A 134,807-nucleotide genomic window follows, 5' to 3' on the forward strand; every position below is an offset into this window, starting at 1 on the left:
TCTTGCATCTTGATCCAGCTGTGTGGTGGGGGGTGAGGGGAACAGATTGTTTGTGCTGGCATCTTGACAGGCTCCTGAGTATCTACTCAATGAATCCCTGCAGAGGGGCTGGTCTTGGGCTCTGTTCTTAGCAACACAGACCAGGAATCAAATCCTTAGTGGACTTTGCAAGTTTTTAGCTCAGAGACCTCTGACCTCAATTGGATCCTCAGGAGTCCAAATGCCTTTGCTGGCTTAAAACAACATTAATCTCAGCCAGGCAGTGGTGAGGTAAGCCTTTAATCCCACTAGGAGGCAGAGGCAGGGAGATCTCTGTGAGTTGGAGGCCAGTTCCAGGACAGCCAGGGCTACACAGAGAAACTCTGTCTTGAAAAACAAACAAACAAACAGATAAGTAAAAAAGAACGTTGGTCTCATTAGTGTTGCTAGGACCGCAGAATTCTCAGGACATCCCAATGTAGCTTATTGGAACTCTCTCCAGAGCTCTGCCCCACTTGGAGTCACCACTCTGGGTATTTCTTCACAGTAGGGTTCTGAGCTGCATGCCAGGAAAGCAGATGTTGACGCACAACATGCCTCAGCACACACACCCAGCCCCACTCCTATAGAGAGACTTGGGGGACAGCTGGCAGAAAATATGGGGAAGAGAAAGGAGGAAACGTGATTAGGAAGGAAGAACACAAAGCTCAGCTCAGTGAGAAACCTCTGCAGCAGCAGGAATAGGGAAACATCCGCACTGCGAATTCTGGAACAGGCCCTAGTGGAGTGAGGCGGAGGGTTTAACTGTGTGTGTACAGGCCAAATGTGGTTTTCTGCAGGAAACTGCTGGGAACAGCAAGGGGTGGGGGTGGGGACCAGTCAGCTTGATGAAAAAATAAAAATGCTGGTCACGTGTGCATCCAACCCACTCGAAGAAGGGTCTGGGCTGCTCCTCTTGCTAAGGCTGATATGGGGGTGGGGAGAGTGTTGTCTGCCTCTGTGGGTTTTTAGCTCCTACAATTTGCATCACCAAAAGGAAGACAGACACAGGTCTGGGATTCAGAAAGGTAAAATGTTCGCTGTGCAAGGCCATCCGGAGACAAGACATCGCCTGACACAGTGTCCCTGCTGGAGACCGTGTAGTGGGCACTAAAGACCTGAGGATGGTGACAGAAATGCGGCAGCAGGGGTAATGCGAAGAAAGGTCAAAGGAAGGCCTGGCGCACATAGTGCATGAAATAGGGTCGGTCCTGACACACCTGGGAGACCATTGAACTGACCACACGCGCAGTCACTCTCGCTACCCAGACTTGGCAGGGCTAGGATCCCAAGACCCTCAGGCTGGACGCCTCGGTGGTCGCATATGTGGACGTGATGTAGACTTCATCGCGAGCACTAAGCTAGTCAGCCAGCAAGCCCGGAGCAGGCGAGGCTCAGCAACACCACCAGGAACCCTGCGAGGATCTCGGGATCTGACTCCACGATTCTGCTGCAGACCAGGCCCTGAGCAATCAAAGAGACAGGCTGCACGAGCGGAAACAGATCCACGGCCACGCGGTACCCGGTCCGCACTCCCGGCACTGTCCCCACCCAACTGCCAAGTGCCGGCCTACTAGCTGCGCTTCTCCGCCTTGCCCTCATCTACGAGGCTCCACCTCTAACCCCGCCCTTCAGCCATCTTGGCCCCGCCTCATCCCAGCGTGCCGTGCGCATGGTATATAGGAAGCTGGCGTGGCGCAGCGATAGCGTGCGGCGGTCTGTGGGCGGGACTTCCGGCCCGATGAATCGCCTTCCGGCCGTGCTTGATGGGTCTGGCCGGTATCCTGACATGAAGGTGAGCCCGGCAGCGGCGGCGACGCCTGTTTCTTCTTGGACTGCTTCTGCTTCCGCGTCATGATGCCGGAGCTCTTGGCGGCGAGGCTCTCCCGGACAGAACGGGCAGAGTGTGAGCGGGAAGGAGAGCGCGTGAATGGGAACGAATATGGGAGATACGAATGTGAGTGTGAGGGAGTGTGTGAGAATGAGCGGGTGTGAGGGTGAGAACGATGTGTCAATTTGAGGATGAACTAGTGTGAGGATAAACAGATGTGAGAGTGTGAGCTCGTGTGACAATGAGCAGATGTGAGGGTGAATGTGAGCTAGTATGAGAATAAACAAATGTGAGGGTGAGTGTAAGCTAGTGTGAGAATGAGTAGATGTGACAGTGAGAAAATAAGTGTGTCAGTGTGAGAGCAAACGAGTATGTGAGAAAGTGAGCTGATATGAGGGTGAGAGGGTTTGTGAGGGCCAGAATGGGTATGTATGAGAGTATGTGTGAGATGAGAACCAGTGTGAAGATGAATGAATTTATTGGGGAGAGAATGAGTGTGAGGGTAGGAGCAACTGTGTTAGTGTGAGCAAGGGTGAAAGAGTGTTAGGATGAGAGCAAGTATGGAAGAGAATGTGACATCATCGTTCTTGTGTAGAAGTGTGAGGGCAAGCGTGTTAATGTGAGGGAGCTTCAGAGCAAATAGTAATATGAGACTATGAGAGTGCACAAGTCATTGTGTAGAATCGAGAGAGCCAGAAGTGATGGCACATGACTTTAATCCCAGCACTTGGGAGGCAAAGGCAGGCAGGTGGATCTCTGTGAGATCTAAGCCAGCCTGGTCTACAGAGTGAGTTTCAGGACAGCAGGACTACATAATGAGACCTTGTCTCTAAAAAGGGGGGTGGTAGGAGGAGAAGCAGCAGGAAGTGTGTGCGAACATCGGCAGTAATGAGTGTAAGTGTATGTGCCAGTGTGGTTGGGTATAGAGAAGCATGGGTGAGTGATGTGTAAAGGAACGTGAACAAGAGCCAGTAAGTAAGGTAATGAAGCCAGAGGCTTTAAGATGTGTGAGTTAGTGTGCAGAACTTGTGGAGTCACGAGTGGAAGATGATGTGAGTGTGCAAACAAGTTAGTGGGGCCACAGTGGAGGCATGAGCTCAGTGTGGCAGAATGGTAGCTGGCAGGCCAAGCCTGAGGTAGGAGGGTTCCTTCAGGTTTGCTGGGTGCGTGAGGATAGGCCTTACCCTCAGCACAGCCTCAAACCTTGAACGCTGTTGGAAAATTTCCAGAGGACTTTTCACTGGTCTCTAGACTGGAGCCCAGGGAGGCCAAGAGACAGTGTGCTCACGACAGAGCTGGAACTTGAGCCGTCTTATAGCAGTCGTGTTTACATTGCATTGTGCAGTTGGTCCTGGTGTGGTAGCCACATGCCCCAAGGCTTGGTAGGCTGCCCCCTGCATTGGTCTCCTCATCTGTGAATGGGAATAACACTGATGCCTGGCTCCTGAGCTGTGGAGAGAACTTGTGGGTAACTCACCAGGTTTGGCATGCAACATATGGTCAATAAATGTCACCTGGGGTTGTGATCATCCTGCTTCTTACGTCACCTTCATTTCCAACCATACACTCACCTGCCTCCTCCTATGAATAGTTTCCTCCAAAATTTGTTCTCCAAAGTGAAAATGTAGAATGACCATTATACTTGTTATAGGAGTAGTGAATCTACTAAAAGAACTCAGGAGGATGAAAGTGTGGCCCAGTATTTGCCTAGTATATGTGGAGCCATGAGTTCAATCCCTGGTACTAAAAAGCTAATAATAGGTGGTGGTAGTAACAGATACTCAGGGCACATCAGTCATCATCCCTCAAGTCTTTCAATACCAAAGCAAGAGATCAGTCTGAGGGCCAAAGGCCATCTTTTGTTGTTGTTGTTGTTGTTGTTGTTTTGAGATAGGGTCTCATAGCCCAACCTGGCCTCAAACTCAACTACATAGGTACAACTGACCTTGTATTCTTTTGTTTCTTGAGACTTTATACTCTTAATCTTTCTGCATTCATCTTCCTAATGCTGGCATCACAGATGTGACCCACCATGCCCAGTCTAAAGCTAGTTCTTTTTTTTTTTAATTTAAAAAAATGGTTTATTTATTTTTATTTTATGTGTATTAGTGTTTTGCTAGTATGTATGTCTGTGTGATATGTTAGATCCCTTGGAATTGAAGTTACAAACGGTTGTGAGCTGCCATGTGGGTGCTGGGAATTGAACCCAGATGCTCTGGAAGAGTAACCAATGTTCCTAACCACTGAACCATCTCTCCAGCCCTACCCCCTTTATTTTTATATGTGTGTGGGTTTTGCCTGCATGTAAGTCTATGTGCATGTGTATGCAGTGCCTGAAGAGGCCAGAAGAGGGCATTGGATCCCGTGGGACTGGAGCTGTAAGCAGCCATGTAGGTGCTGGGAATCAAACCCAGGTCCTCTGGAAAAGCAGCCAGTGCTCTTAACCGCTGATCCCTCTCTCCAGCCCCCAAAAGCTAGTTCTTAAAAGAGAACTGAAGTTGACAGTGCATTACAAAGTAGGGTTGACTCTGATAAGCTTCTTTAACTCTGCACACGCACAACAGATATATACACATAATTTGCACACATAAATGCATTTCTTTGTAGGAAGCATCTGGCATTTCTTGCTTTGAGTCTGCTTGAGGAAGATTTAAAAGCTTTGTTGTGACTCTGTCAGCCTCACTAAGACAGTCCTTCCAGTGCTATGGGATTTGTAGCCCCAGAGTTTCAGGACCTATAGCATGTTCTCCATTGTTAGCTCGATACAAAGCAGGAGCCAAAACTCAAGTAGGCCGAATTCATAACATTCCATACTACATGCAGGGTGTTTTGCCCAAAAGATCGTCATTAATGCTTGGGGACAATACACATTTTGGTGTGGGAGTGTTGTGAGACCCTAAGAATCTGCTATATGAAGAACACGATGGAGGGTTTGCCCTAATGGTCATCAGAGTTGTGGGCATTGGGAGCCATGGAAGGTGCAGTAGCTTGGGCACCCTTCATATCCTAACACATGCCTCACCCATGCACACCCTGGTAGTTTAGAAAATTGGAGACCCACATTTATGAGCAGTTAGGTACATGGTAGTAGTATTGTGTTGATTTTGGTTCTGCCTTGCTGCCAGACACAAACTAATGGACCTGTTTTCTTCCTCTGTCCAGATAGGTCCCCACCTGTTTAAAAAGGTTTTTTGTTTTTTAAGTACACATAGATGTTTGTGTCTGTGTGTGAGTATGTGAGTACAGATGTTTACAGAAGTCAGAATGAAGGGTCAGATCCCCTGTAACTGGGGTTATAGGAGGTTGTGAGCACCCGATATGGATGCTGGGACCCTAACTCAGGTCCCCTGCAAGCACAGTGCATGCTTTGAGTTGCTGAGCCATCTCTTCAGCACATCTCATCTCCCTTATTTGTGGCAAGTGAGTATTTGGGGTTGACTGTAGGACCTCGTGCATCCTAGAAAAATGCCAGATTACTGAACTACATTCCCAACCCCTTTTTCCTCCTCTTTTTATCTTGAGAAAGGGTCTTTATAAGTAATCTAGGCTGGTTTAGAAGTCTGTAGTACAGACAGGCCTTACATTTCAGATTCTTGTACTTCAAGTCCCAAGTAGTGGGGCTATAGGCCTGGGCCACCAGGCTAGGCTTCTTTTCATCCTTCCTTCCTGTAGGTATAAAGTCACAGGTCAAGATAAGGAGGTGGTAGGCAGAGGGGCTTTTGACTAGGTGAACGATGGCCCAGTTGCAAGTCTAGACAACAGATATTGGTAGCAACTCAAGATCACAGGGAACCTGGACATACTCTCAGTCCTGGACTACTTATCTCTGGTTTCTTATTTCTTTCCTTCTGTGACCCAGTTCTTCACCCAAGGGAGAGAAGCCTTGCTTATGTAGGTGCAGAGGCTAAAGACATCCCTGGGAACTAGGGTAGTCACAGTCTCAAATTGGCCAAGCAAGCTGTGGGTTTTTCTGGGCCACTGGTCCCAAGCCTATACTGTGGTCAGGACTTCCCATTCCCCGGGGCGTTGAGCCACAGAGTGAAGCTGGGTAAAATGAGATACAGAAAGTTATTTCCTCTTAATTCTCATTTTGTCATGGAGGAGAAACTGGTGGGGTGGGAGACAGGGTGGGGGAGTCATGGATCTTACCCCTCTAAACAGCCAGATTTTAGAGCAGTTAATGCCTTTGCCAGAGGCTTCAACATCCAATATTATTTTATGTACTCTACAGTTCTTTCCTAAGTCCTCAGAGCCTCTGGTCTAGGTTTTCTAGTGGTCTGCCAGTCTTTTAGTTATGGAATCTTCCTGGTTTGCCTTACTCAAAGACCACGTGTTAGTCATAGTTCCACACAGGTGGGTTGGTTGGGGTCCCGAGGGTGCCAAAGCTTGGGGGCTTACTGCCACAATCCTGGCTTTCCTCAGGTCATAACAGGAGCAGTCTCAGGAAAGTGAATGCAAAGGGAAGCAGAAGGGAAATAAGCAGCCAGCCTAGGAGGTCCTGGGGATGGGCAGGCAGGCACTGGGGTGGGCCTACCTAAGGTACTGTTAATGGCTCATACCGGGCCTGGCTGCCTTTTCTGGAGCCTTTCAGCCTAGGTTCTGGCATCCTTAGGTGCTCTTGACCACACAGGAAAGCTGTATGCTCACCTGTTGGGGAGTGGGCTGGGTCAGTCTCCACAGAACCCTCCCTTTCACTTGTTCTAGTAAGCTGTGTGTTGCCAGAGACATGCAACTGGATGGATATACTTCTGCACACTTTGTCTTGAAGTCCCATGAAGGATTGACAGCCCAGATGGGCCATGTTTATACAGAATTTTCTAGGACCTAAAACTAATGAAAATTCAGTGACAGGAAATGACCAGTAGTTCCCTATCAGCTTCTAGTTTTGCTCCTTACATACCTTCTTATGTGAGCATCTGCACACGAAAACAAGACTGTTGTGCTAGGATGATGGTATATGCCTGTAGTCCTGCCACTTTGGAGGCTGAAGTGGGATGATCTTGAGTTGGAGACTAGCTGGAATGTTCCTAGCAAGATCCTGTCTCAAGCAAATGACAACAGACTGTGTTGCAGAAATGCAGTTTCTTGGTGTTTTTGCATTGATCACAGTCATAGGCACCTCCATGCTTGTTTGTGTTCCAGTATCAGAAGTGCTGGGTCCCTAAGCTTTGTTCCTGTGTGGGGGACACCCTCGAAGTGGAACTTGTAAAAGGAAGGAAGTGTATGGTGGACAGTGTAGTATTTATGGCCACATTGTCCTTCAAAGGCCTTTCCCAGCTGAAATTTCCACTTAGCCCAAGAGTTAGTTGTTTTCCCAGGAAGCACTCTTTGTAACCCTTCACATACTGAGTGGAGATCCATCTTCTCTTTCATCTGTGTCTGTTTTTTCATTTCTGGGGTTCTAAGTAACTCTGTATTTGAAATTTGTTCTTGGATTTTTAGTAGGGCATTGTTTACTGGGATGTCTTTTTGGTTTATTTGTTTGCTTGTTTATTTTTGAGACAGAGTTTCAGGTAGCAGGCTGGCTTCCACATTCATACCTGGCCTTGAACTCCTGATTCTCCTGCCTCTCCCTCTCCAAGTCACCACACCTGGCTTTTTTATTTGTAATATTTCTTTGGCTGCTGGTGGTGCATGCCTTTAATCCCAGCACTCAGGAGGCAGAGGCAGGCGGATCTCTAGTTCAAAGCCAGCCTGGTCTACAGAGTGAGTTCCAGGCCAGCCAGGGCTACACAGAGAAATCCTGTCTATGCTGAAAAAAATAAAATAAAAAATAAAAAAAGAAAAAGAAAAAAGAGAAACCCTGTCTGGAAAAAAAAATTTTTCTTTGAATATTATGGATAGTTATGGGTAGAAATTTCTCACATGTAAGTAAGTTTTTCTGACTAACCTGACTTTAAATTTGCTTTTTGTTTTCTAAATGAAAGTTTTACTTAACTTTTTTAAATTTTTTTTTTTTTTTTTTTTTTTTTTTTTGGTTTTTCGAGACAGGGTTTCTCTGTGTAGCTTTGCGCCTTTCCTGGAACTCACTTGGTAGTCCAGGCTGGCCTCGAACTCACAGAGATCCGCCTGGCTCTGCCTCCCGAGTGCTGGGATTAAAGGCGTGCACCACCACCGCCCGGCCAACTTTTTTAAAATTTTGAGACAGGTTGCTATGTTGCTCAAGCTAGCCATGAACTCCTTGGGCTCAAGCAAGCTTTTTGTGTCAGCCTCCCCAGTAGCTAAAACTATAGACACTTAACACAGTGCCCAGCTTTGAAAGTTACACATTTTTAAAACTTTATTTTTATTTCATGTGCATTGGTGTTTTGCCTGCATGTATGTCTGTGTAAAGGTGTTGGATCCCCTGGAACTAGAGTTACAGACAATTGTGAGCTGCCATGTGGGTGCTTGGAATTGAACCTGGGTCCTCTGGATAAGAAGTCAGTGCTCTTAACTGCTGAACCATTTCTCCAGCCCTCAAAGTTACACATTTTAAAATATTAAACTCTGATGATACTTTCTTTTGTATTGTTTCTCATTATTGATATACTTGGAAAAGGCTTCTCTACCCTGGGATTACATAAGTAGTTGTCCATAGTTTGTTCTAGTACCTTCTATGGCTTCATTATTTCACACTTCAGCCCCATTGCTGCTGAGATTTCTTTAGATTTGAGGGGAATGTGGGAGTCAGTTTTCCTAGTTGGGTGGCTGTTTGTGGTTGGGAAGACAGCTTTGGACCGCTGTTGTCTGAAAGACCTGGTGATCTGGGCAGGGAAATCTAGACATTCTAGTGACTTAACTTCAGTAACCAGGACTGGCCTAAGGGCCCTGAGGACTTAAGCCCTATTAAAATAAGTATACTTGTCTAGTTCATGCCATATCCCTGTGCTAGTCATCTGCCTTCATGTACTCCTTTCTTTTTGCAGCCCCCTGGACCTAGAGGTTGGTTCCTGCTGTGACACACCCACCATGTGGTCACTTCTTCATGTTCTCTGGCTTGCTCTAGCCTGTGGTTCTGTTCACACCACCCTGTCAAAGTCAGATGCTAAAAAAGCTGCCTCAAAGACACTGCTGGAAAAGGTAGGGAACTTGAGGTGACCACAGTGGCTAAGAGATAACCTGTCCTACCTGGCTGGGACCTTTGTGAATCAGGACATAGGAGAGTCTTAGCTCCTGGTTACATAAACAGCTTTCTGACAAGCTGGTAGTGTGCCAATAGGTGGCCTGTGTGACTTTGGGGATGAATCTTGCTGAGACTGTGAGTTTACAGCCTCTGGAACTGGAGGCAACAGACTCTTTGGTATCATTATCTTCTCCACTCAGATTCTGTATCCTGTGATAATTCCATCTTCTGTCTGCTTTCACTATCCCATGGTTGTTGAATTCTCTCATCTTTACAGCCCCACACTGTGTTTCCATCATGGTCCTTGTACTGTTCTTTTGGAACATTCCTAGGGATTGCAAATCCAAGGGTGGTCCCCCATCCAGCTCACTCCTTAGCCCCGATAGTCCCTGTGCTACTGGCCAGGCTGCTGACACAGGACCATAACTATGACCCAGGCCTGGACTGATAGATGTTCTACGCCTTGGGGCAGAGAACCACTGGGCTTCTCTATCTGTGCTAGATGGTTTTATGTCAGCTTGACATGCGCTAAAGTCATCTGAAAGGAGGGAACCTCAATTAAGAGAATGCCTCCCAAAGATCAGGTTGTAAGTAAGCCTGTAAGGCATTTTCTTAATTAGTGATTGATGGGGGAGGGTCCAGCCCATTATGGGTAGTGCCATCCCTGGGCTGGTGGTCCTGGGTTCTATAATAAAGCTGGCTGAGCCATGACAAGCAAGCTAGTAAGCAGCACCCTTCCATGGCCTCTGCATCAGCTCCTGCCTCCAGGTTCCTGCCGTGTTTGAGTTCCTGTTCTGACATGTGTTTCATCACAGCAATAAAAACCGTAAGACACTGTCTCTCACAGGAAGATCAGGGAGTCAAGCACTATCAGGGAAGGCTTCGATGAGCCCCCAAAGTGTGGACAGAACTAGCAAGTTGAGAACCTGATGGAAGACTTCTAGGAGCAAAGGTGGGATAGAGGCAGGCATCCAGGTTGGGAGACTCAGATAGGGCTTGGCCAGTGGGATAGCATATGCTTGACACGTCCTCAGTGTATAGACCTAGGGTGCCTAGATGCCCAGTGGTCTGAGTGCTAAATGTCAATCTTCATATGTAGAAGGAGCCCCTATAGCCTGCTGCCAGATCTGCAGCTCAAATTAAGGGTTGAATAGCCCTTGGCAAATGCTACTGTGCTCACTGAGTGCTAGAGCCCTTCTGAAATAAGTCATCTACTGTAGCCTTATTCCTCTACCTACAAGGTCTTCAGATGAGCAATGCCATGTTAATCCAAAGACATGGTCTGTGGCTGAACAGAACAGACTTGCTGCTGCCACTGCTGCTTCTAATGCCACATTCCATGCAGAGAACAGATGTCAGACAGCTTTCTCCTCTCCCTTTTGTTTCAGACACAGTTTTCAGATAAACCTGTCCAAGATCGGGGTCTGGTGGTGACGGACATCAAAGCTGAGGATGTGGTCCTTGAACATCGTAGCTACTGCTCAGCAAGGGCTCGGGAGAGAAACTTTGCTGGAGAGGTCCTGGCCTATGTCACTCCAGTAAGTCAGGGTTCTGTGGTGCAGAACAGGGCTGTGCTCCTGGCTCATGTTTTCTCCCAGTTGCTGCTGCTGTGAGACTGTAGGAGAGGTGCTAGCATGAAGATGTCAGAGGGAAGGGTACCAGGGTTTTCTTGGGGCTTGCTCCTTGTGGCTTCAGGTAACCCCCCCCCCCCCATCAATTCTTCCTGAGTGTAGAGGGGGACTCTAGGGCTGTCTAGCTCAGGGTGGGGGCTTGTAGAGCCCTGGTGAAGAGACATCGGCCCAGATCCCAGGCAGGGGGTTACAGTCTCAGTAGTTCTGCAGTGTGGGAGAGGGAAGCCCAGGCAAGGGACTGATGTCAGCTCAAGTCCAGCACTGCAGATACTGACGGCCGTCCTGGGCATGTCCAAAGCATCAAGTGACAGCAGCGTGGCAATGCAGGTATGTATTCACCTGTTCTCTTTCTCCTCTCTCCTTCCTCTGCCAGTGGAACAGCCATGGCTATGATGTTGCCAAGGTGTTTGGGAGCAAGTTCACACAGATCTCACCAGTCTGGCTGCAGCTGAAGAGACGTGGTCGTGAGATGTTTGAAATCACCGGCCTCCATGATGTGGACCAAGGTTTTTCTACTTCCTTTTTATCTGTGCTTGCTCTGAGGGCTAAGAAGAGTATGATAGTGTGCACATGTGTCTGTGTGAGTATAAAAGTGTAGTGTGTGTGGGTGTATGTATCTGAGAGTATGTGACTCTGGCTATATACTTTTTTGTTTTGTTTTGTTTTGTTTTTGAGACAGGGTCTCACTCTGTATCTCTGGCTGCCCTGGAACTCTAGGCTGGCCTTAAAATCACAGAGATCCACCTGCCTCTGCCTCCAAAGTGCTCAGATTAAAGGCCACCACACCAGCCGGGCAGTGGTGGCGCACGCCTTTAATCCCAGCACTCGGGAGGCAGAGCCAGGTGGATCTCTGTGAGTTCGAGGCCAGCCTGGGCTACCAAGTGAGTCCCAAGAAAGGCGCAAAGCTACACAGAGAAACCCTGTCTCGATAAACCAAAAAAAAAAAAAAAAAAAAAAAAAAAATGTGTGTGAATATATTGGTTGTGACTATTATTATAGGCCTGTAATCCTTGCTACTCAGGAGAATTACAAGTTCAAGGCCTATCTGTGTATGACTCTGGATGTGATTATAGGAGTGTGATCGTGAGAGATGCCAAGTGTGACTAGGTATATAACTGGTGTGAGTGTGATAGACACGTGGTTTGCTGTCTCACACCACATGGCTGGGCCCAGAGTGAAGCCTAATATGCTGAGTGTGAGGCATGGTCTGCCAAGTAAAGATAGTTCCTAAGGTGGTCACCACTGTGAGGTCCTCTGTGTGGTCAGCTATGGGAGGTGAGAGATTGTCCAGGAGATGACAGATTGGGGAGCACTGGGAATTTGTGCCCTCTCCTTTCCTTTCTCACTCTAGTCCTGGGAGCTGTTCGTTGTTCCTTCTCTTGAAAGTCAGGGCTGCATGTGAGCGTAAGGAAAGCAGGCCCTGAGGTGACTTGTGCGGCTGGGCAGTGAAGTGTTGGCTCCCCCTTTTCTGTCTCTTCCTTAGTGCTCTGCATTTGGTGTCCAAAGAGGAGGACAGGCTAGAGAAGGACAGTTCACTGCTGACACATACACAGCTGAACCACGTTTGGCCTGTGACAGAACTGACAGGAGAGGGTTAGCTGGTTTTGGAGTTCTGAGACCAGGGATGGTTTTCCCCGATGCTATGAAGACCTGGGAAAGATGATGGGAGAAGGGACTCGGGGCAGGAAGAGGCAGTGGAACAGAGGAGTTAGAGGATAGGAGTGACTGTAAGGTTGCCCCTGGGCTAGGAGAGGAGTGAGTGTCTTTTTTACTGACTGTCCCTTTTATCTCTAACAGGGTGGATGCGAGCTGTCAAGAAGCATGCCAAAGGCCTGCGAGTAGGTGAGTGCAGCAGTCCTGGGCATGGTCAGGAGCGCAGCCTCAGCCATACCATGTAGATGGCACAACCTCCCCGAGGATAGACCTAGGTCCTTTCATGTTCCTTCCAATCTAGGCTGTGCTACTTGAAGGTAAATCTCTCCACTAAATGCTCTGAGTAGTCAGCTGAGCTTGGCTACCGACACAAGCACCTCCCTCCTTGGCTGGTAACTTTCCTGCATAGTGCCCTCTCTTCCTTCTTTTTTTCCTGTCTAGCAAGTGTTACTGAGTTTCCTGGAGCCAGACCATAGCCTGGGCCTGCCTGAGGGTGACATTGTCCCTACCTTTCCTATGCCTCTGAAGCTCACAGCTGGTATGGGAAGGAAAATTTTCCCAAAGAACAGCACGAACTTGGGAGCAGCAGAGGAAGCCTATGGGGCTCAGGCTTAGAGGAAACTACTGGAGGCTCAGAAGCAATGACAGGAGGGGACCTGTCTCATTCCACTCCTGTAGTACAGGAGTGGACAGGAGTGGAAGTCAGCAGGTCAGATGGAGGAAGACAGGGTAGCAGCAGCAAGGATCCAGATGACCTGGGGTCTGGCCCAGCCGGTTTCCTGAAAGGTGGAGCCCTCAGTATATGTGATATGTTAGCATCTCCTTGTCCCCTCCTTCCTTCAGCCAGGCTGTGTGGGTATAGGGTATCTGCACTGCATAGATCCATGCTTGCCTTGGATGGCCTCCCTGCTTGTCACTGGTCTGACTGGTCTGGGAGCCAAGGGGACACTTCTTTGCAGACAGCAAGCAGCAGAGGGTAGTTCAGTCTTTCCTGGCCACAGTCTTTCGGTGTGTTCTCTCCTGCTACCAGTGCCTCGGCTTCTCTTTGAAGACTGGACTTATGATGATTTCCGGAATGTCTTAGACAGTGAGGATGAAATAGAAGAACTCAGCAAGACTATGGTACAGGTGGCCAAGGTGAGACCTGTGCGCACCTCGGGACCTTCCAGCTTACATAAGGCTTGGAGCATGGGCCACCAGGCCCCACTTCCCCAACAGCCTGTACCTCCGACTCTCAACTCTCCACTTGTCCTGCTTCCCTCTCTGGCTGAGGCTCCCAAAGGGTACACCCTCCTCACCCCCCTCACCCCACTCCACCCCCCCACCAACTCCTCTTTCTTTGTTTCTTTTTTTGTTTTTTTGTTTGGTTTTTATTTTTGTTTTTTTCAACAGAGTTTCTCTGTGTAACAGCCCTAGCTATCCTGGAACTCACTCTGTAGACCAGGCTGGCCTCGAACTCACAGAGATCTGCCTACCTCTGCTTCCTGAGTACGGGATTAAAGGCCTAAAGGCCTATGCCACCACCGCCCGGCTCCTCTTTTTTTTTTTTTAAACAGAATTATTTATTTTTGTGTGCACATGTGTAGAGGGTAAATGGCACAACACATTTGTAGAGGGCAGAGGACAACTTGATGGAGTTATTCTTTCCTAACATGTGAATTCCAGGGATCAAACTCAAGTTTTCAGTCCTGGGGCAGAAAGCACCTTTACCTGCTAAACTATTTTAGTGGCCTTTTTTTATTTAAATTTTTTGGGACAGTATCTCATATAGCCCAGACTGACCTTTGAATTCACTATGTAGCTGAGGCTGGCCTTGAACTTCTGATCCACCAGCCTCTACCTCCAGGGCTGAGATTGTAGGTAGTATGACTTGACTCCTCTTGCCTGACTTTTTTCATGGATATCTTCTTGTACAACCTGTGTCTTCCAGGGTGGATAGCATAAGCCCCACTCAGGCTGTACCACCTCTTGCTCATAGCTTTGGGAGTCCCAAAGGTAGGATAGTTTTTGTCTCTAGGGCCAGAAAGCTTCCTTTGGCTAAAACCCCATAACTCTCCCTGGGGAGGGCCCATCCCTGCTGGCCATCAGTGTGCCTGGGCTACTGCAGGGGTGGAGAAGTGTGGGCAATTGAGCACCTCTGCCCTTCTGACTGCTATGGGGTACCTCCTCCCCATGCTGCCTGCTTCAGAGGAACTAATGAGTGCATAGTGCAGACTTAGGTCTTGGCTTATGAGTAAGTGATTGGGCTTCTTTGCCAGGTGGGCAGAGCCAGTGGCATCTTTTCTGTCTTCCCTTAGTCCTCCTAGATTCCCATTTCTCCTCACCTGCCCATTTCTTTCAGAACCAGCATTTTGACGGTTTTGTCGTGGAGGTCTGGAGCCAGTTGCTGAGCCAGAAACATGTGTGAGTGGGAATGTGGGCAGCTGCTTAGTTCTCTTTCTATCCCCTATGTTTGGAGGAGCCAGAGGAAGGACTAATGGAGAGGGAATCTGCCTGGGAGGGCCTTCCTTCCTTAGCCTCTGGGCTCTGGGTTGGGGATGGGACCCTGCAAAAGGTTGAAGCCTACTCTGAGAAGCCAGGAATAGCCATGGGGCAGGCAGCTTGTCCTGACCACATTACTGTGCTAGTTTGGAGGCCCCTCTTGAATGGCTAAAGGAAATGGGGAATCCTCACCCAAGAGGACTCAGTGAGAGAAGGGTGGCCAGGTCTATGCTATAGATGTTCAGCTTGGACCCAAGTAGAGATTTCCTCACTGAGCACAAAGGAGACTCCCAGGGACATTGAAAAGAGGCTGATTGAGTGTGGCCAAGACCTGGGGTGTGATGGTCACAGTGTCTACTGGGAATAGAATGTCCAAGAGCATGGGAGTAGTCTACTGGGAAGAGGCTGCAGAAGGCCCTCACGTCTCCTTGCTACCATAGCACCAGCCAGTAGACAACATATCTTAAACTCACAGGGTCCTACTATACTTTGCCAGTGAGACCAGGAAAGGAGGGAATCGTGGAAAGTGCCAACAGCTTCAACTTAGCTTGAGGCTGACCACAACACTAAGGAATGACCTCTCCTAGATCCTTAGCTCAGGCTCTTTGGCTAGCCTGAAACAGCTACCTTTTCTAGCTCTGCCATATTGGGAGTTCTGCCCTATAGAAGATGACACAAGAACATTTTGCCCTGCAAAGGGCTGGTGCTGTCCAGGTATACACCCTCAGGAGAGGTTTGTGCAGCCCATACCAGGTGTTTGGGCAGTAGAGGAGTCAGCTCCACCTCCTCTTCCTGCATAAGGGAGTTCCACTTATGCTTTCTAAGCCACAGTTACTGTCTCACAAGGTTCTGGGCTCCTCCCTTAGAGGCTTTGCTATATACAGAAGACTGTAGGTCTCAACTCTGCCCACTTGGAGGCAGCATCACCACACAACTCTCCTGTGGTCTCAAGAGAGGTCCTGGTTGAGATGAAGCACTGTAGGTGTGGGAATGTAGAGGTCATCTGATGAAGGGATGTCCAGGCCCTCCATTCTTAGAGCCCAGGGGAAGGTATGCCTAGAGCTAGATGTGCCTGGGCCTTGCCCTTGATGAAAGACCCCAGGGGACAACACAGTAGGAGAAGTGTGTTCCTGAGTTAATGGGAAATCTTCTGCCTACAGTGTCCCTGAAGGACCCCAGTTCTGATGTGAGGGTTAGGTGCCCCAGACTCTCAGCCATGTGACATCTCCAGGCCCAGCTTTGTGTCCTTGCTGGGCAGAGGGTCCCACCAAAGCTGACTCTGCTGGTAGCCATCCCTTCTTTTAATTCTGGAGACTACAGATCTATTAATCAGAGATTTGCTGTAATTCATTTGTGTTTTAGCACATTAAGTAGGCAGCGAGACACAGCTGCATCGTGTCTGGGCTCCCAATGGGTCATTAATATTAGATGGGGAGGTCTAGGAGTGGGAGTCTCAGTGTCTGCAGTAGGAGAGGTAGAAGTAGGCGCAGCAGACATAGGCCTTTGTGTTCAGGGAACAGTGGAGAGCTGTTTGCAGAGCAGAAATGGGGCTGAGGCATAGGTAGTGGCCAGGCTCCCAAGGAACAAAAGCTATCTGGTTTGTGATTCCTTTGGACACTGCCCCAGGATGAACCAGGTTGTGGAAGACACAATGGGAATGTTTTAAGGAGACTACTGCTCTGGTTGCCATTTCCTACTTCTCACTATTGTAGATGTCTATCTTGAATTTGAAGAGCTAAGTCAGCATGTTTGGTACATATGTGCTTGCCCTTCATCCAAGGTTGATGGTAGGGCCTGTGACTCTGTCTCAGGAGACCGCCTGTTGCCCAGCTTTCCCAGAGCATAGTGGATGTGTCAAGGAACTATGTGACTCATCTCTGGGGACTTTTCTTCAGATCGCCATCTGTCACAGTCATTTGCTCTTAGGCAGAAGCTGCTAGTCATGGCAAGAGAGGCTATGTAGGCAACCTTCAGGGCTACCTAATTTCAGGTACCTATGAGGGCAGGCCCTGCCTAGCTTCCTGCTCTTCTTAGGTTCCCCACCAAAGGTTCTTCTTCAGGGAAGGAGCCAAACCCGTAATCTCCATGAAGTACCACTTTGAGCCCCTAAAGTAGGTAGTGCTATGGATAGCAGTCTGGCTTTAATCAGGAGTTAATTCCATTTTCAGGGCTCATCTCAGTAAACACCGAGGGTCTTATAGTAGTAATCTCCCCCAAAATGTGATGGCAACAGTGGCAGGGGAAGTGCTGGCCATTGGAGGCAGCAGTAGATTTTTGGGTATGTCAGCTCTGTGGTAACCTTGTCTCTGGAAGATGCTAGTCCCTCAGTAAGATGGAAGAGAGACTGCTAACCAAGTGCCTATTTTCTGTGCTTCCCCTCACTGGTCTCATCCCATTGTACCAGCCCTAAAGCTGGGCTCAGTGGCTTCTGATCACACACATTGGCCATTACTAGGCACAGGCTCAGAGACAGGCTGCCTGCAGGATCTGTTGACTAAGTCCTTTATGGGGACACTACTACTGCCAGTCTCACTAGAACTCTGTGGGGTACTCTTATAGAGACCCTATGTTCAGAGTGGCTGTAGTGTGGGCCTTTGAGAGGGATGAGGTAGGCTCATATTTGCCTTCTGAAAGCCCCTGGAGCAGTCTTAGGCACCTCTTAGTCCTTAGATCTTGTATCTCCTTGAAAAAGACCATTCTGCTGTTTGTCCTACAGTCAGGCAGAAGGGTCCTCTTTGGTGGGGTTTCTGGTACTTCCATGGATAGCATTCTCCTGATCCACCTGCATAGGTGGTGCACAGGTAGTTGACAAGTCACAGCAGTGTGAGAATGGGCTGCCCCAAAACTCTGTATCATACGTGTATTGCCACCTGCAACCTGCAAAGTGTATACCAGCCCAAAGAAGGACAGACAACTGGGATTTAAGTGCCCTTAGCCCCTCATAGCTAGAGTTGTCACACTAGAACCACTGATATTCAGGTTGAAAAGTTATAGATCAATTTGAGCCACATCAAAGAGATTGAAGCCATTGCTGTCCAGTAGTTGGCCACTGAGAGGACTCTAGACCATTTGCAGAGATGTGCTAGGGGCAGATCTCGTGGCCAGTAGGGCACTCAGCTTTGGCCCTGCAAGTGTAGAACTTGTCAACTTGTCTGCCAATGGAACTGTTCCTGAGGGTCCAGCTGTACAAGAGGAAGGGAAGACCTCCTTTACACAGCAACAGTAGAATCTCCCTGAGTTGCATTGGGCCAACTCCTTTAAGATGGCCACCTTCGGGGAAGCAGCTGGTGTTGAACGTGTCACAGGCAGTCCATTAGCGGGGTAAGGACTGGGCTCCCAGGCCGTGTGTGGAGAGAAGCTGACATTTGTCCTTAAGGTACACCACCAGCTGCCTCCTCCATTTTCTTCTCTGGTTCCCCCATCTCTTGCCTCCTGTTCTTCTGGTATTTACTCCAGGTGTCCTACCCCATCTTTCTTCCCAAGGGCACCTACCTGGTATGTTGCTCAAAGTATTTTGTGGTGTTCCTTAGTCTGAAGGTGACCAGGATTCTTCTGGGTCAGTGTTCTAGGCCCTTAAGTGACCCCAAAACACCCCTTCTCTGGGGATACCCAAGTCTGAGGAAAGGCAGACTCAACTAGGGTATAGAATCTCCTTTTCCTCAGTCCCTTCATGGGTTCTCATTGAAGGGTGGTATGGGAAACCCTGTGAAGGGACTTGTAGTTCTGCAACAGTCTTAAGTCTGGACTTGGTCTGCTGTGCTCTTGGAGCACTGGGTGCCAGGGAGCCCCACAGTACTCTGCGCTAACCTTGATTTTTGGTTCTTGCAGAGGCCTCATCCACATGCTTACTCACTTGGCTGAGGCGCTGCACCAGGCCAGGCTGCTGGCCATTCTGGTCATCCCACCTGCAGTCACCCCTGGGTAAGTGCACTCTAGGGATGGAAAACAGTTAGTAAGGGCCCACCTCTTTCATCAGCATGAGCTCCCCTCTCAAAAAAAAAAAAAAAATCTTTGAATGCTGTTTACCTTCTGCTTGGGTTGTGAGGTGGGAGAAGCTGACCTGCAGTCTAACCTGCTTTGTCCCTCAATATCGACATACTATTGAGGAATTCGTCAACACAAGAATCCACGGGTTTAGTCGTGGATTCTCATTATCTGTCCCTGGGGCTCCGAGGCACCTAGTTCAGTGCTTAGCCTGTCGATACTTGCTATGACTAGTTGTTGGAGACCTACCCTGTGCCACCTAGTGCCACCTGTCACTACAGATGATACTACTCACGCAGTTCAACGCTTAAGACCCACCAGCTCAAGGTGGTTTCCCCATCCCAACCTTGAGGGTGCCAAGGCCCTTTGTGTGACCTGAATATCTGCCTGCTGCCTTGACTTTTCTCCCTAAACTTCGTCGGCTCTCAGCTGAGGCCTGTTGAGAACAGCTCAGGCTCTCCACATTGATTTCAGGCCCATCCCAGGAGTCTTGATCCAGAGTGCAGTGCACTCTGGTACTCTAGGTAGGAACCTGGAAAGTGGAAAGCATGAGGGCTCTCTGCCACTTTGCCCACGAGTGAGCTCTAGTAGCACTAGGTGACATGGAGTAGGTCTCCAGAAACTAATGTCCATGTCATCTGCCCAAGCATGTGACAGGTACTGCATTAACTCACAACTTTTTTGAAATTTGAGACAATATCTCACTGTGTAGCCCTGGCTGGCCCGAACTCACCATGTAGATGAGGCCATGTTTTAATGTGTAGAACATATGTGTGTGGTGGGGCTCTGTTTTACTTGTCCTAAGTCTTTTGCTTGGTGTTGTGCAGGGATGCTCCTCATTCCTGCCTGGAACTCAACTCTGAGGACCACCCCCTACTAGCACCTCCCTTTACTGTGTCTGCTGAGCTGACCACGAGATGTTAAGTGAGGAGGTATCCATCTCTGGCTTGATGGATCCCAGGCCAGGTCTCCACCTGTAGCTCAGTGACCCCACTCTTGCCAGTGAGAGGAACTCAAGTCAGGGGTTTGTCCAGGGGTTGAGGCCTGTGTTACTCTCCAAGCTGCATCTTCTTCATGTGAAACACTTAGACCGTCTGACCCCCTGATTCTTGAGCTTGCCTAGGGCTGGTGAGGGTGTAGCATAGTGGACATTTTCTTCCTCAGATGAACAAGTAGTCTTGCAGACCTAGGGGAGAAGAGGTAGTCCAGGGCCAAAGCCTCCCAGAAGGGTCTCCAGAGCTGTGTTCTCAGCTGCCTCTGCCAGGTTTCTGTTTCTGGATCTCTTGGTTGGCTGGGGTGTTACAGCTGGTTGGAAACTTGGAGTGGACAGTTCAGAAGTCTGGGGCAGTTTATGAGGCTGTGGAAACTGCCCTCAGATTCTGGTCAGGGTTAGAGTGCCAGATTTTAGGACCCCTCTGCACAAGCATCTGCAAGCTCCCAGTCCTTTGCTGGAAGTGGGTCATGGAAGCCGAGGCCGACTCCACCACTTGCTTTGCAGTGACTGAGGCATACGGTTCACCTTATGTGGCCATGGGGAGAGGGATTCTGGAGGGTACCCAGAGGGAGGGAAACCTGCAGTGGCTGGAAGAAGGACCAAGCGTCAGTAGTATCTGAGGGGAAGCAGGGCCCTGAGCTGGTTGAGGCCCTGTGGGTTTGGGGATGAACTCTTCTGCCTTGAGTGTAGTGGGGTACTAGATCCTCGGTTTCTGGGGAGGCTCTGCTGGTACTATTCCAGGGCATGGGGGTGTTTTTCTTTCATCCTTTTGTTTGTCCTTCCCCACCCCTTGCTGGAGAGCCACTTCTGCAAGGGAGCCCAGTCAGCACCTGTGCCCTGCATCTTCAGCAGGACACAGTCATGTTGTAATTCACCTCAACAAAGGCTGCTGTGGGAAGGAAGACACAGTTCTGGTGTGTGTATGGTGGGTGGGGGATGGCTTCTAGTCATCAGATGGAAATTCACTTATATCCTCCAGCTGAGCTACCACAGCCCTGAAGACTCCTGGGGTCTTGCCCTAGAATTGGGCAGCTCTTCAGCCATGCTGACCTTGAATACTTCTTCCAGGGTCACCTGGGTACACTCAGCAATATATAAACCAGGGCAGAGTGGCAGCCTTGAAGACTTAGTCTAATTAGATCCCCAGACCTGCAGGGGCCAGCAACACACCATCCTTGGGACAGAGGACACATCAGGTCTGCTTCTAGCCAGCTTCTTGGGTTTCTCAGGGGCTAGTAACATACTGTCCAGAGTGGTGGTGAGGAGTGTGGCAAGGTAAAGGTCAGGTCAATCCCCAACTTCACCTTTCTTTACCTCCTGGGACCTCTTAGGTTGATTACAGAGACCATAAGAACAACAAGGCCAGGCAAGATGGGCGACAGGGACTGCTGACTGTAGAGTGAACCTGCAAAAATACCCACTCGGTTGTGCTGGAAGATCACCAAGGGGTATGGAGAGGCCGGAGTCAGAGGAGGCTAGGGTCCTGGGGGCAAGGGCAGGAGGTTTCAGAGGAAAGCTGTGGGACAGCTCCAGGAGGGTTGTCCTTAAGTCTGTGCAGCTTCTGTCTGGCTGTAACTCCAGTGTGGAGCTGGCAACTACAGATGGTATTAAAGGGGCACTGAAGGAGGAAGGCACACACCCTGTGGGCTGAGGGACAGGGAACAAAGGTTTGTGTATTGGGCTCTCCAGAGTAGGAAAGGGTGCTGCATTGCTGAGATAAGGTGACCCTGGGGCATGATTAAGAGTTGACAGCCCCTCTGTCTCCCCTGAGGTGGCAGGTGGTAATGGAGTGAGGCTGCATGCCTGGCTCTGTTCATGGGTAATTGCTTTTTTTCCTTTTTTGGTTTTTTGAGACAGGGTTTCTTTGTGTGGCTTTGACTGTCCTAGAACTAGCCCTGTAGACCTGTAGACCAGGCTGGCCTCGAACTCATAGAGATCCACCTGCCTCTGCCTCCCAAGCACTGGGATTAAAGGCATGCATTGCCACCCAACTTATCATGAGTAACTTTTGCAGGCTGCAGCTGCACTATGTGCCCCAGCACCATTTTGGGCTTTTTCCTTAGCTGCAGAGTGTCTGGATAAAGGGCCACATGGCTGGAGGGGCCCAGCTCAGTGTCACTACAATCCTACTCTCTGGAGAAGAGAGGCACTCATCACTGGAAAGAAGGGTAGCCTGGGGATCACGCCATCTTAAGCCCTTAGTGGGCACTTAAAAGTATCTCACTGCTGGATCTGGGTTCCTTCCTTCTTTGCTACCACCTGCATAGAGGGCCTGTCCAAGACCCAGGCACTGACAGGGATGTGTTTTGTCATATTGTTTCCTCTCTTAGAAATTAATTCAGAACATGAGGTTTTCAGCGTGAATAGTAATTTCTGTTTATTGGAAGTCATGCCGTGTGTGGCTTGTTGACAAGCTGTTCTTATGTCTCTCAAGCATGTATGTCCCCCTTTTGTCCTGATGCTGTGGATCAAAGAGAAACAGCTTAGTGGCCAGGCTTCCCAGGGTTCTGAGGCAGGAGGACAGGTTGGGGAAGGATGGCTCTAGCAACAGCTTCTGCATAGCCTTTCTTCCTCAGAGGCAGAGTGGGCAATGGTCCATTCCTAGAGAGCACCCAAGGACAGAGCCAGAAGAGTGGGAGCCAGGAGGGTGGTAAGAAGAGGCCCAGTGGCATCCCTTTTGTCCTGTTGATGGCTACCATCTTGGGGGCTGCTTCATTTCAGCCAACACAGTGTTGGATGTGTTCCTGTTAGTCTCTGTTTTGTCCTGACCACTTAAGAACATGGCCATTCTGACATGTGGGTGGTTCCTGGTACCCCAGCCTATGGAGTAGGGTTTTATCAGTGAGAGGTTGCATGAGGGACCCTCTGGGAATAATGTGTGTTCCAGGAAAGTAGTGCTCACAGGGTCCCAGGGTCTTTCCAACATTCCCACCCACTCCTGTCCCCTGTATTCTGACTATCTGTCTGTCACCTTGCAGCTGGGTTTGCCTCTCCTTTGGTGTCAGAACCTCTGAGCCATCCCTGTTCTTCAGGTGCTCCTCATGTCCTGCTCTCAACTCTCATTGTCCCCCATCCATTCCTGCCCTGCTCTGTGAGTGTCCCAGTGACACAGTGAGGGTGAGGGCAAGTGCTAGGGGTCTGTGCCTAGAGACTGCGAACCCAAAGGTCAGATGACAGCAAACAACGCTGTGCACTGGAACCAGCTGGGCCTGGCCGGAAGCGTGTGGCGATCAGACCTTTGTAATCTACCTTGAGCTAGCAGGGTGCCCTCTGGCCTGGCCTGCACCTCTGGGTGAGATCTGACTAGTAGGTCAGCTGGTCCAAGAAGCACAACTAGCAGGGAGTACCATTCTAGGTCTCAGGAGCCCAGACAGTGGGCAGGGCTGTTGTCTAGCAGATAGTGATACTGTCTACTCTGACTAGTCCTTGTCTACAGTTCCCTCTGAGCTTCTGGCCATGGGGTCAGAGTGTCCTTGCAACCTGAACAGTGTGATTTAGCAGAAGAGGTTCTTCTGAAGAGGAAACCTTCAGACAGGATCCATGCCCCCTCCCTGTGCAAGTTATAAATTCCATGCAGATTTAGCCTCCCATTGGTAGAGACCTGCTTTTCTTCATGGTGAGTGTCTAGGGGTTGGTTGATACTGCTATAAGACTTAAGGGATAAGTGTTCTTTCCCAGCATTCAGTGAGGCTACAGATCCTTATCTGGGACTCTGCCACATCTAGCTACCCTGCTTGGAGCTTTCTAGGCCCCAAAAGCCTCTTCTTGCCTAAAGGCTTCAGCCACACCTTTCTGAGCCTTCCTCTGGCCATACTGCTGAATCCTTGACACAGGATAGAACTAGGAAAGGCTGCTCCTTTGCCAGCCTTTAGCTACAGCCCCTGCCTTTCTTTTTTTTTTTTTTTTTTTAATTTTTATTTTGCAATACAATTAAGTTCTACATACAGGCACAGATTCCCTTGTTCTCCCCCCTCCCGCCCCCCTCACCTTCCCCCCAGCCCGCCCCCCATTCCAATCTCCTCCAGGGCAAAGCCTTCCCCACAGACTGAGATCAACCTGGTGGACTCAGTCCAGGTAGGTCCAGTCCCCTCCTCCCAGGCCGAGCCAAGCGACCCTGCATAGGCCCCAGGTTTCAAACAGCCGACTCATGCAATGAGCACAGGACCCAGTGCCACTGCCTGGATGCCTCCCAAACAGATCAGGCCAATCAACTGTCTCACCCACTCAGAGGGCCTGATCCAGTTGGTGACCCCTCAGCCATTGGTTCATATTTCATGTGTTTCCGTTTGTTTGGCTATTTGTCTCTGTGCTTTATCCGACCTTGGTCTCAACAATTCTCGCTCATATAAACCCTCCTCATTCTCACTAATTGGACTCCCAGAGATCCACCTGGGGCCTAGTCATGGATCTCTGCATCCAGATCCCTCAGTAGTTGGATGAGGTTTCTAGCACGACAATTAGGGTGTTTGGCCATCCCATCACCAGAGTAGGTCAATTCGGACTGTCTCTCGACCATTGCCAGCAGTCTGTTGTGGGGGTATCTTTGTGGATTTCTGTGGGCCTCTCTAGCACTTTGTTTCTTCCTATTCTCATGTGGTCTTCCTGGAAAACAGGACCCCAAGAAAGACACAGGGATCGCCCAATGACAGAGAAATGGAATGAGATCTACATGAACAGCCTGGACATGAGTGGGGGTAGTGAAGGGCGAGGGTCGAGGGAAAGAGAGCTTGGGTGAGTGGGAGATCCCAGCTGGATCAACAACAGAGAGGGAGAACAAGGAATAGGAGACCATGGTAAATGAAGACCACATGAGAATAGGAAGAAACAAAGTGCCCCTGCCTTTCTTAATGAGCCATCAGATCTAGAAACAGCAGGGCCTGACATATTAGGAGCCTGTAAACATTGGTGGGTTCTTAGATGAGGGTCCCATGTAGGAGTAGGCAAGCCTTTTCCATGTTGAAGCCTGTCTTAGTTACTATTGTATTGCTTTGAAGAGATAGCATGACCAAGGCAACTCTTTTTCCCCCCTTTGGTTTTTCGAGACAGGGTTTCTCTGTGTAGCTTTGGAGCCTGTCCTGGAACTTGCTCTGTAGACCAGGCTGGCCTCGAACTCACAGAGATCCTCCTGCCTCTGCCTGCCAAGTGCTGGGATTAAAGGTGTGCACCACCACCGCCCAGCTAAGGCAACTCTTATGAAAGAGAGCATTTAATTGGGGACTTGCTTACAGTTTTAGAAGATTAGTCTATAATCATCATGACAGATAGGAAGCAGATAGGCATGGTACTGGAACAGTAGTTAAGATCTTTACATCCTGAACTGCAGGCAGAGAGAGAGAGAGAGACAGAGACAGAGAGACAGAGAAACAGAGACAGAGAGACAGAGAGAAACAGAGACAGAGACAGAGAAACACAGAGAGAGAGAGAGAGAGAGAGACACAGAGACAGAGAAACAGAGACAGAGAGAGAAACACAGAGAGAGAGAGAGAGAGACTGGTCCTGGCATGGGCTTTTGAAACCTCAAAGCCTATTCTCATTGACACACCTCCTCCAACAAGACCATATCTCCTAATCCTTCCCAAACAGTTCCACTAACTGGTGACTATATTCAAATATATGAGCCTGTATATGAAGGGGTCCTTCTCATTCTAACCACTACAGAGTCCTTATCATGTTTCTAGATTGAATGTTTGGGCCCCATTTGACTGGGAGCAGGAGTAAGCAACTGTTAATACTACAAGGCTAAGATAATGTGTTTGCAGAGGCCCAGGCCTGGCGGCGTGGGGAAATTGCTTATCCATGTCTGGGCAACAGGGACTTCATGAATCTGTCCTGTCCCATATGTTCCCACTGTGGAATGGTTCTGGCACAGGACTGAATCTCAGGTACGTTATGCAGCTTTGCCCATCTTTCCCTCAGAGCCTTCTAGGGGCAAGGAAATAGGGACATCTCTGTTTGACTTCAGCCTTCATCCTAGCACGTGGAGTATGATGTATGACTCCAGCCAAATAGCACATGCCGCCATTCCTAAGAGAAAGTAGCTCAGGGTCCTCCTAGAGGGAAGAGAAGGGGTTCAGGCTGGAATCCCAGACAGCGTGCTTGATCTGACTCTGATTGGGGAAGGCCATACATAGTAACCCAAGGTAGGTATGCTTGTCTTGTTACAGGACTGACCAGCTGGGCATGTTTACACACAAGGAGTTCGAGCAGCTGGCCCCTGTCCTAGATGGCTTCAGCCTCATGACATATGACTACTCCACATCACAGCAGTGAGTATGGGCTAGTAGGATGCTGTAGGTACAGTGAGTCTTGAGGAAGATACAGACCTGCACCTTGGTCTCTCAAGCAGACATCTGCCTGTGGGCTCTGTGGCTCAGCATAGATGGACAGTCACTTTCTCTGCACCTGAATGCTGCCAGATGGAAGCTGATGGTGTTGTACCTGCCCCATTGTCAGGAGAGGTGTTTCTTTGGGAAGTCTCTCCCTGGGTGGAGCTTTTTTACCAGTGACATCAGCATAGTATGTCTGCTACCTCTGTTTTCCTTGGGCCTTGGCCCGAGCTGCATGTCTACTGACCCTTCCACCTTCCTTGCCCAGTATTTCATACCTGTTCCTACTGCTCTAGGGATGGGGAGGTTATACATTAGTACGCTGTCACATTCAGAGCTATAGGATTTTGGTCCCATCAAAAAGTGCTAGGGCCGCTTTGCCTATGGTACTCAATGATAAGTTTATGGTTCTGCCCCTTTAAAAAAAAAAATGTAATGTGTTCAGTGTCTCATTTTTCTAAGATTTATTTTATTATTTTTAATTATACATATGCATGTCTCTGTTTGGGGGTATAAGCATGTATGGGGGTTCTCAAGGAGGCCAGAGGTGTTGGATCCCCTGGAGCTGGAGTTACAGGCACTTGTAAGCCTCTGGATGAGGTGCTGCAACTGAACTCAGGTCCTCTGGAAGAGCAGTGTAAGCTCTTAACTGCTGAGCTCTCTCTCCAGCCCTGATTTTTTTTTTCTCTGTAGGGTCTCACTATATCCCAGGCTGGTCTTGAACTCACTTTATATCAAGGCTGGCCTTATACTTTGAGCAGATGTGTGCCACCATGTCCAACTTCTTCCCAACTCTTTTTTTTTTTTTTTTTTCAAAGACAGGATTTCTCTGTGTAGCCCTGACTGTCCTGGAGCTCACCATGTAGACCAGGCTGCCTTGAACTCACAGAGATCGCCTGCTTCTGCCTCCTGAGTGCTGAGATTATGTGTGTGCCACTACACCTGGCTTCCCAGTTCTTGAAAGGCATTTACCATGACACAGAAGGAAATGGGCCCACGTGGATAACCTAGAGGACTGGAGTCAGACACAGAGCTTCCTGCCGGCTGCTAAGAGTGTCCCCATTCTCCATTGAATTTGCAGGCCTGGCCCTAATGCTCCATTGTCATGGATTCGAGCCTGTGTCCAGGTCCTAGACCCCAAGTCACAGTGGCGAAGCAAGATCCTCCTGGGGCTGAACTTCTACGGCATGGATTACGCCACCTCCAAGGATGCCCGTGAGCCTGTCATTGGGGCCAGGTGAGCCCAGGACCCTCCGGGTCACATTCCAGGTGTGGCCCAGTCAGAGGTGTGGGTTTCAGTCCCTGGAGAGGGAGAAAAGTTGGGACTGAGAAGGTTAGGGGTAGGTCCTTTTGGGCTTTGCAGACTGTGGGGGGTCTGAGATATGGGTTGAATAGAAAGCCCCAGTTCTCTGTTGGACACAACCCAGACCCATGAGGGCTAGCACCTACCCCACAGCGTTGGTGCCATAGCCAAGGTCTACTTCCATGGTACAATTGTCCAGCCACTGGGGAGAGGGTTGGAGGTGGCTGGGTGCCATAGCCAAGGTCTGCTTCCATGGTACAGTTGTCCAGCCACTGGGGAGAGGGTTGGAGGTGGCCGGCTGGGTTTGGCGTGACTTAGCACGTGGCTCCTCTGGGCAGTGTCTGTGTCATGTGGGCCTGGCCAGGACTGCTTCTTCCTTTTCTGGGTTCATCATTTCCTGCACTTATGGTCTCTTCCAATGTCTTGGCTCTGTGGTTTTAATAGTGTGAGCCCAGGCGTCTCTGTGTTTTACAGTATTGCTTCCACTTTCTCCTGTGCTTTTCCTGTGTACTCATCTCCCCACTGCACTAGCTGCAGAACTAGCTGCTGGGTCTCAGCACTTGGATCACCTCAATCTGCTCACCTGTGCTCAGTGTCCATCAAGCTCTCCATGGACTCTGCACTCACACTTGTTTTTCCTTTTTTGAGACAGGGTTTCTCTGTATAGCCCTGGCTGCCCTGGAACTTGATCTGTAGACCAGGCCGACCTTGAACTCAGAGATCCACCTGCCTCTGCCTTCCGAGTGCTGGGATTAAAGGCCTGTGCCACCACCGCCTGGCCACACTCACACTTTTTACCAGGTTTAGAAAGCATTTGGTAGTTTCCTCTGCTCTCTTCCTCCCTCTCTGCTCCTCAGACAAGAGTGTGTGTGGTGTGTGCTGGCCTGGTTAGATTGCCCCTTGGCTCCTGAGATGTGTTAGACTTCAGATGTTTCTCTTTTGATTTTGGTTGCTTTCTGTTGCTGTCTCCCAGGCTCGTTTCTTTTGCCATTCCCTCTCTGCTATTAACTCCATCCTGGTTCTTTTTGTCTCATATCTATGAGTTTTCTAGTTCTTATTTTACACCTTTGTGGATTCATTTGTGGTGATGCTTAAGGTCTCCCTCTGTGAATTCTGACTTCTGGGTCAGTACTGGTTGGCATCTACTGGTGACTTCTCTCTCAATGAGGGGGTGGGGACTGTTGTGTAGCCCTCTTTGAGGGTGTTAGATGTACTGAATTTCACTATTAGCATTCTTACAAATCTGGGCCAGTCTTTGTTCTAGGGTCAGCTAGTTGGTTAGAACCCTAACTAGGCTGGGCAATGGCAGCGCACACCTTTAATCCCAGTACTCGGGAGACAGAGCTAGGCAGATCTCTGTGAGTTCAAGGCCAGCCTGGTCTACAGAGTGAGAGATCCAGGACAGGCTCCAAAAAAGAACCCTAACTGAGCACAATGGTGCATATCTTTAATTCTAATACCTGGAAGGCTGAGGCAGGTGGGTTTCTGTGAGTTTTGGGACGGCCTGGTCTATGTAGCAAGTTCCAGGCCAGCCAGGGATATGTACTGAGACCCTATTTCAAACAAAAGGAAGCCATTTAAACTAACCACTTTCCAAGTGGTTTTCCTTGGAGAATACTGTCCAGGAACTGAGATTTGGTTGTCATTGCCCACTGGATGCAGCTTTCTGAGGGTTTCTGTAGGACCCCTCGGCACATCCTGTGGAGGGTGCAGTGCACATCACCAAGGGCGGGTGCCTTGTGCTGAGTACTGATGTTCTACCCAGTCTCGGCTTCAAGGTTTCTCTCCATTTTAGCCCTGGACAAAGCCAGAGCTGACTTGGGTGGCCTGTAGCTGAGCTCAGGGAGTGGAAAGGTTGGAGCACTTCTCTGTGGCCCCTGGTTGTTTGTGTTTTGGGACGGTACACTCATCAAAGCTGAGACTGCCTCTCATCCAACCACTCTTCCATTGGTCTCTCCATGGTGGGGCATCATTAGGGTGGGCCATGCTCCAAAGTCATGGATGGGAGTTCTGTCTTCCCTACACATCCGTACTCTTCTGTCGCCACACAACTGGTCCCAACATCAGGGGTTCATCACAGACTTGAGTTCTCCTGGCCCATAGTGCTGGTCTTGCTTTGTGTCATGAGCCTAGGTCTAATAGCAGACAAGGTAGGGTAGGGTTGCTGACTGAGAAGGACCCTGCACATGGCACATGGGGCAGACAGGGTGGGAAGCTGGTCAAGGCCTTGGTGGCCGGCCACCTGCTGTTTTCCAGTAAAATGTTGAGACACCTTTCACAGCGATGCCCTGTGCCTGCAGATGTGTGTGACAAGAACTAGACATGATTGCCACACAGGTGAAGACTACTACTGCTCCACTTGGGAGCACACATATCTACACAGACTGTTCTTAGCCTCCTGGCTCATCAGATTTGCCTAGCTAAGGAAGGAAGGTACTACCTCTCATTCCTTATCTTGCTGATGGTTCCTGTGAGACAAGTTGAAGGACATGGGCCTACCCAAGGAAAACAATTAGGCAAAGAAAGTGATTTCCCGGGCCTAGGCCTGGCCAGCTGATTGCTTTTGCCAGCCTGCTTGTGCAGAAAGATGCTGCCTGCCCAGCCTCACCTTGTCAGGGCTGCAGTCTAGATGCCCACTCAGCAGGGCCACTTCCCCCAGACTGGAATAAACAACCAGTCAGACTTCCTCACACAGCCATCCTCACGGCTGCAGAGCCAACCGCAGCACTAACTCTGCAAGGCTGACTCCTGCCTCAAGGGTCCTTCTCAGGGAGCAGAAGCCCCTCACCTTGGTTCTGGTCTATGGGGCTGGTCTGCAGGGAGAGAAACCTAGGAGGACAGAGCAAGAGTGCCCCACAGGCCCTGCTGCCTACAGGTAGTTTTATGCTTGGTGACTGCTAGAGTCTTTTCTTGGGAGACCTCTGGCTCAGAACTGCCGAAGTGGGCACAGCTCCTGCTACTCAATTGTTGCCAGGCTTTCAGATCCACAAAATGCCCTTCCTGATCTCACCTCACCCCCAATGACATCTGACCCCTTTCTGCAGACAAGCTGCCTACGCTTATTCCTTACCCCACCCCTTAGAGCCTTTCCCTTTACACCCCCATGGCCATGCCTCAACTCTGTGCTGTCCACTCTTGACTCAGAATTAGCTTTCTAGGAGCGCAGGGTGAGATGGGCTTCCTATTGGGGGGTGTCCTGTGGGGTCTTCTCCTTCCAGTGCCTGAATCTGGGGTAATCACCCTTATTTCTGGAAATGCTATGCTTTCAGCTCAGCCTTCCCTCACCTTCTGCCTTCACCTTCTGCTGTTGGCACCAAAGCACCAAGTTTCTGTTTTACTGATGTCACTGTCAACTGCAGTTGGGCCTGAGTCTCAGGTAGAGTAAATTGCTGCTCCCAGCCCATACACACTCTGTTTGCTGCCAGGTGACATTGTTCATAGGGTCCCCTCCCAGGCCACGTCGTTCCAAAGTGAAGAGCTCTCATCCTTTCGTCCTGTGTGTCTCCTCCCCCTGGGATGTGTGCAAGGCAAGGTAGCAAGACAGGATGGATCCAGTACTGTGGCTCTTCTTTGTCCCTGCTGCCAAAATTCACAGAAACTATGTGTTCTCCTCCTCATCTCCTTCTTGTTCTTGTTTTCTTTTGTTTTGGAGGTAGTCATACTCTGTAGCCCAGGCTGGCTTTAGTCTCATGACAATCCTCATGTGTCAAGCCTGAGCTAGCTCCAGTTCCCAGATCTTACGCTTTCTACTTAGTTTGTTCTCCCAAACTGCAAACATCATCTGACAACCCATGCTGGAGTGAAGGATTCCTTCCCCTCAAGGTCCCCAGGCCATGACATGGGCACCCTGGCTTTAAGTGGCTTTCACTGACCAAATTTAGACCTCAGGCATGAACCCCTCTGCCAGGACACGTAGCAGATCAGGCTAGTCAATGGTTCTTGTCTCCATAGAATGGACAGTACTTTATTGGGGGCCCCATACCACAGACATGAGAAGCCCCCAGAGGAGACTGTATCTGCTGAGTAGCCAATGGAGATCTGCCTTGAGGTGTGAGAGACCTTTAAACCTATGGAGCCATGAGTGTCTGACTCAAGGTGTTGCTGCTCACAGGGCAGGTTTAGGGGTGGCTCTGCCATCGGCCATCTCCTCCCAGGAGATCTGGTGCTGGGAAGGGGAGGGTCTCATCAGTGTCCTATCCATGGCAGGCCTAGGGCTGGCTTCAGAGCCCTGTGGGAAGCCAAGGGAGTTCCAAGGAAGAGCCTCTATATACAACTTGAGCCCAGAACTGGTCCTGGGTAGGAGTAGCCAGGTCTGCTGTGTACAAGGTATCTTCACGCCTAGGTCTCAGTGAGTGCACTCAGCCCACAGGCCTGCACTTGTCCTGGTCTCAGTGATGGAGCACCAGTTTGAGCTGCAGCACTTTCTCATGTCAGAGCCACCCTTGGTTAGGCTTTGGCCACAGGTGGACACAGTTAACCAGAGGTCGCAGCATAGCAGGCAGGTCTTCTGTCATCTGCACCTGTTGCCTTTACTCAGCATTAGTCTTCACACTCGGAAGGTTGTACCCACTGAGCATCTCAGCTTTGCTGCTGGAGCTGCCATTCCTGCCCTTTCCGGCTACCCCACCAGTGGCAGCAACCATTTGACACCGTCAGCCTCGTTCTTCCTTCTGTCTAGGGCCCAACTCTGCCTGCTGCTCACCCACCAGATTTCCTTAGACCAGTGTGTGGGGTTAAGGGAATGTCATAGACAGGGCCTCTACAAGGGTTTTCACTGACTTTTTTCCCAAAGCAGGATTTCTTTCAGGTTGACGGCACAGAGAATCATGGGGCCATGGGTCACAGTCTCTTCCCTGTTGTGGTCCAACCCCTCTGGTGGAGTTGAACCCAGATAAGAGAGGTAGCCGTGAGACCTGTCCCCTGCTGACAAGGCCCAGCTGCTGTCCTCTAGGCACCCAGGCCAGGGACAGCATCTAGGCCCTAGATTCTAGGGAAAGGTGTTAGGGGACTTACTGGCTAAGGTCCAGCTGCTCCTCAAGAACACAGCTTAGTAGGATGCAGCCCCTTCATGTCAGTCACCACAAGTTCTTCTACTAATGGCCCCATCAGGGCAGATAATGACCTGGTGTGAGATGCAGGTGAGTTTCTTCAGGTCTTTAGGATTCAGTTGCCCTTTTTGTGAGAATCCAAGCAGGGTCTCAGGATGATTTGCCAGCCTACCTTAGCCTCCAGCACAGAGCCCCAGTCCTCTCCAAGTGAGACATGGTTCAGCCACCTAACCATCTGCTCCATCTGTAGATGGAGCCAAGGCCCTGAGATAGGGGCGATTGGCCACTTCACTCAAGCCAGTGGCTGTGGTACGTTTGCCTCTACCAGCCAGGCAGACCATCTGTGCCCTGTGGTGGGATCTGCAGAGTAGTGCCCCTTTTTGATATGACCAGAGCCCCTAGTGAAACTTGGGGGTAGCCTGCTCATTGCCTGTCTTTAGAGTTATGGCACCCCTCACAGTAGCAGAAACTGAGGTTCAGGGTGCCTGTCCTGGTCCCTTCACTTGACGGACTCAGCATGACTAAGCTGATTATCACAGCCACTGCACATACACGAGTTCTCATGCACTTACTGGACAGCTCTCTCTTCCTTTCTACCCCATGAAAGCTGAACTCACGTGGGCTGTGTCCCCTGGCTCCACCCTGCCTCCCGGCCATAGAATCATCCTGGTGATGAGCCACAGTTTACTTGGTGATGTGATGAATCAAGACCAGCTGGCCAGGAAGTGTGTGGGATCCTCCCAGCATGGGCTCTTGATGCTCCCAACATGGTGATGCTGTAATTATCCTGTGATACATTTGGAAGCCATCATGGTCCAGGCAGCCTGTCAAATGGAGCCAGCCTTGGTGCTAATGATTATCCCTACCCTGTGATGCCAAGGCCAGTTCCATTATCAGCATATCTGATAACTTTGTGTACTGTGGTGAGAAGCTCCTAACTATGGCAAAGATAGAAACCAGATGAAGATGAGGCCTGGCAGCATGGTCCTCATTCCTACCCATCCTGCATTTGCATCTCTCACCCTAGATGGCCCGAGAAAGAACCTGGGCCACTTCCCTGAGTCCATCCTTGCTCAGCCCCAGCTGCCTTTGTGCATATCAACATGTCTAGAACATTCCAACCAAACCCACTTATACAGCCCTGCTTTTTGTTGTTATGAATTTATTTTTGGGATGGGAAAGCACACATATGCCACAGCACTTGTGTGAAGGTCAGAGAACAACATGCAGAAATTGGTTCTTTCCTTTCACTGTATGGGTTCTGGGGATCAAACTCGGGTCATCTGGCTTGGTGGCAAGTACCTTTACCCATGAGCCATTTCACTGGCCCTGTTTTGTTTCTTAATTTTTTTTAAATTTATTTTTATTTTATGTGCATTGGTATTTTGCCTACACGTATATCTATGTGAGGGTATCAGATCTTGGAGTTATAGATAGTTGTGAGCTGCCATGTAGGTGTTGAGAATTGAACCCAGGTCCTCTAGAACAGCAGTCAGTGCTCTTAACCACTGAGCCATCTCTCCAGCACCTAATAAAAGGAATTTTTATTTTGTTTTTACTTTTGATTATGTGTATCATGGTGGGAGGGTGTATATGAATACACATGTCAGAGATGTCAGATCCCCCTGGAGCTGGAGTTACAGGTGGGTGTGACCCACCCAGTGTGGGTACTGGGGACTGTAGAACACTGTGACACATTCTTAACTGTGGAGCCACCATTCCAGCCCCTGTTGTTTGTTTGTTTTGTTTTTTGAGACAGGGTTTCTCTGTGTAGTCCTGGCTGACCTGGAACTCACTCTGTAGATCAGGCTGGTCTTGAACTCTGGGATTAAAGGTGTGTGCCATCACTGCTGCTTCTAGCCCCTATTGTTGTTTTTTTAAGTGAATTTTTAAGTTTTCTTAAATGTATATATTTATATATTGAGCATTTTCCCCTTCTTGTCTTCATCCTCCTTTTCCTCACCTCTTCCGCCTGCTTTTAGTCTCTCACATCCTCTAGACAGTTTGACTTCTGCTTTTCTGTGTGTGTGTTGGGGGGGGGGGTGTATGATTTTATATAGCTACATAAAATTTAGGAATCACAAATAAGAAAGAACGTATGTTACTACTCTGAGATTGACTTAATTCACTAAAATAATTATCTCTGATTGCATCCATTTTCCTGCAAATAATGTGACTTCATTCTTCTGTTTGACAGCTCTGGTTTTTAGGACACCTCTTGACCAGATCCAAGAAAAAGGCTTTCTGTCACCTGCCAGTGAGTGTCAGCCTATGACACTGGCCTCGCTCAAGGCCTTTCTGGAGTTGATCCTCAGCTCAAGTGTCATGTGAGGGATACCCTAGGGAAATGATGGTACTCTCTATGGACTGAGCTTGCAGGATTGGGCCCAGGGCAGGTCAGGGTAGTGGAAATGCCAGAACTTCTGTCATGTAGGGGTGACTCCAGCCTAGCTCTAAAAAATTTACTTTTGGGTTAAGAGCACTCACTGTTCTTCCAGAGGACCCTGGTTCAATTCCCAGCACCCACGTGGCCATTTATAACTGTCTGTAGCTCCAGTTCCAGGGGATCTGACACTCTCACACAGACACACATGCAGGCAAAACACCAATGAACATAAAATAAAAATAAATAAATCGTAAGAAAAAGCTGGGTGGTGGGCATGTGGATATCTTCAGTTTGAGGCTAGCCTAGTCTGCAGAGCTAGTTCCAGGACAGCCAAAGCTACACAAAGAAACCCTGTCTTGAAAAACAAAACAAAAAGATTTACTTATTTATATTTTAATTTAAAAAAAAATTACTTTATGTGTGTGGGTGTTTTGCCTGCATGTATATCTGGACACCACATGCATGCATGGTGCCCACAGAGGCCAGAAGAGAATCCTCTGGAGTTACGGACAGTTGTGAGTCGCTATATGGGTGCTAAGAATTGAACCCTGGTCTTCTGGAAGAACAGCCAGTGCTCATAACTGCTCAGCCATCTCTCCAGCCCCTATTTATTTATCCATATGTGTATGAGTGTTCTGCCTGCATGTATGCATGTGCACCATGTGCATGCCTGGTGCTCATAGACGTAAGAAAAGAGGTGCAAAGCTCCTGGAACTAGAATTATGGACAGTTGTGAGCTACTATGTGGGTGCAAGGAACCAGTCTTGGGTCCTCTGCAAGAGCAGTAAGTGCTCTCAACTGCTGAGCCGTCTCTCCAGCCTGCCCCAATGTAGCTTTTGTTGTACTGGCCTGGCAGTGTGCCTAGCTGTAGTCAGTTCTTCACTGACTCTGGGTTTAGTGAGATGTCAGAGATCCATAAACAGATGAGCTAGAAAGGATCAGTGCAACAGTTGTGTGGAGTGGAATCTTGGTCTGAGTTACCACTCTAGGCCCCACCATGGAGACTGAGGGTCCGGTTGTAGATTTGATCTGAGACTCTGAGCAGTTTTGTCTTCTGGCCCTGTCTGTTAATCACAGTGGACTCATTAGGCTCTGGGCCAGGAAGGCCTGAGAACCTTTTTATCACTGGAAACATGGAGGACATCCTCTGTCCCTGGTGTGCTGAGCTTCTCTGGGAAGTGTCTAGGTAGGTTTTCACACATGGTTTCATCAGCATTCCTGACCCTTTCCTCTGAGGCTTTGTGTCATATCCTGTCCCACCACCCCCATTTCAAAGTGTGTAAATACTATATTCACAAAATTGTGTAACTCCAATTCCAAAACATTTCATTACACTCCAAAGAAGCCTTTTACCGCTTAGTAGTCATGCCTCAATCTCCCCAGTTCCTGTTGACCTCCTACCCTAGGTCATGTCCCTGAAGATTTGCCTGTTGTGTTATATGAAAATGGAATCACTCACTATGTAGTTGAGGCTTTTCTTAGCTTAGGGAAATGCCTAGTCCTTAATTCTCCTTCCTTGGAGTGGGTGTTGTGTCTCTGAGCTGGCCCCAACCCCTAGATTCAAGTATCTTCCTGACTGCAGGCATTCTAGCTTCTTATGTCTTAAATATTTACTGTACCTTCCTGTAGACATCAAGTGATGCCCGTGACCAGCTCTCCATGCCATCCTCTGGGCTTATTTACCTTTTCTGTACCTCTCCCTCCTCTCACCTAGGCTCCTTACCCCATTACTGTTTCCTGTCATCCTGCTTGCTTATGCCTGATCTCAGAAAGGTGTGTGTAATCTTTGCTGTTGTGCCTGGGAACCTGCCCTCAGATGGAGCTTCCTTCACATGGTGTTCCTCAGGAGTCACCTAAGCCCTAGAGGGCTCTAAGCCCAGGTCTTGGTTTCTGCTGTGCTTGGGAATTGGAGTATAGGTCTGAGTGTCTGTCCTGTACCCCACCCCCGGCATCTCTGCCCATCCTACAGACATCTGTAGACTGACTTCTGGAAGAAGGTTATCATGGGTGGGCCTAGAGAGGAGGCATAGGAAGGCACAGGAGGCCCTCAGCTATTGCTTCCTTCCTTGACAGATTGGCAGCCACCCTTGGTTCCCAGAACAGTTGCATTGACTCTTCCTCACACCTTCACCTGAGTCTCAATTCTTTGTCCTCAGAGCCTGCTTAGAGGAGCAGTTCCTGGGGTTCATGCTGAAGGGAGGAGACATAGGGTCCTTCTGCTCCCATAGGGTTGAGCATATGTACACATACTTACACACATACACTAGCTGAGAAAGAGAGACCCAGTTCTCTAAAGTATACTGGCTGAGACTCAGGAGACCTCAGGGCTTGTGAGTGTGGCCACAGAAGCAGGAGTAGCAGTGTATGCAGCCACAATCCCAAAGGCCCCCAGCCTTATGGCTTCTGCCACATGCCCTGCACATCTCAGGTTTTTCCAGAAAGTATTTCAGCTGATGTTGGGTGAAAAGCCACAAACTATGTTAGTACCTTCATTGGCATTTGAGTCAAGTAATAATCGGTGATCTTCTTCAGGGAGCTGATCTCCACAAACCCTTTAATATTTCCTGGGTGCTAGCCCTCCTGAATAGTCACGTGCTTTTGGTAAGTTTCAGAAGAGACTGGTGAAGACCAGAAAGACATGGTGCTGCATAGAGAACAGGCTGAGCAAAATGTGTCCACAAAGCCAGTGTGGTACACAGGCCTGTGATCTTAGCACTCAGCCTGGGCTACATAATGAGACTATCTCCAAATATAAGTGCCCACAGAACCATAGTGCAGGGTGGTTCTTGACACACTGTGTAGAGAAGACTGCAGCCACTCAGGTTATCAGGTTACTGCCATGGACATGAAGGGGGCACCTCAGTGTCCTGCATCAGCTCTCTGAGGAGTGGGTGCCACTGCCTCACCTTTCCCAGTACTACCCCACCTTCATTTGCTGTGTTCTGCATGCCACGGAGGAACCAGCTCAGCTCAGAGTTGGGGTGTTGTCTGAGGGGAAGAGTACAACTGTGCTTTCCCAAGCCTGGGGAGGTAGAACTGTGACCACAAGTGTGCAAAGAGTTCAGCTTGGGCCGAGAGGTGTCTAGTTAGAGCTATTTGTTCCCTACTCACCCTACCTTGTTCCTTGTGTCTTATTTGGTGTCTAGGAGGTTCTAATACCTGCAGAGTAGCTCCCATTCCATGTACCATAAGGCCAAGGCCATTCTCCAGGGATCTTCTCTGGAGCACTGCTGGACAAGATGACAGCTGTTCAAGTCTCCAGGATAACTTGGTGCTGCTGGGGTTCTGCCCTGCCCAGCACTGCAGCCTCCTTTTGTCAGAAGCCTAAGACAGCTGTAGCTCAGGTCTAGAAGGCAGCTCCTCTGCTACTCATCATCCCCTAACCCTCAATAATAGAGGCTTCCCTGACTCACAGGGCAGCGAGCTGGAGCCTCTGTTGCCCGCTGTGCCTTTTCTCAGAGTGTAGGTTAATACCCTGAAGACCTCCCACTTCAAGCCTCAGCAGCATGTATACTGTGACCACTCTTCTACAACGGGTCTTGATTGTACCTGCTGGACCAGGGAGAACTCTACCTGCAGACTCTCAGCTGCAGACAGAGGAGAATCTCCTAGGCCATCTATTAATGCACTTGTGACCATGACCTATAGCTGTCTCAGATGTGCATCCCACGGATGGACTGTGTGCCCTGGGTCCTCCTGGCCCCAGCAGTTGAGAAAGGCAACAGTACTGCAGCTCTGGAAATGAGGCAGCAATGTCCACCCGGGGAAACGAAAAGACAGCCTGTAGAAGCCAATGTTTCCGCCCCCTGCCCTGGAGAAAGCACTGTCCTTTAATCCTTAGCCCACAGCCTGGTGGAGCAGTTGAAGTCTAGGCACTGGATAGCTTGTTATCTGGGCTCTGGGCAGAGCAAGGTCAGAGCAGAGCATCAGGTGGTCTGAGTGCTGACTTCTAGGAGGCTCACAAAAAGTGCAGTTTTGTAGTACAGGACTTACGTGCAGTGGGACTTTGAGGTTTGACCACCCAAGCTTATTGGCTAAAAATAAAACTGAGTGCTGCTGGCTCTCTGTAAACCTTTAGGGACAATATATCCCTGGCCCTTTCTGTGATAGCCACATCCACATAGAAGTTGGGGGTTGGGGTGGGCTAGGGTATGTGGCTAGCTCTCACACCCATAACCTAATTTCTCCAGGTACATACAGACGCTGAAGGACCACAGGCCCCGAGTGGTATGGGACAGCCAGTCTGCGGAACACTTCTTTGAGTACAAGAAGTGAGTGACTTGTGGCCCACCATTTGTAGGCAGGAAGCCTTGTGGGGAGGACATTGATGAGGGAGCAATGGGAAGGACTGGTGAACCTTAATCCTAGTAGGAGGGTGTAGTAGCCCTTGGGCCTCGCCAGAAGGCAGGGTACATAGTCCCATTTCTCCTGCAGGAATCGCGGCGGGAGGCATGTTGTCTTCTACCCAACTCTGAAGGTATGTGCCATGTGCTTTGGCTGTCAACCATAATGCTGTGGTGGGGGTGACAGTTTGGGCCAGATGACAACCAGTACTTGCCATCTGCATTGGAGGTCTGTCCTGTGGTCTTGATTCCAGGCCACACACTGCCCCCATGTTTAGGAGAATTCTGGGTACACTGTGGGGGCGGTGAGAAAGTGGGTGGAGCAGGTGCCTACACCTCTGTCTGCCCCCAGTCTCTGCAGGTGCGGCTGGAGCTAGCCAGGGAGCTGGGCGTCGGGGTCTCCATCTGGGAGCTGGGCCAAGGCCTGGATTACTTCTATGACCTGCTGTAGGCTGGACAGCAATGCCCGAGTGAATATGGACTTTTCTAAGCCATGGAGTGACTGGTGAAATATAGGCCTCTTCTCTGTTTTCTGTGAGACGTCTCTATGGTCCTCAGCAGGGCCCACATGCATGAGTGTTTCCTGGCTTGGGATAAGAATTGGGGCCCCTCCTACTCACTGCTCATTGCTGCTTCCTGTGGGCCAGCTGAAAACACAGTTCCCATCCCTGTCATAGTCTGGCTCAGGGCTCAGCCTCTTGTGTGCTTTGCAAGGCCTGCGTTGGATTATGGGTTTCGAAGATGTGAACAATCAGATTCTTGTAGTCTGGCAAAAACAGCCTTTCCTAGCATCACGATAAAACCTGACAAGGACAGTACAGAGGGTCTACCTTCACACTTCAGTCACCTGCTTGCCACAGACACAGGTATGTGCTCAAGGTGCCTGGCAACTGCAGCAGGTTCCACAGCTATCCCCACTGAGCTTGATGTGACCAGGTTGTGGGGCCATGTTGGAAACTGGCCCAGAGAAACTGGCCTTAATTCTTTGAAACTCCCTGGACCACACCCCAGACTGTGTCCCCCAGGTGACAGAGGGACAGGGATTGCCTAGGGGGCAGCAGTAGGGCAGTGGACTGAGTGGGGCAGGTATGAGACCAGAGGGGTCTGTCTACCTAATGAACAGCAACAGGCTAAGCCAGTGCTGGGGAAATGGCTAAGAATTCTGAGGCATCAGCAGATGAGGAGTAGCTGTACCGCACCCCCTCATTCCAAGTTCCTTCGTCCATCACTTGTGTCTGGGCTCCTGCCCTCTCCTCATCCCCTGCTAAGTATGATCTTAAAGTAGTGATTCCTGATCCTACAGGCCCTTGGGTGGAGCTTTCTAATCCACTAGCCAGGGCCCAAGCCATAGAGGCCAGAAACCCTGACCAGGACTCTGCCCTGTGAGTTTCTGATGTGTAGCTCAGAATCCTGAGGGTTGGGAAGAAGAAGAAAGATGCTAAGGCCCAGGCCCAGCTCATAAAAGACATGGCCTAAACCTGTCACACTTGGAGTGGGTGAAGTCCCACCTAGCCATCAGTTGGACTTCCTACTGACTGTATCCTGCTGGAATAGAGGTGGTTCTGGCCACTCAGGTCAGTACAGTGAGGGCTGAGAACTCGGGGTGCTGGATCAGGGTATTGTGAGGTAGACAGACTGCCAACTGTCCGACACCTACAGAGGCCTTAGGTGCTACCCTTACCCCGCTGGCTCTGAGAGAGGGACATAGCCAAGCCAGGACAAGAAGGCCAGTGTGAGGGGACAGAGAGGCATCTTGGCCTCCTGTTCTATAAGAACGGTGGTCATCAGTGTGCTCATGTGCTATGTGTGCTACAGGGGTGGTAGGAGTGGGGATACTGGCTGACCAGTGACTAAGTCTGGGTCTCTCCAGCCTTGACTCTGAGGGTTTAGTGGGTGGGAGTACTCTGAATATAAGGAGTGACAGCCGGGCATGGTGGTGCACACCTTTAATCCCAGTACTCGGGAAGCAGACGCAGGCAGATCTCTGTGAGTTTGAGGCCAGCCTGGTCTACAAAGCAAGTTCCAGGATCACAGAGGAACCCTGTCTCAAAAAACAAACAAACAAACCACACACCCACACCCAACCACACACACACACACACAGTGAGTGACATGGAGCTTACCTGGTTTGGGGCAGAGCACTGGAGAAGTAACAGCAGCGGGCTGGGGAACAGCCTGCTGTGAGCAGATGGAGTGACCAAGGTGGTTTGGGGACAAGGCAGTACGGGTCAGAGTGCCATAGGCAAGGGTCCTAATTGGGGTGGGGGTGGGGGCGTCAAATGGTGGGACACAGAAAAGTAGCCAGTTCACTTCTCGATTTCTTTTTCCTCATTGGTGCTGGACATTGACCCCAGAGCCATGCAGGGGTGACCCCACTGAGCAGTAACCTTCAGGTTCTGGGTTTGGGTCAGCAAAGTTGGGGTATACAGAGGTGCTGTCCAAGAACTGACAGACTGATGGGTAGAAATTCAGTCAGTAAGGGACAAGGCACTGTGGGCTGTCAGTGGCTATGGTGGACTGGTGACCATGACATATATGAGAGCTGCTTAGATTAGGGATGGGAGGGAGGCAGGGGTGGGAAGGGCATCCTGGGACCTGAATGAAGCTCAAAAGGGCCAAGGCTTTGAGCAGGAGTCAGCACCCCATGTACTCTGAATGTAGCTTCCTCTCAGTTTGGCCACCTACAAGTCAAAGGGCTTTTTGCTAATTAGCAGTTTGTCTGGAGCAGCTGACTCCACAGTAATTCTTCAGGTCCTATGGCTTCCACTAGAGGGAGGACAGTGGGACACAAGGACTCAGCCCAGAGCCAGAGAAGGGAAGGAGTGTAGCAGCAGCCCCACAGATAGTTGGGTCAGATTCTCGCCAGTGCATGTCACACTCAGGTGTGAGAGTCACAAGGATGACCCCTAATGAGAAGTGTGCTGCAGAGTAGGCCTCTCAGACAGCAGCATGTAGGGACTGGGAGTCAGGTGCCTCACAGCTCCAAAGGGCCCTGGGAGGAGCTTACCCTAACCTCAGCACCCAGTGCCAGCCCTATAGCCAGAGGCCCTCACTGAGGGAAGGCTCTTTACCCCTAGTTAGGAAGACACTGCCTTCGAAGTCTTGATAGTGGCTTGATGCTTTAACTGTGGCCAGTGGCAAGGGCTGTGTTCCTAATGTTGCTGTTTGCAGTCTATCCATACTAATCCAAGGGCAGAGTTCCTAGGACAGAGATACAAGAGTATCTGAGACATCCCAGGAGAAACAGGAGTGGACAGAGGCCATCTCTTCCCCCAACCTGCAATGGGTCAGCAGTGCTCCCAACCCTGCTGACCCTTGGCTAATGAAAGACTTCCTCAGTTGAAGGTTGTGGCTGTACAACTTTTGTGTGTCCAGCTAGACACAGGCACTGCTCACACACTTTATTAAGATGCACCTGGTACCACGACACTGTCATGGAATGTGAATCATGGAACCTGGCCCTGCCTGGAGCACCAGGACCATTGTGGGCCTTGAGCAGACTGGGCCTGCCCCCAACCTGGCATCCATGCAAGGCTGGGGACCCTATCCTGTGTGAATACTGGAAGATATATGGATATAAAAAGTGTCCAAGTTCCCTGGGCCCTTAGCCCTGGGTGCCATGCTTGGCACCAACCCTATAATCTGGTGACTCTGCAGCCATCCAAGCAGAGGCCCCTTAGGTGTAGGGGTGGATCCTGGGTGCTCTGGCCTCAAGCTCTTCCCCCTGCATTCATCAGAGCACCAAGTCCTGCATGGGAAGCGGGTTTGGACATCTCCCCACAGGCGGGGTCCTTTGGCAGAGAAGCAGAGGCGGTAAGACCTATGCGCAGTAGGTGTCTGCCTTTACCACCTGGCAGTACATGGTCATGGCGAAGGTGAGGCCCAGAATCTGTGGAGACAAGAGATCACAGGCCTTTGCCCATAGGCAGAAGGGCCTGGGCTTCCTGGGGCTGCCTGCTATTACCCCACTCCTGCAATTCATCCCCAGGGTAAGTTGTGTTCTGTGCTTTAGGTCACACCCCTCTCCCACCTCGTCTAAGCCAGGCCGTCTACCCTACTGTACCCACTTGTCCTAAGTGTTCGTCAGATGAATTATGGCTGCCCTGCAGGTCTATCCCACTTAGCCTGGAGTGTTACACTGCCAACTCTCGGCACTTCTGTGGATGGCTATGAATCTAGGAGGTGAGAGCAGACCCTGGAGGCAGTAGGGTCTCAAGTGCCACCCTCATTCTGCATTAGGAAGTCCTGTCACTGCCAACCAGTATGGCTGCCTGGCTGTGTTGCCCCACTAGGTGACAACAGGCTCTGCACAAGGAGCACTGGGCAGCACTTGGTCCTTGAGATACCAAAAGTCAACTCCCCTAGTGAACTTCCTCTGAGACACTAGCTCCTTATTATCTCCACTGTTACCTGCCTGCCCGGGTCACAGGCTCCTGAGGGTAAATCCTCTGCCATTGCACTCCCTAGTCAAGAGCCCCAGGCCCTGCCCTGCTCACCTGCACCAGTGCCGTGCACAGTCCAAAGATGCCCACAGCTAGCAAGTTCTCCTGGAGCCAGGCCTTCACTGTCTCATAACAGGGCTGTAGGAGAGCCAGGATCAGCTGGGGGGACCCCACCTCTGCAGCCACCCACCAGAGCAGGAAAAAGCCCTTACCGATTTCCACCAGGTACCAGGTGCGTGTAACCCACAGCTGTCACTGAACTCCAGACAGCAGGAGTCAGGCACGCGAGTGGCGTTGTACACCTCAAACCAATCGGTGTAATTGGAGACTCCACAGCAACGGAACTAGGAGCAGAAGGAAAGCAAAGGACTGGTGGAGAGGCAGCCGCAACACCCACCCCCACTAGCCTGTCCCGCCATACCGAGAAGGTTGCCCAAGCCTCACATCAGTCTGGATGATGCTCCAGGCGTTGGTGAGGCCCACATTGCCCTGTGTGCCATACAGATGCAGGCCCTTCTTCAGGTCTTGCTGGGCATAACTGTCAATCTGTTAACAGGCCACCAGTGAATACTCTCCATTTCAGTCCAAGATGGATACCACCCCTCATCAATACCACATGCCCTCTCCCACCTGAACCTCTTGCCTGCTTCCTGGGACTATCCCCTACCCTACCATACAATCACACCCAGGACACAGGCCCAGACTCGTGTCCTCCCAGAACTCCAAGGACCCTGGTGCAAGCCCTCTCAACTCTATAGCTTCCTTTTGTTGGCTAGGGGAAGACTGCAGTCTACTTGCTAGTACAAGCAGGCATGTCTGCGCTACAGCTGAGGGAGGGCATGGGCATCATTCCTAGATGTCCAGTAAAGGAACTATGGCACTGAAGAAGGCAATTCCAGCCTGTGGTCAGTGGTACTTTACAGAAAGGAGGCCCTGTGGGGAAGTCAGGGACACAGGAGCTTGGAACATAGCACTAGCCATAGCTCAAGATCCCCAAAGACGACAGTAAAGCCATCCAACCGTGTGACCAGACAGACAGGTATGGGAAACAACACGTGACACACAGCAAGCAGCAGTGCAGGCTGGGGTGGCTGGGACAGTGCACACATAGCATCCTGCACTCACTGGAGGGCCCTGGCCTAGAATCCTAGGAATTAAGAGTGCTGCTGTGCCGCCCATACACCTGGAGCCACAACACAGATCCCTGGGTTGTGTCTGCACCCCATGTGCTGTCCATTTGCATCAGCATACCTTGTCACTGTAGGCAAAGAAGAGCACAGCAATGGTGGCTTCCAGCAGGAACACCAGCAGCAGCAGAACAAAGAACTGTAGAGAAGATGTCCCTTAGTCACAGCCTGTTCCCAGAGAGCCCCAGAGCTTCCACCACACCATGGAACTCAGAGCCAGGCCAGACCCTGAGCCTAAGTGGCCTGCTGGCCTGAATTCTACCCCGATATGATCTAAACATCCCCATATGGGTATTATGTACCTATTCCCCAGAATTCTGGCCTAACATCTCCATTTGGGACTCCCCCTATGCCCCCGCCATACCAGGATATATGTTAGGCAAGTACTCTACTGCTGAGCTCCATTCCCAGCCACAATTTGAACATTTAAAAGAGATCCCAGACATCACCTTTAGAGGCCTATAAACATTCTGCAGTACCCCCCTAGAGAGGTGGGGGAGGGAACAGTTTGTCTCTACAAGAGATTGAGGCCCTGAGCAAAACCCTACCCCAGGCAGGGGAGAGGAACCATTCAGAGTCTCTTGACATGGAGCTTCAGTCCACCTGCCATGCCGCTTGAGGCATCTGCCAGGAACATTAATGTGTAAGAGCCTCCAGGAATCCTTTCCTAATTACCTGTGATTAACTTTATAAACTGTGGAGAAGGAAATAGCTTCCTTCCCATAAATATATTCCCAAGGCCAAATGGTGCTGTGAGATTTCCAGAGGGTGGGGGCAGGGGCAGGACAACGAGCTGGAGTGGAGCCACCACAAGGGTGAGTCTCCGAACAGTCCAGTAACGGCCACATGTGGTCATGCCTAAGTTCTTGGGTCTGTGCCTTTTCGAGAGAAGAACCTCCAAGCTGTGGTATGCTTTTTTGTAGGTGTGGTGCTGGGACTCAAACCCAGAGCCTCATGCACATCATGCAAGCATTCTTCTAGACCTTTAGCTCTAGTGCATCCCCCCTTAAACTTCATTTTGAGACGGAGTCTTACTCTGTATCCCAGACCTAATGACATCCTGCCTCAGCCCCCCAGCCCCAGCTGCAATGTATTCTCTTGAGCAACCCCTCCAGCCCCAGCTGGCCTGGAAGACCCCCCAGAGCCCTGGTGCTGGACAGGCCCCAGAGGCGGAGCTGACGGCATGGAGAGCCACAGAAAGGGCCCGACACACTCACGGTGAGCAGTAGGCACTTGTTCTCCTTGAGGGCCCCAATGCAGCCCACGAAGCCGATGGCCATGACGAAGGTACCTGTGACGATGAGTAGATTGGCAGCCGACAAGGATGGGAATGAGGATGATAGGGTGGCAAAGTTTCCCTGTGTGGCAGCCAGCCAGATGCCAACGCCCAGGACGCCACAGCCACCCAGCTAGGACCACAGCAATGGAGAGAAAGAGAAAGAGAAAGGGTGAGGTGACGGGCAGGGCTCCACCCACAAGCTCCGACCAGCACTGTCAGCCTGGGAACCACTGGAGACAGCTTAGTTTCTGTGGCAGGGCACCACTCCTCAGGTCCCTTCCCTTCCCCCCATTGACAGAGGCCCGTGGTAGAGTACACCTCCTTTTACAACCCCAGTGAGACTATGCCTTCAGATTCCCTGCAGGAAGCATCCACCAACCCAGTGTCTGGTCAGAAGGGACTGAATCAGGCCCTCTGATCCTTCAACCTTCCTTCCCCACACCCTACAGAGGTCATGGCAGTTGAGTGGCCCGCCCAGCCATGTGGTCCCCTTGTCCTGGGCTACCTACCCATAACCCTGAGCAGGGAAAGCCCTGGCTCGGCACACTTCTGCTCATAATCAAGTTACAGTAGCTCTTTGTTACCAACTAGAGGATCTCACCAGAGCACCTGCTGCTGCCCAGTCACCCACCCCCTCCCTGAATCTCATTACTTCTTTTTTTTTTTTTTTTTTCATTTTTGTTTTTTTGAGACAGGGTCTCTCTGTGTAATCCTGCTGTCCTGGAACTTGCTTTATAGACCAGGCTGGCCTCGAACTCAGAGATCCACTTGCTTCTGCCTCCCAAGTGCTGGGATTAAAGTGTGTGCCACCCACTGGGCTCCATCATTCATTTTTATAAAAATCCAAATAAAAGAAAGCAGGGAAGAAAGGCATGTGGTGGTTGACTCTAGAGAGGGCTCATCGTGGCATGGTGACGGGGACATCTAACCTGTCTCAGGGTACAGGGCTGCCATGGTGGTGGGGGAGCTACAGCTCTACCCTCACCTGAAGCCTTGGGCTCTGTGTCATTTGAGGAACAGGGAAGATGCATTCTAGGAGGCTAGGGATAGACCAACCACTGACGGGCTCTGAGAAAAGGCCTGCCAGCCCAACAGAGAACCGGATAGGACATGACACAGGAGCCCATGATGTGGGCTCTGAACTAAGGTTCTGAGTTCAGGTAGCTCCTGGAGACACTACTGTGAAGTCATCAGGAAGCAAAGGGACCTGGAAAGGCTGGCCATATGGGAAGCTCTGGATCCTAGGGAAGGATCAGGGAACCTGCCTCTGTGTGCATATGCTCTCAGTGACTTCTACTTAGAGATCCATCCTCTCAGCCACAAGGTAGCTCTGGTAAGGCAATCTACAGAGATGCCTCCTTTATGGTTGGAGGGAGCTCTGTGGGGCTGCCAGTGGCTAAGAGGTGGTGCTGTCTATGGTGTTGACCAAGTAAAGCATCTGGATGGGCCGGGCACCCCTATTCAAACTGTAAGAAGTCCCCCTTATGGAGATCTGGCCAGCTGATGACCCAACCACAAGACACAATATCATTCCACAAACACACAAGGCTACTAGATCTGGGAGGCGTCTCCAGGGCCATAGCAAACAGGGCCTCTCCTGTCTCCATGGGCTGTTCCCATGGCCCCCAGCAGTTTCTAAGCATCATGAAGTCTTCCAGGACCCAGTAGTATGACTCAAAGGTCATGGAGGAACCTACACTACTTAGCAGAAGTTAATTCCCTGCCTGGCACCTTGGACTGGATCAGAATTACAAGACTATAAAGTGGGAAGAGCAGGACTCCACCCTCACTCCACACTGTACCTGCCCTAGAAGAGCTGCAAGTCAGAAGTAGCAAGAGGCCTCAAGAGACACCAATCCATAAAGCTGACCTCAGGCATAACACTGCCCCAGAGGAGCCATGACCCCAAATGAGCCACATCTGGGAGGTCACATCCAGGCTGAGCACTCATGCTTATGGTGGCAGGTCCTTGAACAGGGGGAAGGGGAGATGCTGGTACAACAGTGATAAATGTCACTAAGACCCAGGCTGTCTACACCATCCGCCTCTGCCTTCCAAGGACAGCAGACGGCTCGTGTCAGCAGGAAAGTGAGCTGTCGGAGTGCCCCTGGCCCCACGGGACCGAGAAGGACATAGGGAGGACACTGTGCAAAGCAGCTGGCACCACAGGGGGTGGGGGGAGGTGCCCCATTCCAAGAGTCCAAGAGGGGACAGTCTCCAAGACTGGAATGGCAGGAAGGGACCCCACCCCCAGAAGAGAACCAGTCTCCTTCACTGACATGGTAAGACATGCTCCCCTCCACCCAGAGACAGCAGGAAAGGCATCCACTCACTACCACATAACCTGTCACCCTCACTGTGACAAAGACAAATGTCAGTCCAGATGCTCTTCACTGCCACCCAGTGGTGTCACATGCATTGTCACACACGAGCAGCACACTAGGAGCCACCACCATCCCATGGGGCCACCCCTTTCACAGCCTGAGCCAATGCCACATGCATGGGTGCACTAATGAAAATGTGCATGTGCTAAGAGTACTGTACCTATAATTTTGAAAATGTTTTAGTGCATGCAGCTTTTAAAACATTTTGGCAGGAAAATTACAGCTTCAAAGCGCAAGAGAAAATGGGCCCATTAGACTCAGAAGATGAGAAAGGCAGGACTCAGGGCTGAACCCTGGGGGCCTGGAACAAGGTCTCTCCTGAATCAAAACTGGGGATGGAGCTAAGACACCCCCCAACCCCAAACTGACAATGTTCCCCCAGCACCCTGAGCCCCATCTCCTAAGACAGACCACCTCTCATTGTTGGCTCACTCCTCTGCAGCTGTACCCCCAGGCTAGAGAGAAGCCCTGGTGGGAGGCAAAACCCACTCCCCACAGAAGTCTAGAGAAGCTAGGGTCCTGGGAGATAGGAGCTGGGAACATCACCCAGGGGCAGGACATCCTGCCACCATGGTCCTGCATCCTAACCTTCTGGCTGATCTTCATGCAGCGTGCCTGGCCCCAAGCACAGCCTACCTCAGCCACCTGCTAGACACTATGCTATGATGCCCATGACAGTTCCTGAGAGGTATAATGAGCTGTTTTTACCCAGGTACCACCCAAACCTGTGCACAGCTGGTGCCTTAGCCTCCAGCCCCTTGGATCAGCCTCAGGCTGAGTGCCACATGGTACTAGGTGCCCACCAAATGTGCCTGTCCAGATCCACAGAGGTTAGTGCCAACACGTCTCTGCCCACCACCCCTCCAGCTATACAATTCAATGTGGCAGATGGCCGGGCAGCTAGCCATAGCTTTGGTGGAGGTGGAGGGGCTGGGTCCCCTGTATAAGCCAAGGATGTATCCAGAAGCCCCTCTCCTGCCGGGCTGGCAGGAACCTTCCCCACCTTGGCTAGGATGTTGGTTATCCCAGTGGGGTGAGTTTGTACACTTAAAATTGAATGTACACCTGGGGATGGAGCTGAGTTAGTAGAGTGTTTGCCAAGCATGCACTGGGTTAGACACCCAGCGCCACATAAAGCATGTGTGGTAGTGCACACCAGAATTCCTGGCACTTGAAGCAGCAGGGTTAGGAGTTAATGTCATCATAGGTAAGGAAAGATTGGGATAGGTGAGACTGTCTCAAAATACTTTAAAAATATAATTTGTTTTCTTCCAACTCAGGACATTTCCAGAGCCACCAACATCCCAAAGAACAGACAAGACTGTGACTTCTTGTATGGGGCAGTTCCCTGCTACCCCCATCACAAATATAAGCTGTTACAGGAAGCAAAGAGGCCTCCTAGTCTCTGAGTGTCCTGGTTCTTCCAAGGAGTTGGACACAGAGCCCTTTTGCCATTTCCTGGTCCCCCTCATCTACCAGACTGAAAGTGCCAGGGGCCAACAACAGGACCTCTGTCCATCAAATACCATCTCAGCTCATCAAAGGCTCTAGACAACCAAGGGCCTAGCAAGGCATGTGCCCTGCAACTTGCTGCCAGTGTAGGGGCAGATCCCTGTGCCTGGCAGGACTTCCTTTGGGACCCAGGCAGACCAGGACTAGGGTGGGGCCCCAGTGCCCTCCCTTAAAGAAAGACAAGTGGAGCTTGACTCCTGCAGGCATCTCCTCCAGCTCAGAGCTGCCTCTGCCCAGCTGGTTATCCATCTAGGGTCATCACAGGCCACCTGGGTGGGACCTGAGGGACCCTGATCCATACACCTTTGGATCGCCTTACATGATCCAGTGCGGTCAAGATGGAAAATCTGAGATGCTAAGAATACAGGATTTTCTCAGGTCACACAGTACAGTGTCTGGGTGACAGGCATTGACTCTAACCTTCATCTTGTCCATCCAGCAGACACTGACCATACCATGCAGGGAACGTGTACCTTGTGCTAGACTGAGAACTGGGGAGGAACACCTCCCTGGAAGCACTGAAGGAAGAGCCTCAGACTGGTCAGCGCATGTACTGGAGGAGCCGGCCACACAGCCTGGCCAGCAGCGTCTCTAGCACCTAGACACCGAAGAGCCGTGGAACGGTCCCCGCCTTGCTGAGGAGCTCAGCCCCACTCAGACTAGCCCTGACACCACAGTGGCTGCCCAGGAAGGTGGATGGGTCCCTGAGAACAGGGCAGGGGAGGGGAGGGCAAAGGAGAGAGGAGACAGGAAGAACCAGGCTTCACTGACTCCCCTCGATCCCAAGGGACCTCAACTTCCATTACAGGAAGAGCTTTGCTGGCAGAGGCCCAGCTGACAGGGCAGCCTGAGGGTTGAGACGGGGGTCCCAGGGGCTGCTCAGCCCCCACTCCCTACCGCTAGTGACCAGCACCCACCACCACCTACCCACTCAACTGTGTTCAAGGGCCATATACTCAGCCCCCTTCCCTGAGGCACCCCCAGCCCCAACCAGTCAGTCCTTACCCTGTGCGCACCTCAAAAGCAGGTTGGCCAACTGCCCAGTGGAGTTGAACATCACTGCCCAGTGAGAGCCTATTTGCTGAAGGAGGGGAAGGGCCCCTCAGGTCCCCACACAGGTCTAAGGGTCAGTGTAGCTCTGACGCTGGTTGCCTGGTTAACTCTAACATGGCTGGGGTCCTGGCTGCTGACCTCGCATCAGAAGTGGCAAATGGGAATCAAAGGCTCTCCTACAAGAGTCTGGCAAAGGAATCAGGGTCTCAGATCGGGGGTGCTCTCGCCCTCCCACCCACAGCCTGTCGTCAGCAGGAGGGGGATTTAGTTCACAGATAAGCAGGGACAATGTGGACTGATATCATACTGACCAGGCCAGATGGATGGGCTCTCACACTTGCTAGCCCAGATGGACTCTGCCAAGCCCTGCACAGGCACTTCTAGGCAAAGCCATGCTGTTCCCAGCACCCTTCACACGGCTGCCTCTAACCCCTCACCGGGAAGCAGGCTGGAGGGGAAAGCTGTAATAGTGTAGAGGCATGCGCTCCTGTTGGCAAGGCTGGAGGTCCATGTGGCTAAGAGAAAGGAACTGGGTTTTTCAGCACAGGACTTGTCCCAGGGGGGATTCTGGTTGTTTCTTTCCCTGGTAGAGGATGTTATCCACTGGTGAGTGGAATGTGCCTGCTCTAGAGCAGGTGGGCCCTTCTCCCTGTGTCCAGATCAGGAAGCTGGCAGTGAATGGAGGGACCAGGCCTGCAGGAGCAGCCTCAACCTCCCCAAACCAAACACTACCCAGCTGCTACCCAGCCTCCACACTCCTGCCTCTTAAACCTCCTCCTGCTACCTACACCGCCTGCTACCATCACAGTGACCTATAGCTGTCACGTCTGGTCACTGCCACACTCGTCCACCTGTCACAGTCATTTGCAGTTCCTGGGCCTTTTCTACCTGTCCTATTGCTCCCTACAGTCATCCTCTCCACTGTCACAATGTCAGAGACACCCTGACCCTGCCAACCAGTTGGTACTGACCACACACTGAAGTCCCTCAAGCGGAAGCATCCACCTTACATGGGCTGGTTACAGTTTCAGCCCACACCTACTGCTGATGCCCATCTGGTATGTGAGTACTCCCAGACCTGGCCCATCCCTGAGGAGCCTCTGGCAGAGAACTCTTGACGGGGGTGGAGGAAGATGGGCTAGGTGGGGCAGCAGCCTCCCTGGGCTATCACCCACAGGCAGCCAAGGATCCCAGAAAGATCCTAGCTCCTGCCCAGGCCCTAGGCTATAACAAAAGAGAGGTCAGGAAGGTGGACCTAGGTTTCTGCACATTTGACTTGAACTGGACTGCATGCAAATGAGCAGCAAGTGGGGATCCCAGGGATGCCCCGCATCCTCTCACTCCCAAACGCCCTCGCTCCCAACCACACCCTCATCCTCAGTCACACACACCCACTCCCAGAAAGTTGGCTCAGGAACCAAGGCAGAGTATGGAATGACCTTGGCCACCATTCTCCAAGCTTTCCAGCTAGTAAGTGAAGCTCCAGACCATGCCCAGGTAATAAAGGGTCACCTCTAACCAAATCCAACATCATTTGCTCAGGCTCCAAGCTCAACCAAGGCCAACACCAGGGTAATCAGATGTGACACTTGCCCACTCCACTGTGGAGTGGGGGTGAGGGTGTGCAAACTGTCCTCTGTCCAGACTGGAGGGGGCCATCTTCTGATCTACCATCATGCAAGCCCCTACTGAACCTTACCCCATGTCTGAGCAACCTCAGCATACCCCAGCAAAAGTTGGAGTCTCTGCTGAGGTGGCAGGGAGCCAGATGCCACCCATGTCCGTGGAGAGTCCGTGGCCAGTGCCTGTGATAACTCCCCAGACCCTAATCAATAGAGCAGTCCACATACCCTTGATCTTCTGGATCCTGGGAGTCCAGCTGGGGACCAGGACCTAGTGGGTCAATCTCCCAGGGGGACAGAGTGTGAAGGGGGTGAGGCAAGGACGTAGGCTGAAGAGAGAGGGCAGGGAGGAGACTGAGAAAGGCACCCGTGACTCGGTGCACAGAGGTGCTGATCAGTTCTGTGCCTGGAGCCCAGGAGAGGCAAGGCTCGGTGTGTGAGCACGTGCGCACACACCCTGTCTCCACAGCAGAGAAGAGAGGAGAGGGCTCCTGGCAGCCACTGGCAGAGCAGAGAACCCCGGTCCTTCAGAAGAGCACACACTTACCCAGAAGAGCAGGTTGAAGGCGAACATGAGGTACTTGACGCCCTGGAGGCAGCCTCGCGCCATGCTGCAGCGCTTCAGCTCTAGAAGGAAGATGAAGGAGAGGTCTAGGTAGAAGACCACATACTTGTTGCCCTTGGGAGTCGTGTAGCGCGCCTGGGCCGCCTTGGGGCCGGGGTTCGTGTGCAGGCCGAAAAAGCCGCCGCCCGCATCCCCGGCGTCCCCGGCGCCCGCGCGCCCGTACAAGCTGCTGCAGCGCCGAAAGGGGCCGCCGCGCGCGAAGCCCGGCTCCTTGCTCTCCGGAGAAGGACTGCGCCGGTATGTGGACTCGTCCGTGCTGGAGCGGCGCATCGCGCCGGGGAGGCTGGGACCCCGCTGCCAGCCTCACTGGCTGCAGCCGTTGTCAGCGATCCGCTCCCGCTGCCCCCGGACGCCCCATCCGCACCACACCGGCGGGCTCTCGCCCCTCCCGGGCCCGCGCGGTAGCAGCGGGCACGCAGCTTGGCTCCCACCCCTCGGCCAGACACCTGCGGGCAGACCCGCTGTGCCCCGCGCGCGCCCGGCCAATCCAGCGCGGCCCCGCCCCTCGAGGACCCCGCCCCACCGGCCAATCGCAGCGACCCCAAGTCCCCGCCTCCCCGCTACCCTCCCGGGGTCTCCGAGGAAGATGCAGCTGAAGGACAGGGGGAGCGTTTGAGGGGGCTGGGCCGGGAATGAGACCGCAGCAGTTCTCGGCCCCAAACCTGCACCCCAGACCACCCCCAACAGACCCGCCGCCCATTCTGCAGCAGATCTCCAACCACACGAAGGCTGTGCAAAGCCCCGAGCAAACGAAGAGGTGACCCAGTTGCTATTGGAGGCAACTTGGGCGGCTCTAGCTTTCAAGCGCCTTAGGGAGCCCGTGGTGCCTGGGAGGGTGCGGTGTCCATGAGATTTTCTAACTTAAAAAGAGAATTCAAAAACCAAAGTAGCAGAAGGGAGACGCCAAAGAACCCTAGACGGCCCCCTGCTGGCCCAGAGCGCTCACTGAATCAGCTCAGGCTCCAGTCCAGTCCATTCTCCTAAGGGGTAGTGGGAGCAAAGCCAGGTTCCATCAGAGCCATGGCCATTTTGAGAGTCCCACTGGTGCCATTCTATAACTGCATAACCAGGGACGCGGAATTTCACTTTGACCAGCTCAGGGAGAATCAGCCAATGACTAATTAACACCATCCCAGGCAGACAAGCACATGGTAAGTGGCACCAATGCCCCTTGCAGGCGTGCCCAGATACACACGAGCCCATCAAAGATGGGGAGATGATGGGCCCTTGCTGGTCCCCATCCTCCAATCTCTGAGCCCCAATCCTAACAAAGGATGCAGATCATAAGAGCCCCAAAGTGTGGGCCAGGTACTAAACATGGGGCCAAGGTTCCCCATCTGATCTGCAGCCCAGAGGACAAGGGAAGGCAGAACAAGGAAACCTTTCGCTGAAGGCAGCAGGAGAGGTAGCGGGATGAATGAGGAAAAGAGAAAAACGAAGGCTGTCCATGGGCAGCTCTTAAAGGGACTACATCTTAGGGGAAACCCCAGATGCCTAAATGAGGTCTGTAGTTCCCAGCCCCGTGCCTAGGCTCATCGCACCAGCCTACTGCTGCCCCCTAGAGGGCACAATGGTGAACTGCAACCCCAGCCCACAAGGCTGGGTGCTCAGGGTCCCAGTTCTTGGGGTGAGAGTGAGTACATGGGAGCCCCCAGAGTGCAGGATAAGTGCCTGAAAGTGCCCGCTCAACCTGGGGTACACCTCAGCTCCCTACATTTCCACTCCCCTTAAGTTTTCTTTGATGTGTCTGGACCCCAAGAAAGGGACAGAGCTGGGTGGGACCATAGCCTGCAGGATCTGCCTAGAGAGCAACAGGCAGCCGATGATTCCTAAAAAACCCTTGTGACCCACGGCCCCTGGCCCTCTTCCCTTGGCTTGATTCAGTCAGATATACACCACTCAGGGCTGGGGCGGAGGGGTGCCTATATAATGGTATTATGCATGTAGGAGGCCATGTACAAGTGTCTACGTGCCAGTGGAGAGAGGAGCCACAGGGCCCAGGAAAGATCCAGAACTAACCAGAAAGGCTATACCCCCACCTCTGACCAAACCATCACCCACACTGACATCACCCCCAAGGGGATTGGCTATCAGACCCCTCCTCTGCAGCCCTGGGTCAGAAACACAGCAGGGCTCTCAGCTGTATATAAGTAAGCCTGCTGTCTACTTGGTCACCTTTAACCCCCGGACATGGGGCTGTGGTTGCAATTCCCCATGATGTACACTGGGGACATCAGCTGGGGCTGTGAGGAGACCAGGAGTCAGAACTGCAGGCTAAGGAATATATGCAAGAGAATCCAGGAGCAGCCATCCTGAACCCCAATTCTCTTCCCCCCAGGGGCAGCTGTGCTGGTTAGTTTTTTTGTCAACTTGACACAAGCTCAAGTTATCTGAGAAGAGGGAACCTCAACTGAGAAAATGCCTCCATCAAATTGGCCTTTAAACTTGGGTATGGTGGCTCATGCCTTTAATCCCAACACTCAGGAAGCAGAGGCAGGGGGATCTCCATGAGTTCAAGGCTAATCTGGTCGGTGGTGGTGGTGGTGGTGGTGGTGGTGGTGGTGGTGGTACACGCCTTTAATCTCAGCACTCAGGAGGCAGAGGCAGTCTACAGGGCGAGTTCCAGGACAGGCTCCAAAGCTACAAAGAGAAAACCTGTCTCAAAAAAACTTTAAAAAAACCCACTTTAAAAAGAAAAGCATATATATATTATATATATGGCTTGTAGAAGACTGGAGATGGTTCAACAGCTAAGAGCACTGGCTGTTCTTCCAGAGAACCCAGGTTCGGTTCCCAGCATCCTCATGTCAGATTACAATCATCTGTAACTCCAGTTCCAGGGGATCTGATGCCCTCTTCTGGCCACTGTGGGCACCAGGCACTCACATGGTATACAGATGTACATGCCCACACAACACCTATATACATAAAATTTTCTGTAGGACATTTTCTTGACTATTAGTGGATGTGAAAGGACCCAGTCCCTTGTGGGTGGTACTACCCTGAGCAGTCCTGGGGTATATAAGAAAACAAGCTAGACAGGTGTGATGGCACACCCCTTTAATCCCAGCACTCGGGAAGCAGAGGCAGGCGGATCTCTGTGAGTTCGAGGCCAGCCTGGTCTATACAAAGCAAGTTCCAGAGAACCCAAGTTCAATCCCAGCACCCACATAGAGGCTCACAACTGTATATAACTCCAGTTTCAGGGGATCCAACACCCTCCCACAGACATACATGCAGGCAAAACAACAATTTACAGGAAAAAAATAAGTCACTTTTTAAAAATTGCTTTAGTCGGGTGGTGGTGGTGCACACCTTTAATCCCAGCACTCGGGAGGCAGAGCCATGCGGATCTCTGTGAGTTCCAGGCCAACCTGGTCTACAGAGCAAGATACAGGACAGACTCCAAAGCTACACAGAGAAACCTTGTCTCGGAAAAAAAAAAAAAAAAAAAAAATTGCTCTGGTCCCCCAGGCAGTGGTGGCCCATGCCTTTAATCCCAGCACTCGGGAGGCAGAGCTAGGTCAATCGCTCTGAATTTGAAGCCAGCCTGGGCTACAAAGTGAGTTCCAGGACAGGCTTCAAAGCTACACAGAGAAACCCTGTCTCGAAAAACAAAAAAAAAAAAAAAAAAAAATTGCTTTCGTCATGTTCATCAAAGCAATAAAAGTAACTAAAGCCAGGCCTTGGTGGCGCGCACCTTTAATCCCAGCACTTGGGAGGCAGAGGCAGGTGGATCTCTTTGAGTTTGAGGCTAGCCTGGTCTACAGAGTGAGTTCTAGGACAGCCAGGACTGCACAGAGAAACCCTGTCTCAAAAAACAAAAACAAAAACAAAAAAAAAAAATAAAAAAAATAAGGAGGCAGAGGGGGAGGAGGAGGGGGAGGAGGAGGAGGAAGGGGAAGAAAGCCAAAATTAGAAGCGGATAGGAAAGGCTCTCCAAGAGATGCCAAAAGGTCTTGGGGCAAAGGGGAGCCATTTTGGTTTCTGCACTGAGCCCAGCATTTGGATGCTGTCCTCTGAACCATGTGCCACTCTCCTGCCTAGAAGGCCTTGTCTATAAACCACATGAACAGGGGCCAGTCTAGCAGACTTCAGGACAGTCACGTGAGGACCAGGCCCATTTCTGCTGCCAAGTACAGAATTCAGAGGGTGTGGTGTGCAGGCTGATCAATAACAGTGAACGGCCAAGGCAAGGCCACCCCATCTGAGCCAGGAGGGGTGCCTTCCTCAACACCCTAGCCTAGTGCCGAACCACAGTGATCTGGACATCGGGGCCATCTGCCAGCAGGGCGCCCAGCTAAGGCCACCCTCAGTTGTGAGTGGGTACAGATGGGAAGCCTGGGGGATGGGCCAAGGAAACCATGGACACCCACCTAGCCAGAACAGGTTCCCACTCAAAACGAGACCTGCCCAAACTCTAGACATAAAGCTCGACCATGGCTGCCTGGGGCCATTAGTTGCCAGCAAGCAAAGCAAGCCGCCTTTGGACCTCTCAGTGGCGTGGCAGCATGAACTGGCCCAGAAGCTTGTTTGGACCCCTGAGTAACCAACCTTACTCCTAGTCCAGCTAGCTCAGGAGGGAGAGCAGAGCAAAACACACACACACACACACACACACACACACACCTTCCACCCCAGCCCTAGGCTGAGAGGCTCCATGGCTTCTTTGAGGAGGCAGGGAGAGTTGTGCCAATCCAAACAGGCTGTGGTGTCTGCCTCCCTGCTGTGGCTTCAGCCCCGGCAGGGCCTCTGGGCCTGCCCTAGACCCCCACCCTGGGCAGGAGCACCACAAATTCCTGGTCCAGGAGGCTGACACCTCCCACCCAGAAGCAGGGACTGAGGGCCACACACAGCCTCACAGGAGCTCCTGGACACTGAAGATACCTCTAGCCCCCCACCTCTTCAGGGACAGAGCCAGGGCTGGGGGTGAAGCCAGCAAAGGGGCCCAGTCTTTCTCCCTGGGCTCTCTGACCACCCCAAACATCACCTTCCACCTGTGTCCTGCCTTGCTCCGGCTGGTATTTCTCTGTTAGAGCTCCTGGGGCAGTGGAAACAGAAGGGACCTAACTGAGACCCAGGGGATACTTATGGTATGAACAAAGCACACCCGCCCCAAAATGCTAGGCACTTCCGAGAACTGAGATGGCTCAGATGTGGGTCCCAAGTACCCCAGCCTCAACAGCCCAAAAGGTTCTTGGGGTAGTCACTTCAGTTTCAGCCACAGACTCCAAGAGCAATTTAGACAGCATGCATGGGACACATTTAGTGTGTATGCCGCCGCCGAAGCTCTGGCCTGGGAGTGAGGTAGAGGAGTGTGTGTGTTCACACACCATACCCTAAGGATAATAGACTGTCACCCTAACATGAGCAAGCCAGAGGGCCCAGGATGGGGTTCCTGGGAAGAAGTCACTGTCACCCACTTCCCCCAATTCACAGCCAGCCTTAAGCGGAGGAATCGAGACCCTCCCAGTACATGCTTCTGGTCCTACCAGAGCTTTACAAATGGGGAAACTAAGGCTGTGATCTCAGTCCAGGCGGTAAAGCCAGCTGAAATCCAGCCCAGTGCTCCAGACCACACAGTGCAGCACCCTCTTTTGGCTGGCTGTTTTCAGGGCAACACCCAGGGTGGGAGGGCCTGGGCAGCTAAACTTCAATCATGGGTTTCCTCCTTGTCCCCTGCCCTGAAGTGACCCTTCCTCTGGCAGGAACTATGGCAAATGGGTTAGAAACTGCGTATGAGCACATCTCTGTCAATGTGCCCTCCACCCCCTACCCTACAGGAGGCTGAGCACCCCTTCTCATAAAGCTATTGCCAGTCCAAAGACCAGTCCGTTTTGGGTGAACACTAGCCCAGATGGCAGGTACAAGGGACCCACATCTCTCCCACCACAGTACCAGATGGGAACTCCACAACATTTAGGGAAAGGTAGGGGTAGAAGCTGAGCCTGGGATCCTGGCCAGGGCCCTGGAGAGAAGTGAACCACAGCATCCCCCTTACTGTCCCACACACCCCTCTGGGATAAGCCAAGGCTGGGCAGATAAGCAACAACCTGGAGTTCTCCAGCCTGGGCCGTTTCTGGGAATCCAGGGAGCTGCAGCAGGAACTAGGGGAGGAGAGGATGCCACCACCCACAATAGGCACTGGAAACTAGTGGGCTCCCTGGACACGGGGACGGGGACACACACACACACACACACACACACACACACACACACGCACGCACGCACGCACGCACGCACAGGAATTCTAGGAATGTCAACTTGGCACAGGCTCCACTCCCCAACTCACCCTAAGTAAACAAGTCTCCCAGGGGCAGGACCGAACTGGGCCCCTCCTCCCAGAAGCCTTTGGCCTCCACCCCGTCCTTAGGGCCCACCCTGCAGACCACCTCCTAACCCACCCCCCTCCACTCTCACCTCTGGCTACCAGCAGTCTTCAGTCCTGATCCTGAGTCTGATCCCAGGCCACAGTGACTCACAGGCCCCCACTGCCCCTCTGGCCAGGGCAGGATGTTGGGGGAGGGGAAAGGACCGGGAAGTCGCCTAGCTCGTGGCTCTGCACGTGGCTCCATGGGGGATGTCAAATGTTGCTAGAGAGGCTGTCCAGGGTGACAGCAGGGACATAACCACCAAGTTGGGCAGTGGCTCTGACCAGCCACACACAAAACCCAGGAGACCCTTCTTGACCTCCCCTGCAACGAAGGAGAGGAGAGCTTTTGTTCCCCCAGAAGAACCTGGCAAATGTCTAGGACACCAGAGGCTTCACTCTAAGCCGACCCCAAACTTCCCAAGCTCTACGGACCTTTCCATCTTTTCACTGCATGCTGCCTCGTCCTCCCAAGGGTAGCCCGCGGCACAGCAAGAAGGCGCTGCGGTCAGGGTGATGAAGTCCCCAAAATACCAGCACTCGTCCATTCCCTTAAGTCCTTAGGTCAACTCCAGGTGAGGCAACCTGTGGCCCCTAGCGGTCCCCGCAGGCAATCCCCGCGTCTAAGTCAAGTTTCCCGGGAGAAAGAAGTTAAAAGGCCTGCTCATAGGGTGCCTCCTACACTACGCCTTCCCGGACCACCACCCTGCACCTCTCCGCGGGAAAAGCCTTTTCTAGCCCCTTCTCAGGGAAGGAGAGGACTGCTGAGCGCGGGACGACGCCGTCGGGGCCAGGGGCACCGTACGGCCTACAATTCTGCAGCGGCGCAAGGGACTTTCCAAACTCCACGGCTGGGCACCTCGGGTAAGGGCTCCAGACCGAGACCCCTCGGAGTCCGGGCCAAGGAGGCGGGAAGACTGCCTTGGCCGTGCACTCTCGGCAGCCCGCGCCCCGGCCGCGCCACCACCACTTGTTGCCATCTGGATGCGATCGGGCCGGCGGGACTCCTGCCCGCAGACCCGCCGTACCTGAGCGTGCCTCCGCTCCGCGGAGCAGCTGTCAGTCAAGCAAACACGAGAAACGCGAACCGTCGGCGCCGCGGACCTTTCGGCCTTGCTCGGACGCCGTAGCGCCGGGATGTACCACCACGGATGAAGGGGGGCTCCCGGGATACTGCCGCGGGCAAGCAGGCTCTAGGAGCCCCGGGTGGGCGCGAGCAGAGAACACCGCCGCTGCAGGGTGATCGCGGGAGCGGAGGCGGGGCCGCGGCGGGGTTCGGGGAGATGCGGGGCGGGGCTCAGGCTCGTGCGGGGCGGAGCCGGGGCGCGATGAGCCCCGTGCTGTGGACGCGCCTGGGCGGGCCTTGAAATACCGCTGCCGGCAGCCTGCGCGCCAGACGCCGCCATGATCATCCCAGTTCGCTGCTTCACCTGCGGGAAGATCGTCGGCAACAAATGGGAAGCCTACCTGGGTCTGCTGCAGGCCGAGTACACCGAAGGGTGAGGCGGCGGGCCTGCGGGGGAGGGGGCGGGCAGGCCGGGCTGGGGTCGTGAAGCAGAGGGGCGGGGGGGAGAGTTCTGCGGCGGCCCCGGGGGTGAGACTGAGGTATCCTGGGCCGGGGATAGATGAAACTTTTGGATGGAGAATTGCCTGTGGGAGCAAGGCAGCGACTGAGGAGTCAAGTGAGCAGGCAGCGTTAGGAATTTCAAACTCTGGTTATCCTCCAGCCCAGCCCTGTGATGTATTCCCGGAAGAATGATTCTTTCTTAAATGTGTTTTGAGGTAGGGTCTCACTGTGTAGCCCTGGCTGGCCTAGAACTCTCTATGTAAAACAGGCAGGTCTTGAACTCATAGCGATCTCCTGCCACCTTCCTGAGTTGTTGGGATTAAAGGCGTGCACGCCCAGCCTCGCTGAAGTTGGGAATGTGGGTTTCAAGCTGCTGTCCTTCTGGAAACTTCTGAGCATCCTTCCCATGGGTGACAGGCACCTCTTCATCCGCAACAGAACACTCAAGTCTCTTCCCTACCCATCTACTCCCTAACCTGTGTCAGCTTTCAGGCCTACTTCTATGTATTTAGAACCTTGTGGACCCTTATAAAATGCAAGGCAGAGCCGGGTGGGGATGGGGGGCGCACGCCTTTAATCCCAGCACTCGGGAGGCAGAGACAGACGGGTATCTATGAGTTCGAAGCCAGCCTAGTCTACAGAACGAGTTCCAGGACAGCCAGAACTGTTACACAGAGAAACCCTGTCTCGAGAAACGAAATAATAATGATAATAAATACAAATATAAAAAAATAAGGTGCAGGACAAACTCTGATATTCAGGCTTTGTGGGTGAGTAGCAGCTAGCCCTCTGGGACCCTCTTTACCTGGGCAAGAGCTTCTCAAGCTCACTAGATCCCAGAGAAATTAAACTCAGTTGGTTTGCAAGCTCTCTCCGAATGTGGAGGAATAGAGCCAAGGAGGCAGACAACAGCCAGTTCACAGCATTTTCTCAGAGTCCACCTGTGGGGCCTGGAATTCAGCTCCTTGATGAGGGGATATTGGTCTCCTAAGCTTCCCCAAGTAAGTTTGGAAGCCCATAAAGCTACCCCAACCCTGGGTACAAGAGCCAGAAGCAGAGATGGGGGCTAGAAATATGGCTCAGCTGTGAAGAGCGCTGGCTGTTCTTCTAGAGGACCCAGGTTCAATTCCTAGAACCCACATGGTGGCTCACAAATGTTCATAACTCCTTTGGGCTTCGGCAGGCATTAGGCATACACGTTCAGAACACCCATACACATAAAATGAAATTTAAAAAGCAAGTATGGCTGGGTGGTGGTGGCGCACGCCTTTAATCCCAGCACTCAGGAGGCAAAGCCAGGTGGATCTCTGTGAGTTCAAGGCTAGCCTGGTCTACAGAGTGAGATCCAGGACAGGCACCAAAACTACACAGAGAACCCCTGTCTCGAAACACCCCTCCCCCCCCCCAAAAAAAAAAAAAAAAAAGCAAGTATGGGCAGAAGGCAGGTAAAGGTATAGGACACTAAAGATTGGCATGTGGGCATATACGTGGGATTGGTGTACCCTGGGGAGTCAAGTGTACATCTAAGTGAGAAAAGGGACTCACCAGCCTCCACTCTTAAGTGTCTGGGTGCATATTCAGAACTCTCCAGGCCATTTCCCTGTGGACTGCTGTCAGGTTTCAGTCCCCATATATGTAGATGTAACCCACAGTAATACACAGAGGCAAGTTGGAGGTGGCTGCAGACCTGTGCAGACTGTAGAGACCACATCCAGCCTCACTCCTCTCCTCCTTACAGGGATGCCCTGGATGCTCTGGGCCTGAAGCGCTACTGCTGTCGCCGCATGCTGCTAGCACACGTGGACCTGATTGAAAAGCTGCTAAACTATGCTCCCCTGGAGAAGTGACTGGCGGAGCTTACTGTCCTCTGCTGGCCATGGGCAGTCTGTCACGCGGAGTTCAAACTGAGGTGTTGGGGAGGTGGGCGGGGTGCCTGGCTGTGGCCAGGTCCCCTCATCCTGGAAGAAACATTCAGTAAAGACCTTTGCAGAGCCACCAGCTGGTCTGACTTTGTAAGGTTCTCAACATCATGCCTGTACTGCCTTGGAAGTTACCTGGCCTGGCTCGGCTTTCCCCCGGGGCTGGTCTCCTTCCTCTTACCTGACTTGGGGGTCTAGTCTTGTGGGGAGCCCCTTGCTTCTGTTTTCTAGGCCTTGACCTGTTTGATCCACTGGCTAGCCTTACAGTGCAGTCTTGCACCTCATGGCTGTAGGGCCTCTCCTCTCCCTGCCAGTGTTCAGGATGGGCAGGGTAGATGTGGCCACACCATCCACAGGCAGGGCCCAAGCCTGCGAGGATACTCCTTTGGAATGCTGAAGAGTGTTTGGAGGCCCACCCAATGTCTCACCACCGTGCTGTAGGGATTCTTTTTATGTGTTTGCTGTTTTTTCTGCTTGTATGTCTTTGCGCCGCTTGTGTACCCACAGAGGCCAAAAGTTTTAGACAGTATGAACTGCCATGTGTTCTTTTTGTTGTTGTTTGAGACAGGGTTTCTCTGTGTAGTCCCGGCTATCCTGGAATTCAGTATGTAGACCAGGCTGGCCTTGAAACTCAGAGATCCACCTGCCTCTGCCTTCTCAGTGTTGGAATTAAAGGTGTGTATCAGCCGGCGGATCTATGAGTTCAAGGCCAGCCTGGTCTACAGAGCGAGTTCCAGGAAAGGCGCAAAGCTCCACAGAGAAACCCTGTCTTGAAAAACCAAAAAAAAAGTATGTGTTACCTACCAAACTCAGATATTCTAGAAGAGCAGCCAGTATTCTTCACCTCTGAGCCATTCCAACTCCTGAGTATTCCCGAGGTCACAAGCTCATTCCCTGTCCTCCAGAATCCAAAGAACCAAGTCCTGGATCCTAAAGAACATTAGCTGTGAGCCCATCTGCTACCCATGCCTGAGGATCTTGTTTCCAGAATCTTCCCAGACCCAGCAGCTAGACATCTCTGCCCTTTAACCCAAATCCCACAGGAGTGGAAAAGTACCTGGCACTAAGAAACCTACTCAAGGCCAAAGGAGGTCCATTTAAGGCTCTGGCTCCTGGGTATTTGCATTAAATGTTCCAGGGTTCTTTTTAGCACATTGATCCCTCTTGAGATTTTTATTGTTTGGTGTTTTGTTTAAGATAGGGTCTCACTTATGTAGTCTTGGCTGGTGTGAAACTCACAGCAGTCCGCCTACTTCCGCCTCTCTTGAGTGCTGGGATTAAACATGTGATGTGCACACACACACTAGTTTGTTTCCAGGGGAGGTGTTGGTTTTTTCGACACAGGGTTTTGGAGCCTGTCCTGGAACTCTCTGTGTAGCCCAGGCTGGCCTCAAATTCACAGAGATCTGCCTGGCTCTGCGTCCCAAGTGCTGGGATTAAAGGCGTGTGCCACCACCGCCCAGCTGCCACACTGATTTTTAAAGAGGAAAAAAGCTTTGCCTTGGGCTGAAGCCTAGTGGCCCCTTGGACTCCGCTCCTCTAGCTGCCACTAAGCAGCATAGGACTGTCGGGGACAGAGAATCAGCTCTTAGGGTACATTTGTGTGTCCTTGAGTATGGACAGTCCTTTGCCTGGCTAAGTCCAGGCCAGAGTGAGCTGGAGGCTCTCCAGCTACCAGAGGTCAGCCTAACTGCCTCTGCCATTGGGCTTCCCCATCCTTGACTCTTCTGAGTACTCCAGCTACCCTGGACCCTAAGGTCCTATCAGCAAGCTGACTCGACTGTTTATACATTTATTGAGCACCTGTTACATAGCAGGAGCACATGTGGGCATCTGGGATACAGCAGTGGATGAAAACAGCCGTGCCCTATTCAGAGATGTTCCAAAAGGAGACAGTGTACAGGAACGTGGGGCATTTGCATGGTGTTACCAGAAGTGGGCAAAAGCCAGGGCTGAGGCTGTTAGGAGCAAGAAAGGCCTGGATGGAGAGGACAAGGCATATACTGTGGGGTTGTGGTTCCCCTCAGCTTGCCCCATTAGTTTGGGGTAAGCAGATCTGAGGGTTCCCAGCAGCAGGCATGAAAGGTACCTAGCCCATCCAGAACAGCCCCTTCCCACCTTCTACCCACCATGCAGGTGGTATGCCCAAGTTCTCCCCAAACTTATTACAAATCACAACTACCCAAAGACAAGTAGCCTGTGGGCAAGAGGCACTTTTGTCAAATAATCTAAACCCTATTCTACCAGCTAGGCCTAGCCCAACACTGGCAACCGGCCCCCTCTTATGCTGGGACAAGTACACTGCCTCAAGCCTTGGGACTTTGGTATGCAGTGAAAGGCACTTGAAGCTACCCCTGAGGTGGGGTCGCCAGGGGTCGTAGTGATGGCATGAGGACAGCTACCTCTCTGGCAGTCAGCAGTCTAACTCAGTAGTACTTTGTAGTGGGGTGGGACATAGTGCAAGGCTGGCAGCCTGGCCTGGCACCGTGGTCAGTAGTGCTCCAACTTGAGGCTTCTGTACAAGCAGCAGGTGAAGATCATGCCGAAGACCTGTGTGGGGCCAGGTTGGTGTAAACAGGGCTGTGGGCCACCAGCCACCCCAGTGTTCCCAGTCACCTCTATGTTTCCGCACCTGCACACAGGCGATGCCGAGGCCCACAGCCCCGATGACCCGCAGGTGCTCCTGAATGAAGGTCTCCAGCTTACTGATACAGCCACCCTAGTGGGGAGAGAGTGGTGGTGGACCTCGCTGGCTCCCACATGCAGCCCTGTTGGACCAGGGTACCCTAAGACGTAGCCAGACCAGCCACCCAGTCAGTCTGGCCCCTTCCTGAGCACCCACCTACCTCCACTTTATAGATGTTGGAGGCATGGTCCCGGCGACCACAGCCAGGTACCACAGTCTTACAGCAGCTGTCAGGAACCACACGGTTGCTTGCCTCACCAGAGCGGATCCACTCACTGTCTCGCCAGTCTTGAGAGTTGTTGCTGCCACAGCAGTGGAACTACGAGGAATATGTGGCTGAGCCCTCCAGCCTGCCAGCACATAGCACCATGCTGGGAAAGTGGGGAGTTACAGGGGGACACCCACCTCTTGCTGCAGCTTGTCTACGGCACTGGTCACACCCTCCTGGCCTGACTGGTGATATCTCTTGATCATGGTGTCCTTCAGATTCTCCTTGAGCTCTGTGTTCAGCTGTGGGTAGGATCAAAGTCTGAAACCGCCCACCCCACCCTCAGGGCAAAGCTAGAGTCAGGACCCCCCGCACCCACCCCCACCCCCACCCCCACCCCCGGTGGGATTGTCAGGACTAGAAGAGACACCAGGCAAGAACAAGGCCAGCCTGGAATGAGTGACACTCTCAATCCTATGAATTGAGAATTCCTCCCCCAAAAGTCCCAAGTCAGCCCTGGGATCTACCTGCCTGTGTGCACACCTGTTCTGGACATACCCCATGGCCAGTTCAGGCCCTTACCTGCTGGTAATAGACATAGGCCAGGATGCCAGCAATGATCTCCAGTAGGAAGATGATGAGGAGCAGGATGAAGTACTAGGAAGCAGGGACCCAGTGAGTTGGGGTTCCTAGTACCAGAGCACCACAAAGCAAGTCCCAACCCAAGAGGCCAAGCAGGAGGAATCCAATTAGCAGCTACAGACTGGGCCACCTAGCTTCTACTTCTCTGGATCTGGTCTATGCCCTAGTAAGTTCAACAGGGACAGCCTGCAGTAACATACTTAACCAGAGTCAAGCCTCAGAACCACTATCAGAGGCCCCTGAGAAACCCATGCCAGGCATCCCCAGCCCCACCACTCCCACCATGTGCCACCAGGCCCTGCTGACCAAGCGTAACAGATTCCGTCGCTCCTTGAAAGTGGCACAGCAGCCCAGGACTCCGGTCACCATGACAACAACACCAGCCACCACTAAGATGTAGGCTGTGGCTAGGTAAGTGCTTGAAGCCAGCAGACTAATGTAGTCACTCTTGAGGGCCAGTGTCCAAATGCCCACTGCCATGACAGCCAGGCCAGCCAGCTGCAGGAAGTATGTACTGGTCACTACATCTGGCCCGGGTCTGGAAGCTGGGGACAAGCCCCTAGGCCAGGCCCCCAAGATGAGGAAGAATGGGGATGTAGGGAGAATGCAGCACTTCTTACCCAGAAGCAGCAGTTGTAGGTGAACAGCAGATACTTGAGGCAGACTGTGCCACATGTTGCCTTCTTCTCATTGAATTCACCCATGCTGGGCCTGCAGAAACACGGAGGAGGTCAGATGGCCTGAAGCACCAGGCCTCCAACTAGGAAGAAAGCTAGAAACCAATGGGGGCAGGACGGGATGCAGCACTTCCCAGATACTTCCAGAGTTTGGAGCTCAGCCAGCTGTGGGCCTTAAGAGGAGCCTTCCCAGGAACCATATATGACTCACTTCCTGGACAAAGGATCAGGGCTAACACCCCTCCTCACAGCCAGACACCCATATTGAATTGTCATGGAGGACCCTCAACCTGCTTGCTGACTCACTCCTGCTGGCAACTGGGGGGAGGGGGGAGCCCCAGCAGACCTTCAGGATGCATTCCTGTGGACTGCCACCCCCACAGCATTCCCTGAGCCCCACATCACTGGCTGATTGCTTAGCACTAATACCCCAGATGTGGCAGAGAGGCAGAGAGCTCAGACCGACCTCAGGTAAACAGTGAGGGCTCTGAGAGCAACCTCTCTACTCCCAGCCTGGGCAGGGACAATAGAGGTGCCGGTAGGTGGAGCCTGCACAATCAGCTCCCCTCTGGGCTGTAGGAGGAGGCCATAGAGGTGGATGGCCATTCCCCCAAAGGTCCTCTAGGCACATCCTGCCCTAGACACACCAGTGTCTGCACTGTGGACAGTATGCAGTACAGACCTCAGCTGAGCACCCCAGGTCAGGTTTCTAGACAGGCGTGCATATGCAGGGCTTTTCACCTGCCACCTGCAGGCTCTGCCCAAGCACCAGCACTCACCTCTGTAAGTCAGAAGGACCAGCAGGTACAGGTCAAAAGTCAGTGGTCTGCCCTTCACCTGGCAGGTAGGATCTTGCCACTCCTATGGTGGTTGAAGCAGTGGTCAGAATGATTTCCACAGACACCAGATCTAGAAGCAGGCATAACAGTCAGGCCTACTATTTTCTTCTGGACCAGGGTGGGGCAGAGGACATTGCTGGCCAGCCTGACCTAGGGAGGGACCAAATGCCTTCTCCAGGTGCCCCACCCTCCAGACCCATCCATCACTGTCCCTCCCCCACCGAACTGCATCAACTGTCCACTCCTGGGGGTGGAAGAGATTACAGACCTCCATTTGGAAATAGGACCCAAATACACGCTGCCTCACTGAAGGAGGGGCATGACACAGAGGCCCGACCACAACGCAAGCCCCGGGGCCAGGCTCTAAAGGCCCAGAACCTATGGAGTGCTGCTTCTGAACACATCCAGCAACATAAGCCAAGGCACAATCAGCAGACTGAATGTTAATTTCCTGAGAAAGGGCCTGCGTGGGAGCCGCGACCAGCCAGAAATAGCTCCTGAGGCCTGGACACAACCGCCCTACAATCAGCCCCTGGACTTCTTTCTCCTGCGCCCTCGATGGCACTGGGCACCCGCCCCACCGAGAGGACAGGGCATTGAAGGCGGCTAGGCGAGGAATCCCCGCGTCACTGAGATGAAGTCACCACAGCCCCTTACCGGTCCCCCCTCCCCCGCGTGCCAATGGGGGAGCCTGCGGTCTCAGGGGAGGGAACCGGTGTCCAGGGACAATGAATAGGGTGATCAGACTTTGACTTTCTGGGTTTCTGCATGAAAGGGATCGCCAGGCCTGTCCAAGAACCACAGAGGCTCTCTCCCTCCCCCCTCCACTTCTTCCTTCCCGCCCCGTTGTCGATCTTCCGGAAAGGAGCCTGCAGCCGTGTCCTACCGGCGCTGCCTCCTGGGCGTCCCCGAGGCCAGCGGTGAAGACTGGGGACACTGGTGCGCGAGGCACTCGGGACACTGCTCCCCACACCCTGCGGCCTGGCTCCGCAGATCACTCACCAACCACACTTTGGAGTATCAGCCCCTGCCGCGGCTGTAGGAGGGATTGCTTGGAGTGCTGAGAATGCTCGGCCCGGGGCCTACGAGGACACGCCCCGCGCGCGACCCCGCCCCGAGCGAGCCCCGCCCACGACCGGCCAGGGCTGGGCAAGTCCCAACTGGTTTGGTGCTAGGGCGCACAGAAGACCGCGCCGCACGGCGAGACCTGGGGACCTGCCCCGTCTGTGGGGCCGGAAAGTTAATTTGAGGGCGCTGGTGGTCAGCAAGACTCCCCACTCACCCAGAGACAGAAGAGCTAGGCGGGAGGCAGAACCCGGGTGGTGACTGGAGAGGTGGAGAAGGTGGCACCTAGCCCACCAGAGCCCAGAACTGAGACCAAGACCAAATCCTCCTCCAGTCTAAGCCCGGGAAACCACTCTGAGGCTGCAGGTTCTAGTGGCTGAGGAAATGCAAGAGGGGAAGCTCCAGGTACAGTGTGAAGGGTGCCGGGAGACCCACAGACACTTGAGGGCCCTGTAAAAGGTACCCAGTCTGGAGGGCATATGGTCTGTCTAGGAACGGTGCCAGAGGATGAAAGAGTAAGGACCTGGGCCAGAGAGTGAGCTGACCATGGAAGTGAGGGGCAGGACTCCCTTTCCACATGAGGACTAGCATGGGAGTGGACACTTGTTGAAACCTGGGTCCTTGGAGTTTCCGCTGTGATGGATGGTGAGGGAGGGCTTGACAAATGACCAGGATCACAGAACATACACAGGAACCCACAGCCACGGGAATGGCAGGTTAGTGTGCACCTATGAATCCCTCCATGTCACCTTGTGCCATGGACACCAAGCATGAACCATAAATGCACTGGGCCTCCCAGACACACGAAAGGCAAGAAGTGTGCACAGTACTCAGTGGCCTTTATTGGTCCGCTAAACAGAGGTGAAAACAGGATGGAGACTGAAGACCTTGACCACTCAGAGGTTAGTTCCTTCAGGCAGGTGATGCTTTCTGCCTAGAGCCCCATACTTAGCAGGCAACCACCACCCATGACCAGTCCCCTTCTAGGAGTAGCTCCTCTAGATAAGGAAGGCCTAGTGAGTCATTTGGGGCTGGTCATCGGGCACTAGGAAGATGGCCAGAGCCTCGTCTGGGGGGCCGAGCCCCGCCACAGCAGCAGCAGCAGTAGGTGGGCCCAGGCTTGTGGGCGATAGCTAGAGCCTTCCTGTGGCTACTGCCCAGCAGCTTAGTCTCACAGGCATCTCTCTCATCTCGAAGGCGCAGATTCAGCTCCCTAGGGAAGAGGAGTTGGAGACTGAGGAGGTTAAGATCTAGAGGAAGATGGCTCTTGAGTCCAGAGTCCAGAGGACTACAGAGACTGCAGCATGAAGGCTATAGAGCAGACATGCGGACTTCCAGCAAGATGGGTAGGAGCCAAGAATATTTGGGAACTTGAGACCACTTCTCCACACCGTCTAGGTAGGCCTGACGCACCTCAGCAGCTCCAGCTGCCTTAGGAGGCTGAGTTTCTCTTTCTGCATGTTCCTGGAGACAGCAACCACATCTCTGTGGGTAGAAGGTTGTGATCCAGATGCAGGGTCGGGGGAAGGGACCCTCTACCCTCCCCACCGGCACCTCACCACACCTTTGGGTTTGCTCCTGACGACCCTGTGCTTCGCCCTCCAGTCGGCTGAGCTGCTCTTGCGCCTGGTCCAGCTGTGCCCGTATCGCCTCATAGGCCCTACGCAGCTGGGTGTGCTGGGCCTGTACCTCTAGCTGTTCTTCAGTCCGGGCCTGCAGCTGCTGTTCCAGCTGGGGAACGGTGGAACGCTGGGTGGCGAACCACGCCCTCCCTCTTCCCTCACCCCCCAGTGCCAAGCTGACCCTTCGCGATTCCTAGCCAAGGACCTCGAGGCACAGGGGACCCCCCCCCCAAAGAAGTTGAGTCTGTGCGAGGATGCAGGCATGAACTGATTGACGACTATGGCTTACTTCCCGCTGCCGCAGGCCGGCGCGCTCCAGCTCCTGCTCGCGGGTCTGCAGCTCCAGCTCCAGGTGGCCCCTCTGTTCCTCCCGGGGTAGTTTCTGGGATGTACAGCCGCACTAGAGCCTTTGCTCCCGGCTCAGAGGAGGCAGGCGGAGAGGCAAGGGCGGGGAGCCAAGGGGTGGAGAGCGCGGGAAGGGGGCACTTGCGGAGGCAGAGCAGAGTTCCCTGGACTTGGGGCAGCTGGGACTCCCGGAGGTGAGCCCTCGGGGGAGGGGCCAGTTCGGGGAAGGCGGAGCCAGAGAAGCCAGCGAGGCTGGGCGTGGCGTGCGTGGGCCCACCTGGCTCTGCACGCGGCGCCGCTGCTCCCCCAGCTGCTGCTCCAGCTCTTCGTAAAGTCCGCGCACCTCCCTCTCGTGCTCACTCTCCCGCCTTCGGGGAACCGGGACATCACAGGCATGAGCATTTGCCAGCTTCGTCTCTCTCCCCTCGTGAGACCCCAAACCTTGCCAGGCTGGCCCTCACCGCCGCAGCGCCTGCTCCAAACCGTCGCGCTCCCGGGCCGCCGCCTCCAGGCAGGCCGACGCGCGCACCAGAACTTCCTCCAGAGACCCCAACAGCTCGGGTCGCTCGCGCTGTAGCCTGACCCAGAGTGTCCTCACAGCCCATTGCCTAGAGGGTGCGAACGGAGACTGGAGCTGGCAGGTGCCGGGGGAGGGGGGGTGTCCCCTTTGCAGACGGTGAACCCCTGGAGAACCCAGCAGCCCAGAATGGCAGCACGTCGGCCGCGCACGGCTCATCCCTATGGGATGTGCTCTCAAGCCTGCTTAGCCTCTAGAGTGCAAGGTGGCCTGTGTACCAAGAGCTATGCCACTGGGTGACTGGGTGTCTGGCGGCGCCCCGCCCCGCAGAGATATGGCCTCCTGAAATGCAAATCCTGAGGGAAATCACGCCAGGCCGCTCTCCCAGACAGCCACAACTGACAAAGGATGGACTGGGGCGGCCTAGGGATTCTGTGGCAACAGACAGGCGGGCAAGGTGGACAGAACATGCTGAGGAGAGGGAAGAAGCACGGAAAGGGAGTGGGCCCAGCATCAACTCACTCGCCCAGGACCCGGGCCACTCCCAGCTTCTCTAAGGAAGTGCAGAATGTCTCAACATCGTCGTCCTCCTCCAGAGAGCCCCCTGTGCTTGACTCAAAGGTTTCCTCAGGAGTCCTCAAGGAGGACCCACCTTGGGCCGACTCCACCCCCACAAACTTCCCTGCAGACATTCGAGGAGAGATGACCAGGACTGCGGGTTAACCCCGGACCTACCCAACTCCCCCGGCCACACACAACATATCCTGCCCTCTCTCAGGGCCCAGTTTCCTGTTTTTCTTCCTTGTTCTAGTTCTATTGGCCTGGGAATGGGAAATGACAGCCAGCTCCCCCGCCCCACCTGGGTTGGCAGAGGAGAAGGGATTGGGGGAGGGCAGACCATACACTGCAGAATAGCTGGGGTGACTGTTTGTAGACGCTGGAATGCTTGGGTAGTTGTGAAAGGCACAGGCTGTGTAGAGTCTCACAGGGGCCTGAATAGGGTCTCTAGGTGACTGGGACCTGCTCACCCAGGCCTAGGCAGAACTCCCGGGCTGTGAGGAAGCCAGTGTGGGCTTGATCCAGACTTTCAAATACAGCCTCCAGCTGCTCAGGCGTAAGGGGAAGATCACTCTGTAGGCCCTAGCCAGGCAAGAAAGACCAAGGTGAGCAGCCAAGGTCGGCCTTGGGCCTGGCAGCCTCTTGGAACTGTGGCTCACCTGCAAGTCCTGCCTAGTGATGAAGCCCTTAGCATCCTTGTCACACAGTAGAAAGAGCTCCTGGGCCTGCTGCAGCATCTCTGCACGATGATGCCCTGCCGAGGCTCCCTTGGTCTCCTCTTCCTCCTGGCCCTCCCCAGGCCCAGGCTGCCCAGGGCTGGCCATAGGAGCAGATCTTGACTCTAGTAGGTGCTGTGAAGCCAAGGGAAGGTCAGAAGAAATGGGAGGAGGGGTGAAGGTGTGTCAGAGGGTGCAGACAGAGCGCTGGGGACCTCCTTGTGCCAGGTAGGAAAGTGAACAGAAGGCAAGGCATTGGGACAGGGGTGCTCTGGGGATGGATGAAGCAGGCTCAGCACCAGAGTTGCTGCTGCCCAGGACCAGTTATCTCAGGAAGTTGAGATTCTGGGAAAAGCCTGAATCCCAGGAAAGAGACAGTTCGAGAAAGTGAGGGTGAGCCAGATGCGGTGGCATATCCTTTTTTGTTTTGGAGACAGGGTTTCTCTGTGTAACAGTCCTGGCTGTCCTGAGGTGGCATAGGGGTGGCATACACTTTTAATCCTAGCACTCTTACGGCAAAGTTAGGCAGATATCTGTGGGTTCAAGGCCAGGCTGCTCTACATAGCAAGTTCCAAGACATCCAAAGCTACATAGTGGGATCCTACGTCAAAGAGAGAGGGAGAGAGAGAGAGAGAGAGAGAGAGAGAGAGAGAGAGAGAGAGAGAGAGAAACCAGACATAGTGGCTCATGCCTTTAGTGCCAGCACTTGGGAGGCAGAGGCAGGCAGATCTCTGTGAGTTCAAGGACAGCCTGGTCTACAGAGTGAGTTCCAGGAGAGCCAGAACTGTTACACAGAGAAACCTTGTCTCTAAAAACAAAACAAGAAGAAAGTGAGAGTGAGAACTTACTACAGAAGACTCATAAAAACAGGTGGCCAACTCTTGGCAGCCAAGAGAGAGATTGTGTAGTGAAAGAGGGCCAGAGGGTGAAGAACCTGCCACATCCTGGACCTGAGAGATCCCAAGCTGGGACTGCCTAAGGAAGAGGGCTGAATCACTTTTGACCAAGTCCTTAGCCTCAGGCCTGAGCCTGTGATGCCCTGGCCTTCTGACAGCTGGCAAGCAGAGAGTAAACTCCATCAGCCCCTCCCATCTGCCAATAAGGCCTTAAGGGTGCAGGTGCAAGGCCCCAGCCCTGGGCACTGGACAGCTTTTGTAAGAAACACCTCCACGTCTTGGTTTAAGACAGCCTCTGGTCTTTTTCTCTTCCCCTGGGGCCTCCCTCTCACCTCCTGGAATGAACATTCCACCTCTACTGTCTGTCCCACAGTGTACTAACCCCAGATTTCCCAAAGCTACAGACCAGTGACACCAGCCCAGACCGGCTATCTCACTTCTCAGTCCTTAGGGATATCTTCCCCCGACCCATATTCCAGGAAGAGAGGAACGATAATCCAAGAAGCAAACACGAGGAAGCAGCATGTCAGGGCAACCTGGAGTCTTTGCCCCCTTGACGGCTACCCTCACTGCAACCAGACACGGTCACCAACCGCTCCCGGGCTCCACAGGACCGGAGGTCCATCCCAGCCGGAAGCTGAGCTGCAGCCAGGCTCCAGGGAGTCCAGAGGAAGGGCAGCGGGTGGGCCCACAGGCAAACCTCATCCACGCACGTCTAGGCTAGCTGCCGTGCACCTCGGGAACACAGCCGTCCCAGACAGACGCGTGCGGTCGCCGCTCCACACAGAGGTCCGAAGGTGCGACCACCGAGGGGGCGGGGGTGCTGGGAGCTCAGGGTTGGGAGCCCAGGGTTGGGGGTAGGGAAGCCCGGCAGGTGCGGCACTGGGACCCCAGCCGCGGGACCTGCGAACCAGTGCCTACCTGCGAGCCGCGCCGCCGCACCTGCCGCAGACGGGCCGCTCCTCCCGGAAACGCGCGGCGAGCCCCGCCCTGCCCGGACCCCAACAGCCTGCGAGGGGTTCGGACCCACAGCCACCTTGCGCCCTTACAGGCCCGGAGACCCCGGGATAGCACGTCCGGGTGGATCCACCAGAGCGCTGCTGTTGCTTTGTCCCGCCTCTCCTATCTTGGTGGCCTGACCCAGGGTGGCTAGCTCTCCCGGGAGAGCCACAGGGGGCAGCAATGTTGACGTAGTGTCCCTCACCCCCACCCCCAAGACCCTTCCAGGGCAGGATCAAGGCCGCGGAGGTGCAGATACCAGCCCCCACCCCGCCCGGAATATCCAGACTTAGGGTGCCAAGAAGTGTGTGTAGGAAAATGCCGAGCAGGAAATAGACCAAATACTTTCAGTGGCTGTATCCGTGGCTGGGGAGACTAGACTTTCTTCTCTATACTTTTCCAGTTTGAGTCTTCTAAGTTTTAATGCTAACGAATGACATGTAAGTTAGCAGCACTCCTATGTGAGTTAAGTGAGTGTGGGGACACAGTTGAGACCACCTCAGCAGTCTGCTCCCAGCACTCCTTTTGGGGCACAGTCCTGATTAGGGTTCCCCCAGGCCTAGAAGAACTCAAGGAGATGGTGCCAAAGTCCTACTTAGAAGGAAACCCATCCACTTCCAAAGGTATGCCCCCCATCAAGCCCCTAAACTGACCTGAAAAGCTGGCCTGGGTGTCACAGGCTGCAGAGGCGCTGGGGGGCCCTGTGCTTCTCAAGTAGAACCACAACAGGCTGGCCCTATAGGACAGGACCTGGAGACAAGAGGAGGGGCGGCCCCTGGCACCTAGGCCAGGACCTGCCTGGCCGGCTCGCCCAGTCCTGCTGTCCCAGGTCCCATAACCAGACCAACCGTTATTGTTGGCTAGGGGCTGCAACCGCAGCCACTGTGCGCCTTTTGGGAGGGGCAAGTGGGTGCTGAGCACGTAGGACTAAGCCAAGTCCTGCAGATTGACAGCTAAGCTCATCCCTCACTCACAGTTCTCCCTCCTCCAGGACTGTACAACACACACACACACACACACATACACACACACACTCACACACACATACACACACACACACATACACACACTCACACACATCACACATACACACACTCACACACATACACACACACTCACACACATACACACACATACACACACTCATACACACACATACACACACGCACTCACACACATACACACACTCACACATACACACACATACACACAAACATACACACATACACACACACATACACACACACTCACACACACATACACACACACTCACACACACACATACACACACATACACACACACAAACACACTCACACACACTCACACACACATACACACACATACACAAACACACACTCACACACACACTCACACACACATACACACACATACACACACACATACACAAACACACACTCACACATACACACATCACACATACACACACACTCACACACATACACACACACATACACACATCACACATACACACACACTCACACACACTCACACATACACACATACACACACACACACATACACACACTCACACACACACACATACACACACACAAACACACACTCACACACACATACACACACATACACACACACATACACAAACACACACTCACACACACTCACACACACATACACACACATACACACACACATACACAAACACACACTCACACATACACACATCACACATACACACACACTCACACACATACACACACACATACACACACTCATACACACACACACACACACACACATACACACACACTCTAGCAGAGGATACTTTCAGGAAACAGTGGTGAGTTAGGGCCTCACTACCTTGCCTCAGTATTCCAGGCCACTGCCGAGGCTCTGGGAGGAAACAGGTAGAGTCACAGTACAGAAAAGGCACACGCGAACATGTACCTGGCAATGAGGAGTGTGACAACCAAGAAAGAAGAGCCAAGCACGAAGTTCTGAGCAAGACGCCCAGTGTGGGCCAGGGACTGAGCTTCCCTGGTCCCCAGGCCTCAGTTCCAGAAGCTTCAGCCTTCACAGGGATCCAGCCCTGAAGTCAGCCCTGATCCACACCCTCACTGTGTCACCATGTGGAGCGGATGTGTGGGTGACACCTTTTGTAAACATTTTCCCCTTAGTGCTTGAGATGGAATCCGAGCCTGGTGCATGCTGGACAAATGCTCAACCACTGGGCTACTCCAAGCCAACATTTTAGTTTTTATTATGCTAAGGTTCTTAGTCCTAAACATATCAGCTGGTGCTTGAAACTCTGCCCAAGAGACATGTCAGCAGGCCTCAGGGCAAACGGAGCAGCATACATGAGTCCTTGCCAGGGGGCTGACCCTGGGAGAGGGTCCCCAGCCGCCAGGTCTCAAAGCAACTCTGTGAGGCCCAACTGTTAGCTATTGAGACGCCGGTCATCTGAGAAATGGCTTTGTCCACTGACCTCCGTCAGAGGCAAGAGTAACATGCAGAAGAGAGGAAGGCAGAAGCTGAGCTGTGGCTTTTATTGTATCTACTTTGGCAAAAATAAATAAGTCTTCACACACTCTGCAAGGAAACTTGAAAAACGGGGAGAAGCAGCAGCTGTGGAGTTCTCAGGACTGACCCTGCACTGAGAAGGTGGTGGGCAGGCAGGGGGGGGAGAGTAAGGCACAGGTGAAGGGCAGGGGCTCTGTGGGCTCCGGGGAGGTCACTCCTATCCCTCCCCACCAGGAGCAGCATAGTGAGTGGCTGGTCAAAGGCTTCACATCGAACCCCCTTTGCAGCTGTGCAGGGTCCCATGTCCTCATTCCACAGCCCCAGGGCTCCCCATAGTGGGGCAGGGCAACTTGGAGCTTGGCTGGTAGCCGAGGGAACTGGGAATGACGGCCCTCAGCAAGGTGGGAGGCCAGGTGGATGCTGAGGAGGGGCGGGGTCTGCGGAGGCAGGGCTGGCAGGTGTGCGCATCCGCAAGGCATCCGGAGGGAAGGCCACGTTGGTGCAGAAGAGGCCCAGCAGCAGCTGACGCTGGCACTCCTCCCACTTGGCCAGCGCGTCCCCCAGTGAGAGGTTGTTTCGGACCCAGTTGGGCAGTGCCTCACTGTAGGTGGCGCAAGACAGTGGCACAGAGGGCAGAGACTGGGCTCGACGCAGTTCCACCTGCTCAGACAGTCTGCAGGCGAGGAGACATGGAGGGAAAGAAGGCTTAGTGGAGGTCTGAGGTCCCAGGCCCCAGGTCCCAGGTGGGCGGTCATGGCAGCTCACCTGGAGGGCAGATGGTCACCCAATTTCCTCTTGGCCCTCATCACCAGATACTGGCAGATGCTGCCTGTCTGCTCTTTCATCCACCGGATATCCTCAGGAACATCAGGCAGCCACTCCAACAAGCTAGGAAGGGAGCACCAAGTATGACCCCAGAAACAAGTTGGGCTCTGAGGCTCACCTGCCAGATACTGAGCACCTACCCTCCCCAAATCTCCCTAGCAGCTCATGGCTCATGGATGATCCTAGACTTCTGTCCTTGATGTATGATATGTGATGTGTTCTCCCCAGATGCCCCTTCCCACTCTCACCGGATGGTGAAGGACACTGCACTCTCCAGTGGCAGAGTATAGGGCACCATCATGGCAGTCGCCAGGCGCACGGGCAGCATGTTGGAGAGGGTGGTCATCAGGTCCTTAGGCTCCACACAGGCCTCCAGCAGGGCTGCAGGTGGGAAGGTGGTAGCCAGTTAGGGAAGTGGAAGCCTCCCAGACCTCCTGGCCAAGCTTCTCCAAGGGACCCTGCCCCTTCCTCCGCCTTCCTTCCCCATGGCACACCTTCATTGAGTCTGGCAGGCAGGTGCTCTAGAATTCGATCTTTTCCATGGGGCTGCAATTGGTCCTCCTCTCCAGTCCTCTCCTCAGTCACAGCAGCTCCCTCTGCATCCTTTTCCTGGGGGACAGCTGGGGGCAGCGCTAGCAAGGGGTTGGGCTGGTTCAGTAGGCCTAGGGTGGGGGTGGGGTGACAGAGATGCCATCAGAGTTTATGGCCACTAGGGGGCATTGCAGAACCAGCTTCTCCCAACCCAGGGCTGCCCACACACCATTCCTCCTAAGAAATCGAAGTCCGTCTCTGTAGCCCTGCTTGCACATCTCGCGGAGAACCTGTGAGAGGAATGTCTAAATCAGCCCAGACAGGTGCAGTTAAGTCCTGCTGTGACAGTTAAGTCCCCGTAACAGTCACTTCCACCAACAACCTGTCCAGGCTTGAAGTGCCGTAACCTTTGGAAAGCATATACAAGTTCCAGTGCTGTCCCAGTGCTGTCCCAGTGCTCGGAAGTCCCCAGCAGCTCTCTCCCCTGGTGCTTAGACAGGACTAGCTGTGGTAGCTCACCATGGGCTCTGGTGGGAAGAGAGCCTTTGAGAGGCGGTAGAGATTGCGCAGGTTGAATTGGATGCTGGTGTTGGTGACACGAAGCTCGTGGATATTGGTGGAGCTGTCCTGTGGGCAGATGTCACTCTCGCCTGAGAACGGGGACACTGTGATGGTATTCTTCAGCTCATAGAGTGGCAAGTTGTCTGAAATGCCGCCGTCCACATAGCGCTTTGCAAGAACACACATTCATAGTCACATGGTTAGGGGCCTGCTGGGTATTCTGGTAACTCTATCTGGTAGCTGTTCCATTTAAGCCTTTTGCCCACTAGGCATTGGCCACTGGGGACTCAGTAAATAGCCAGACAGATGGAATTGGGATGGGTACCAGCCACAGGAAGTGAGGGACTGGAGAGGAGAGAGGTGCCCTGCTGGCCTTTCTTCTCCACCTCTTTATCTTACAGCCCAGACAGTACATGATGCTTGTCATTCCAAGGCAGGGCTAAGCAGGGATACTTACCACTCCTTGGAGGGTAGGAGGGATGAGACCACAGTATACTGGGATAAAAGTGCTGCAGACATTGGCCTGAAGGATAAGACAGGGCAGTAGCAGGACCCTTCCTTGAGTTAATCCCATCCCCCGACACAGCTTCTCCAGGGCTTACCTGGATGAGTTCATCCTTGGAGTTAAACTGAGAGATGATGACATTCTCTCCATCTGAAACACGAGTCAAGGAGATGCCCAGGCGTCCACTGGCACGCTCATGGCAATCAGCAGGCAGGGTCTTCAGTAGACAGCCACGGATGGTCTTTACCAAGTTGAAGGAGGGGTGCAGAGGGCCCAGGAATCGCTTCCGGGCCTCCTTGGACACCTCAATAATGTTGGCACCTGCTTCACCTGGAACAGCAGGGCCAGGATCAGGGACAACTCTTCCAGCTTAGTAACCATCCTTCCCTCAGGACTCCACACCCAGGAGGTACCCAGATGGATTACATTCTGTTGATCCTGAAGACGCCCATGCCCACACTGGGGACTGGCTCACAGCTGGGACTTTGCCACCTAAGTGGAAGGAGGCAGGCCACCACCCTGGGGATGGCATACAGCAGGAGCTGGCCAGCTGGGATTGGAATCTGCCCTGTGCCTGGTATTTCCCAACTGCCTGTCTCCATGAGTCACTGTGCCTAACATGGTATGGCACGTGGCCCAGAGAGTGAGGAAGACATAGGGTCAACTCTGACCTGCTTCAACCTTCACCTACTTAGCCAGATATAGGTGGGTGGGCAGATCCACAGAGCCCAGTTCAGCCCAGGAAGCACAACCTTGAGAGCATCAGGCTAAAGTGGTAAGCCCACCTCTTGGGGAGACATGATTGTCTCACTGCAGTACACCAGCACTCTTAGGAGCCCATGGGTGCTGGCCCAGAACAATAGCAGAGTGGCCAGGGAGAGGAGAGTCTAGGGTTTTTCCTCTGAGGATCTATGCCCTCCTCTAAGACTCCCTCCTTGGCAGGCGTGGGGTATGTAGACCAAGGGCTCACAGCTGACACCTGCCACACTGTCATGGTTCTAGCTGCCCAAGATCACCTGTGAAAGGTATTGGTAGTAAGTAATTCTATGAGACTGTTATCCCTAACTCATTCTCAACTCAGGTGGAGTCTTGATGTGTGTCTGAGACCAGCTGTCCACTATACTCACTCCTCTGAAGGCCTCCATGAGAGCCAGTGGACAAGATCACAGGGTGAACCCCCAAGGTACCAAGAACTAGAGTTGTGTTCCTTCTCTTCCCTCCTCAGGGCAGTGGTGATGGGAAAGAGATAGCAGGGAACCCTAGACAGGCTCCAGTTGAGCAGGACTCCCTTGTCACCTTGGCTGCCCTATGGGATGGGGGATGGGCAGCAGTTCCCAGGACTCTTGAGGAAGAACGTTGTGTGCTGTAAACAACAACCCACGTGGTAGCCAGAAGTACCATGGAAGTAGCCGGAGACCCAGCCTCCCCCCCCCGTTTCCATCTCTGTACTCCTGAAACCCTTCAGAGCACAGAAGTATGGCCACCCTGTGAAGTGGGTCAGCTGGCCACAGCTGGGGAGTCAGGCTGTCAACGCACCATGGACAGAGGAAGCACTTATGCCCAGCCCTGACTCTAGCGGGCTTTGCCTTCGGAGTCAAACCTCTTTAGGGGTTACACCACTTTGTCCAGATGCCCTTTCGAGATACCCCTGTACTAGGCCCCGGAGCCACAGCAGTTTGCAGCAACAGAGCTTCAGGACGCAGTGACCGCTGGCAGCCCGTTCGGGGTGAAGTATGCCCCTCCTCTCTCTCTCATGGCCCCGCCCACGATTTACTTTCTCTTTCCAATAACACGGTCTGGCAGCACCTGCCTGTCCCCAACTTTTGTGCCCCTTGAGGTGGGTTACACAGGCACCGGAAAGAATGCCATCAGCCGGGAGCGCGCCAGGTCCCACCCCAATCCCTGGACACTTTTGGAACAAAACAAATCAGAACCCGCCCCAGACCTGGGCTCAGAACTGGACCTTTGGTCGTAGTTCCGGGATACAGGCAGAGACGCTCCCTCCACTGCGCCTCCTACACTAGCGGCTGGATCAGCTTCCCTACGCGGGTTGGGCGTGGGACGCTGGAGCATCCACCGGGCCCCGCGCGGTACCCACCACACCCTGCCCAACTTCCGCCCAGCCAGGCTTACCCAGGCAGGCCCCAGTGACCAGGGCCGTGGCGGTGAGCGCCCCTGCCGAGGCGCCGTAGATGTGCGTGGCGTTGGCCACCAGGAAGGGCGCGTGCTCACGGAGGCAGGAGGCCACGCCAATGTGGTAGACACCGAGGAAGCCGCAGCCAGCGAACGAGATGTTCCACTTGGTCTCCCTCGGAAACATCGTGGCTCAGTGTCCTGCGGGCTGTGGGTCCCGCAGTCGCGGTAGCTTAGGGTCCCCGCCGGCGGAGGCGGAGACGCTGTGCCGGGAGGCAGAGGAGGAGGTGTTTTAGTGCGGGACGAGGGCGGGGCCTGTCGGCAGGGGGCAGGACTCGGGCGCGAGACCCAACTGGATTGCGCCGGGAACGGCCGCGCCCCTGAGGCCCCGCCCCTCACGACACCTGCTGGGTAAAGCCATCTGAGAGATCCAGAGGGCCTCCCAGCCCTTCAGCCTCCTTCCTTCGACCCCACAGCGTGGGCAGCCACTGGAATTAGGGGGCCTGGGTGAGTGGAGAGGTGAGAGTTTCATACTGACCTGGGTACTGGCTAAGAAGAGCTCTGGTTTATGAGCAGGCGCCCCCCTTCTCCAGGGACACCCACCCAGACACAGAAGAGCTGGAACCTGAGTGAAAATGCAGATAGTACCCTCTTGGGCCTGAAAACCTGATCCATTCAGACTTCAACGGCCAAGAATCACAGGCCCAACAACAGATTGACACTGGCCCAGCAAACACTGCCACACACCAAGTCCCGCTCCACTCTAAGGGTCCCTCGATACCCTGGCTGTTCACCTGGGTCTGTAGCTATCTGACCCTGGCTCCTGATTTATAGGGTCTACCTGGTCTCAGAATAAGGTCTCACCCCAACTAGTTGTCCCAGTAAGCAGTGTGCTCCTGGTAATGTCACCCTCCCGTCCTTTTTTCCGCATTGTTCTCTCAGCTGTGGGACAGGCTAGGCTAGCTTAGACCTAGGAACAGCTTTCATCTTGCCCTACCCCTAACGAGGGGTTGGGGTGAGGGGTGCCCAGAAATTCTCACTCCCAGCCAGCCTTAGACCTGCCACAACAGCAGAAGTACAAATGTGTTACCAAAATCTGACCCACAGTGACTCTTATTCAGGTGACCCAGGTCCTTAACATGCACGACAAAGAATTTCAAGACCAGTAGGAATGGTTTATTAAGCATACAAATGAGAGGCACTTAAGAGCCAAGTGCAGGCCTTAGTAATGTGCCTGAGGGCCTGAGCAGTAGCTATGTATGTGACTTGGTGGTGTGTGTGTGTGGGGGGGGGGGGGGGTGAAGCTGTTTAATCTACAAATAAACTAATTTTAGACATTAGCTAAAGGATGTGCTGATATACTTTCTTATCTATGGACTTCAGTCCTTGAAGTCGTGAACCTTCCTTCAGCTCTCAAATGCTGGGATTAGAGGTGCCTACCTTAAGAGCCTTTTAAAGATACATATACGGGCTTGCAGCTGGAGAAGGAAGTGTGTAGGGAATAAAACACTCAAAGGGGGGCTGGAAAGATGGTTCAGAGGTTAAGAGAACTGGCTGCTTTTCCAGAGGTCCTGAGTTCAATTCCCAGCAACCACATGGTGGCTCACAACCATCCGTAATGAGATCTGGTGCCCTTTCAGGCATACATGCAGACAGAACACTGTATACATAATAAATAAATCTTTAAAAAAAAAAAAAAAAAAAACCTCAAAGGGATCCTTACGTCATGAGGAGGCTAGGATTGAGGCAGTTGAGTTTATTGACCATTTTGTTTGTGAAGTTTTCTCAGAAAAGGGAGTACAGTTCTTTGGCAGGTGGTCCGGTCAGTAATGTTGAAAACCCCTGGATGTCAGCCATCAAGAGAAGGAAATGTACACAAGGAGAGTGAGGGCTGAGTGAATGGGTTCCAGGGCTGGTTTTAAAGATCCCTCTGGTGGTCCCCAGGGCAAGGACTAAATTGGGAATGAAGCCAGGAGACATAGTGGGGCTGCTGGTGGATGGAGAGAAAGTGAAGCCACAGAAGGGACCCTAGCATCTGGAATGGAGAGCTGTGTAGCTGCAAGGACACAGGAGCCATTGCTCTGAACCAGGATGATTCATCCTGTGATGGAGCCATTTCACACTCAGCACAAGGACTAAGTGCAGGCATGGGTACAAGAATAGGGTAACGAGGGAGGTGAGGTCAACAGTGCCCCAACAGCGTGGAGTCAAATGAGTGAGGTGCCCCTGGGACTACTAAGCTGAGCTCTGGCAAACAAGTAGGGGTGAGCAGGGAAGATGTAATAGGATGTTTGTTGTTTTTGAGAGTCTTTGTGGCCCTGGCTGTCCTGGCTTTCTTGGAATTCTGACATACCTTCCAAGTGCACAACACACAGCTTACATTTATTTTTTAAATTATGTGTATGTAGAAGGGGTATGTGCACCTGAGTGCAGGTGCCCAGAGTCCAGATTAGTCAGATCCCCTTGAACTATAGAGGGTTGTGAATCACCAAGCCACTCAGCGTGGATACTGGGAACAGAAATCATGTTGTTAGAACAGTGCTTTTAACCCACTAAGCCATCTGTCTAGCTTTAAAAATGTGTAGATACCCAGAAGTCAAATGGCTGCATATGAACCCCTGGATTTGGAGTTACATGTTATTTGTGAGCCACCTGACTCAGGGCGTCCTAGGTGTTAGGCAAGCACTCTGCCACTATACTCCCTCCGGGTCCAGAACTTTATTTTTTGAGACAAGGCTTCTGTGTAACCTTACCCTGGCTAGTCTTGACCTCACAGATTCCCCCTGCCTCCTATTGGGATTAAAGGCATGCACCACTACCACCAGGCTCAGAACTTGACTTTTAAAAATCCTTCATGCCAGGCAAATTTGTTTCCACACTGGCCTGAGCCACATCATAAATTTGAGGCCAAATACTCTCAAGGTGGGGGTATAAGGGTATGTCCTGATTAATACCACTGTAGAGGCATGGTACAGTAGGAACACGTCCTCAGAGGCAGCCAATAAAGTCTAGGGCTTATGGTGGTCACAGGAAGAAGCCAAGGACTTAAGGTCTTCCACACAATTTTTTTCCAGTAACAGGCCCGAGGGAGTGCTGCAGCAGCTCAGTAGGACCTCTGCTCTTATTTCCACAGAGCACCAGGCTGTTGGGTACACATGCTTTCAGGCCCCTGGGAGATGCTGGTGCCAAGAACATGGTTGGCCTTTCTCAGAATCCTGAGACCGGGTAATTCCCATTAGCAGCCTTATGACAGTCCCCTTCTTTCAGGGTCCAGAGTGAAACTGAGTCTTGCCCAGAACCCTGAACCTCCCCTTCTGAGACCCTCCTGTCCCCAGCTCTACCTTTACCTGCTCCCTGGCAGCTCACTCCACAGCTTTGAAGCTATGGCTTCTGATCTTCTCCAGACCCACCACCCCTCCTGGCTTCATGCTGTCCTAATTTTATTCCCTGCCACAAGGAAGCAGAGTGATTGCCTCCAGCCCTTCTGTAAGACACTCAGCTGTCTCCCTAAAAGGCAGACCATTTACACTGGAGTGTAGTCTGGCCTAGTGAGTCCCTTGTTGACCAGCTTGTGGAGGATTGACAATGAGTTAAAAGGCCTGGGCTTCACATTCCAGAGCAGCCTTTGAAGGAGAACAGATCCACCCTAGGAATATTAAGTTTATAGGCCAGCATGTGACCCTCTATCCACATTTCCACATATGCCCAAAGCAGAGGACTGGCCATTAGATAGCTAGACCACCACTCTGAAAAGCTTAATAACTGAAGCCATCTACCTTGACACCATGATCCTTACAGGGAAAATTAGGGACATCTTCACCCTCCAGGTGAGTTTAAGTGAAGTCTTCATCTATGAAGTTAAGAGTCTCCAGGTACCACTCTCCTCACAGCAGAGCCTGTGAAACCACTCAAACAGCATCTCAACTCAGCCTCATACTTCCCATACCTACTTTCAGAGTGTTCCATGAAAGCTGCAAGGATCTCTCTCACAGGACCTGATTGTTCTCAAAAGCCAAGGTTTTAAGAAAATTAAGGGAAATGGGAAGTTGTCTCCCCCCACCATTCACCCAATAAACTTCAGCTCTCTGGGTGGAGCCTGGGCTGAGGACACAGTATGGTGTCACCTGTTGACAATGTAAAGGCCACTCAAGATACATAAAAAGGCTTTATTTGCAGGGGAGCAGGAATTTAATCAAACAAGCCAAATCCCATGTCATCATCTGACTCCTCGGACTCTTCCTTCTTCTCGTCTTTCTTCTCCTCTGCTGTGGAGGAACACCATAGTAAGCACTGCCCCATTCATTCAGGTTGCCCTGCGAGCCCCACTCAACAGCTTGAGTACCAATCCCCTTTGATGGCCACCCACCCATCAGATCTCTACTTACCTGCAGCAGGGGCAGAACCAGCAGCAGGAGCTGCAGAGCCAGGGGCAGCAGAAACAGCCACAGCCCCACCAGCAGGCACACTGGCAAGTTTGCCAACACCTACGTAAAGAGAAAGAACATGAGACCAGAACAGGGGCCCAGCTAAGAAAGCTCTTCCACAAGGGTAGAATGACTAACCAAGAGCAGCTGTTATACACCAGTGGTCCTGTTACCTGCTTTCACTCTAAATCACAAGGCACTATTGTACACACTGAGGAACATAACATTATTCAGGACTTATTTTTTCTATCCTGACCCACTAAGACAAGAACTTGGTTTCTGGAAATTAGCCCCATTGTGACCTTAAGATGGACAATCCAGGTGTATGCCTTTAATCTCAGCAAGAGCTGAGTTCTAAACCAGCCTGGGCCACACAGAGAAACCTTGTTTTAAAAATAAACAGCCAGGGCTCTTACACAGAGAAGCCCTATCTCAAAAAACTTAAAAACAAAACACACACACACACACACACACACACACACACACACACACAATTAAATAAACTGGGGGCTGGAGAGATGGCTCAACAGTTAAGAGCACTTGCTGCTCTTCTGGAGGACCCAGGTTCAATTTCCAGCACCCACATGGCAAGTCACACCTGTCTGTAACTCCTGTTCCAGGGGATCTGACACCCTAACATACATGCACACAAAACACAAATGAACATAATAAAACTTTATATATATATATAGACATATATATTATATATTGAGTTAATGATACATGCTTATAACCCAGCAGTCAGAAGGCAGGTGAATCTGAGCTCAAGGCCAACCTGGCCTACACAGAGAACTCCAGGACAGCAGGGCTACTCAGAGAAACCCTGCCCCCAAATAAAAAAGTTAAATTTAAAAAATTTAAAGACTGGGCTGAGCAGTGGTGGTACATGCTCTTAATCCCAGCACTAAGGGGGAAGAGGCAGGCAGATCTCTTGTGAGTTAGGGGCCAGCTTGGTCTACAAAGCAAGTTCCAGGACAGGCAGAACTGCTACACAGAGAAATCCTATCTTGAAACCCGCCCTCACCCCAAAAAATAAAAATATAAAAAATAAAAAGTCAACAACCATGTTTACCCCAAGAAGTATCTTTTTTTTTTTTTTTTTTCCCGAGACAGGGTTTCTCTGTGTAGCTTTGCGTCTTTCCTAAAACTCCCCTCTGTAGTCCAGGCTGGCCTCGAACTCAGAGAACCACATGCCTCTGCCACCTGAGTGCTGGGATTAAAGGCGTGTGCCACCACCGCCCAACAAGAAGTATCTTTTTTGCAATAGAGGTGAGCTCACAAACTAGGCCATTTGCCAAGCTAGTTTTGCCTGCTCAACTTGCAAGTAAGTCCCAGTCTGACGGTACCAGAAATCTATCAGGCTAGCAAGAGAGGGTTAAGGGCCTGTACCAATTTTTACCAGCCCCAGTCCCTGCTCACAGAAAAGGCTTTTCACATCCTGGAAGGAGCAATGAAAGAGTGCTCCTACTGCCGGCTCCTGAACATGTTCAGAAGTGCTGCTGGCAGAAGCCTAAAAGGCCTTGCTCAACTCTGGCAGGGCTTCTAGGATGCTCTGGTCCACAAGCGAAGCCTGGCAGATCATTGACCGATCAGCAGGGATTAGGATGGACCATAAACATATAACTCTTCCCCTAAATGAACTCACCCTGGGCGATGACATCCTCAATGTTTTTTCCATTCAGCTCACTGATGACCTGCAGTAAACAACCACACCTAATGGTCAGTATCAATACATACCCAGCCAGATCTGGTGGCGCAACACACAGGAGTGTTCTGAAGCTTCTAGACCTGCGCTACACTCACAGTAGCTGGCCCAGAACCACAGGACTGAGTCTTCTGAACAAAGACGATGGCAATGGGAAATTTTAGATGCTAGCATTCTAAGGCTGATGACAGAGTTTAGGTTCCACCCCTGCACAGCCTAAAGAGGGTAAAAATGCTTTTCTAGAGGATTTTAGGGGCAAAGAGATAGCTCCACTGCTAAAGACATGTACTACTCTTTGGGGTCTTCCCCCGCCTCCTCCCAGGCAGGATCTTACTCTGTAGCTTAGGCTACTCTTGCCAAGTCCTGGGGTTTGACTCCCAGCACTTGTATCTGTCAGATAACCCTAACTCCAGCTCTAGGGAGTCCTACATGCTCCTGACTTCTGAAGCATCTACACTCATGTGCATATATCTCCTAGTGCATCCAGTAGTAATAACCCTTTAAAAAAAATCTGGTGTACATAGTGAGTTCCAGGTTAGCCAGAGCTACACAGTGAAACTTTTGTCTCAAAAATTAGTAAGACCACGCAAATCAGTTGCATTAAACTTGCTCCTTTCAAATAAGTCATCTACATTTTTTTAAGGTAAGACTCAGATCTAATTTGATAAGGGGCGCCACTGGTCGACATTTGTACCCGCACCACAAGGTCCAGGGAAGCAGCAAGCTACCTTGTTGAGCCGATCATCGTCCGCCTCGATGCCCACGCTGTCCAGTATCTTCTTAATGTCTTTGGCGCTGGGAGAGGAGTTGCCCCCAAGGGCGGCAAGCAAGTAAGAGGCGACGTAGCGCATGCTGAATTGAGACAGAGAGAGGATACGGCGGTGGCGTAACCCAAGAGGCCTTCTGCCGACCCCTCCATTTTAGCCAACAAGTGAGGCCACGTGCGGCCCGAAACTTCCGAACATGGGAGGCCGCGCACCCCTCGAATCCCGGCCGCCACCCGCCCTTCGGTCCCAACCCCTGCCCGAGGCCCGCCCGGCAAGCCCACTCACTCGGCTGCTGCGGACAGGCCTCGCGCGTGCGACCTCGGCGGCGTCAGGCAGCGAAAGGAAGACGCTGACGCAGTGGGCGGGGGTAAACCGCTACCCAGAAGCCCCCGGGACTCGCACGGCGCCGGATGGGGGCGCCTCCCATTGACGAAATGGGCGACCGGAAGGAAGCCGTTGTCCCCAATCAGGTGTTCCCCACAATAAAGACAACGGGTTGTTCAGGGGCCAGGTGCTCATGTAACGTGGGCCAGAGCCCCCCGAAATCCATGAGGACACGGGCGAAGAATCTCAAGGAGCTTTCAAACCCCTTTAACGCCTCCCGTTCCCAGCATGCCACGCGGCGCTACAGCTCCCAACATGCAGTGCTGAGGCCCCGTCCGAGTCGTAACTTTCAAAGCGAACTGCAAGTTCCATGATGCATCGCTGCTAGAGAGGAACTTGCCACCGGAAGTGCGCGCCCCTTTAGCTTTCTCTGGTTGCACGTGGGCTCAATGGGGCTGGAGGTTCAAACTATGGATGTGTGGGTCGTTCCTGGCCTTGGGCACCAGAGGTCTGAAGTCTGGCTGGAGCTAATGGCTCCCATGTTCAGCTCCCTGGGAAAGGTGGGCGAGCTGTCTGAGGCTTAGTGACAGCGGTCATATCTGGTGACATCCTTTTTTTTTTTTTCTTTTGAGACAGGGTTTCTATATAGCCCCCGCTATCCTGGACATCTGTGTAACCAGACTGGCCTCGAACTCACAGATATGCGTCTGCCTCATCCTCCCGAGTGCACCGGCCCTGATGGCACACATCTTTAATCCCAGCATTCCGGAGGCAGAGGCAGGTGGAGCTCTGTGAGTTCCAGGACAGCCTGGTCTGCAGAGCGAGTTCCAGGAGAGCCAGAGTAACACTTAGAAACCTTGCCTCAAAACAAAACAAAAGACAACAACAAAAAGAAAATGTGCCTCTACATTGGGCCCTGAGAGCCCTCCTTTCTTCACAGCGAGGCCAGAAGAGCCTGACCCTGCCGAGCAGTGCTTCAACGCTGCTGGAACCAATGCCCTTGGATAATGATGAGGCCTGAGTTATCAGCCTCAATTTGTCCCTATCTGCCCAGGACAGAACAGCGAGACAGTTTAGCATGTAAAAGGCACATGTGGCTGGGCGGTGGTGGCGCACGCCTTTAATCCCAGCACTCGGGAGGCAGAGCCAGGCGGATCTCTGTGAGTTCGAGGCCAGCCTGGGCTACCAAGTGAGTTCCAGGAAAAGGCGCAAAGCTACACAGAGAAACCCTGTCTTGAAAAACAAAACAAAAACAAAAAAAAAAAAAAAAGGCACATGTGACCAAGCATGACAGTCTTGAGTTCCATTCCAGGATTCCCAGGGTGGAAAGAAGTTAGTTACTATCACAAGTTGTCCTCCAACCCACACGCATGTATACATAAATAAATGCAGAAACAGAGAGAAAGAAAGTAAATCCTGGTTTTAGGTCAGGAAGTTTTTGTCTTCCAAGACCAGTAAATCTTCCCAAGTAGTAACTTTGAGCTGAGAGATGAGAAGCCTGCTCTTACCACGCCAAGACTAGAAGTTGGCTGGAGATTTGTTATGCTGGCAGAATCCAACTGTGGGGTGGAAGATGGGGGAAGCTTCTAGGACAGTGTACACCTTACTTTGTGTGTAGTGCCTCACGTTGCTAGAATGAGCCCACACTGCATGTTGCTGTTCTTACCCATACTTGAGGCACAGAGGTTTTTTGTTTGTTTGGTTGGTTTTGGTTTTTTTGAGACAGGATTTCTTTGTGTAGCTTTGCACCTTTCCTGGATCTTGCTCTGTAGACCAGGCTGACCTCAAACTCACAAAGATCCACCTGCTTCTGCCTCCTGAGTGCTGGGATTAAAGGCGTGTGCCACCACCACCTGGCGAGGGGTTTTTTTTTGTTTTTTGTTTTTGTTGTTTTTTTTTTAAGATTTATTTATGTCTTTTAGTGTTCTGTCTTCCTGTATAGACATCTGCATGACAGAGGGCATCAGATCCCATTATAGATGGTTGTGAGCCACCATGTGGGTGCTGGGAATTGAACTCAGGTCCTCTGGAAGAACAACCAGTGCTCTTAAACACTGAGTCATCTCTCCAGCCCCCAGAAGGATTTTCTTATAGAGCTAGGATGATGTAGGGAAGCCACCTGGCAAGGTATGGCTCCGGTCTGAATCACAACAGGATTCAGTGGTTTAAGCTAGAACGTGCATGTTGTCTTTCTTCTCGGTTTGTTTTTGTTTTTACAAAGATTCATTTAGTTTATGTGAGTGTTTTATTTGCATGTGTGTGTACCATGTGTGTGCCTGGTGCTCTTGGAGGTCAGAAGAGGGCACCAGATGCTCTGGAACTGAGATTAGGGATGATTGTGAACTGCCCTCTGAGTGCAGGGAACGAAATCAAAATCTTCTGCAAGAGCAACCTGTAGTCTTAACAGCAGAGCCATCTCTCTAGCCCCATCATTGATTTTTTTTGTTTGTTTGTTTTTTGTTTTTTGTTTTTTCGAGACAGGGTTTCTCTGTGTAGCTTTGTGCCTTTCCTGGAACTCATTTGGTAGCCCAGGCCGGCCTCGAACTCACAGAGATCCACCTGGCTCTGCCTCCCAAGTGCTGGGATTAAAGGCATGCGCCACCGAATGTGAATGTGTGTGCCTATTTGTTTGTATGTGCACCACATGTGTGCAGTGCCTTCAGAAGCCAGAAGAGGGCATCAGTTCCTCTGGAACTAGAGGTACAGGCAGTTGTAAGAGGCCTGAAATGGATGATGAGCTATTCCTCCAGACTTTTATTTTATTTTGAGACAGTGTCTTATCATATAACTCCGGCTTGCCTGGAACTCACAGAGATCCACCTGCCTCTACTTTCAGAGTGCTGGGATTAAAGGCATGCACACCATACTTGCCATGATTTTTTTTTAATGTTGTTGTTGTTGTTTCTTTAATACACAACAGGGCTAGAGAGATGACTCAATGGTGAAGAACACTTTTGCAGACTGAAGGCATGTACCACACCATGCCCAGCTCACTAGTATAAAGTTAAGTAATAATCCTACAATTATTACTTTTGAGACAGGGTCTTCCTGTGCAGCCCAGGATGGGCAATCCTCCCATCTCAGCTAGGTACTGGGCTTGCAGTTATACTAAGCTCCTGGGACTGGTTTTTATAAGGATCCTTCTAGCAGCTTATGGAAACTGAAAAAGAGACAGATACTAGACAGAATGGAAGCAGCAAGGCCTAACAGGGAGCTTGCCCATTGCATAGACTGTAGACTGTTCACCAGCTCTGTTGAGGATGCTGAGTATTGGCTTCTATATTTACCAATTAAAGGACTTAGGCAAGATCTCGTATCTCAACTTTTTGTTGTTGTTGTTGTTGTTTTTCTTGTGAGATACACAGGATTCAGAGAGGCAAAGCCAGGAAGCTGACTGTCTAGGCAGCTGGTCCAGATTGATGTTCAGTGAGGAGGACATCCAAGCTCCAACAAGCTGGAGTTCACTGTAGAGCCTGGGAAGGAAGTCCTAGACTCAGTGGTTCTCAACCTTTCTAACGCTAAGACCCTTTAATACAGTTCTTCATGTTGTAGTGACCCCCTAACCATAAAATCATTTTCATTGCTACTTCATAACTGTAATTTTACTGGTGTTATGAATCATAATGTAAATATTTTTGAAGATAGAGGATTGTCAAAGGGTCTCGACCCACAAGTTGGGAACCGCTGTCATACAGGGTTCCCGCAGGAAGCCCTTGGTGCTAGCTGCACAAACTTTCAGAGTTCTAGCTTCTAACAAGGAGTGCGATAATTCCCCACAGTTCTCCCAAAAATTGCTGCCTTAGAATGTACTTTGGACCCAGACTATATAGTGCTACAGCAGGTCTGGGGTTATGAAGGACTGAAGCAGTGAGTTTTCCATGCGCAACGCCTGCCTCCCTAGTACCGGCAACTGAACAGGAGGTGGGAGTCAGAGTCCCAGGGTGCTCCTACTGGCCAGCCGGGAAGGGCGGAGCCCGAGCCGCTGCCCGCCCGGAAGCGCGCCGGCGGGAAGCCGGCGTGGAGCGCGCCTGTACTGGCGCGGAGATCATCGTGGCAGGTACTCAGAGGGCGGCGGGAAGTTTGCTGCTGAGGCGGAACCAAAGCTACTCCATGCCAACGGAGCCCCTCTCTGCGTTTCCCATATGACGGAGGTGTGAATTGGGAATTGTGGCGCGAGAGCCTCTTCTAGGGGCTGCGATGTGAGATCTTTGTCCTGGGACCCCAAAGTCCTCTTGGCTCCCCTTCGCACTGTTTATTGACTCCCTCATGCACAAGAAACGCCTGCAGTGGAAGAGGGTCCCTGGGTCCTCCCCAAACTCATGAGTGTGAAAGTTGAAGGTTGGCCCTTATTGCAAGAGCCCTATAGGTGGGGTCAGGGATCACGTGGCCAGATTCCCCTTGGTCTGGCAGAATTCGCCTGGCCAGCTGTTCACAGAGCCTCCCTGCCCAGTTCCCCTCCTGGGTGGGATGATACAGTTCTCATTAACAGCACAGATGTAGGTCCTTGGGCTGCAGTGACCACTCCACTCTGTACCCTTCAGGCCCTGGGTTCTTGGGCCGGTGGTTCCAAGAGCTGCCTGTTTCCAGGCTGAGTTATGTTACTCTGATCCGGAGAAGGAATTGGTCCCCTACAGCTCACTCCTCCCCCTGCTTCTGCAGCTTCCTTCAGCCTTGCCTGAGCAGGCTTGCTTGGCAAGCTGGGACATGTCTGGTCCCCGAGGACCTTCCATGGGTGATGGCTGCAGTGTTGGAGGGGCTGGAGCCGGAGGAAGCTGCTACAGAGGATGCTGCAAGACCCGCTGTGGAGGCTGTGGATTCCAGGCCTGGGGCACCTTTTCTCCTGGCTGGGAACCAGTTGAACTTGGACATTCGCCCAGGGGGCTGCCATCGGCTGCAATACCTGTGTTCCCAGCAGCCCCCACAGCTGCTGCAGGTGGAGTTCTTGCGACTCAGTACCCACGAGGACCCTCGACTGCTAGATGACACCCTAGCCCAGGTTCCGTGGAGTCTGTTGCGCCTTCGCTCCCTGGTCCTCAAAGGTGAGTACCCTTCCTCTCGATCCTGGCCTCATCTCTAGCCCTGCTTTGACTCTGCCTCTTGGTCCACAAAGGCCATCTTGTCCCCGCCCTAGCTCCAGACCTCTCTTCTCCCTGCACCTCAGGCAGGTATGAATCCCTTCTCCACCCTGTCCCCTGTCCTCAGCCCTATCACCTTCCTCCCCAAAGTGTGGCTGGCTAGGCGCTGTCTCCTGAGCCTGGGATGCTGAAGGTGCCCAGTTGCGTATCTGCAGATCCCAATTGTTCCTGGGTAATACTGTCATCTGATGTGAGCTGGTGGTCTTCTCTGTCCGCTTTTCTGTCTTTCTCTGTCCCAATGGCTAGCCTCAAAGGGAAGCTTCCTTTCTACTGCTTTCTCTGGCAGTCAGGGCTGAACCGAGACTCCAACTCTGAGGACTACCGCCGTCTCCCCCACTTCCAGGGGGCCAGAGCCGGGGTGCCCTGGGTGCCTGCCTTCGTGGTACCCTGACCACTCTGCCTGCTGGCCTGAGTGACTTGGCCTGCCTGGCCCACTTGGACCTGAGCTTCAACAGGCTGGAGACGCTGCCGACCTGCATCCCGGAACTGCGCAGCTTGGATTCCTTGCTGCTTTCACACAACTGTCTCTCAGAGCTGCCCGAAGCCCTGGGGGCCCTGCCCACCCTTACCTTCCTCTCTGTGACACACAACTGCCTCAAGAGGCTGCCTACAACACTGGGGTGCCTGTCCACCCTTCAGCGTCTTGATCTCTCTGAGAACCTTCTAGACACCATACCCTCTGAGATTGGAGACCTGAGCAGCCTCAGTGAACTCAATCTGGCCTCCAACCGACTGCAGAATCTCCCAGCCTCCCTTGGTGAGTAGCCATGGTACCAGCTTTGGTTCACCAGCTAATATAGAGTGTCCTTCAGCCACTGCCCAGACCTCCACTCCCACGTGGGCCCCTGCAGCCCTAAAGTCTTGGGACTGGCTCGGCCTGTGAACCTTTATGGCTCCCAGGTGGCCCTTTGACTTTGCTTCTACCTCTTTGGTTGCTCACAGTTCCCATGCATCTTTGTCCCACCACATGATAGAGCCTGAAGTCTTTAGTGTGAGTGTCTTGTCAGGGTGCCCAGGGCCACCATGAGTGGACCTCTGCCAACCGTAAACCAGCACTTGCCTGCAGCGGGCCTGCGGTCCCTGCGGCTCCTTGTTCTGCATAGCAACCTCCTGACCTCAGTGCCCACTGGCCTGGCCCACCTGCCACTGATCTCTCGGCTTGATCTGAGGGACAACCAGCTCCGGGACCTGCCTGCTGAGCTACTAGATGCTCCCTTTGTGCGCCTGCAGGGGAACCCTCTGGGTGAAACTTCTGCAGCACCCCTAAGTCCCCCAGGTAGGCCTGTCATGGGGCATGGCCAGGCTATGAGAGGATGAAGGCGTATCATCATTCTGACCACATGCCTGTCCCTTGTGCAGACATATCCCGGATTCCAGAAATGCCCAGGCTATTCCTTACCTCGGATTTGGACAGGTATCGGCGGGAAGGTGGCTGGAGGACATCTGTCTACCCTGTGTCCCTTGTCTGTCTGCCCTCATACCTCTCTCCTCACTCAGCTTCCTTGTGACTCCCCACGGCTGTTCTGTGACCCTGGCCTGTGGTGTCCGCCTACAGTTCCCAGCAGGAGCCACCACCACACCCATCACCATCCACTATCGACTGTGGCTGCCGGAGCCCCACCTGGTCTCTCTGGGACCTCACGACTTCCTGCTTAGTGGTGTTCTGGAGCTGCAGCCCCATGGGGTGGCTTTCCAGCAGGTGTGTTGAGGATGGGTAGGGGGCAGTATGTGGCCTAGGTCCGGCCCTCTCTCACACACTACCATTGCCTGACAGGATGTGAGCTTATGGCTGCTCTTCGTCCCCCCACGAGTCCGTCGCTGCCGTGAGGTGGTTGTGAGGACACGGAGTGACAATAGCTGGAATGACCTAGAGACCCACCTGGAGGAAGAGGCACCCAAGGTGACAGCTACCTAGGCCCTTGGGAGTGAGGGGACAGGAGCAGCCTGCCGTGATACCACCCACCCCTGCCCATTGTCTCTGCCTTAACCCTATCCTCCCATGTGTTCCAGAGGCTCTGGGCTAGATGCCAGGTGCCCCACTTCTCCTGGTTCCTTGTCGTTTTACGCCCAGTATCCAACACTTGCCTGTTGCCACCAGAGGGAGCACTTCTGTGCTCCTCAGGTCATCCTGGGGTCAAAGTCACCTTTCCCTCCGGGGCCACAGAAGAGCCTCGGCAAGTCACCATGCAGGTATAGTCAAGCCAGTGCTAAGGGTCGCGGGAGGTGCCTCAGCATACCGGAAGGCACTCAAATGGTTCCCTGTCCAGGTAGTGCATATGGCTGGTGCAGAGCTGAGAGCTCTCCTGGAAGAATCAGAGGCATCGGTGAGTCCTCTGCTGTGCCTCTCACAGAGCGGGCCCCCCAGCTTCCTACACCCCGTCACTGTGCAGTTACCCTTGCCCCCCGGTGTTACAGGTGAGGCTGCATGCTACAGGACCGAAGGTGGGTACTTAGCAAGGGAAGCTGCGTGTAGAGGCTTCAGCCTTCTGCTATTTCCTGTCCAGGTTTCAGTCTGGACCGCTCCCACCTGCATCTGCTGTACCGGACACCCTCAACAACCACCTGGGACGACATCACCACTCAGGTGGCATTGGAACTCACTCACCTGTATGCACGCTTCCAGGTCACACACTTCTCCTGGTCAGTGTCCCCTAGCTTCCTCGGTACCCCTTCTGCCCTTCATCTGTATGGCCACACCTCAACTCCCGCACTTCCAGGTACTGGCTCTGGTATACCACCAAAAGCTGTGTGGGGGGCCTGGCCAGGAAGGCCTGGGAACGGCTGCGCCTGCACCGCGTGAACCTCATCGCACTACAAAGGCGCCGGGACCCCGAGCAGGTCCTGCTACAGTGTCTGCCCCGGAACAAGGTGGGGCAGCAGGAGGCCAGCGGGGTGACCTGAAGGCTAGGGTGGGTACAGAGCTTTCGCCTCCAATCCCTGTGGGTGCTCCACAGGTGGATGCCACCCTTTGTCGGCTGCTGGATCGGTACCGCGGCCCCGAACCCTCTGATACTGTGGAGATGTTTGAGGGTGAGAAGTTCTTTGCAGCCTTTGAGCGGGGCATTGATGTAGATGCTGGTAGGTCTCTTCTCCGAGGGGCACTGGGGCGTGTGACACCTGGACACCCCTCCTACTGAGTTTGCCCCCCTCCACAGACCGTCCAGACTGTGTGGATGGCAGGATCTGCTTTGTTTTCTATTCACACCTGAAGAATGTAAAGGAGGTGTACATTACCACAACCTTGGACCGGGAAGCTCAGGCTGTTCGAGGCCAGGTGGGCTGATGTGTCAGGACCCCCAAGGTACCTGGACACCACCTGTAGACAGTTTTCTTGTCCCACAACCGCTCTCAAATAATCACTTGGAGGCTTAATTATGAATGCTTGGCCAATAGCTCAGGCTTATTACTAACTGGCTCTTACATTTTAAGTTAACCCATATTCCTTATTTATGCTCTGCCACGTGGTGGTACCTGTATAGCATGGCACATTCATCTCCTGCTTCCTCGGCGTCTGGCTGGTGACTCCAGACTCTGCTCTTCTTCCTCCCAGCATTCTCCTAGTCTGGCTCTCCTGCCCCAATCTCTTTCTGTCCAGCTATTGGCCAGTCACCTTCCTTAATAAACCAATCATAGTGACATATATTCATGCAGTGTAAAGGAATATTCCACAGCAGCCACCTGATCCTTCCCCAGGTGTCCTTTTATCGGGGTTCACTTCCCACGGAGGTGCCTCAAGAAGCTGAGGCTGCCCGGCAGAGGAAGGGCACAGATGCACTGTGGATGGCCACCTTGCCCATCAAGCTGCCGGTGAGATGGAAGAGCCGTGAGCTGATATGAGGAGACAGAGTCCCAGGGTGACCAAAGACAAGAGCATGGGTTCAAGCTTTTACTGTATCCTTGTCTCTTCACAGAGACTCCGGGGGCCCCAGGGAAGTGGGCAGGGGACTGACTTCTCCCTGATGCCTCTGAACCTGGGTGATGCGGAAACTGGTTTCCTGACTCAGAGCAACCTGCTGAGTGTGGCCTCACGCCTAGGTCCTGACTGGCCAGCTGTGGCCCTGCACCTAGGCATGCCCTACCGTGAACTACAGTGTATCCGACATGAATTCAGGTGAGCCTTCTTGACTCACAGCCTCAGCTTCAGGGCCATCCCTCAAACCCCACCCCAACCCCCAGCTGAAAGCTTTCAAGGAGGTGGAGGCGGAGCAAACACCAGCCTGGAAAAGGAGGGTCTGGTCACTAGCTCAAGGAGCAAGAAACTCCTTTTTGAAACAGTGAGCCTCTGTATGAGGTGTGTGGTCCTGGGCAGAATACCTTCATTATCACTTTTTTCCTCTCCAAGGGATGATCTGGATGGGCAGATCCGCCACATGCTCTTCTCCTGGGCTGAGCGCCAGGCTGGACAGCCCGGGGCTGTGGGACACTTGGTAAAGGCCCTGGAACAGAGTGACCGGCAGGATGTGGCTGAAGAAGTGCGTGCCATCTTGGAGCTTGGCCGCCACAAGTATCAGGACAGCATCCGGCGCACAGGGCTGGCCCCTGAGGACTCCACTCTGCCTGGAACCTCGTCTTCACAGACCCCAGAGTCTGCCCAGGCCTAGGCTCAGACTTAAGCTGGCCTTTGACTTGCCTTGACCAGTAGACAGAGCCCCTTCCCCATCCTTCTACCTCATCTGTGTGGCACAAGTGTCCCATCATACAAAATCTCATGGTTTTGAAAGCTTGGTTTATTTACTTTTTGAGACAGGTCTTACTGTCTAGCCCAAGCTAGCCTCCAACTCCCAGTGCACCTCAGAGACTGATTTACTTATAGAGTAGAGGGCAGGGGTGCCTAAGTGATCTGAAGCCGAGCCCCCGGGTGTGCCCACATTTCCTACCATGCCAAGTCCTCCCGTTACGATGAGGGCAGAGAAGGCCTGGGGAGGTGGCTCAGTGGTTAACAGCACTGGCTGCTCTTTCAGGGGACCCGGTTTCAATTCTCAGCACCTACGTGGTAGCTCACAACGGTCTGTAACTCAAGTTCCAGAGGATCAGACACCTTCCTCTGGCTTCCACAGCACCAGGTACACGTGGTGCACAGACATGCACGCAGGCAAAACATCCATATCCATAAAATAAAAGCTATTTATTGTGCATGTGTGTATCAGAGAGTAACTTTGCAGAGCTTGTTCTCTCCTTCCATGTGGTCCCTGGGAATGAACTTGGGATCACCGGGCTTGGTTGCAAACACCTTTACCCAGTGAGCCCTTTCTGGGCCCTGTCTGTCTTCCTCAGGGATAGGGAGGAGCCATTCTACATAGTAACCCAGCAGCAGGTGTGGATACAAAGTCACCTGTGACAGAACCGTGCATAAGCCCTGCCCACCAGGGTAGGGTCTAAGGAGCATCTAAACGCTCTGGGACCAAACCTCCCCCGGGCCACCCCATCCGCACGTTTCCTGCCACCTGTTCTTGGTCTCTCAACCCGGCTTGGCGTGGGAAGACCACAGAGAGGGCTAGAAAGCCCCCCCCCAAGGGTGGCCTGAGGCTGTGGCTGGTGGCAGTGGCCACGCCGGCCGGGAGGGGGAGCCGGCAGCAGCGAGGGCTTGGGGCGGAGCGGGCGCGCCTCCGAGAGACGCGCCTCCCAGCTTAGGTGCAGGCCCCGCGCGCGGCACAGCGGGGAGGCGAGCCCGGCGGCGGCGGCGGCGGTGGTGGCGGCGGCCGTGTGGTGAGTGCTAGCCAGCCCGTCCGCTCCTGTGGCGCCCACCCAAATCTGGCTGGGTTGCGGGGAGGGAAAGGGTGGCCCTGGTGGCTGGGAGAGGTGACATCCGTTCCGACACCGCGTCTCCGGCGGAGCCTGGACCAGCGGGTACCTCCACCGGCTGTCTCTCGGGTGTGGAAGGCCGTGCTCGGTCCCGGCACGGCCGGGCGCGCTCCCCGCGCACACGTGTCCCAGCAGTGTGGAAGCCTCAGAGCTGATGCTGGGTTGGATTTTGGGTCTTTTTTTTTTTTTTTCTTGGCCGGGGGTGGGGGCGCCGCACACGTGGAAACCCGCTGGACGTGCGTGGGCACGTTCATGGTCAGAGTCCGCGTTGTCTGGCTGGAGATAGCGAGGCCAGCTCAGCCCCAACGGTGGGGTAGAGGGTATGTATGATCTGACGTGGAGCAGAGGATGTGCCCCATCCCTGGTTTTCCTCTGTAAGTCAGCTGGGGTATCTCGCAGTGGGAGATCTCCCTGTGGCCCTTCTAGCATGCAAGGCGAAGCTAACCTCCCTAAGAGGAAGGGGTGAGGGAGACTGGATTGGGGAGAGGGGCACGCCGGTGGTGGGGCTCAGCCCCAGACCACCTTTCTTTTTCTTCCTTCCTTCCTTTCTTCCTTCCTTCCTTCCTTCCTTTCTTTCTTTCTTTCTTTCTTTCTTTCTTTCTTTCTTTCTCTCTTTTTCTTTCTTTCTCCTTTTTCTTTTTCTTTTTTTTAATGTGACGCTGGCTGTCCTGGAACCCTCTCTCTCTATAAGACCATGCTGGCTCAAACTCACAGAGATCCCCCTGCCTCTGCCTCCTGAGTGCAGGGTTTAACGGTGAGCGCCACCGCCGCCTGGCTGCTTTTCTTTTAGGTAGGAGATGGACAGCTTCATTCATGGAAATACAGGAAGAAGCTGTATGGAGCTGTGTGCTACACTGATCTTTCTCAGTCGGCGTGTGGCCTGACTAGGGAAGGCTGGGACAGCTAGGCAGAACGCTCTAGATCCTCAGCGGCTAGACTGGACAGTCAGGTTTCTATGGTAACATAGGGGGTGCTGAGGGAGCCCTGACAGCTGTCTCAAACTGATGTGAGTTAAGGAACAACAACAAAAAGCCCTTTAATCCCAGCACCGGAGGCAGAGGCAGGAAGATCTGAGTTTGAGGCCAGCCTGGTCTACAGAGGGAGATCCAGGACAGCCAGGGCTACACAGAGAAATCTTGTCTGGATGGGGGGGGGGGGGGGACAATAAGAAAAAAAAACCCTGGGGGTCAGGGAGGGAGAGAACAGCCCAGAGGGTCCCCTTGCCTGTTGTTCCAGGCATCAGAACCCCCTACTCTCAGCTCAGCGACTGTCCTCTGTGGCGTTTGCCTGTTTTGTTTAGTTCTGGGTGCAGGGCTGACTCAGCCCATAGGATCTCTTCCCTGCTGGCTTCAGATGGTCTCTCTGACTTCCAGGACACACACAACACCCAGGTGTCCAGATCCCAGATGTGAGGGGAGATAGCATCTGAGGGACAGCAGGCCCACTGTTCCTGAGGGCAGAGGCGTAGGGAAGGATGGGGCTTCCCCTAGAGAACTGCTGTAGCTAGTGTAGAACTGCTGTAGCTAGTGTACACTTGGAGCTTGGTATGGGGAGGGAGAAATCAGACTATGGAGTTCAGAGGTCAGCCTTCGCCACATACCAGGCTGAGGAGGGACAGGTATTCTTCCACTGAGGTACCTGGTGTGCAGAGGTGAGGCAGAGGGCAGAGGGCGCCTGGAGTCCCGCCCCCACGTCCTCTGGACCTGCCAGGTGAGCAGGGCCTGTGCTTGGCAGTGGCCTTTGAAAGTTAGGCATCCCTTCCTTGCCCTTTCCAGAGAACAGGTATACCTTCTTGTGCTCTAACTTGAGGTTCCCGGATGGGTACATGATGGGTACACCTAGGTTTCACAGCACAGTGGATGTGGACCCATTTCTCAAGGTCACATGTTGACAGGTCCCTACAGGATGTCCCATTCCCTGTGTCCATCCCATAGCCTGCAGATAGAAACCTACTGAGTGGCCTGAGAACTTGGTGGCCCGGAGCTGGGGTCCCTGTGGGTAGGCAACCTGGGTCTCATGGTTAGTCTGTCCCTTCTTTAGACCCCAGGCTGGGCCCAAACCCCCCCCCCCCGACCCCCAGAAGTTTTCTCACCCCTCTCTGCCTTTTCCCAAAGCTTCAGAGATTATCTTCTAGCCCAAAGTGAAAGAGAAAGTCCTCCCCCCAGGCCCGCCCCGCCCCGCCTCGTGGCCAATCCCTGTAGCCTTTCGCCTCCTCCCCCTGGCCAGCCTCTTTATCTCCTCAGTGAGCGCGCTTGCTGTGGAGAGGTGGAGGAGCAGTTGTGCGCACTGTGGGGTGCACTCAGGGTGAGCTGAACCCAGCGGCTTATGGGGAGAGAGGAGGTAGCAGGTCCAGGATCGCAAGTCCTCTGGGGGTTCTTTAGTGTGAGACAGCCATGTGACCCCATGTAGCAGCAGTGAGGATACTAGCCTGTGTGTGACAGCTGACCTCTGAGGTCTCAGGGAGATACACAGGGGAGGGAGGACTCCGGACTCCTGGAACCCACCCCAGCTTAGTTGTTATGATTGTGTCCCTCAGGGGATGAAGAGGCTGGCTCTTGGATTCCCGTCTTTGCTGCTAATAGAAGAGACCCTTCTCGCACCCTAAGGGAATAGGGTCTACCAGCCACAGATGCCTTAAGAGACAGACATCCCTCTGCTTCCCCCCTCATACCATTTATTCCTGTCCTGTCTTCCCCGAGTCCTTATCCCTAGGCTCCTGTGTCTTTTGGGAGTGAAACACTTCCCTTGGGAAGTGGACAGGAAGGTGGGCAACCAGCTTGGTGTGGGTGGGGATCTTGCTTCTCTATGGGAAGAGGCTCTGTGGCCCAGAGTGAGCTGTTGGGGAACTGGGTCTGCTCTGCCCGGGGGTTCCACAGAGGAGAAACCACCACCGCCCCATCCCGCTGAAAGTAGCAGGTGCTAGGTGGGAACTGGTTACCACAGCTCAAGTCCAGGATCCCAAAGTACCACTGCACTAAAAGGCACCTGGCCCTTTAAAAGCTGGAGCTTGCCTTCTGTGCGTGAGCATATGCGTGTGAGCGTGAGTTCCTGGCTGCCTGGGAGGACGCCACGGGGAGGGCATTGAAGGAAAGCCAGGTGGCCCCAGGGATGGGTGGCCTCCCTTTCTTCACCTACCCGCTCCCTCCCAGTGTATCTCCAGGGCACCTTGATGGCTGCAGCCTGCAGCATGGGGTCTAGGGATTGAGGGGCTTAGTGCCCTTGTGAGATGGTTGGTGGGTGGGGAGGCTTCTTTCTCTGATAGGTCCCCATCTGTCACTCATTCTGTCCCTTCTTCCTTTCAGGTGGCAGAAGGCTTGAAATTGCTCTGAAGGTGAGGACATCCCCTCCCCCACCATCAGCCACCACCGCCAGCCACCCACATTGTCCTCATCAGCCCCTCCCCATCAGTGCCTCCACTTACATCGCCTGGCCTGAGTCAGCCGCCTGCTCCACTTGGTGTAAATGGCTGATAAGCAGATCAGGTCAGAGGGATCTCAACCCCTGGGCTTCAGTCTTGGCTTTCTCCCCCTCCCCAGCATGACCTCCCCATGCCCCTGTCCTGTGGTTGAGGGTGTTAATCCTGACACTTGACCCTGCATACACAGCCTGCCGGCCAAGCTCATCAATGGTGGCATCGCTGGGCTAATCGGGGTCACCTGCGTGTTCCCCATCGACCTGGCTAAGACACGGCTGCAGAACCAGCAGAATGGCCAGCGCATGTATGCCAGCATGTGAGTGAGAACGGCTTATGAGGGATGAGGGCACGGCCTCCACCTTTGATCTCTGCTCCTGCACCCCGGGTTTGATAAAGGGGAAACAGGGTAGGGCGGGCCTGACACAGAGCCTGTCCCTGGCAGAGTATTTGGCTTCTCTGTGGGCCCTGGATGATCATACTGGGCAGAGAAGGTGTTGGCTGCCCTTGCCTGACTCAGGGCCAGGGTCCAGCTGGCCACAGCTGATTGTCATCCCCTTGGCTACAGGTCTGACTGCCTCATCAAGACCATCCGCTCGGAGGGCTACTTCGGCATGTACAGGGGTGAGGCTTGGGATGGGTGACAGAGGGGTCTGGCTGGGAGTAGGGTCAGGGATGCATGCCTGGGCTTGGTCTGTAAGTATGGACATGTTAGGGGTTGCTGGTGGCGCCTGAGCACGATGGGAGCATCTGCCAACCCTTAGTGCTGGGAGAATTGGATGTTTGAGGGGATTTCTTCTGCAGGGTGGTGGGTTTGAACACTCTCCTATCCCCTACTGGTAGAGCAGAACAGATATGTTTCTGTTTCTCTGTCTTAGTGGCTCAAATCTCCTCCTGACTTTATGTGACGAGCAGGACCACATCTGTGCTTAGAGAGTAGGGCAGGGGGCATTATGCAAAGCAGCTTAGAAAACAATCCCTGAGGGTGGCTTTGCCCAGATGCTGAGCTCTCGGCTCTGCTCGGCCATCCAGCCACTGCCTTCCCTGAGCCCTGACCCACACTGTGCTCCTGCCTGTGGGAGCACCTGTCCCCAGGAAGGAGGCCCATCGAAGTCTCTGGGGGCCTGCTCTTCCCCGCCTTTCAGGAGAGGCCCTGTTCTGCCAAAATCAGAGACAGATGGAGGTGGAATTCTGGGGAGGGCGAAGAGGGAGGGGAGGGAGGACACAGCGCCACCCCATCCTGCCTGGTTCCCGCCTGCCTGGCACAGAACAAGCCCATATGTGGGTGAGAGGGCAGGAGGCTGCGGGCAAGGAGTGCCAGGCAGGGCTTTGCCAGTGTGGAGTAAAGTGCTATCCCAAAGCCTCCCTAACCCAAGCTACCCAGCGAGTCTCTCCCCACCTGACCTGCCTGTGTCCCCCAAGCCTCAGCTGACCCTCATATGCCCCACAGGAGCAGCGGTAAACCTGACCCTGGTCACCCCTGAGAAGGCCATCAAGCTGGCAGCTAATGACTTCTTCAGACATCAGCTCTCTAAGGATGGGTGAGAAGCTCGGCCACCCTGGCTGCTGGGGCCCAGGTCCAAGGCAGGGTGTGTTGCTCATCTCACCCCTGCCCCAGCAGTCCCCTACGCTGGTATCAGGCCCCCAGAGGCTCTTCGGCCTCAGTCCCTTTGCTCAGCATCCCTGACCTTGTGAGGGCGGGCACTTCGCTGCTGCCCACGTGAGGAGGTACAAAGCGGCTGCTGAGTCAGTGGCTGTTGGCCCCTCGCCACCGTCTGCTGCCAGAATTTGGGGGCGCTAAGCAGCCACCTCATCACTGGAGTATAGGGCTACAAGGTTGGCCCCTTCCATTCCCCATTTCTCTTTATGAGCCCTTGCATATGAAGTCATCTGTCCTTTGGGCTGGATGCCTATTGCGGGAGGGTCTGGAGCCCAGGGCTGTGCCCGTAGGGGACCGTCACAGTTCCCATCCCCCTTTACACCTGTGAAGCAGACCATCACTGCCCCATGTAGGGAGCTGTTTCTCACCACCTCAATCACAGCCCTGCCCCTGCCCTATAGACAGAAGCTGACCCTGCCTAAGGAGATGTTGGCGGGCTGCGGGGCTGGCACCTGCCAGGTGATCGTGACCACCCCCATGGAGATGCTGAAGATCCAGTTGCAAGATGCAGGCCGCATTGGTAAGGTGCAGGGAGGGGACAGAACCCGGGTGGGGACAACAGATAGACCCTGTCCCCTGCCCCTTCCCCAAGCCAGGAGGAAGAGACCAGAGATCCTTTCTCACCAGCTGCTCAGAGGAAGATTATGGCTGCCCAGGCCCAGCTCTCGGCCCAGGGAGGTACCCAGCCCTCAGCAGAGACTCCAGCTGCTCCTCGGCCCACGGCCACCCAGCTGACCCGTGACCTGCTGCGGAACCATGGCATTGCTGGCCTCTACAAGGGACTGGGGGCCACGCTGCTCAGGTAGAAAGATGGGCACATGGGAGGAAGAGGTCTGCAGGCTAGCCCCTACCACCAGCATCACTCTCTCCCTCGCTCCCTCCGTCCCCGCAGGGATGTACCCTTCTCCATTGTCTACTTCCCCCTGTTTGCCAACCTGAACCAGCTGGGCCGCCCCTCTTCTGAGGAAAAGTCACCTTTCTATGTGTCCTTCCTGGCAGGCTGTGTGGCTGGGAGTGCAGCCGCGGTGGCTGTCAACCCCTGTGATGGTCAGTACTTGGGGCTGGGCCCCGGTGGGGGTTGGCCAGGAGGCTAGGTCCCCATAATGACTCACATGTCCCTTGCAGTGGTGAAGACTCGACTTCAGTCACTTGAGCGAGGCGTCAATGAGGACACCTACTCGGGGTTTCTGGACTGTGCCCGGTGGGTCCCATGAGCTGGGGCAGGGCTGGGCTGGGCTGGGCTGGGCTGGGCATCAGTTCTGACCTTCCACTCCTTTACAGGAAGATCTGGAGACATGAGGGCCCCTCGGCCTTCCTGAAAGGCGCATACTGTCGTGCGCTGGTCATCGCCCCGCTGTTCGGCATCGCCCAGGTGGTCTACTTCCTGGGCATCGCTGAGTCCTTGCTGGGGCTGCTGCAAGAACCCCAGGCCTGAGCCCATGGCTGCTTCCCCCCAGCCTATGGGCTGGGGCCAGAACAGGGTGACCAGCACAAGCCTGAGGAGGACTGGTCTCTCCTCAGTCCTCCTCATCAAACAGGAAGGCAGGGGGAGGGTGCAGGATCCACATGGGTGGTGCACACATAGGCCCCCATGGGGTCCTGAGGGACAAAAAATTGGGATCAAGGTCTTATTTATGTAGAAAATGCAGAAATCTGTACATTCCTCAAGCCAGTCCCGTTGAGCCAGTCCTGTCCCATCCCTGTACCCCAACCCAGTCTCACCTGGCCTGCACACCCCCTGAGACAGAGCTGGTCTCTGGGCTGGGGCCCCCAGGCCTGGTTTTGGCAGGCAGACCCTACCCTGTAGTCCACTGGCTCCGGTCTCCGAGGCTCTCCTGGTCTACAAAGGGGACCCACACACACAAAATTATTTATTGAATTTGCTGTGCCCACGTGGGCTCTGCCTGTCCTCCGTCCATCAGTCTGTTCGCCCCTGCTGCTCTTTCTGCCTCAACCAGGACCCCACTCTGCCTCCTCAGCCAGCCTTACAGGAGGACTGGAGTGTTCTCTCCTCATGTTAAGCTAGGATTCCTAGGCTGGGTGTGCTGCCCACATTCAATTCTGATCCCAGGCACCCCACACATACTCTTCCTGGTGAGCCTTTGGGCCCCTACCCCATGTGGGACCCAGATTGCTTAAGTTCTTTGTGTGCCTGTGATGGGGCAGGTTGCGCCCCTGCCCTGCAGCAGTCAGCTGCCCAGGCTGCATGGGGATTGACCCTTAAGGGCACAGTTGCCTTTCCCTATGGAGTCAGGCACCCCGTGCTTGTGTGCTGTGTGCCTCAGGTCTTCTGCTGACCCCGTCCAGTAAGTTAGTTCTCCAGCCTGGTAATTCTTCTGATAGAGCCCTACTCCTGGACAGAGGTTGCTTGTGGGGGAAGGGCGGGCATGAAGGCCAGTACTGAGCCTGGGCCACCCAGCTCTCAGGGCCTCTGCCCATATTTGGGAAGCCCCACCTTTCCAGCCCTGGATCCTCTGTTCTGAATCAAAGCAACCCTCCTCCCCTGCCCTGGCCATGTGATTGTGTTTGGTGATTGAAGTGCTGGTGCTGTGTCCCTCAAGCCCAACCCCCTCCGTGGAGGCCCCTTCCCAGTGACACTACCTGGGGCTCAAGTCTGGGCCATCCCTCTTTCACGGTTGCTCCTGGGAGCCTCCCCTCCTACCATGTCTGTACCTTGAAAGCTGCTGCTGCTGCTTACAGAATTATATTTTTTTCTTTTGAAGAGTTTAAGAAGTTGTAACTTTTTGTGTCTTGTCATGTATAAGATAAATAAATATTCTAAATAGATGATTGCTTTCAGAGTCTGTACATGCATGGGTGGGTGGGACAATGAGGAGAGGGGTGGCCACGTTAGCCAGACTGTCTACTCTGCAGACCCGAATTGCCCAGGTCTCCACTCTTGCAGACCCACTTTGGAACCACCTCCTTCCTACCTCACAGTCTGGATAGGGTGCAGGCAGGAAACATTGCCCGCTCTCTTGGTTCCATCTCCTTACATGTGAGCTAGGCATAGAGACACCCTACCCCACCCCCAGGGTTCCCAGGGTGGAGCAGGCAGGCGTGGCCGCACTGACGCAGCCGCTGTCGCTGTTACCCGCTCCTCCCCTTGCCTCTGGTCCTCCGGTCCTGCGCCCAGAGTGGTGCATTGTGGGAAACTCCTGAGCACTCCTCGGTATCCGCAGCCGCCGCCCGCTGTCATCCAGCCCGCGAAGCGAATGCGCAGAGAGAAGCTGGAGGCCCAAAGGAAGACGTAAGACGACAGGCCCTTACAAGGGCGGGCCGGGCCGGGGAAATGGGGTGGGGTTGGGGGCACCGGGTCTGGTGGCCAAGCAGTAGTGTTTCGGCCCTGAAGGTCACCGGGGTTGTGGCGTGAGCACCTTACTCTGCCGGGCTCAGCAGCCCTGGGGAGGCCGAGGAGGAAACTGGAAGAATGGGATATTAAGTGCAAGCCAAAAACAACCAGGGGCAGCTCTGCTCTGTGCAAACTTGATGCCCAGTGGCTATGGTCTCTCCAGAACTGTGGCATGGAGGGGACGCTAGGGTTTCCTAGGAGGTGGGCAGTATCTGGGTTTCTTTATTGGTCATCTCCATCATGATGTGACCTTCACATGACCTTCAGTGTGTTCATTTTGCCTGGTAGGGGGCTTGGAGCTTGAGATCTGGCTTCTCAAAGTGGCTCCCCCTCCCCGTATATGGGCCAATTGCCCTCCCAAGGTGGAGGCAGACAGGTGGTCCTGGGTCTTCCAGACAGGAGTCACTGTGGGGCAGGGTAGCCAGATCCCAGTCTTCCCAGCCATAAAATCAAGGTGAGGCCTTTCTGTAGCCTGGAGCCATACTCTGTGTCACCCCACTCTATGCTACTGCCAGGGACCCTCTTTGCTCCCACAGCACAGCCTTGAGCTCAGCAAGGAACGCTTGCCCTTGAGCTAGATGAAACAGAGGCCTGTGCTGAGGAAAGGGCACTAGATCTAAGCTGGGTGGGGCTGATGGCTGACCAGAAGCACAGGCTAGCAGATTCCCGAATGGCTTCTCTGCCTCCATTTTATCCCTTTCTTGTCCTGATAGTCCTGGTGACCTGGATCCACTCTCCCCCTGACAGAATCTGAGAACGTAGACTCTGGGCCCCTTCCCCTGTCCTTCCCTTCTTTTCAGACTGTGGTCAGGCTGAGAACAAGGCTCCGGAGCATCCCATTCTGTGAAACAGCGACAAGCCCCCAAGAGAGCACACAGCACTCAGCTCTGTCGGAGCTTACCACAACTCCTTCCTGCCTCCCTTGAGCACATACTCTCTCTTCCAGTTTCCAGGGTTAGATCCATATGTCTACAGCAGTGTGGGGAGACACAGTGCATGTGAAGCAAGACTAGATTATAGGTGAAGAAACTGAGGCCTCTGGTCCTTCCCCCTCCCAACTTCTCAGTAGTTGGAGAGGCTTCTCCAAGAATGGTCAGACGCAAATAGGGGCCAGGCCTTGGAAGAGGAGGGACGGGGCTCACGGGATGCTCCTCAGCTGGAGTTCCTGGAGAGTCCAGGGAACTGAGAAGGGTATCTCCAAGGGGCAAGGGCAGAGCCAGGCGAGCTATGCAGGAAGTGCCTTGTCCCTGTCACCACCTCATTTGTGTCCTCCCTCCAGACCTGTATAATGCCCAGAGGTGAGCTGTCCTGAGACACTGTGACCCAGCCACCTGCCAGTCCCACAAGCCCCAAAGCCAGCTGACAGCACAAATTGTCATGGAGTCCCGAGGAAAATCAGCCAGCAGCCCCAAGCCAGACACCAAGATGCCTCAGGCCACAGCTGAGGCCAAGGCCACTCCAGCTGCTGATGGGAAAGCCCCCTTGACCAAGCCTGTGAAGAAGGACACCCAAACAGAGAAGCAGGAGCAACCAGCAGCCCCTGGGCCAGCTACTACCAAGAAGACACCGGCCAAGGCAGACCCTGTACTTCTCAACAATCACAGCAACCTGAAGCCAGCCCCCGCTGTGCCTGCAGCCCCCAGCAGTCCCGACGCAACGTCAGAGCCAAAGGGTCCTGGGGATGGGGCAGAGGAGGATGAGTCTAACACTGGAGGCCGAGGTCCCTGGCCTTGTGAGAACTTGACCCCTTTGCTAGTGGCTGGGGGTGTGGCTGTGGCCACCATGGCCCTAATTCTTGGTGTGGTCTTCCTAGCCCGGAAAAAATGATGCCTGGTGTCCAGGTGGGGGCACAGAGCCACTTTCTGTACAGACCTGAATATATAGTGCATGCAAGGTCCTAGATACTTATCTATACATACACACATACATCTCTCACACACACAAACACACACACATGCGCGCGTATATGTATGCTACATACATCCATGCAGCAGGAGAGAGAGAGAGAGCGAGCCCATCTCCACTGACCCCAGCACATTCTCTCCCAAGTCGTGGAGCAAGAGTCCAGCTCTGCAGTTTTCAGGAAGCACTAGCATGAGACAGAAGGGATAGCCTGGACTAGACATTTAGGAACAGATGCTGGGTGTGGCCTCTGAAAGATAAGTGGTGGAGTAGGCTAGCCCTGTGGGGATATTAAAGGGCATGGCTGTTTTACTCTCCCCACTTCCCTTCTGTGCAGCTAGGGGCAGTCTGTCTGGGCCTGATGCAGGGGGACTGACCTGAGGTGGGAATTCAAATCTGCAGAGCTACCTCCACCCACTGTCCCCTGTGCTGGCTGAGTGGAAATGCAAAGCTTAACAGCTAAATTTGGGGTGGGATCCCCCCCTTCCCTTTTTCAATATGTGCCCCCGGAGAGCTCCTGAGGCTAGGACCACCTTACTCCATGCCCAGAGCAGCAGTTGGGTTTTTTTTTGTTGTTGTTGTTGTTTTTTGTTTTTTGGGGTTTTTTTTGGTGGGGGGGGGGCTGAAGGCCTGGCAGGGAGGTAGGAAATATGGAGGATCTACATTACAGTTGTGCCAGCCCAATACCCCCCCAATAGACTGCCCTGCCTGCCTGCACCCAACACCCCCTTGAGTCTAACAGCGTATAAATGCAATAACACAGGTAGAGTAGAACTGCCCAGTGGGTGACAGTCACCCACTGCCTGCAGGAAGACCTGCTGTGCAGCCCCTCCGTAGTGCATCTGGCCCCAGCTTGCCCCTTGGTGTGGTGACAGTGGGCAGGTTTCCAGAAGGCTGCAGTGGGCTCTAAGGAAACATTGCCCTCACCTGGCCAGTGGCTGTTGGGACCTTGGGCCTGAGTGGAGGCTGAGTTTGAAATAAACTGTTACAATATAAAGGCTGGGCTGGTGTCCTCACCTGCATGGGGCTGGGAGGGGCAGAGACTTCCTGCTTGGGGATGTGGGGGCCACAGATTCATCATGTGGGCTTTCCAGGGAACAGGTAGAAAGTCTTGGGTCCTCCTTCATGCCCTGATCCTTATGGGTTATGTGTACCCACAGTCTCAACCAGACCCTCCCCTTTCCCAGGCCTTTGTGGGAGCCTGAACCCAGATGGACATCCAGGAACTTCACAATGGCAGCCCCTCCCAACCTGGGCTGCTGTCTCCAGTGCACTGGAACAGAAACTGCCTGGCAGGTAGGAGGTAGCAGCACACACCTTTAATCCCAGCATTCAGGAGGCAGAGGCAAGCAGATCTCTGAGTTAGATGCCAGCCTGGTCTACAGAGCGAGTTCTAGGACAGCCAGGGCTACAAAGAGAAACCCTATCTTGAAAAACCAAAAGAAAAAAATAAATAAACTGCCTGCCAATAAGGAGGGCCCTTTGTCCATGAAGTGCAGAAGCTGAAGCAGGATTCTTCTTCTGGTCACTTCTCCTCCACAGCTCTCTGAGCCCATTCTGATCTGGTGTTCAGCACACGGGACCTGCTCTCGGGTTCCAGCTGTGAGTGAGGCTGTAGGATTGTGGGCTGAGCAAAGCTCATTTTGGAATCTATCATCCTGGGCCCCTTCTCCCCTGCTAGGGGTTACTAAGGCTAGCAGGCAGGAGCTTGTTGACCCCCTTCTCCGGGAAGCTTTGAGCTGGTGCTTTTTTCTTTCCAATTTCTTGGTGCCCGCCCTCCTCAGAGTAGTAGCTCTGCCCACATAACACATTCCATTCAACTCTGGACAACTCCAGTGGGGTGAAGATATCCCAAATGGACCACTTGTCCTTGCTCAGACCACTCTTCCTGGTTTCCCTTTGACCAGTATCTGTACAAAGCGCCTCTTTCAAAAAGTCCAGGCTGGCACTTACCTGAGCCGGAGCTTCCTGAAGACAGGCTGTTGTGGACATGCTGGACACATGGCCACCTCTGACTCACTCCCTGCAGGTGCTAAGGCTGCACTGTCTGGACATTCACTGCTTCATCCAGTACTCACATCCGCCCAGGCTTTGCCTCGCACCTTGAAACACACAAGCACTTCCAGGCATTTTACTGCACTGGGAGGCTGCAAAGTAACTGAGTTTCTGCTGTGGTGAACCACTGAGAGCTGGCTCTTCCAAGTGATGTTTTTCCCATGCTGTTAGTCCTTTATGGATTCTCTACTAAAGCACCTTTAGGTTGTTTTTAAAATACTGGCACCTGGGGCTGGAGAGATGGCTCAATAGTTAAGAGCGTTCCCTGCTCTTCCAGGGTACCTGGGTTTGATTCCCAGCCCCTATGTGATGGCTAACAACCATCTGTAACTGAGGTTCCAGGCAACGGGCACACACATGGTACATAGACATAAATACAGGCGAAACACCCACACATGTAAAACTCATTAAAAATTTGGAGGCTGGAGAGATGGCTCAGAGGTTAAGAGCACTGGCTGTTCTTCCAGAGGTTCTGAGTTCAATTCCCAGCAACCACATGGTGGCTCACAACCATCTATAATGAGATCTGATGTCCTCTTCTGGCCATGCAGACACAGCGCTGTATACATAATAAATAAATCTTTAAAAAAAAAAAAAAAAAAAAAAAAAAAAAGAGTACTCACTGCTCTTCCAGAGGACCTCTCACTACTTACATGGTTGCTGACAACCTGTAACTGCAGTCCCAGGCAATCGAGCTGCATATACATGGTGTATATACACATGCAGACAAAACACCCACACACATAAAATAAAAAAAAATTAGCTGGGCGGTGGTGGCGCATGCCTTTCATCCCAGCACTCGGGAGGCAGAGGCAGGCGAATCTCTGAGTTCAAGACCAGCCTGGTCTACAAAGTGAGTTCCAGGAAAGGCACAAAACTACACAGAGAAACCCTGTCTCGAAAAACCAAAATAAATAAATAAAAATAAAAAAATTAAATCTCAGTAAAAAAAAATATTGGCCCCTTAGGCAAAACAGAAATGGAAGTCTCTAGTTTGGACCTGGAATGTTCTTTATAGGCACTGTTGTATGGCAGGCTTGGCTGTCAACTAGTGTAACACTAGAAGGTAGTGGGAACACCAAGGGTAGAGCCTAGTAAGAGGACTTCTTTTCACCAAGAGGTCGTTTATTTGCTGTTATTTGCCTGTTGTTGTTGTTGTTAATTTTTGTTCACTTGTTTTTATTTTTTTGAGACAGGGTTTCTCTGTGTTAACAGTCCTGGCTGTCCTGGAACACTGTTGTTAATTTTTAAGCCAGGTATGGTAGCATATACCTTCCATCCTAGCACTTAGGAAGTAGAGGAAGGTGGATCTTCATGAGTTTGACACCAGCCTGGTCTACATAGTGAATTCCAAGATAGTTAGGGCTACACAGAGACCCGGTCTCAAACAAACAAACAAACAAACAAACAATCAGTTGAATGTTTTCCTGCATGTATGTATATGCACTGTACATATATCTGGTCCCTGTGGAGGGCAAAGAGAGTGTCAGATCCCCTGAACTGTAGTTACAAACTGTTGTGAGCAGCCATGTGTATGTGCTGACTGAGTCCTCTGCAAGAGAAGCAAGTGCTTTTAACCACTGAACCCTCTCCATAGCCTGTTTGCTAGGATATACAGGACCTCAATATGTAACCCAGGATGACCTAAAATCTATACCTCCTGCCTCAGCTTCCTGAGTACTGTGAGCACTGAGACTACTGGCTTGCAACACCATGCCTAGCCAAAACCAATCTTACAAGCAGGGGATGGGGACCAGAGGTCAACTCAGGTATCAAACCTTAGGCGCTGTTTAATTTATCTACCTTGTTTCTCAATTTTAAAATTGTATGTGTATGGCATTTTGCCTGCATGTATGTCTGGGCACCACTTGCACACCTGACATCAAGAGATCAGAAAAGGGTATAGTATCCTTCAGAACTAGAGTTACAGATGGTTGTGAGCTGCCTCAGAGGTGCTGGGAATTGAACCCAGGTCCTCTGGAAGAACAACCAGTGCTCTTAACTACTGAGGCATCTCTCCAGCCCTGATCTACTTTTTTGTTTTGAGACAGGATCTCTCACTGGTGGGGGACTAAGCTAGACTGTCTGCTCATCAGCCCTCAGGGATTCCTCTCCCCAGTGCTGGGGTTACAGTTTTGAGTCACCATACCTGGCTTTGTCTATTTGTTGTTGTTGTGGTGGTGGTGTGGCTTTCTTTTTCTTTGTTTGGTTGGTTTGGCTTTGGTTTGTTTTTCAAGACAGGGTTTCTTTGTGAAGCCTTGGCTATTCTGGAAATCACTCTGTAGACCAGGCTGGCTTCAAACTCACAGAGATCTGCCTGCCTCGGCTGGGATTAAAGACTGCACCAGCACTGCCCAGCTCATTTCATTCTTCATTCGTTTGTTTTGTTGATGTGGTTTCTGGGGATCCAGCTCAGGTAACCTGACTGAGCTACTCCCCCTACTTTATTATTCATTTTACATTCTAAGCCTTTAATGCTGTAGTTTATTGCAAATGGTTTCTCAGCTGGTGCACAGGTTTACCAAACATCATGTCACACTGTCCCTTTACCTTCTGGAATCTTTGTTAGGAGACCCTGCCATGTTATCTATTATCTAGTCCAACAATCTCAGCATGTACTCACTTAATCCAGTTGAGCAGGTAGGCTCCCAGTGGGTGATCAGCCAGGGCTCTCAAGGTGTTTTTCTATTTCGTCAGAGCCAAGATGGCCCCGGCCTCAGAGAGCAGACAGCCCTTGCTATGAACTTGCCACACCATCTCCTCTTGCTCTTAGTGCAGCCTGTGTAAGCTTGCGCCTGCCACCTGTGACTGCAGCTCAGCAGGTCCTTTCTTCACTTCCAGAGGGATGCTAGAACTTGGGAGCAAGATGCGCACGGGGCACATAGCTGTAATTTCAACCTTCAGGAGCCAGGGTCAGAAGATGGAGTTTCAGACAGCCTGGGCTACAACATGAGAACATCTTAGAACGGCGACAACAAAACCAGAAAAAGTTGGACCTGCTGGCACAAGCTACGGAGAGGCCAAGTCAGGAGGGTAATAAATACAAGGGTGGCCCGAACTATAAAAGGGAAACTCAGTGAGATCCCCGTGGAAATGAGGGTTGGGCTGGGCTGTGATGCACACCTTAGTCCCAGCACTCGGGAGGCAGAGGCAGGAGGATCTCTGTAAGTTCGAGGCCAGCCTGGTCTACAGAGAGAGTTCAGGACAGTCAGGGCTACACAGGGAAACCCTGTCTCGAAAACAAAACAATGAGGTTGGGATGTAGACCGGCAGTGGAGCCCTTGCCTACCATGAGCAAGGCTTAAGATCCAGTTTGCAGCAGAGAAAACAAACACCTGACCAGGTGAAGAGGTCCCAGAGGTCAGGCTCTCGTGCTTCACAGCACCTTCAGCTTGAGTACAGTGAGGACCCTTCCAGAAGGGGAAAAAAAAAAAAAAAAAAAAAGCTCCACAACTCTCAGCAGTCCTGGGGCTGATTTCAATTGCTTTTTTTCACAACTTTCATAGCCAAACAAGTGTAAATATAGAAAATATTCAGTATATTTTTAAACTTTTTTTTTGTTTTTTTGTTTTTGTTTTTTCGAGACAGGGTTTCTCTGTGTAGCTTTGCACCTTTCCTGGAACTCCCTCTGTAGTCCAGGCTGGCCTCGAACTCACAGAGATCCGCCTGCCTCTGCCTCCCGAGTGCTGGGATTAAAGGCATGTGCCACCACCACCGGCCAGTATATTTTTAAACACATGCTCATATGTGCTAAATCACACGCAGAACCACGGAACAGAAATGTTCTGATAGGTCATGTCACCTCCATAGAGGTGTCCATGGGCTAGACACTGCTGGAGGGAGCTCTGCTTTAGAGGTGAGCCCAGGATGTCACTCAGCTCAAGCAGCCCCAGCAGGCCAGCTCAGCTGCTTTCTGTGCCAATGATGAAAACGGAGGGTGCAGTCCATCATGGTGGGAGAGGCAGGAAGCAAGAGCATGAGGCAGCTGGTCACACTGCATCCGAAGTCAGGAAGCAGAGCGATGAGTGCTGGTACTCAGTTCCCTTTGCCCTTTTCAGAGTCTGGGGTCCCAGCCTAGGGAATGATGTCCCCTACATTTAGTGTGGATTTTCTCATGTTAGTTAACCTAATCTAGGAACTCTCTTACACATGACCAGAGGCTTGTTTTCATGGTGATGCTGAAACCTATCAATTAAGACAATCAAAATTAGTCATCATGATTACCTTGTAGGCCCAAGTGGGGGATACTTTTCAGTTAAAGTTTTTTTGTTTGTTTGTTTGGTTTTTTTTTTTTTTTTTGTTTTTTTGAGACAGGGTTTCTCTGTGTAGCTTTGCGCCTTTCCTGGAACTCACTTGGTAGCCCAGGCTGGCCTCGAACTCACAGAGATCCACCTGGCTCTGCCTCCTGAGTGCTGGGATTAAAGGCGTGCGCCACCACCGCCCGGCAAAGTTTTTTAATTTTTAAAATTTATTTCGATTTTGTGTGTGTATGCAAGGTCAAGGACAACTTGTGGAAGGGAGTCAGTTCTCTTCACCCATCATGTGAGTCCTAGGAATGGAACACAGGGTGTCAGGCTTGGTGGCCTTTGCCCACTGGCTATTTCACAGGCTTAGCGCAAGCAGCTTCTAAGAACCTGTTTCTAAGCTATGTCCCCACCAGGCTCATGAGCCCCAAGAGCTCTGGCCATCGGCATTTGTCTCTTCTGAGCCTCTGTGCCAGCGTAAAGCGGTTTTCCTGACACACACGGGACTCCTGTGAGACACTCGTGGTGGGTACCCTCTGGCACCCACGTGCAGCTCATGTAGGGAGCCACACCCCAGAAATGCTCCTCAGTTGACTGTGATCACCTCTCGGCCTTCCTTTAGATGTAGACAGGAGGAAGGGAGGCAGGTGGAAAGAAAGGCCAACTTTGCTTAGACCTGCAAACTCAAGATTCTCCCCCCACACCTCCCTCCCCACACCCTCCTACACACACCCTAAAAAAAAAAAAAACCACACCTACATTAAAGATTCTACAAGGCAGGGTGGGAGAGACAGCTCAGTGGTTAAGAGCACTGGCTGTTCTTCTGGAGGATCAGAGTTCAATTCCCAGCACCTACACAGTGCTCACAACTGTCTCTAACTCCAGTTCTAGGGGATCCAATATCCTCACACAGAAAAAAACACCAATGCACACAAAATAAAAATCATTAAAAAAAAAAGATTCTACAAAGTTTACTGTATGAGTAGAACCTCACGATTAACTGTGTAGAGTGGGAATGTTCCAGATCCAGAGCCAAATTATTTTGGGCTATCTTTAGTTCCCTTTGTAGTTACTCATTGTCCATCTCTGCCTATGATCTGACATCCTTTTATCAGGAAGAACCTTTGGACTGTACTAACTCTAACTTCTACCAACTCAAAAGCTAGGAATGTCATCAGACTGGATCTGAAATTTATAGCAGAGATTTCTCAGCTACCTAACTACCTGATGCCCCCGTACCAATATATCTGGCAAATGCCTCGATTTATGACTTTTTGCTTTATAACTATAGTTCATATAACCACTTCTACACTGGAACCCATTCAGGGTAACCTGACTGCCGTTCCTGGACCATGATCACTCATATTTGGTTCAGAATAAACATCTCTTATTCACTTTGAAGTGAAAGTCCTGTTTTGCGTCAGCAGCCTTACTAAACTAATTGTTCCAGGAGTTGTTTGGTTCAAAGTCTGGCCTTTGACAGTCCTAACAAGCTAGGCTTGGTCACCCATCCCCAATACACAAGCTAAAGAAGTAAGGGCAAGTAAGGAGCTGGGAGGTAGTTCAGTGGACAAGCACTTTCCTTGAAATCATGAAGCCCTGAGTGCAACCCTCCCCAAGAACCCACATTTAAAAAAAAAAAACAAAAAACAAAAATAGGAGCTGGAGAAATGGCTCAGAGGTTAAGAGCACTGGCTGCTCTTCCAAAGGTCCTGAGTTCAATTCCCAGCAACCACATGGTGGCTCACAACCACCTGTAATAAGATCTGGTGCCCTCTTCTGGCCTGCAGGAATACATGCAGGCAGAACACTGTATACATAAACAAATAAATCTTTTTTTTTTGTTTGTTTGTTTTTGTTTTTTTTTCGAGACAGGGAACTCACTTGGTAGTCAGGCTGGCCTCGAACTCACAGAGATTCACCTGGCTCTGCCTCCCAAGTGCTGGGATTAAAGGCGTGCGCCACCACCGCCCGGCAAATAAATCTTAAAAAAAAAAAATAGGGGCCTGGAGAGATGGCTAGGTGATTAAGAGCACTGGCTGCTCTTCAAGAGGACCTGGTTTCAATTCCCTGCACCCACATGGCAGCTCACAACTGTCTGTAATTCCAGTTCCAGGGGATCTGACATCCTCACACAGACATACATGTAGGCAAAACACCAATGCACATAAAATAAAAATAAATAAAAAAACCCCAAAAAACCAAAAGACCAAGTAGTCCCAGTATTCAGCATTTGCACACACACACACACACACACACACACACACACACACACACAGACACCCAGGCAGGTTTAGGTCAGTCTGGTTCCAGAGTTCTAGAAGAGCCAAGGCTACACAGTAAGACCCTGTCTCAAAACCAAACAAAAAGAAACAGACAGTGAAAATCAGAGATTTATTCCATGTGAATGAAAACAATGGTGTTCAGTGGCCCCCAAGTCTCTCTCTGGAGTCCCAGCAAGAGGTTTAGGTTTAGAGCCTAAGAGATATACATAACTAAGCAATCCTGGGCCAGATGTGGCCTCACCCATCTTTGGCTCCAGCCTGCCCTGCAAGGTGGTCTGACAATCAGGAAGATCAAGAGTCCAAGGTTAACGGAGCAGGTAGTGGTGCACACCTTTGATCCCAGCACTTGGAAGGCAGAAGCAGGCATATCTCTGTGAGTTCAAGGCCAGCCTGGTCTAATATAGTGAGTTCCTGCAAAGCCAAAGCAACACAAAGAAATCCTGTCTCGAAAACAAAAACAAAACAACAGCAACAAAAAAAAAGAGTTCAAGGTTATATGGTAAGTTCTAGGTGAGTCTCAGAAAAAATAAATAAATAACAAATAAACACCTGCTTGTTGGTGCTTTCTGTGTCCTAGACATAAGGAAGTTGGCCAGCTGCCCATTCAGCCCTCAGGAATAGCAGGAGATAAAAGCAGACGAGCCAGGCTTCTGCTGCTACAGTCATATTAACCAACCATTCACCTTAAGCTCCTTCCCATCTAATTACTCTGTATACACTCAGTAAAGGCCCTGCCCTTTAACGCCATGACACATGACGAGCACCGTGACAATCGCCGGAAAAGACTGTAAGAGGATCAGAGAGGAGCACCCAATTGGTAGAAAATTCTCACCAGTAATCCCAAACCTAGTACTCAGTCTGGGTTACACAGTGAAAAAGAAAGAGGAAGGAAGGCAGGCATGCAGAAAGGAAGGAGGAAGGAAAAAAGAAAGGAAGGAAAGAGAAAAAAAAACATCAGGATAAGAAGATAAACATCTCTACCTGTGCTTAGATTAGATACCCTGCACACACACACACACACACACACACACACACACACACACACACACACGTATCCTACCTACCTGATCTATGACCTCCAGCAGCCACAGTTGAGAAGTGGATTTGAGCTCCACTCAGGCTTCTCTTATTCTTTGGCCAAGAACAGAACCTTCTTTGCTGCTTCACGGTGACTGATTTTGTTTGCTTTACAATTCCAAGAAGGAAAAGGACACAGTATAGTCAAATCCTCAGAGGGCAGATGAGGTGGCTCTTGTCTCCAGGATGGATAAGCTACTCAGTAAGAGAGGAGTACACACCTATGCTGTGTCTCCCCTGCCCCCTCCAGCCCTGTGGATCTAGGAGTGTCTGAGTAAAGCTCCTAGACCTGTCCTCTGCTTCCTTGTTACTCACAGGGACCCTCTGTGCCTACTTCGGGGCCACATCACCCTACTTTGGGCCACAATGCCATCATCACCTGCCCACAGGTTAGACACGTGGCCAGCCAGGTACTTTAGCATTTTCACCAGTGATGCAGAGGACTCACCTTAGGCGATGCTCACCAGTGATGCAGAGGACCCACCTTAGGTGATGCTCACCAGTGATGCAGAGGACTCACCTTAGGTGATTCTCACCAGTGATGCAGAGGACCACCTTAGGTGATGCTCACCAGTGATGCAGAGGACCACCTTAGGTGATGCTCACCAGTGATGCAGAGGACCCACCTTAGGCGATGTTCACCAGTGATGCAGAGGACCCACCTTAGGTGATGCTCACCAGTGATGCAGAGGACCCACCTTAGGTGATGCTCACCAGTGATGCAGAGGACCCACCTTAGGTGATGTTCACCAGTGATGCAGAGGACTCACCTTAGGTGATGTTCACCAGTGATGCAGAGGACTCACCTTAGGCGATGCTCACCAGTGATGCAGAGGACCCACCTTAGGTGATGCTCACCAGTGATGCAGAGGACCCACCTTAGGTGAAAGAACTTTCACAGCTCCATACCTGACAGCAAGGCTGTCACTTCGTGCATGCTGCTTGCTTCATATAGCTTTGCACGACTTACCTTGGAGGCTCCAGACTTCACCCAGTCCACTTGGCCCAGGAGAGACCCACCTGAGCCCTAATGGGGATTGGGCTTTATCTGGGTCTTTTTGTTCTGTTTTTTTTTTTTTTTTTTTTTTTTTTTTTTTTTTTTTTCCAAGCAGTTTCTCTGTGTCAGCTCTGGCTGTCCTGAAACTCGCTCTGTAGACCAGGCTGGCCTCAAACTCACAGAGATCCTCCTGCCTCTGCCTTCCAAGTGCTGGGATTAAAGATGTGCACGACCACTGCCCGGCTTCATCTGGCTCTTGACGGCTACTTGAGAGCCACTTCTCATCTCTAGGCAGCTCCCCACCCTCCACCCTGAAGAGTGGTTACATGATAAGGGTTGTCCCCCAAACCCAAGAGAACTTTATGCCTCAGAACACTTAGTCTTCGTATCAAGGTCCACTTGATGGTCACTTGAACTAACAGAAGGGCACTCAAGGCAATACCTGTGTCCTCACAAAGGCAGTACTTAGCAGATGTTGCATCTGGTGCCCCAGGCTTTGAGATGGTTGGCAGTTCGATAGAAAGGAGCTCCCAGATGTGCACAGAGGCCAGGAACAGGCCCAGGTCTCCTCTGAAACAGGAGTCACAGAGGCAGCAGCAGGGTGACAGCAGGCAGGAGGACTTGCAGCACAAGTTAGCCAGCAGGGCAGGAGTCTCCTAGGACTTCTCACCTACCCTTACAATCCAACAGAAGCAGGGTAAAGCGGCAATTAACCAGGCAATTCCACGTAGTATATCTGATGGTCAAAAGAGGTTTATTTTGGGGCGACTTACAACCAACAAAAGGATCGGTTACAGGATCCAGGAGAGGTGAGGTACAGTCCAAGGTGGTTTTTTGGAGAACTCTGACTTGGTCTACAATCCAGCATCCAAGATCACGAGGTAAACAAGAGAGTGGGAGCACATACACATCTCAGGTCTTAAGGGTCCAAAGAAGCCACATCCCAGGGGCAGGTCATAGGCAGGTGTAGCAGTTACCTGCTGCCTCACTACAGGCAGCGTGCAGCAGGAATCGTAAAAGTTCTTATTAATAAGATCAAACCCGGACCAGGTATTGGGGTGAATTCTGGAAGATCAGAGAGACAGAACAAGCCACAGCTAACCTCACCTGGCCAACTTCTCAGCTGGTCTTGTTTCCTCAGACTGGATACTTCTGTGTCCTCATCCCAATGGCTCTCAGCTGAACTGCTGCGCGAAAGCCTGAAGCTTAACCAGTTAAAAGCTTAACCAGCCAAATGCTTCTAGTTCCTGGTCTTCACACCTTATATATCTTTCCTTTCTGCCATCACTCCCTGGGATTAAAGGCTCACTTCTTGGGATTAAAGGCGTGAGTCACCATGCCTGACTGTTTCCAATGTGGCCTTGAACTCACAGAGATCCAGAGGGATTTCTACCTCTGGAGTGCTAGGATTAAAGGTGTGAGTGCCACCATTTTCTAGCCTTTGTATCTAGTGGCTGTTCTGTCTCTGGCCCCAGATAAGTTTATTAGGGTGCACAATATTTTGGGGAACACAATACCACCACAGCAGTGTTTCAAGGTCAAAGCTGGAACAGCCACCCACTATAGCAGGGGCTGAATATGAAGAAGAAATTCGTGGCTTTTCTTTTGAGATAGGGTCCACTATGTAGCTCTGGATGTCCTGGAACTCGGAGATTCACCTGCCTCTGCCTCCTGTGTGCTGGTTAAAGGAGATCCTTTTTCCTGATGCTCAACTTGCCATCGATATCAAGAGCTCCTATGGCTCAGGATCTCTGCACACAAGCAGACTCTACATGTGTAGTCCTTGACCCTCCCCCACCTGCACCACAGGTGTACTTGCTGATGGTTCTGATGTCCTAGCGTATCATGTCCAGGGCTCAGGTGTGTGAGCCTCATAATCAGGACCTTTGACATGACCATGAAGGAGACTGAGAAAGCTCTACAGGGCAGGATGGGGCACTGAGCATCCCTCATGATGGGGTCATGGGTCTTGCCCAAGGACATCCTAGAGCCTCTAGTGCTCTGTCTCAAGTGGCAAAACCTGCCCATTAACCCCCCCACAGTAGCCCTGATGTTGTTCAGGTATCCAGGTCCAGATGTCAGCCCTGAAGGATGCTACCAGGTGGAGGGGCAGGGCCTAGTCACTGTAGCAGGAAGGCCCTAGGGGCAAAGGATCTGAGATGTTGCTCAGCAACAGGCACTTTGGCAGGTCACTCCACATTAGGGCCCAACCCCAGGTAATGTGTTAGGACCTCGAATCCTTCCCACTGATCACAGCAGACAAAGGAAGGGTGGGTTAGGAACATCAGATAGATCCAGAGCATGGCTCCTGGCCAAGCACTGCTTGTCTGTTACAGCTGCCTATTTGGGTCTGAATGCTGAACTCCACGTGGATCCTGAGAGTCCTCACAGGCTCTTCTGGAAACCAGACGTTCCGCTCACTCACAAACATGCCACTCTGGACACAGGTCATAGAAATACTTAGGTATGCTTCCTCCTAGCCATGTTGAATCATCTGTCAGGCATGGTACTCACCATCACCCTTGGACACACTGAACACACAACAGCCTTGCTGCTGGTGTCCGAGATGGAGCCCCAGCTTTCTCCTCCAGCTTTCTTACTCAGAACCAGATAATGGCTTAACAAGCTCCAGCATTCAAGGAGGCAAGCTGGGGGATGAATAGATACCCCCAGTGAAGTGTCATAGTTAGCTTCAGTTGTCAACTTGACATACGTGAAAAGAGGGAACCTTGATTGAGGAATTGCTTCTATCAGATTGGCCTATGGGCATATCCGGGGACATTTCTCCATTGCTCATTGATCGGGAGAGAGGAGCTTAGTCCAGTGTGTGAGGTGCCTTTTCTGGCCAGGTGGGCCTGGGTTGTATAAGAAAGGTAGCTAAAAAAGCCAGTTAGCGGGCCGGGCGGTGGTGGTGCATGCCTTTAATCCCAGCACTCGGGAGGCAGAGCCAGGTGGATCTCTGTGAGTTCGAGGCCAGCCTGGGCTACCAAGTGAGTTCCAGGAAAGGCACAAAGCTACACAGAGAAACCCTGTCTCGAAAAACCAAAAAAAAAGAAAAAAAAGAAAAAAAAAAGCCAGTAAGCAGTGTTCCTTCACAGTCTCTACTTCAGTTCCTGCCCTGACTTCCCAGGACTGGAACCTGTGTAAGAAATATCAAATAGTATTCTTTTCTATCAAATACTATAAAATTTGTGTTTAGGATAAGGAATTCAATTTTATTTTATTTTCTTTTTTTTCTTTTTTTTTTTTTTTTTTTGGTTTTTCTCTACGTAACAGCCCTGGCTCCTGGCCATTCTAGGAATATGATGGCCTGGAACAGTGACCCTCCTTCAGTCAGGGACCATTTCACCTTCCTCCATTTTTTTGTTGGTTCCTTTCAGACCAGTCAATTCAATGATATTGTGAGGTCAGACCCCAGCCAACTCAGAAAAGACACAGCCACCACCTGAGTTAGAGGAAGAACCAAATGTACTTCCTGCTTGGTGTGTTAACTCTTTCCTTGAGCACACTCTCCTGGTCAAGAGTAAAATTTGCCTTGTCCAGACACTTCAGTTGGAATGGTGGTCTCTTTATTTACCACCCAAAACTTATCCAAAACTTGGGAGTTGAGGTAAATCCTTTCCTCCTCAAGACTCAAGCCTATGGAAGGTTCTGCCATTTCCGGTGCCTTAAGACTGCTTTTGGGGCAGCACAAAGGTGGAGCTGTGTGAGCACGTGGACCTTTGGCCATGTTCAATCTGGGCCCCTTCATGGGCTTCATGTCAACAGATAGGTTTTTAGGGATGGGGCAGTCTACAGATCTAGAAGGCTTTCCTTGTGGCTAGGTCCAGCTTGTGGTCTGACTTCTAGCTTGTGAATCCTCAAACATCACCACCCAGACAGCATAGGACCCTGGGCTTCAGGCTCCTTTTCCTAGGCCCCACCAGAAACCCCACACGCAGGCGGTGCAACATAAGGAACCATCGCTTTAGATACAGGTTGGCCTCCCCAGCCCATCTGGCCTTTCCTAAGGAAACTCAACATCAAGCCCCAGGTTGAGGCGTCCACAGCTCAGGAAGTGATATTCCATTCTCCCCAGGCTCATCCAAAACTCCAGGGACCCAGGCGTCTTTGGAAATGCTACATGCGACCCACCTCCGTGTCCCTCATCCAGTCAGCCTGATTTATACTTGTCGCTCCCAGACAAGTATAGCCGGGTTCAATTGCGGACAAAGGCCCAAGGCGCGGTAGCCCTGTGGACAATTCGGACCCTGAGTAACGTCTGCCCAGCCCGCTGCGCTCAACTGATGTGCTCCTGAGGGTCACCAGCCTTCCCGGCCCCCAGCAATCGGGTAACCAGCACTCAGGGACTTGTCGCGTCCCGCTTAAGCGCGTCCCGCCCCCCCAGTCCCTGCGCACGCGCATGCGGCCCCCATCGGAAGGCAAGTTCCGCCCCCCAACCCGGCACATCCTGCAGGCCAGCCCCGCCCCCGTACTTCGCGCACGCGCATTCCACTCCCGCGGCAGGCGAGCCCCGCCCCACACCGCCCCTACCGCTCTTATTAGGGGAGTCTGCAGCCATGGCGTCCGAGCGGCTGCCCAGCAGGCCTGCTTGTCTCTTGGTGGCCAGCGGCGCTTCCGAAGGTGAGGCGCACAGGGCAGCTGTATGGCGCAGTGGCCTGCCGTTCTGACTCCAGGTCAACGTTTGTGCCTGCGGAGTTGGGATCCTGGGACCCTGCACCTGTTTCCCTGGGGCAGGCCTGTGTAGTCTGAGCTCGCGGGCAGGGTGGCCAGCGACTGCGGAGATGACCCTGCCCCCAGGTCAGCCGCAGGGGCTCGGTACTCTGCCCACCGTTCCTGCCTCTCCTGGGTCCTGATCCTAGGCCTATCTTCACGCGCCTCCAGGACGCGATCCTAAAACGGGTTGCTCGAAAGAGCTGCACAGAAGGGACTCGCACACAGAAAGGGGTCTCTTAGCTATGGGTTCCAACTGCCCCGTGTGTGTCTGAGAAGCTAGGCGGATGATTACTTCACGGGTCTTTAGGGAACTGACTAGCCCAAGATAGTCACAGCGGGGTGATGGAACTCAGGGCTGCGGCCCGGTGTATCCCTCTCAAACCGTAGAGAGCATCTCAAGCGAGCATGAGCCTGAGGGTACCGCGGGATCTTAGACTGATGAATCCCTGGGGTCCACACAGAAGCTTCCCGGTGGAGATGGGAGGAGCCTGAGGGTGCTGCTCCGCCCTGGAAGACAGGGTTAGGAGAATCTACAGTGAGGGATTGAGGAGCTGATGGGGATAATCTGGGCTTGGTCACTGAAAATGTATAAAGTCATAAAAGTAAAGAAGCTGGTGCATGTCTTTAGTCCCAGCATTCAGGAAGCAGAGGCAGATGGATCTCTGGGAGTTTGAGGCCAGTCTGGAACTTATAAAGCAAGTTCCAGGCCAGCAGGGCTACATAGTGAGATTCTGACTTAAAAACTAAACCAAAACAAAACCCACAAAGCAAAAGCCTAGTGTAGGAGTTAGAGGCAGGAGGATAAAGAGGTTAATGACTACATGAGATGCTATCTCAAAAAGAGAGGGGAAATCGCTTCTCGGCCTTTTGGGTAAGATCAAGTGTAGTATCTGTCCTTATCAGTTTAATATCTGATACGTCCTCTATCCGAGGACAGCATATTACATGGATTTTTAGAACTAGGAGTTGGAATAGGAGCTTGCTCCGTCCACTCCACGCATCGACCTGGTATTGCAATACCTCCAGGAACGGTGCAAAAAAAAAAAAAAAAAAAAAAAAGAGAGAGAGAGAGGGAAAGATGGAAAGATGAAGCTAAAGGGTTGTGCCCTTAGATTAAACTAGCACAGACATCACTGCACTTGAGAAGGTGATGTGAGTCTCTACTCCCTAGCTGAGGGGCGGCTAGGCTGTACCCACAAATCGGCTGGAAGTCTTGTTTTTTCTAGACAGTTTTTTTTTTTTTTTTTTTTTTTTTTTGTGTGTGTGTGTGTGTGTGTAGCCTTGGATGTCCTGGAACTCATTCTGTACACCAGGCTGGCCTCCAACTCAGAGATCTGCCTGTCTCTGCCTCCCAGGTGCTGGGATTAAAGGTGTGCGCACCCACCTTCTGGAGTCAAATGCAATAGGCAGGCTCCTTTTTGAAGGCCTCTTGACAGGCAGAAGAGTGCCGAGAACAGCATGGTGAGGCTCTTAGGAAGATGGGACCCTCTAAGTGTCCTGAGTGTGGGGAGTGCCCCAAACACCATGCTCCCTGCTGCATTTAAGTCTATGACCTGTTCAGTCTTTCTCTCCCCAGGCTATGGGGACCTTGGATACTGGTGGGTCTATAGGGGAGGACCCAAATGGCTGCTGCCCTGCCCCCACCAGGGTGTAGACCCTGGGGTGGGTGAAATGGACTGCTCCTGAGGCCGGGTCTGGGACCAGGAGAGTCCCCAGGAGCATCGGCAGTCTCCGGGGAACAGGGATGGGCCAGCTGACCCTGTCAGGCCCTGGCCTTTTTGGAACTCTCTCACGCAGGTGTGTCAGCCCAGTCCTTCTTCCACTGCTTCACACTGGCCAGTGCTGCTTTCAACCTCCAGGTGGCCACCCCTGGGGTGAGTACAGTCACCCTTCTCCAGGGAACTCCTGCGCTCCTCTCCTTTCTTGGGTTGAGGCTAGGAGAGTGTAGAGAGCCCTCTGTAGTTGATAGGGCCAGGAGGGAGCTATCTCCCTCCAGATAAGGGGATCTACAACCAAACTTGGTGGAATCCTTAAGTCATGGTCCCAGTTCCCTGGACTGTGACTACGTGTGTTAAGGGAGCTTTTTTTCATTGTGGCTTGCACTTTTGCAAGTCTATAAGTGAAAGATAAGAAGACTTGGTCCTAGTGTGTGGGTCCTGCCCAGATCCTCCTAATAGGAGAGATTCCTGATTCTTGCACTGTGGCCCTGGGAACATCAGATATGTTCATGGCAAATGTGCATTGTGTATTTGCATGTTTCGAAGTTACAAGGTGGGTGGGACAGTTGTTGCTACTTTATAACCAGGAGACTGGGGACCATGGGGGGGGGCAGGGTGTGGTGATCTCCTGTGGTAAGACCTCAGCCTTGTGTTGTACTGGGCTCCTGCACACTGGTGGTTTGGTTCTCTGGGCCTACCTTGTACTTGGTTTTTCTCTCTCTATAGCCACTGAAGGCTCCCTGCCTGAGCCAGCCAGTAAAAGTGGCTGTCTAGGCAGGTGTTTGTGCCCCAGGGGCTGTTTTGAAATCTGTCAGCCTTTCTGAGTTCTCTGTCACCCAAATGTGGGGGAAGATGCTGATGCTGACCCTTCACCTAGGCTCTGCTTCTACAGGGAAAGGCCATGGACTTTGTGGATGTGACCGAGAACAATGCACGTTGGGTACAAGACTTCCGCCTCAAAGCTTATGCCAGCCCCGCTAAGCTTGAGTCCATAGACGGTAGGTTGTGAAAGTGACACGTGGTAACTTCTAGCTAGGGGGTCCCTGTGGAGGGCCTCTGTGTCTGGTCGTGCCCTGATTTGACCTGTGGTTCCCCCGCAGGTGCCCGGTACCATGCTCTCCTGATTCCCAGCTGTCCTGGAGCCCTGGCTGACCTTGCCAGCAGTGGGTCCCTGGCTCGGATACTGCAGCACTTCCGCTCAGAGAGCAGTGGGTGACAAGAAACTGGAGAACAGGCTGGCAGGCAGAGTAGGAGGGAGTGGCCAAAACAGTGGGCAACAGGGAACTAGAGACGGGGTTTGGAAGGCAGACATGGAGTGGCTATTGAGTTCGGGGTTTGGGGTTCAGGACTGGGCGTGCCTGGTGATTTCATCAGCCCTCAGATGGCCGTGGAGAGCCGCAGTGGTTCCGCCCTGCACACAGGTCAGTTTGCTCTGTGTCCATGTGCACAGCAGAGTAATCTCACCAAATATAATGTGTGCACTCTTAGTCTCTTCACTGTGAGCCTCTGAAGGCCCAGAGAGGGCTGGTGACCATGGCCTCTTAGCCCTTTCCATGGTAGGTTAATCAGGATACTGTCTGGATTCCTAGTGGAAATCGGCAACATCTGTTGTGATAAGCACATCTGTAGGCTGGGGCAGGATGCTCATCAGAGACCAGAATGCAGACAGGCTCCATTCAGTGTCCTTTGTTGGTGAGAACTGGTCCTCTGGGCATAGACAAGAAGCAGTTGTCCCCAGCTACCTCTGCCATGGGAATATACTGGCCATTGAGTTGCCTTTGGGGAGGAGCCAGGGTAGCCTCATTGCAGAGCAGGAGACCCCCTGGGAGTACCACCCCCAGCTGCACAGTAGCTTCTCTGCAGTGTGAAGCAGTGGCTGGTACATGGACTGGGAGTTCTGTGTGCTTACACATCTTAAAGCTGAGGCAGCCTGGGCTCTAAACTCCAGTCGTGTAGCATCCACCTCGGGGGAAGGAACACTTGGCAGGGACCCTACCCAAGATAGCACCCAGGGCCTCAGAGTACCCTGTTCCTTTTAGAGCCCATTTGTGCCATTGGCCATGGTGTTGCTGCCCTGTGCTGTGCTACCAATGAAGACAGATCCTGGGTGTTCCAAGGCTACAGTCTGACGGGGGTGAGTATTCCATGGGCAAGCCAGTGTCCATTCCTTCCTATCTCCTTACTCCTACCTGAACCAGGAAGAGATTCCTACAGGCACTGTGACCTGCCAGTCCCCACACTGCTAGAGCAGTTCTCTCCTTGTCCGTGTGGTATGTGCTAACTGTAAGATGGCAAGCACAGCCTGAGACCCTCACATGAACATCATGGAACCCATGAAAGGATTCCTTCCAGAGGATACCAGTCCACCTCATCTTGGTCACACTTATGCCTTGATGCTGGGGAGCCAGGCACTCTAAGCCAGGGTGGCTTGTTCTATAAAAGATGATTGAGTTTTGCCTTTGCGCATCTCCCCCGTGTGGTAGCTGAGGCTGCTGCTTTGATTTGACCTGCCTGGTCTCTAGAGCTGGTCTTGGGGACAGTAGAGCACTGGACAGGGTAGAGCCACTAGCTGGTCTGACTCAGGCCCTGCCCTTGCAGCCTTCTGTGTACGAGCTCATCAGGGCACCCGACTTTGCCCGCCTGCCGCTGGTTGTTGAAGACTTTGTGAAGGATTCTGGTGCTGGCTTCAGTGGTGAGCCTAAGTTGGTGCCCCTACACTTAGATGTGTGGGGCTACCTTCTGTGTCTTGGGTTCGTGTCTTAGGTCCTGCACACCCCTGTGGTGAATCGTTTGCCCAGACAGGCTTTCCTACTGGCCCCTGTTGGTCACAGCACCTCCGTGGGTGGAAGTGGGACTGGGCCTAGGCCTTGTGGGCCTAATGTTTGTGCCCTCTACCTTAGCCAGTGAGCCTGACGCTGTGCATGTGGTGCTGGACCGTCACCTGGTCACTGGCCAGAACACAAACTCCACTGTTCCTGCTGTCCAGAACCTGCTCTTCCTCTGTGGCAGCCGGTGAGGGCCCTGGGAAAGGGTTTGGGTGGTTTCCGGCTTTGTAACTGGCTCCCTCTACTGGGCAGTTTTGTCTGTGATGCCCTACCTGCTGGTGCTGAGTCTGGACCATGTGTTGTTCATCCTATAGGAAGTAACGTGGATGCTGTCCCTGATCCTGGTGGCCTAGAGACAACATCTGAACTCACTGTGGCCTCTTCTGTTGGTCCTTACCTGATGGGGCCCTCAAGCCTCCATCTGGACCTTGTGGGATGCTGGAAGCCTCTAGGAATTAAGACTTGTAGAGTATCAGTTTAATGTAAACTGAACACTCCTTCCTCCATTCCCAGCACAGTGTGGAGCATCTTAGCTGGCCACAGGTAGTCCCTGAGATCTGCAAATTGAGCATTCCAAGAAGAATCGTCCATTCTTGGGGTTTTAGGATGGGGTGTTGCTCTTCCATGGCCCTCTGGCTATTCCCATCCCTTTGGCTGTTGGTGGGAACCATGGGGAAGGGACCAACAGGCTGGAGCTTGCCCTGAATTCATCTTGCCAAAGGTGAACAGTGTATGTTTCCTTAGCCCTAAGCAGGCTGCATCCTTGCTGAAGAAGTCTGCCCTTGTTTAAGCCTTGCTGGCCTGTGGTTTTGAATGTACTAGAGGCCCCAGCTTGGCCTGGCCTGGCCTGGTTCTGGACCCTTGGAGTGGACACAGTGATGTCACCCTGCCCCATATGGCATGGAAAAAATATGTCACACCTAGAGATCCTTAAACTGTTGTTACCCCATAGTCTGTCCAATGGCCTCTGGGCTTACAGAAGCCTCAGCCCAGTTATTTCATCTACTCCTAGAATGGATGAGTCCTGCCTCCCAGACCCTAGATAGGCTTTTGCTGAGGACCTGATATGGACACGTAGCCGCCTCCCTCCTGGACATGTTTGCTGTCAGTCCTGGGGCACCTGGCCTGGACTGTAGCCTCCAGTGAGCAGCCTTCTAGCCCTGGAATAGAGCCTTCCAACTGCACCTCTCAACTTCTATCTCCACTTAACTTTTGCACATCCCAAGCTCCAGAGTAGCACCAGTGCCAGAGACCTAGAGGAACACCTTTTGGCGGTGAAAAATCTTGAATGAGGGAAGTCCAGAACCAAGTGGAATAAAGAAGCAGGAGAGCCCACCTGTCTCCGGATTCCTCCCTAGCCATGCACTGCCCCCACCTGCCATGAACAGTACGGAATGACGGATATTCCTGGACAAAAACTTAAAAATCTGAGGCTGTGCCCTAAGCTTGGCTGGTTCAGGCATAGACTGGGTGGTCTGTAAACAACAAATATATTTCACATACATCTTAAAGCTTGAAGTCCAAGGTTATAGTGTGGCAGGTGTGTCTGTTAAGGGCTACCTGGCTCAGACCTCTTTGCTTCTTACCTGGTGGGAAGGGGTATCTGCTCTCTGGAACCTGGTCAGAGGTCACTGATTATTTCATGGAGCTGAAGTCCCACTCACCACTGTCACCGCAGTGAGGAGGTTTTAGCATGAATTAGGGGACAGCTTCAGACACTGGGGAGGTGATGCCGTGCTGATGGGGTTTGAGAGCTTCTAATTGGCTGGCTCCACGTGAGATTCATGTTCTCTCTGTCTTTTGGTTTTTCAAGACAGGGTTTTTCTGTGTAGCCCTGGCTGTCCTCTACTCAGCCTCTGCTGGGATTAAAGGCAGGCACATGCCACCACCGCCCATATTCTATACTGAGGCATCACATAGCTATAGCAGTGAGGTAGGTGGCTCTGAGTGTGCCTGGGTTCTGCTCCAAGGACCTTCCCAGTGGCCAGTCCTGGGTGGAGAAGGGACAGCAGGCTGGAGAAGACAGAATGAACAAAACCCTGGAAAAGTGGCAGCTGGGCTCGGGGTATGTTCACAAACACATTTTAATTACTTTAGAGAAATGAAACCTTGAGGACTGGGATTAAAGGTGTTTGCCACTGCGCCCAGCTAGTGGTTTCTTTACAATGGAATATCACCAGTTCAGTCAAGTATTTGGCCATAAATTCTGATACATAGCCATATGTAGTTGTGCACACCTTTAATCCCAGCAGAGGCAGCCTGGTCTACATAGTAAACTATAAGACAGCCTGGTTATGTACAGAGACCTTGTCTCCAAAAACACAAGAAAGAGGTCCACAGAGCATACATAATGAATGCCTGGCCAGTAGTGTCCCTGGAGTCCTCAGGTTGGAAAGACTCAAAACCTTGATGTCCTTTTAGGACACACTATTGCTAGCCCAAAGGTTGAGGATTGGGGTGGTATGGGCACAAGGTTCTGCCTACTACATGCTGAAGCAGGTCGGCCTCAAGCAGCACTGCTCCCACAGGCCCCGTCTCCTGGCCAGAAGTGGCAGAATACCTGTGGGTCTTGATCAGGGGAAGTGTGAACCTAGCTGTGCTGGGTTGCAGAAGCTGCTCCCCACTTCACATCCAGGATAGGGCTAGACTGCCCAGGCAGGTACTTAGCTCTAGAGCCACTTATGGTGGGACTTTGGGGGAATGGGCCTGGAAAGTTGCTCTATGATCCTCCCTAATAGGGGTCCATGGGTCTTTTTCATCAGAGCTTCCACCTGCCTCTGCCTCCTGAGTGCTGGGATTAAAAGCATGGGCCACCACTGCCTGGTTTTTATTTATTTATTTTTTTCGACACAGGGTTTCTATGTAGCTTTGGAGCCTATCCTGGGACTCCCTCTGTAGACCAGGCTGGCCTCGAACTCGAGAGATCCACCTGCCTCTGCCTCCCGATTGCTGGGATTAAAGGTGTGTGCTACCACTGCCCAGCTCTGGTTTTTATTTGGTTTTATTTAGGGTTCTATGTAGTCCTGGAACTCACTAAGTAGACCAGGCTATCCTTAGATGTGGACAATCTGGTTGCTGCCTTCCAGGTACTGGGATTATAGGATGTGCTTCCATGTCCCTTCAAAGCTGGTGCCATATCCTATGCTGTCCCCATAAGGTGGTGCCACTGCTCTTTAGAACCTGGCTACACCAGGCAGAGCACCTAGATGGGAGAATAAACCACTGGACTTACTCTGGGCAGTGGGCAGGCCTGGCTCTGTAGTTTTGTGTAATATTTAAGGTCCAGCCTTACATTTATACACTTCCAGGGGCCCAGGAGAGACACTACCAACGGCGCAGGAATGAATCCAGTTGCCTGGAGCTCTTTAGTTCAATTGGTTTATTCCTCAGCCACCATCATTCAGTCACTAGTTCAACTCTCTCAGATCTCTCTTTATTTCCTTAGTTCACTTCTTGTTCCCTCAATTCTTAATTCCCTCTAATCTTCAATTCCTCAATCCTTCAATCTTCAATTCCTAGTTCCCGCAATTCTTCAGTCCTTCCATTCTTCATTCCCCCAATTCTGTTCTCTCCATTCCTAGTTCTCTCCAATCCTAGTTTTCTCCCATCTTCCATCCCTCAATTCTCCATCCTTCAGTCCTTCCTCCCCATCTTTCGGTCCTTCTCTGTCTCCCTTCTCCGGGACTGGTCTATATCCTATCCCAAACAGTAACATCTTGTGTTTTGTATACAGCACAAGATTGTGGGGGTCCCAACTAGAGGCTTCCTGGCAATTTTATTTGCAACCCAAAAGGGGAGAGTTAAGAGTGGAGTCAGTTAGTAGTTGGGATAAATCAGAAAAGGAATTTATGTGCTAGAAATATATCCTTATTGTGGTTAGGTGAAGGCATTAAGAATCAACTGCCAGGCGGTGGTGGCGCACGCCTTTAATCCCAGCACTCGGGAGGCAGAGCCAGGCGGATCTCTGTGAGTTCGAGGCCAGCCTGGGCTACCAAGTGAGTTCCAGGAAAGGCGCAAAGCTACACAGAGAAACCTTGTCTCGAAAAACCAAAATCTATCAACTATAGACTTACAGGTGATAGGGTAGGAAAAGTCTGTAGGTCACTAAAAGTTAAAACTGTCACTTTTTTCCTCTGTGGCCAGTTTCCTGACGGGGCGGGGGAAGGGAGAAGAGTACTGATAGCTAGTCAATCTGCATCACAGCTTGAAGCTCCTGCTGAAGGGAAACTTCCTTTGATCTAAGAGGTTCTCTGGGGTGGGGGTGGGGGGAGGCCTTGATTAGCACAAGAAACAAAGCTCATTTGTCTAGTTGGTAGGCATTTGGCCTGTGAGACATGTCGTCTCAGAAAAGATGGTTTATCTAAGTTGGGGGATTTTCAGGCGTCTAACAGATGGCCTGGTAGCTGTTCCTTGCTTGTCTTTTAAGGCTTTGTTTGGGGTTGACTCTATCTTAGGAAGTAGCTCAAGGAGGGTATTTGCAAATGGCAGATACCCCAAACAAATGCTAAAGAGGGGGCCT

The 134,807-nt window shown here is 52.5% G+C and overlaps 11 protein-coding genes and 2 non-coding genes across 23 annotated transcripts; 7 read left to right on the forward strand and 6 right to left on the reverse strand.

Annotated features, from left to right (window-relative positions):
- Positions 1 to 1,681: 1,681 nt before the first annotated feature.
- Positions 1,682 to 39,633, forward strand: Chid1 (chitinase domain containing 1). Its single transcript, XM_059264422.1, has 13 exons — positions 1,682 to 1,813; positions 8,758 to 8,911; positions 10,343 to 10,492; positions 10,959 to 11,091; positions 12,383 to 12,427; positions 13,269 to 13,375; positions 14,580 to 14,641; positions 18,548 to 18,640; positions 25,862 to 25,963; positions 27,105 to 27,260; positions 38,951 to 39,031; positions 39,195 to 39,237; positions 39,456 to 39,633. The coding sequence occupies exons 2-13, from the start codon at positions 8,801 to 8,803 to the stop codon at positions 39,552 to 39,554; spliced, it is 1,182 nt and encodes a 393-aa protein (XP_059120405.1). The 5' UTR covers positions 1,682 to 1,813; positions 8,758 to 8,800; the 3' UTR covers positions 39,555 to 39,633.
- A 2,809-nt stretch (positions 39,634 to 42,442) lies between these two features.
- Positions 42,443 to 60,836, reverse strand: Tspan4 (tetraspanin 4). Of its 5 annotated transcripts, none has more exons than XM_059264452.1 (8): positions 60,606 to 60,836; positions 53,130 to 53,209; positions 45,950 to 46,141; positions 44,797 to 44,871; positions 43,990 to 44,091; positions 43,758 to 43,889; positions 43,600 to 43,683; positions 42,443 to 42,992 (listed from the first exon to the last, which is right to left on the reverse strand). In XM_059264452.1, the coding sequence occupies exons 2-8, from the start codon at positions 53,190 to 53,192 to the stop codon at positions 42,924 to 42,926; spliced, it is 717 nt and encodes a 238-aa protein (XP_059120435.1). In that variant the 5' UTR covers positions 53,193 to 53,209; positions 60,606 to 60,836; the 3' UTR covers positions 42,443 to 42,923. The 5 variants fall into 5 exon arrangements, with proteins under 5 accessions (XP_059120435.1, XP_059120443.1, XP_059120416.1 ...); XM_059264460.1 differs by lacking the exon at positions 60,606 to 60,836 and adding an exon at positions 59,628 to 59,840; XM_059264433.1 differs by lacking the exon at positions 60,606 to 60,836 and having other exon boundaries at positions 53,130 to 53,520.
- A 62-nt stretch (positions 60,837 to 60,898) lies between these two features.
- Positions 60,899 to 63,139, forward strand: Polr2l (RNA polymerase II, I and III subunit L). The gene is made up of 2 exons (XM_059264493.1): positions 60,899 to 61,076; positions 62,883 to 63,139. Exons 1-2 carry the CDS (start codon positions 60,982 to 60,984, stop codon positions 62,989 to 62,991), a joined length of 204 nt encoding a protein of 67 aa, XP_059120476.1. The 5' UTR covers positions 60,899 to 60,981; the 3' UTR covers positions 62,992 to 63,139.
- A 1,702-nt stretch (positions 63,140 to 64,841) lies between these two features.
- Cd151 (CD151 molecule (Raph blood group)) lies at positions 64,842 to 69,223 on the reverse strand. 2 transcript variants are annotated; one of them, XM_059264475.1, is made up of 9 exons: positions 69,118 to 69,223; positions 68,056 to 68,185; positions 67,220 to 67,310; positions 66,906 to 67,097; positions 66,540 to 66,614; positions 66,155 to 66,259; positions 65,910 to 66,068; positions 65,696 to 65,782; positions 64,842 to 65,613 (listed from the first exon to the last, which is right to left on the reverse strand). In XM_059264475.1, exons 3-9 carry the CDS (start codon positions 67,301 to 67,303, stop codon positions 65,554 to 65,556), a joined length of 762 nt encoding a protein of 253 aa, XP_059120458.1. In that variant the 5' UTR covers positions 67,304 to 67,310; positions 68,056 to 68,185; positions 69,118 to 69,223; the 3' UTR covers positions 64,842 to 65,553. The 2 variants fall into 2 exon arrangements, with proteins under 2 accessions (XP_059120458.1, XP_059120467.1); XM_059264484.1 differs by lacking the exon at positions 69,118 to 69,223 and adding an exon at positions 69,002 to 69,111.
- Positions 69,224 to 69,940: 717 nt separating this feature from the next.
- Positions 69,941 to 74,469, reverse strand: Cracr2b (calcium release activated channel regulator 2B). Its single transcript, XM_059264504.1, has 9 exons — positions 72,882 to 74,469; positions 72,693 to 72,804; positions 72,187 to 72,346; positions 71,609 to 71,755; positions 71,425 to 71,515; positions 71,092 to 71,184; positions 70,745 to 70,911; positions 70,594 to 70,665; positions 69,941 to 70,393 (listed from the first exon to the last, which is right to left on the reverse strand). Exons 1-9 carry the CDS (start codon positions 73,044 to 73,046, stop codon positions 70,216 to 70,218), a joined length of 1,185 nt encoding a protein of 394 aa, XP_059120487.1. The 5' UTR covers positions 73,047 to 74,469; the 3' UTR covers positions 69,941 to 70,215.
- Positions 74,470 to 77,344: 2,875 nt separating this feature from the next.
- On the reverse strand, positions 77,345 to 82,224 carry Pnpla2 (patatin like phospholipase domain containing 2). 2 transcript variants are annotated; one of them, XM_059264516.1, is made up of 9 exons: positions 81,889 to 82,224; positions 79,853 to 80,085; positions 79,708 to 79,773; positions 79,209 to 79,418; positions 78,919 to 78,979; positions 78,653 to 78,820; positions 78,407 to 78,539; positions 78,099 to 78,221; positions 77,345 to 78,006 (listed from the first exon to the last, which is right to left on the reverse strand). In XM_059264516.1, the coding sequence occupies exons 1-9, from the start codon at positions 82,073 to 82,075 to the stop codon at positions 77,727 to 77,729; spliced, it is 1,461 nt and encodes a 486-aa protein (XP_059120499.1). In that variant the 5' UTR covers positions 82,076 to 82,224; the 3' UTR covers positions 77,345 to 77,726. The 2 variants fall into 2 exon arrangements, with proteins under 2 accessions (XP_059120499.1, XP_059120508.1); XM_059264525.1 differs by lacking the exon at positions 81,889 to 82,224 and adding an exon at positions 80,182 to 80,302.
- A 3,816-nt stretch (positions 82,225 to 86,040) lies between these two features.
- Rplp2 (ribosomal protein lateral stalk subunit P2) lies at positions 86,041 to 89,433 on the reverse strand. 2 transcript variants are annotated; one of them, XM_059249793.1, is made up of 5 exons: positions 89,070 to 89,433; positions 88,746 to 88,869; positions 87,958 to 88,006; positions 86,274 to 86,372; positions 86,041 to 86,150 (listed from the first exon to the last, which is right to left on the reverse strand). In XM_059249793.1, the coding sequence occupies exons 2-5, from the start codon at positions 88,866 to 88,868 to the stop codon at positions 86,077 to 86,079; spliced, it is 345 nt and encodes a 114-aa protein (XP_059105776.1). In that variant the 5' UTR covers position 88,869; positions 89,070 to 89,433; the 3' UTR covers positions 86,041 to 86,076. The 2 variants fall into 2 exon arrangements, with proteins under 2 accessions (XP_059105776.1, XP_059105768.1); XM_059249785.1 differs by having other exon boundaries at positions 86,041 to 86,153; positions 89,070 to 89,404.
- Positions 87,794 to 87,924, reverse strand: LOC131903217 (small nucleolar RNA SNORA52). Its single transcript, XR_009377462.1, has one exon. It is a non-coding gene; the product is annotated as a small nucleolar RNA SNORA52 (small nucleolar RNA).
- A 3,235-nt stretch (positions 89,434 to 92,668) lies between the features above and the next one.
- On the forward strand, positions 92,669 to 99,378 carry Pidd1 (p53-induced death domain protein 1). 2 transcript variants are annotated; one of them, XM_059264540.1, is made up of 16 exons: positions 92,669 to 93,259; positions 93,768 to 94,147; positions 94,587 to 95,000; positions 95,310 to 95,519; positions 95,603 to 95,657; positions 95,741 to 95,942; positions 96,018 to 96,143; positions 96,254 to 96,433; positions 96,511 to 96,658; positions 96,748 to 96,883; positions 96,961 to 97,111; positions 97,198 to 97,321; positions 97,399 to 97,517; positions 97,937 to 98,050; positions 98,155 to 98,354; positions 98,586 to 99,378. In XM_059264540.1, the coding sequence occupies exons 2-16, from the start codon at positions 93,844 to 93,846 to the stop codon at positions 98,842 to 98,844; spliced, it is 2,742 nt and encodes a 913-aa protein (XP_059120523.1). In that variant the 5' UTR covers positions 92,669 to 93,259; positions 93,768 to 93,843; the 3' UTR covers positions 98,845 to 99,378. The 2 variants fall into 2 exon arrangements, with proteins under 2 accessions (XP_059120523.1, XP_059120533.1); XM_059264550.1 differs by having other exon boundaries at positions 92,669 to 94,147.
- A 511-nt stretch (positions 99,379 to 99,889) lies between these two features.
- On the forward strand, positions 99,890 to 106,634 carry Slc25a22 (solute carrier family 25 member 22). 2 transcript variants are annotated; one of them, XM_059249802.1, is made up of 10 exons: positions 99,890 to 99,949; positions 103,348 to 103,527; positions 103,651 to 103,776; positions 104,026 to 104,081; positions 104,908 to 104,998; positions 105,519 to 105,637; positions 105,745 to 105,919; positions 106,010 to 106,164; positions 106,243 to 106,318; positions 106,399 to 106,634. In XM_059249802.1, the coding sequence occupies exons 2-10, from the start codon at positions 103,508 to 103,510 to the stop codon at positions 106,550 to 106,552; spliced, it is 972 nt and encodes a 323-aa protein (XP_059105785.1). In that variant the 5' UTR covers positions 99,890 to 99,949; positions 103,348 to 103,507; the 3' UTR covers positions 106,553 to 106,634. The 2 variants fall into 2 exon arrangements, with proteins under 2 accessions (XP_059105785.1, XP_059105792.1); XM_059249809.1 differs by lacking the exon at positions 99,890 to 99,949 and adding an exon at positions 100,757 to 101,051.
- A 1,603-nt stretch (positions 106,635 to 108,237) lies between these two features.
- Cend1 (cell cycle exit and neuronal differentiation 1) lies at positions 108,238 to 110,985 on the forward strand. Its single transcript, XM_059249821.1, has 2 exons — positions 108,238 to 108,367; positions 109,749 to 110,985. The coding sequence occupies exon 2, from the start codon at positions 109,847 to 109,849 to the stop codon at positions 110,294 to 110,296; it is 450 nt and encodes a 149-aa protein (XP_059105804.1). The 5' UTR covers positions 108,238 to 108,367; positions 109,749 to 109,846; the 3' UTR covers positions 110,297 to 110,985.
- Positions 110,986 to 125,516: 14,531 nt separating this feature from the next.
- Positions 125,517 to 131,799, forward strand: Gatd1 (glutamine amidotransferase class 1 domain containing 1). 2 transcript variants are annotated; one of them, XM_059264557.1, is made up of 8 exons: positions 125,518 to 125,652; positions 127,543 to 127,619; positions 128,356 to 128,461; positions 128,564 to 128,671; positions 129,503 to 129,597; positions 130,062 to 130,155; positions 130,364 to 130,475; positions 130,603 to 131,799. In XM_059264557.1, the coding sequence occupies exons 1-8, from the start codon at positions 125,589 to 125,591 to the stop codon at positions 130,607 to 130,609; spliced, it is 663 nt and encodes a 220-aa protein (XP_059120540.1). In that variant the 5' UTR covers positions 125,518 to 125,588; the 3' UTR covers positions 130,610 to 131,799. The 2 variants fall into 2 exon arrangements, with proteins under 2 accessions (XP_059120545.1, XP_059120540.1); XM_059264562.1 differs by lacking the exon at positions 130,603 to 131,799 and having other exon boundaries at positions 125,517 to 125,652; positions 130,364 to 130,479.
- Positions 126,597 to 126,787, forward strand: LOC131903201 (U2 spliceosomal RNA). Its single transcript, XR_009377448.1, has one exon. It is a non-coding gene; the product is annotated as a U2 spliceosomal RNA (small nuclear RNA).
- Positions 131,800 to 134,807: the final 3,008 nt, after the last annotated feature.

Source organism: Peromyscus eremicus, chromosome 1 (assembly GCF_949786415.1).
Source record: "Peromyscus eremicus chromosome 1, PerEre_H2_v1, whole genome shotgun sequence".
In the NCBI taxonomy this organism is placed as follows: domain Eukaryota; kingdom Metazoa; phylum Chordata; class Mammalia; order Rodentia; family Cricetidae; genus Peromyscus; species Peromyscus eremicus.

Excerpts from the sequence above, each read along its gene's own strand:
- Chid1 (XM_059264422.1), top strand. The coding sequence starts at position 8,801 with ATGTGGTCACTTCTTCATGTTCTCTGGCTTGCTCTAGCCTGTGGTTCT. Across the intron at positions 39,032-39,194 it reads CACTTCTTTGAGTACAAGAA|GAATCGCGGCGGGAGGCATG; the intron begins GTGAGTGACTTG and ends TTTCTCCTGCAG. Across the intron at positions 39,238-39,455 it reads TCTTCTACCCAACTCTGAAG|TCTCTGCAGGTGCGGCTGGA; the intron begins GTATGTGCCATG and ends GTCTGCCCCCAG.
- Tspan4 (XM_059264433.1), bottom strand. The coding sequence starts at position 53,477 with ATGCGCCGCTCCAGCACGGACGAGTCCACATACCGGCGCAGTCCTTCT. Across the intron at positions 44,092-44,796 it reads TCTTTGCCTACAGTGACAAG|ATTGACAGTTATGCCCAGCA; the intron begins GTATGCTGATGC and ends GCCTGTTAACAG. Across the intron at positions 43,684-43,757 it reads CTGGTACCTGGTGGAAATCG|CCCTGTTATGAGACAGTGAA; the intron begins GTAAGGGCTTTT and ends GCTCTCCTACAG.
- Polr2l (XM_059264493.1), top strand. The coding sequence starts at position 60,982 with ATGATCATCCCAGTTCGCTGCTTCACCTGCGGGAAGATCGTCGGCAAC. Across the intron at positions 61,077-62,882 it reads CAGGCCGAGTACACCGAAGG|GGATGCCCTGGATGCTCTGG; the intron begins GTGAGGCGGCGG and ends TCCTCCTTACAG.
- Cd151 (XM_059264475.1), bottom strand. The coding sequence starts at position 67,303 with ATGGGTGAATTCAATGAGAAGAAGGCAACATGTGGCACAGTCTGCCTC. Across the intron at positions 67,098-67,219 it reads CCTACAACTGCTGCTTCTGG|CTGGCTGGCCTGGCTGTCAT; the intron begins GTAAGAAGTGCT and ends TACTTCCTGCAG. Across the intron at positions 65,614-65,695 it reads TCGGCATCGCCTGTGTGCAG|GTCTTCGGCATGATCTTCAC; the intron begins GTGCGGAAACAT and ends GGCCCCACACAG.
- Cracr2b (XM_059264504.1), bottom strand. The coding sequence starts at position 73,046 with ATGGCCAGCCCTGGGCAGCCTGGGCCTGGGGAGGGCCAGGAGGAAGAG. Across the intron at positions 71,756-72,186 it reads GTGGCCCGGGTCCTGGGCGA|GCAATGGGCTGTGAGGACAC; the intron begins GTGAGTTGATGC and ends CGCACCCTCTAG. Across the intron at positions 70,394-70,593 it reads AGGCAGCTGGAGCTGCTGAG|GGAGCTGAATCTGCGCCTTC; the intron begins GTGCGTCAGGCC and ends CCTCTTCCCTAG.
- Pnpla2 (XM_059264516.1), bottom strand. The coding sequence starts at position 82,075 with ATGTTTCCGAGGGAGACCAAGTGGAACATCTCGTTCGCTGGCTGCGGC. Across the intron at positions 79,774-79,852 it reads CCAAGGATGAACTCATCCAG|GCCAATGTCTGCAGCACTTT; the intron begins GTAAGCCCTGGA and ends CTTATCCTTCAG. Across the intron at positions 78,821-78,918 it reads TCGATTTCTTAGGAGGAATG|GCCTACTGAACCAGCCCAAC; the intron begins GTGTGTGGGCAG and ends CCCCCACCCTAG.
- Rplp2 (XM_059249785.1), bottom strand. The coding sequence starts at position 88,868 with ATGCGCTACGTCGCCTCTTACTTGCTTGCCGCCCTTGGGGGCAACTCC. Across the intron at positions 88,007-88,745 it reads ACGATGATCGGCTCAACAAG|GTCATCAGTGAGCTGAATGG; the intron begins GTAGCTTGCTGC and ends TGTTTACTGCAG. Across the intron at positions 86,373-87,957 it reads TGAGGATGTCATCGCCCAGG|GTGTTGGCAAACTTGCCAGT; the intron begins GTGAGTTCATTT and ends CTCTTTACGTAG.
- Pidd1 (XM_059264550.1), top strand. The coding sequence starts at position 93,844 with ATGGCTGCAGTGTTGGAGGGGCTGGAGCCGGAGGAAGCTGCTACAGAG. Across the intron at positions 96,659-96,747 it reads CTTGCCCCCCGGTGTTACAG|GTTTCAGTCTGGACCGCTCC; the intron begins GTGAGGCTGCAT and ends TTTCCTGTCCAG. Across the intron at positions 98,355-98,585 it reads TGTATCCGACATGAATTCAG|GGATGATCTGGATGGGCAGA; the intron begins GTGAGCCTTCTT and ends TTCCTCTCCAAG.
- Slc25a22 (XM_059249802.1), top strand. The coding sequence starts at position 103,508 with ATGGCTGATAAGCAGATCAG. Across the intron at positions 103,528-103,650 it reads ATGGCTGATAAGCAGATCAG|CCTGCCGGCCAAGCTCATCA; the intron begins GTCAGAGGGATC and ends CTGCATACACAG. Across the intron at positions 106,165-106,242 it reads GGCTGTCAACCCCTGTGATG|TGGTGAAGACTCGACTTCAG; the intron begins GTCAGTACTTGG and ends TGTCCCTTGCAG.
- Cend1 (XM_059249821.1), top strand. The coding sequence starts at position 109,847 with ATGGAGTCCCGAGGAAAATCAGCCAGCAGCCCCAAGCCAGACACCAAG.
- Gatd1 (XM_059264557.1), top strand. The coding sequence starts at position 125,589 with ATGGCGTCCGAGCGGCTGCCCAGCAGGCCTGCTTGTCTCTTGGTGGCC. Across the intron at positions 127,620-128,355 it reads TCCAGGTGGCCACCCCTGGG|GGAAAGGCCATGGACTTTGT; the intron begins GTGAGTACAGTC and ends CTGCTTCTACAG. Across the intron at positions 128,672-129,502 it reads GCACTTCCGCTCAGAGAGCA|AGCCCATTTGTGCCATTGGC; the intron begins GTGGGTGACAAG and ends TGTTCCTTTTAG.